The sequence below is a fragment of the Eptesicus fuscus genome, chromosome 6, assembly GCF_027574615.1.
Source record: "Eptesicus fuscus isolate TK198812 chromosome 6, DD_ASM_mEF_20220401, whole genome shotgun sequence".
NCBI lineage: Eukaryota > Metazoa > Chordata > Mammalia > Chiroptera > Vespertilionidae > Eptesicus > Eptesicus fuscus.
Window position 1 is genome coordinate 11579441 of NC_072478.1, and position 144179 is coordinate 11723619.

Here is a 144179-nt window from a genome sequence, read left to right on the forward strand (position 1 = left end):
TGGCCAGGCTGAAGGTATTTAAGGAACCAAAGGAGGCAGTAGTAGAAGACGAGGTAGACAGGTGAGGCCAGATCATCATAAAACTCCTGAGGTTTATTTTGAATAAGGTGGGACTATTGGAGGGTTTGGAGCAGATGAGTGACAGAGCTGACTTACTCTTTTAAAGAATCCCTCAGGTTGTGATGTGAACAGTAGACTGTATGAGGGCAAGGACATAATCAGGGAGAGTGGTAAGGAATTTCTTATGATAATCCAGGGGAAAGATGGCAGCAATTTCAAGTAGAGTTGTAGCAAAAGAGGTTGTGAAAAAGACCTGGATTGTAGACATATTTTGAAGGTAGCTCTGCGGGATTTGCTTGATAGTTTCATTATTGGGTGGAAAGAGAAAGAGGAAATAAAGGGAATTGCAAGGTGTTTTGTCTGAATAGCATGAAGAATGAGATTACCATTTATTAAGATTTGAGAAGTGATAATTTTGGAAGGTGGGGATTGGGTAGTAAGGTTTTAAAGAGTTTTACTTTGAAATATAGTAAGGATCTACTAGCACTGTCTCTTGAAAAGAAATTTGTTGCCTTTTCTTTTTCTTGTCAAGATAGCAAAAGACTTAAAGCTACTGATGTGCCTACCCTGTGTATTGTACACCCAGACGGTGAGATTTGCAATGTGAAAGGGCTACTTGCCTCAAAGCCTAGTGGGTATGAAGATGGAAGTTAAGTCTGCCAATGTCACAGACAGCTTGTCTGCATTTCACAAAGATAAGGGCAATATTCTAATTAGATAATTAATCCTCAAGGCAGTTTGGCTTGGATAGAACTGTCCCCAAAGAATGCCTGCATTAATGCACAGACTTCTTTCTCATTTACTGGAATTCTTCAACATATAGAAGTACCAATTCTGGCCAAGAGGCTTTCTGTGCTTGCTTATAAAGGGGGATAATTTTGCCTCAAAAATAATAAGTCATCAATGTTTTCTTTTCTTAGAATGACAGGCTACTCTGGAAGTTGAGGTTGACATGTACAACTTTCAGATCTCTTGAACATATAGTATTTAGTTAAATGCTGTTGCAGGCAAAAACTCTTTGAATTAGCTTGGATCACCACAATTATTATTATTGTCAGCCAAAAAATCCAAATCCAAAAAAGAGAGAAAAAAAGAAGAAACTAAATTCTAGAAGCAGTGCGTGGCCGGTATGGCTCAGTTAGTTGGAGCATTGTCCCATACACTGAAAGCTCGTGAGGCCTATTCCAATCAGGGCACATACCTAGCTTGTGGGTTCAATCCCTGGTCAGGGTGCATTATGGGAGGCAACCAACTGATGGCCCTCTCTTACATCATGCTTCTCTCTCTCTCTTTCTCTTCCCCTGCTCTCTAAAATCAGTGGACATGTCCTCAGGTGAGTATTATAAAACAAACAAACAAAAACATTCTAGAAGCAGTAAGTAGCAACTCACATTTGCAAAGGTTATTATATCAGAGCTGGAATGAAGATCAACTGGTCTGAACTTGTAGTGCAGTATTTTTTACCCCATATCACACAAATATAATCACTGAGCATTTAACTGCATTTTTAAATTTCTTATGTAGGTTTTTGTTTGGAACCGGCAGAAACCTCTGCAGTGAAGTTTATGTATGCGTGTTGTTGGGAAGTAATTCAGAGGAGACTATTGGCAGGTTGAGAAGGGAATTGCTTTTATTGAGTGATCATAAAATATCTTATGTAAGCTCTTGGAGACCATCCAGTTCTTTCTGGTTGCAGAGAAACTTGTCCTCTAACTCCTGGAAACGGAAATTTTAGACTCAACCAATGAAGCTGAAGGGACTAGCATTACCTCATCGAAAGTGTGTTTCATTGGCTGTTCACTTTTCAAGTAGCTTTAAGATAGTTTCTAATACTTTAACCCTTGTGTTCATAAATCCTACGTAGTGCAGTATTAGAGCTAATTCTTGATACTAAGGACATTCTGTGTGATACCACATATGGTTAGATTAAAGAAGCAAATGCCACTTACTTCCATTCAAAACATAAAACAATACCAATGATCAATTTGATTTTTAAAAACTTAATTTTCTTTCTGCTGAATCATACTATCTCTATTTGCTTGCTAGAAAAATATTAGTCCTTGCAAAAAAGCGCAGAGAGAATCATAAGCTGATGTCTGCTATGTGTACCACACCCTGTGGCTTCTGAAATACCCAAAGGGCAAGTTGGGGGTAGTGTAGGGTTTAGGTGCTGGAGAGGGGAGTTGAAATCTATGTAGGTGGAAAAAACGATAAATACAGCTAAGGTATGGGAGAATGTTTAAAGGAAACCAAAGATGCAAGACTCAGGTAGTTAATCAAGAGCAGATATTTACTCCTAATCCCTCTAAACTTTTAGGCAAAAGTAAAATATCATCGTTTCTATTTAAAACTATTTTAGCACTGGCTGGTGTGCTCAGTGGGTAGAACATTGGCCTGTGCACCAAAGGGTTATGTGTTTGATTTTTAAAAAATATTTTTTATTTATTTCAGAGAGGAAGGCAGAGGGAGAGATAGAAACATCCATGATAAGAGAGAACCATGGATCGGCTACCTCCTGCACACCCCCTACTGGGGATGGAGCCTACAACCTGGGCATGTGCCTTGACTGGGAATCAAAACTGTGACCTCCTGGTTCACAGGTCGATGCTCAACCACTGAGCCATGCCGGCCGGGAGTGGGTTTGATTCTTGTCAAGGGCACGTACCTTGGACCTTGGTTGGGGGTTTGCTCCCTGTCCCTGGTTGGGGCAGGTGCAGGAGGCAACCAATCGATGTGTCTCTCTCACATTGATGTTTCTCTCTCTCTTTCCCCCTCCCATCCCTGCCTCCCTTCCACTCTCTCACTGAAAAGCAATGGAAAAAAATATCCCCAGTGAGGATTAATAACAACAAAAAATAATAATAAAGTTAAATATAACAATTTTAACTAGTCTGACCTCACATTTTGATCCCTGTTTATCCTGTTTCATGATAGGTCTATGCTAATATAGTCTATTGCTATCCAACAATTTCTATCTTGTGTTGTCAATTCTGAGTTTAAGATTTAGGAGCTATAATTTTTTGCATCTTTCTTAGAACACAGCATAATAAAAATCTGAAGGCTGGTTAATATGAGTGAGTCAGAACTGAGGAATAAGTATTTTTGTTTTTGTTCTTTTTAAAATTTATTTTAGAGGAAGAGGAAGGGAGAGGGGTAGAGCGAGAGAAACATCCATCGGTTACCTCCCTCATGTGACTCAACTGGGGGAGGGGGAGAGATCAAACCTGCAACCTGAGTATGTGCCCTGACAGGGAAATGAACCCACGGCCCTTTGGTGCATGGGGCGATGCTCCAACCAACTGATCCACACTGGCCAGGGCAATTACCATACTTCTTAATAGCTAACAGGATAAGGAAAGTCCACTCCAGAAAAGAAGACCTGGGTGTTTTTTGTTTGTTTATTTGTTTGATCTCTTTCTTAGTTCACAAACCTAGTTTCTCAGAGTTTTAAGGTTACTTAAGGTGTAATGACCTTGGAAAAGATCTAGATTTGACACCTAGCTCTGTCACTTTCTGTGTTGTAATTTTGGATAAGCTATTTAAATTCCATGAGCTTCAATTTCCTTCTCTGTAAAACTGGGATAAATGGAGCCTCGTACCCAAAATAGTTGTAGGGATTATAGGAAGGCACATATATCCACCCACTTTACTATCTTTTTTTTTTTTTTTTTTTTTTTACCATCTTTCCTTTTCTCAGGGTTAGAAAGTAGATTTTGTAATTAGCAGGACTTTTCTGGTAACACCTCCTACTTTACTCATTCCTGCTCAATTATGAGTGCTAAAACCCTGCACTTCTGGCTTTAACTTACTTCTAAATCTCTAGCCAATCTCCATCAAAACAGAAAGAATCAACCTTGACAACATCAAACTTCCCAATGAGTGGATCTTGAATTAAATTTGTTGTCACTGATCTTCACCTCTGATGAACCTTGAACATCTGAATGTCACAGGCTAGTCTCCAGCTTTTCCTCTGAAGCGTACCTCTTTGTTCCAAATGGCTGGGTATTGCCTCCCTGCTCAACTTCTCAGTTCCATAATGAGCTGAGAATCTTCACCTCAACTGGAGTTCCCTTTACTTGGACCTAGACCTTGTTGCTGGCGCCTACTATTCCTTAGGAAGGAGCTGTGCTATCCTCTCAGGCTAAGAAGACCCATATCATGAGCTACAGGATTGCCCCGATTCTCTGCTATCACTGCTCATAGTGACCTGCTTGTCTTGATCTCTTCTGCAATTGCTTTGGATGGCTGAACCCCCAGTTAGCACACACATTGTTCAAGATCAGTTAATCCATTCACTCTTTTTTTGTTCATCCATTCTTCCATCCATTTTCTGAGCATGTAACTCTGCTTGAAACCCTTGCCTAAGCCCTAGGATGCAGAGTTGAATATCCTAGAGAGTTAGTTCCATTGGTCTTGACCTGACCATGTCTTAGCTTTACCTGGTACTGCACTGATGCCAATATGACTCACAGCTGAGCCAGAATTATCCTTAAATGCTACCTTATATCTTTTATAGGAAAAGATATTCAAATAGGAAATGAAGAAAATGTTAACAGATCCAAATACAAATTGAATAATTTGGATATACCCTGGAATTTTAAATTCACCTGAAAGCAAATAAGCAAGTGGTTTTTCCTAAGTAGAATTATTTACACTACAATAAACAGGTAATCAAAATAATGGGTTAAAAACAGAAAAATCTTTAAAAGAATAGTTAAGTAACATACTGCACTTGGCTAGAGAGAGACAGAGCATTGACTAAACAAATTTAATATAGGACTCTGTCTTCTCTCAATAAATGCTCTAGTCGTAAAGATGGCTGATTTGTTATAGTCCTAATAAGTTAATGGAAATGATCACAATCTTTCCAAGTATTTCTTGTTTTTATTTAAAAAATCAATGTCCAGCTTTCCATCAAATCATTGTAAAGAATGAAGCCAATATGTAGACTGCAGAGTCTGCCAGAGTGTCTATTTAAAATGACCTAATACAAGGACACATACCCTAATGCCTTTGTCATTCTCCAGTGCACCCCCCACTGGCAGCCAGATTTGTGTTCTCTGAGCCAGCCCTGACAGGAACAGGGGCTATCTGTGGCAGGTGCTCCTCTCTGGTTAGACTTGGGATGAAGTCTTATTCTCCAGCCTGAAGTCCAGTGGTCCCATAAGTTGACCTTGGATCTTTTATGTGGAGGGGAACACACATCAAAGCCAGAATTTCAGCCTGACCCATGGAACCCCAATTTCACTCCCATGTTAGAGTTCTTCTGTCTGAATCATTACCTCCCTTCCAATTGTTTTTTCTTATGTTCTATCTAGTCTTCATGATTAAGATTCTGTTGTTCTAAGTAGCTTGTTAATGAATTTATTTTCACAACGAATATTTATTGAGCAGTTACAATGTGCCAGGAAGGTGCTAGATTAGAATAGGAACCAGTGAAAGTCCCCTACCCTCATGGAGTTTACAGTCTTTTGAGGTGACAGATGTTTCATATGGCATTACTACAGAATGTAGTGAGTGTTAGCAGGGTGAGTATAAATCCTATCTCCTCTAGGGGCTCGGTCTTGAATTCTGCTCAATGAGGAAATTACCTAGAATCATAACAAGAGTTTATCTGATTGCCAAGAATCCTGCCCATCCCTCCTTCCTATCCCCCACACTATGTGCTCTCTACCTGGTCCTGTTTCTCAACAATGATCACTTAAAACCTCACAACTGAGGCCTGTTTCATTATTTCACTGTCCTTGAGCTGCATGATTATCTCATCAGCTGGCCTCCGTAGCAGTCAGTTACTTCTAGCCAAGCCTGCCATTTTGCTCCAGGCTACCACTCTGTCTTGCTCTCCTCTTAGCTTCCTGTGCAAAACTCCCTGGATTCTATGCATATCAGCCCACTAGGCTGCAAAGATTTCTGCAAATATATCTTCATATGAACCTTGACTTGGCACTGACTTTATAGCTAAAGCTTGTCAGCGCCTTCCTAATATACAATGCAGTGTTTTTTTAAGGAACTTTCGATCTCTAACAGAAAGTCTGATTCATTTTAAGGCCACTGCTCTACTAGATACTTTATTAATGAGGTTTGCACTGTTTTCTTATGTGCAAAATAAGGATAATGAGTGTGATTTAAGGATCAAAAAGAAATGCTGCATGGAAAAGTACTTTTAACTGCAATGCACCATACCCATGTAAAATACTTTTATGGTTGCTTGATAAGGGCTGCCCTGGTAAGATGAAAGAAGCATTAAAGCCATCAAGTCTGGCTTGCCCAGGAGAGTAAAATTTGTTCTGCTTTGGGTGTCAGTTTTGTTTTATTACATGAAAGATTTGGGCTGGATGACTTTCCAGCATTACTATTGATTCCATAATACTACTGTATTTTATTGATGCTTAAATATTTCAGTAAGGTCAATTTATAAACAAATCCACTATCCACAAACACTTACAATTCAAAAGCTGGTACAAGAAAGTGTACTGAGTGCTAAGGACATACAAGGGTTTCACATCTGATCATGACTATAGGATTCTCTGATTTGGAAGACAAGCAGCATGTATGGGAAGGTATACCAGCCAGCATGAAGCTAAGTGTTACATCAGAATAAGATACTGTACTAGAAGTGAAGAATTGGAACAAATTTCTACTAAAAACCAATGCTTTTACATAATTAAATCCTCATAATAACTGCGCAAGATTTACATTGGTATTCCTATTTTGCAAATGAAACTAAAATAAGGTCCATAATTTATCAAGCTAAAATAACTAGTATCTATTAAGCAGCTTTATATTAAAAAAAGTATATAGGTTTTTTCACTAAAGACTTCAGTATTTCAGAAATTACAAGTTCCTTAGCATATAACTTGCAACCGGAATTAGAAAGCTTTGGGGAGGAAAAAGGGTTACTGTTGTAAATTACTCTGGAACAACAGACATGAAACGAAAATGACCTGGGTAAACTAGGATGTGTGATCATCCGACCTATTATGCTTTATTCAAATGATATCACTGGGGAGAAAAGATGTAGGAATAATTTAGAGCAGGGTTGAAGGCAAGTGTCCATGTCAATAACTTGGTGGAAGAGCCATACGGGTCTCTGCTCTCCTACCTTCCTCAGCTGTGTTTCTCCGACGTTCAGTAATAACGTTTAATAGTCCTTAGCTGTAGAGTGTCAATAGCGTTCAGTGCTTCTTCCTTCATAAACCCAGGCAGTTATTTGTTTGAAGCTTCCAATGAGGTAATACAGTGGTAATAACCTTGGGGTTGCAGGCGGTGGGTCGCCAAATGAACCTGTAAGCTTACATAGTCACCATTGTACCTTATTTCTGCTAGCTGTCTTGTCCTTGTTACATCAAACACAGGAATGTTTAGGAGTTATCAACTGGCCTAGGTTTGCATTTTCACTTCCCCTAACTGTGTGGCACTTTTAAGTTACTTAATTTGCCTTTGCCTGAGTTTTCTCATCAGTAAAAAGGGGATAATTATAGTGGCTACCTGATAGGCCATTGCTTCCAAAAGTATTAGATACTTTTATTTATTTATTTTTAATATATTTTATTGATTTTTTACAGAGAGAAAGGGAGAGGGATAGAGAGTTAGAAACATCGATGAGAGAGAAACACCGATCAGCTGCCTCCTGCACACCCCCTCCTGGGGATGTGCCTGCAACCAAGGTACACGCCCTTGACCAGAATCAAACCTGGGACCCTTCAGTCTATAAGCCAATGCTCTATTTACTGAGCCAAACTGGTTAGGGCAGTATTAGATACTTTTAGTATTAGTATTAGATAATTAGAATTTACATTTCTTTCTGCCGAGCGGAGACTGGGATAAATAGCTCAGTATGTATGATTCAATGACATTTGACAAAAAGAATCATTATTAGTAGAGCAATGGATTTGAAGTTATAAGTCTTGGGTTAATGCTTTTGGCCTCAGCATGTTACCTCTCTGAATATGTTTCTTATCTGTATAAACTGAAGCTAACGCTTACCTTCATAGAGTGATGTTCACATCTCAGGGTCATTATGAACACCAGAATAAAGTATTTTTTTTTATTCTGAAGAGAGCCACCTAAAAGTAAATGCTTATACATTTTAATTCTCATATTTTACAAATTATTTAAAAATTTACTCTTAATAAAATGTATATGGCATTTGGTAACTTTCAAATATTTTAAAATATACAAATACTTTAACAGCAGGTGACTTGGCAGGGTTGGATTAAGATTTAAAATAAAAACCAAAATGAACAGTTTTCGGTGAAATAAATTGTGTTCAGAGTTTGCTTCTGAAACAAAGAGTCATCAGGAGACTAATGGGATACAAGCTGCTCATCATACCCAAACCTTTGAAGAATTGCACCCTGTTGTATATGCAGTTCATGTTCCAAAACTGAAATATAAAGTAAGAAATACAGAATGAAAACATCAGGTTAGAGCTATCTCTGCTTGGAAGGGACTAATGTGGTGCATTGCAGAGAAATCTGAGTGGCAATGCCGACTCCAGTTATAGCAGTCAGCTTCAATTCCCACTTGCTTCCTTGGTCAAGCAGCCATAGAAACCCAGGAGAGCCAGAGCTCAGCAGCAGGCCAGAAGGGATCCCCGGGCAATTTTCTGGAGAAAAGTGATAAGTCAGGGGAGAGAGAAAGGTCTCTCTACTGCTTTGAGTTGTTATAGGAATCAGGTTAAATGCAGAAGTCCCCAAGTAAAAATCCTGTTAAAGCAAATGATCAGAAAATGTAATTTCGTGTAAAATCTGTATTGTAAAAGGGCATGCTGAGATGAATATTCACTGCTATTGAAAGAGAGGTGTGTGTTTCAATCAGCATTCCCAAGACATGTGTGGACTCTGAGTGCTTGATGCTGTAATGCCATTATCTTGCTCATTATTCCCATCAGGAGGGACAGTCCCATTTTCCAGTTGGGGAAGCATTGAGTTAACTGCCCTAAGCCCACAAACTAGCCATTTCCAGGCTTGTTCTTTCTTGCTAGTAAATGCCACCATCATTCAAATATGTCAAACAGAGAAATTTATAAAATGCACTTAAAACTTAAGTGGTTGAAAGAGCTCATTGTTGCCTAGCAACAGAGCTTCCAGAGATAAGTAATGTGACATGCTGAAGAGATCTCTAGAGAAGAGAGGAAACCTTGCTTCTAGCTGTAGCTTTCTCACTGTATTAGGTGGAAAAGCATTTCGGTGGTGGGGGATCTCAATGATAAAATGATGTCCTTGAACTAGCTGGTCAGTAGGCTTCCTTTCACTATTTTATCTATGACTAGAGGCCAGGTACACGGATTTGTGCACCGGTGGGGTCCCTTGGCCTGGCCTGCACCCTCTCACAATCCAGGACCCCTCGGGGGATGTTGGAGAGCCAGTTTCAGCCTGATCCCCACAGGCCAGTATGAGGGACCCCACCTGTGTACAAATCCATGCACCGAGCCTCTAGTATGCATATAAGATCTTTGGTTAATCTCTTCCTGCCCCCCTCTTCCCCACTTCCCTCTTAAATTCATCAGTCTGTTTCATGTTTCCATGCCTGCCTTCGTTGGTGGTCATTGTGTGTCATAGCTACATGCTGCTCGGCTGATACACCTGTAGGCCGGTTGCTTAGGCATATATATATATATATATATATATATATATATATACATATATTTGATGAACTATGAAATTATTACAGCCTTAGTCTCTGAAACATGGCACTTGGGTTTAGATCCTAAATTTATAATTGATTACAATATCTTTGCCCATTTCCAAATAAAAAATCTTACTTACCTGTTTATGTAAGGTACCATAAAGAGTTAATATGTGGTTCCTTTGCATGATTTACTTAAAGAACAAATATTTCTTGAGCAAGCATTGTATGCAAGGCACTGTACTTGTGCTAAGGGAGTAAACATAAGTAAATCATGAATTCTATCTTCCAGGAGCTCCTAGCCCTGTAGAGGTCAAGAAAATGTACACAAATATCTTTAAAACACAGAGAGGTTCCTGAAAGTTGGAGTGGCCTGAGAGATCACCTAGCAAAGAGTCTTTTCATCAGCCACCACCCCTCCTCCTGAGATCTGGAAAGCTTTTAATTTATGAAAAGGTTATATTGTGGTGAGTCCTGGAAAGTCTTATGCATCTGCCATATCTTAACAAAAGAGGAAATTGAGGCTCATATTAGATCACACAGCTAGTAAATGAAAAAGAGACAATTCAAACTCATGCTTTCTGACTACATTATTTAGTATTTTTCTGCAAAATATAAGGTGGAAATTGGTAGATGTACACAAGAGGTTTAAAAACAAAGGATGGAGGGAAACCAAGATGGCGGCATAGGTTGAACACCTAACCTGCAGCCTGGCACAACAATTTCAAAAATACAACTAAAAGTCAGAACAGACATCATCCAGAACCACAGGAAAGCTGGCTGACTGAAATGCCCACAACTAGAAGGAAAGAGAAAACCACAGGGAAAATCAGAGGAGCCATAGGAGCCTGAGGTATGGAGACACGGGTGGAGACACGAGCACACGCGCATATGGGGAGGATGGAGCCGCAGAGGACGGGGCGGCTGACGGCCTGGCCGGCGTTCTCTAGCAGGAAGGAGATAAAAGCTCCAGATTGCACTGAACCCCAGCTCCGACTGCACTGAACCCCAGTTCCGGGCGAGACCCTGGGAAGCCAGGCACATGTTGGGGGAATCTGGGCTGTGGGGCGGAGGCACAGAGGAGCGGCGAAAGGCAGAGCTCCGGAGGTGCACACGGGAATGCGCGCAGAGGACGGACTGTTGCCTGTGCCGCTGAATTGCCCTGGCGGGGAGGAGACAGGGGCTCCGGACCGTGCTGAATCCCAGTTCCGGCTGCGCTGGGCCCCGGTTCTGGGCGAGACCCTGGGAAGCCAGGCTCATGCTGGGGGAACCTAGGCTGTGAGGCGGAGACGCAGGGGAGCGGCGAAGGGCAGAGCACCGGAGGCGTGCACGGGAATGCGCGCAGAGGATGGTCTGTTGACTGTGCCGCTGAATTGCCCTGGTGGGAAGGAGACAAAGGCGCCAGACTGCGCTGAGCCCCAGTTCAGACTACACTGAAACCCAGTTCCGGGCGAGAATCTGGGAGTCCAGATTCATTGGGGGAGAGACTAGACTGTTTGGCGGCGGGCGAAGCTCCAGGGCACTTTTCTCTCAGAGGTGTTTGCAGGGAGTACAGAGGGACACTGAGACCCAGGAACCTCATAGGATGGGGCTGACGGGAAGCCAAGGCTGTAGGCTCCACCCTGAAACTCGGCCCCATCCAAGCTGAGCACAGAGGCTTTTACAATTTTGCAAGTCTAGTTGAATAAGGCGGTCTCCCGGTGTAGACACAGCGGGTCCTCACAGCCAATTGGACTGGAGGTCAAATCCTCCCAGTGTACCAACAGCAATCAAGGCTTAACAACACCAAGACTTTGCACTCAGCCCACAAAGAGGGGTACCAAGAGCGACCACCTAGGGAGATTGGGGAAGCTGAGCAACCGGCCCCTATAGGTCACTGACCACACAAAGCCACTCCATCAACATAGGGAGGCAGCCAAAAGGTGGAGACACCGAAGCAGGTCACGAATAGAAGGGATGAAGGAAAGTAAACTAATGGATGACACAGTGTTCAGAGCCACATTTATAGGGTTGCTTGGGAGTCTTCTGGAGGACCAAGATGGTGGAGTGGGGCGGATGCCTGATTGTTGCCTACCACAACAATTTTGAAACTACAGCTGGAGGGCAGAGCAGACACCATCCAGAGCAATGGCCAGGGGAATTGCTGAGAAGGAATTGACCGATGGGAGTTGGGATCGGGAAGACGGGGCCCCGCTGGGTCCCGGATTCGGGTGCACTCGCCTGGTGACTGGTCGCCGCTGCAGGCCCGAGTGCCGCCACAGCGACCTTGGACCAGCCCGCCGCTGTGCACCGGGCACACCGGAGCTTCGCTGAGCCCGCCGCCCAGCGAGTTCCACGGCAGCCGCCCTGGAGCTTTGAGAAAATGGCCGAAGGAATTGCTGAGAGGGAATTGACCGACAGGAATTGGGATCAAGAAGACGAAGCCCCGCTGGGTCCCGGGTCCGGGTGAGGCCACGCGCCCCTGGGTCCAGGTGTAGCTGGATCCTGGGTCTGGGTGAGGCCGTGTGCCCCTGGATCCGGGTGAAGCTGGATCCCGGGTCCGGGTGAGGCCATGCGCCCCCGGATCTGGGTGAGGCTGGGTCCCGGGTCCGGGTGAGGCCGCACCCCTGGGTCTGGGAGAGGCCATGCGCCCCTGGGTCTGGGTGAGGCTGGATCCCGGGCCGGGGTGAGGCCGTGCGCACCTGGGTCCAGGTGAGGCCACGTGCCCCGGGGCCTGGGTGATGCTGGGTCCCAGGTCCGGGTGAGGCCACGCGCCCCTGAGTCCGGGTGAAGCCGCACCCCTGGGTCCGGGCGAGACCAAACCAGAGGGAGTTGGACCTGCATTACCACCATTTGTCCACCATCCAGAGCTGAAAAGTCAGTGCCGACATGTACACATAAGGAACTGGTGGACATTGAAATTGAGTCTCAAAAGAACTGTTGGTCCAGAAAGAAACTTACTACAGACTGATTCATTTGCCTGTCAGCATAACTATTATTGCTCATCTCACATTCAGTTCTTATAAGTATATTTCTAGTAACACATGATCTCACTCATCTAGGGGAAATGATGAACAACATAGACTGATGAACAAGAACAGACCCAGAAACAAGGAGGCATCGATCTGACTGTCAGGCCTCAGAGGGAGGGTAGGGGAGGGTGTGGGTAGGGGGGAGAGATCAACCAAAGGACTGTGTGCATGCATACAAGCCTAACCAATGGTTAAGGACAACAGAGGGGTGGGGTGGGGGATGGGAATGGGGGGATGAGGACAAATATGTGACACCTTAATCAATAAAGAAATAAAAAATATATTTTTATTGATTTCAGAGAGGAAGGGAGAGAGAGATAGAGATAGAAACTGACCACCCTCCTCCTGCTTGCCCCATACTGAGGATGGAGCCTACAACCCAGGGATGTGCCCTGACCGGGAATTGAACCGTGATCTCCTGGTTCACAGGGTGACACTCAACCTCTGAGCCATGCCAGCTGGGCTGCAAATAATAATAGATTTTCTTCTTCCTTTCCAACTCAAATGTAATTCATTTCTTTTTCTTGTCTGATTGCTGTGGCAAGTATTTCCAGTACTATGTTGAATAAATGTGGTGAACATGACACCCTTGTCTTGTTCCTGATCTTTTTAAAAACAAACAAACATATTTTTATTGAAAATAAAGAGAGGAAGGGAGAGGAAGAGATAGATAGAAACATCGATGATGAGAGAGAATCATTGATTGGCTGCTGCCTCCTGCATGACTCTATTGGAGATCGAGCCCACAACCCATGCATGTGCCCTGACTAGGAAGTGAACTGTGACCTCCTGGTTCATAGGTCAAAGTTCAACCACTGAGCCACACCGGCCGGGCTTGTTCCTGATCTTAAAGAAAAAGCTTTCAGCTTTTCACCACTGAGTATGATGTTAGCTACTGGTTGTCACCGATGGCCTTTACTATGTTGAAGTATGTTTCCTCCATCCCCACCTCACTGAGAGGTTTTTTAAAAAAAGTCATAAATAAATGTTGAATTTTATCAAAAAACAAAACAAAACAAAAACAAAGGATGTTCTTTGAAAGGAGGGAGAAGTCACATCAGGAAGGAATTAGGAAAAAAATGGAAGAGGTGGCATTTGAATTAGACATTGTAGGACACACTGACTTAGGTCTCTGAAGATGGTAGGAAAGAAATTCTTGCCAGAGGGAATATAATGAACAAAAGAAACAAAATATGGATAGTAAGACCATATCATCCAGAGGCCTTGATTTTATTCAGTAGAAAATTGATAAAAATTAACATTTTTTAAACAAAAGAATGGCATCATCGTATTTATGGTCTTAAAGAAGTTATATTTATAATAGGTATAAAATGCCTTTGTAAAGATCAGTTAGGTGGCTGCTGCAATTGTCCAGGAAAAGGCATGAAGGCATGGGTATTTTCAGGTAGGGAGAAAAGAATGGCATCAAATAATTTTAGAAGCAGCAAGAATGGTATTATGGGATTAAGTGAGAAAGTGCTTAAGTGACCCCACGGCCTCAAGTCTGGTGACAGGATAGCAGTGATGTCAGGGCCACAACTATAGATTTTGGCATCATCTACCCACAGGAAAATATTACTAGGTTGAAGGTGGATAAATGGGCAAAGAAATGATCATCTATTATCTATAAAACTGTGTTCACCAAATAAAGAAGCAGGGACCATATTTTATGCTTTAAATATACTTTCAGAAAAAATCACAGATATTAAACATGAAAATGTCTTTTTCCAGAGCAATTGCAATAGGGCAGAAAGTGCATTTCCAAAGAAAACCTCATGTCCTATCTTAGTCTCTTTCTTTTCTCCCCAGAGGTAACCACTATTCCCACGTAGTTTTGCTTGGTTTCATCCTTTATAGAAACACAATCATCTAGCTTATACTCTTTTGTGTTATTTTCTTTTATTCAAAATTGTGCCTATAAATTCTTCTATAATATTCCATGTATATGTAAATCATACTTTTTCATTCCCCAAAGTAAATGCTAATGAGGCCTAAGTCCTTTCTAGTTAGCTGGGCTTTAGCTCCAATTTCCAATGCCATCAGGAACTGGAGTGCCCATCAGGGACCAGAGACAGAAGCCCAGACATGTGGTCTAGAAACTGATGATTGACGTTAGTGCAAAACTGCAGCTCAATTGACAACTGAATGTGAATAACTACAGATAGAACAGATTCTGAGCTTGGTGAAGTAAGACCAAGTCTTGATTCTATCTAAGGGTGCCAGCCAGTTTCCTCATGGACTTTGGTGCCATCTAAATTGGCAGGGAGCTGAATTTTCACATGATAGGCCAAAAGTTATAATGAAGCCAGGGATAGGCTCATATCATGATAGTATAAAGTCTTCCAACCCTATGTTTTCAAGGGGGTCTAATTCCAAGTGGATTACCTATGTGTTTTAAAGACAAAATTAGGAATTGCATTGCCTTATCCCTTTGGAAACTACTTCTATTTCTCAGTGGAATGTGAAATTAAGACAAGTAAGCCTCTAAGTTAAATGTAAGACAGAGAATCAGAAGTGCTTCCCCAGTGGGGCTGTAATGAGTATACATGCGGAGGAAGTGCCAGCAAATTAACCACGCTGGGTATGCATGGGGAGGAAATGCTAGCAAATTAATGGCCTCAAAGACAAAGCGTATAATAAACATCTTATGCCCAGGGTATTCTAAAAAAAAAAAAAAGAATGCAAACTGTAATAAGAATTCAAACAAGAAAATCAGATAGCAAACCTGCACTCTTATTTTCTTTCGCCACTGTGAGGAGATGCCTTTCATTTTCAAAGTCCTGACCTAATGAGCAATGCATTGTTTTATGCAAGAGCATTGTTCAAGTGCTTATATTTGTTTGTTCTCTAGGACATGAAAGCAACCTGGGGGACCTGGGATGTGCAAGATGCCTGTTCTTGCTCGTTGTTTATTCACTGTTGCCTTCTCTTTCCCTTGCTCTTCACTGGGCATTTCAGTATCCATAAATACCTTTAATAGGATATCATTGACGAATTAATGAAGCTATTTTCAACACGGTAATATTTGCTGACACATACTAATGTTTTTTTATGTGCAGGCTCTGTCCTAATGGCTTTATGTATATTAACTCATTTAATCATTGTCACAATCTTCTGAGGTGGACACTATTATTATATTTTACATTTGAGGAAAGTGAGGCATGGAAAGCTTACAGAGCTTGACCAGGTACACATGTGTGGGTTGTGTAGTTAAGATACCAATACTGGCTTTCTGAGCTCAACGTACACTTTTAACCACCAAACAATGCTGCCTCTTAATGATGGGTGAGCACCTTAGGCAATAAGAAGACAAAATCCTAATTTATTCAATAAACCCAACTTTAGGATTATCTATAAAATAGATGTTGTTGTGCTCCAGAGCAGCAAATATGAGTAAGGCTTCTTTTTGGTAGGGTACAGAGATATATGCCTCAAACCACAGATGTGGAAAAAGGTACCAAAGTTCAGATTTTGTGTCTAAGCTTATTTTTTAAAAAAACAGGCAATGCTGAACCAGGAGCAAGTTCAGACTTTTCTAGCACCTGATTTAGACTTTAGCTGTGGACAGTCGATTTTAGCCACAATGTTTTACAGAAGAATTTATTCCTGCAGCTTATTCATGCCTGCTGGATAAATCCTTTATCACTATTTCATTTCTTGTTTTTCTTTCTCTTCATGATCTATATTGACTTCCATAGTCTATCTATTTCTGTAACTGTAGGTAGGTGAGAAGACTAACTCCCACATCTTACTTCAACCTTGCAGCACCTTGATTTGACTTAAATATAAACCGTTCTCAAGTCTTTGGTTCTGGGAACTATGAGTCTGCAGTTTCTGGAGCATTGGTGTTGCTAGAGTTACTGCAGTATAAACTAGACGGGCATCTATGCTGTGTTTATGTAAATTCATGCAGCATAGTCAAGGCAGCCAAAGGAAATGGAAGTGGAAGCAGTCACGGCACTGGCCACTGTATAGAAATGTTGTAACATGGTGACACATCTGCTGCTCCCCACCCAGTGAATTTTTATTACATTACTAGAGGCCTGGTGCACAAAATTCGTGCACGGTGGGGGTGTGTCCCTCAGCCCAGCCTGCACCCTCTCCAATCTGGGACCCCTACTGGGATCGGGCCCAAATGGACAGTGGGACATCCCTCTCACAATCCAGGACTGCTGGCTCCCAACTGCTCGCCTGCCTGCCTTCCTGATTGCCTCTAACTGCTTCTGCCTGCCAGCCTGATCACCCCCTAACCACTCCCCTGCCAAGCCTGATTGATGCCTAACTGCTCCCCTGCCAGCCTGATTGCCCCTAACTGCCCTCCCCTGCAGGCCTGGTCACCCCCAACTTCCCTCCTCTGCCGGCCTGATCAACCCTAACTGCCCTCCCCTGCAGGCTTGATTGCCCCCAATTGCCCTCCCTTTCAGGCCTGGTCCCTCCCAACTGCCCTCCCCTGCTGGCCATCTTGTGGCAGCCATCTTGTGTCCACATGGGGGCAGCCATCTTGTGTTGGAGTGACAGTCAATTTGCATATTACTCTTTTATTAGATAGGATGTAATGTTAGGTGGCTAAGGTTGCTGGCTCACCAGGTCACATGGTGTCATTAACATTTCAGTGCTGTTAATGAGATTTCCACAGATCACAAACATGAGTTTCTGTGATTCCTAGGTATACCTTTTTACAATATTTTTCATGTTGCTTTTTAACAGAGTGACTTGGTATTTTACAGAATAGTTGTAAATGGCAATTCTATACCAAGTTTGGGCTTGATAGTGATGGGCTTATCAATCTAGAACATTGACAGAATCCAGGGAACTTTAATGTTTTAATAATTATTGAATTTATTGGGGTGACATTGGTTAATAAAATTATATAGATTTCAGGTGTGCAATTCTATAATACATCACCTGTACATTGTATTGTATGTTCATCACCCAAGTCTAGTCTCCTTCCATCATCATTTATCCCCTCTTTTCTCTCTTCTACTTCCCCAACTCCCTTTTCCCTCTGGTAATCACCATGCTGCTGTCTGTGTCTATGAGGTGTTTATTTTTTAATTTTAATTTTTATTTTTCCTTAGTCCCTTCACCCTTTTTACCCAATTCCCCAAACCCAAGGGACTTTAAAAGTTGTAATCTTTCTCTGCCTCTGAGGCTGTAGAATGCCAGAGCCATCCCTGCTCAGGGCCCCTATTCCTTGCTGTTTTTTTGTTTGTTTTATTTTTAATATATGACTATGACTTGCAAAAATCACTTATAAAGATTTTTCTCATTGAGCAAGCAATAAAAAAGGATGCAAAACATTTGGGAAATGCAAAATGCTCTATACATTTAAGCGCGGTTCTGTTCATTCTAAAACCAGAACTATACACATAGGATTACCTTGCATAAAAGCAAATACTGCTTTTGCTTAATTTCAGCAGAATAGAGGCACTTGATGAGTACACTGGTGCAGAGTAAAGAGCATGGATTTGGGTTTAGGGAGACCAGAGTTTGATTTCAGCTTTGTCACTTATGAGGTATATGACCTGGACAGATGGCCTCTCAGAGCCTGTTTTCTAATCTACATAATAATGTTAATTGCAAACACTCTCCTGCCCCTCAGAGATTTGCAGGGCTGACTGAGATAGCATAGGCAAAGTGTCCAGCAGAATGTCTATCTTCCAGTTTCCTTAAAGTTTTAAACGCTAAATCACCAGAGTGATCAGTATTCAATATAAGATATAGGCTAACAAGTGGTACCTCCCAGGAAAGTTGCCACAAAGAAAGAAAAACACCCTGTTGGTGTCATTCCTCTTATCCCAGCCACTCTGCTTGGAATAAAATCCATGAAGACCCAGATCAGTGTTGAATGAGTACATGGAACTCTTCTTGAAATAGCCTCATATGGGTGATTGCAAGTTCACTAATCATGAAGAAATTGCATTGGCGAAGTTCTCAAAGAAACATGGTGCCGTGGAAGCCATACTGGGCAAGTGACAGGTGTTTACTGATCTAGTTCCCTCTGGTTGCAGGTCACCTGGGCTTTGTGGGTGTCAGTTTCCTTACCTGAAAAATGAGGAAAATGGCATAATGACCTTCATAGCCTTGAACCACTCTGAATCTGTGAAGTAAAATTTCCTGATGAAAGAGATTTTCTGCAGCTCAGCAAATAGGCCAGCTGCTAAAAAAGAGCTGTAAGCTTTTAGAGTAGGAAGAAACCCATCTCGTGGTTTTCTGAATGGGAATTTAGCTTAAACAGACTCTGGAGCCTTGGCTGTTGGCAACACAGTGGGCTCCATCACTGAGGACCCCAACACACATGACCTTTTCCAAGTGGGAATGTTGCCTTTAGAACCAGCAATATTTTTCTAACAGTGTCATTAACAGAGCTATTCCAGACCTTGAGGATTTTACAGGAAAGTCATTTGGAATGTTTTTTACATAATATTCATGCATTTTAATAAGTTCATTGGGCATTAAGATGCCACAATACATTTTGTTCTCGCCTAACACACTGGGAATCCAAATGTGTTAATAAAGGTCTTGATTGTCATTTCAGCTTCCCCCATGTGAATGAAGATCTTCTAGGGCAAGGACTGAAGCTATTTTTTTCTCATTATATCCAGAGTACGTAGCATAGATACTCAGTTTAGTCTCAGCATGGATATTCAGTTTATGACGAGTCAATGGTCACAAAGATCATAGGAAATACTTATTTGTGAGCTAAATAAATGAACATTCAGTTCAATGACAATCTATTTAAGTTTGGAAGGAAGCCCTATTCATATCCTATTAGACCCCGTTAAGGAATTTTCACCTCTCTGAGTTTAGATATCTACCTTAACTAGTGAGAGGCCAAACAAGGTGATTTAAAAAGTATCTCCCAGTCCTAAATTCTATATTTTAATTCTACACGTATACTGAAACAATTGACAATCTCAAAGTTGTATTTGGAAACTACATAGGTGTAAGGGATATTAGAATGACTTTTCCTCTCAAAAATATAAAATCACTGCCTACCTAAATTTCAAGTTCCTTAAAGCTGGTATTCAAAATTCTTATAGCACACAAATAGTCACTTCAACATGATACATTTTCCAAGGTTATTTTTAATATACAACACTTAATATGTATACAATTTCAGAGGATCAATAGTATTTCTTGTCACAATTATTTATCCCTAACCTTAAAAAACCCCACCCAACTCTTTGAGTAAGGAATTATAGTTTTATTTTTAGTTATTATTAATAGCTTATATATAGGGGTGCTAAATATATGAAAATATAAGTAAAAAAATGAGATAAAATGTTATTTTATTTCAAACACAATGAAGGAATAAAAAAAGGAAAAGAAAAAGAAAGCCCAGTGACAGCGTAGGGATAGAGAGTGGGACTCCTGTAACTAGAGGCTTGATGTTGATCAGGAATACAGGTCTGGCTGCAAGCAGGCAGAAATTTAGCTCTCCAGCACACCTCAGAAGAAATTCTTGGAAGAAAACACATATCTACCGAGTTGAGCATGTATAATATTCAAACAAACTACTTCTGCTCAGGTACACCAGGTGAGTAGCACATGAAAAGCATTGATTGTTTAGAATGGACTGTCCTAATTTAAAACCCCTTGCTGAATATAATCAATAACACAAACTGATGAACATAAATAGATCCAGAAACATAGAAATAATGAAAAGACCGTCCAACCTCAGAGGGAAGGCAGGGGAAGGGGGTGGGAGAGATCAACCAAAGGAATTGTATGCATGCGTAGGGGGATAAAGGCATGTGCTGGGCGGGTGGGAATGGCCGGGAAGAAGTCAATAGGGGGAAAAGGAGACTTATGTAATACTTTATTTATTTATTTTTTTTAATATATTTTATTGATTTTTTTACAGAGAGGAAGAGAGAGGGATAGAGAGTTAGAAACATCGATGAGAGAGAAACATCGATCAGCTGCCTCTTGCACACCCCCTACTGGGGATGTGCCCGCAACCAAGGTACATGCCCTTGACCGGAATCGAACCCGGGACCCTTGAGTCCGCAGGCTGACGCTCTATCCACTGAGCCAAACCGGTTTCGGCTGTAATACTTTAAACAATAAAAAATTTAAATTAAAAAAAGAAGCCCTTTGCCGTGTAATTCTGAACAAACTATTTAAACACCCTGGCTTAATAATACTGCTATTTAAATGAGAAAATTCTAAGAACATAGCACAGCCTTTAGCCTTTATTAAATGTTCAAAAACATGTTAATTTTCCCCTCTACTAATTTTGTATTCCTTATCCTTCTCTACGAGATAAAAAGAAGAAGTCATAGGCAGACCATTTAGGTGATTAAAAAGCACAGATCACTTCATGACCTATAATCTTATTGGATTGCATGCCAAAGGGACTTTGGATCCAACTCTGATCATTTTCATCTCTGGCCTTTTCTGCATTATTGGTTCTTCCAGACTGCAAGTCAAACAATATGTCCTGATAGATGTAGCATGGGCCTAAAGAATTATTATTGACTAATATCCCCAGAAATGGAAATCAGGGAAACTTTCCTGTGGGCATCCACTTCTGGGTGAGTTTCCAGACACTTTGAAAGCTTTTCAGTCTCCACATACAGAACTCTATCCAAAGTCTATTTAACTGCCATCTGTCTATTGTGCAGAGATATAGCAAAGCACCATAGCGCTCTCTTAACTAAAGATTTCAAGATTTCCACATGGCCATTATGGAAGAACTAGAGGTCTGGTGCACGGATTCGTGCACCAGTAGGGTCCCTCGGCCTGGGCTGCGGGGATTGGGCCAAAACTGACTCTCCAACATCCCCCAAGGGGTCCTGGATTGCGAGAGGGAGGTTCTCGGGTGACACACCCCAGAATCGGGCTCCTTCCTCTCTGGTTCTGTGTGCATCACCCGAGAACCACAGCTGCCAAGTCACCACAGCTTGGCAGCTTCTGCATTGAACATCTGCCCCCTGGTGGTCAGTGCACATCATAGCTACTGGCCGGTTGGCTGGTTGCTTAGGCATATATATATATATATATATATATATATATATATATATATATATATATATATATATATATATATATATATTACTTTGGCCTCTATTGACTTCCACATCTTCCTGAAAGTCCAACATGGTCTTTCTGAGGATAGTGCCATCACAGCTCCAAAATCCTGTTAAATTAACTAAATTGCTAGAACAGAATTCTTCCTAGTGGTGGTCATGTTTAGCATATAACTTCAATGTTTTTCTGTTGATGAATGCATCTAATTTTAATATTTCTACCTAACTTTCAAGCTCTTCTATCAAGGAACTTTATCTACTCCATCTTCTCTTACTCCCAAGCATCTACTGCACACAATCTGTTACTGCTGAACCTCTTTGTCTTTACCAAAATGTAACCTTTTCCTGAAATGCTCTCTAAGCTCCTAATGAATCCCAAATCATTTCTTGTTGTCAAGGCCAAGTTGGAATCATCCCATCTATATAAGCTTTTATGATTAGTCCAACCTGTGTGATTATGAGTTTCTTACCTCCCCCCAACTATTCCCCCAAAATTATATGATTGGACTGAGAATGTTTTGCTTGAATACGTTACTGCCCTATAAACCAAGCTTTCTCTCCTTGTGACCCCCATCAACCTTGTCTCTTTGTATCCATATTTTACGCTTGGAAGAGGTGTTGTGAATAGGAGCAAGCCATAATGAAAAGATGGAGAGAATGATTTGAAATGATTTAATTCTTTAAAAATTTTTGGCCTATTTTCTAAGATTGTAAGGAATTGAATTTCATGAGATTTGATGCAACTTAACCAGCTACAAGCTGATCTACTTTAGGGCCATTGTAATTGCATATGGCACCAAATGAGAGAAAGGGATGAATATTTCTGCTACCTCTGCATAAAATTAAGAAGAATTTTCACTTTGTAACCATCAAAGTCCGGGCAAATGACACACTCAAATGGGAATAATTAATGAGTATTCAAGAAAGGAGTAACAGGAAGAGAATTTATTTTGTGAAAAGTTGTGGTAGGGTTTCAAGAGATTTAAAATATGGTAAAACACCCTGAGACTATCAATAGCAGCTAGCTCTTACCACCCTTCCCTCACCCCCTACACTCCTTTCCCCCTGAGAATTGTCAGTCCACTCCCTTTCCATGCCCCTGATTCTATTACATTCACCAGTTTGTTCTGTTCATCAGATTTTTTATTCATTTTATTTTTAGATTCACTTATTGATAGATATGTATTTGTTGTCATTTTGTTGTTCATAATTTTTATCTTTACCTTTTTCTTCTTCTTCCTCTTCTTAAAGAATACCCTTCAGCATTTCATATAATTCTCTCTCTAATTCTTGCCTGTTGTCTCCTTTTGGACAAACCCAGAAGGAAACCAGAAGAAGAAAATTTCCCTGCTGCAGTCATTCTTAGGCAGAAAAAGGGTGAAATGGATGGACAGTGAATCCGAGGGCACATGGAGAGAACCCAGCAGAGGCAGCCTGCTTTTATTAAAAGCTTTGAATGATCTAGAGAAGGGGTGTAGATAATGCAAACCAAAATACAACCACCCAAAGAAATGTCTTTGCACCTCTTATAACTAGGGGAAAATTATAGATTTAACATATGCATAGTTGAAAAATTGGGGGGTGAAAATGGGAAAGATTTTAACCACATGAATGCAAGTATTAGCATCATTAGCTTAGTGCATTTTTAAATTTTCCTTGTGACATAGTTATTCTTCTAAAAACCATGACAACTTCTCCTATGTGTGTACATCCTCTGAATTCACTAGTAAAAATTATTCTTGTGATAAAAGAAAAATTGCCCTGTCATCTTTTAAGTACTGTAATATAATGCAAGGTAGTATAATCGCTGCATCTAATCAGCATAGTAAATCACTTTATATCTTCATGTTATTATTGAACTCTTGATTATAATTGTCCTATATTGGCAGTGCTCCTTAAAGCAAAGAGGTAAGTAAACTCATCACCCGGAAGAAGCAAGCTCTCCGTGCTAGACTTCTTATCCAAAAGCAGATGCAGATATTTTGTCATTAGTCAGATGTCTAGCGATGCTGTCACCCAGTGAGGCTGTTTCAGCATTGCAGCAAAGGAGGCTTTTGTCCTGATCCCTTGCAGGCTGGTCATTCCCTCTATTTCATTATTTGAGTGGCTCACAAAGATCATACATGGAAATTCAAAACAAGAGAGCAATTTATCCTTTGTGTGTTTGCCACTATATATGCAGGTATATTTGCTCAATTTTTGAGTCCTCCCTTTGTATGACAGTCTGACGTTCTTTTCTGTCCCTTCCTCTTTAATGCAAGGATTCTCACATGCCGAAATGTACAGAGAATTCCCACAAGCCTAGTGGCAGGCATGGGCTCCCATCTCTGGAATTATTCCAGTCCACCTCCTATTGCAGCCAATTCTCCTCAAATTGCCTCTCTCTCCAATTCCAGTTGATTCTGGATGCTTCCTTTATTGCAGTGTTATGGGCCCACTTTGCACATGAGCCTTTGGATCAGCTTCTATTTTGTCTCTCAGTTTTACATTGTCCTGGCACCATGGAGGGATGATGATGGCACAGTCTTGGTGCTCCCTGAATCCATCCCCAGACACACCCACCTCTGCCTGCTCTGCCTAACTCTCCACTAGGGGAAACCAATTTGAAATAATAGGGGAAAATTATAGTGAAGGTCAAGAAATTACCTCTCTGGGTGTTTCAATCATAAAATAAAAGCATTAAATTTTCCTCAAAGTTGTCTAAGTTACTTACCCATTTACATAAGCCTGAAATCTATTTTCTTAATTAGATTACTGATATCATGTTGGCTACCTGACTTACCCTCTTGAAAAATATTGATTTCACAAAAATACATATAGTTTAAAATATCATATAATATTCAAAGTCTTATAATGAAAGACAGGAGCCTCTGCCCCATACTTTCTCATTCCAGGTCCCACTCATTATTCACTAAATATTCAATACTGTGAGTTATTTCTACTACCAGCGCCCTCGATCTTTCTAAGTAAGTTACTTATACTTCCATTTGTACATTTGTCAAGCTTAGGAATTATCTACTGTCATTCAACCAAAAAATATAAGATTCATCACTCCTTTACCTCCTTTTCCTCAGCACTTGTGTTTGCTAAACTTTCCAAAATAGTTCTAGCACAATGCTTTAAATTTCCATCATATTTGAACAGCATACTATATGTAATTACATTTCTTTCCATGTACATTTTTTTCTTGGAGCTAATATAGCCTAATTTATAATTTCTCATACAGTAATCGATTGAATTGAAGGGGAATTGGATCCTATTTCCAGAATTATCAATATCTATTATTGTTCACTAGTTACTCAACGTCATTGGGCTTTATTTTCATTATCTAAAAAAAGCAAACACATTTCTTTTAACTTTAAACCAGGATTTGATGAGCCTATCTTGTATTCTACCCTGCGCTACTTGTTCAGAATTTGCCATAGGTAGTCAGCATCTAGCACAATAATTGAGTAAATTATTCCATTTAAGGTATTTTAAAGTCATTTTAAGGAAAATGTTTCTCAATAATTTTCCCAATGTGCTCCGATAATCACAGTAATTCACTATACTTATTTACATGAGTCAGCTAAAGATGGCTCGTATGTAATCCATTGCTCCAGCCTGATGTGCTTCTGGTTTACATTCTGTCTCCCCATCCCTCCCTACCCCCAAAGGGGCTCCTCCCCCATAAGGCTTCACTCAAGAAAGCCAATGCCCTGGCAGAGTTCGATTCATGCTTAAATTAAAAGTTAGCCCAACAGAAAAAAACATTTTTTATTCCAGAGCCCCCAACCCCAGGGGAGGGAGTGGCTGGCAGGTCTCAGAGCTGTGCCTTGGGATTGATCGAAAGTCTCAAATGACAGATGGTGACTGTTGCTAATCAATGACCACTTTCTCTTTGTTGGTGAAAGAACCCATGAAGCCTCCTCTACAAAAGCCAAAAACCTAAAAGCCAATCTCAACTTTTCCTCTACCTCATCCCTGTCCCCTACTTTGCCATAAAAAGCTTTGTGACACTGACTGCTTCTCTCTGTTTCTACCATCCCTGGTCTCCTATCAAGTTTAATAACTTCTAAGCTGGACAGTCCAGTCGTTTCTAATCCACCCTACAATATACTGTCATTCTTTTTCTAAAATACAAGTTTGATCCTGTTACTGTCATTTAAATCCATTTAATAAGGTCTCATTGTCTTTAAGATAAACAGCTTAGGATACCCTAGACTCATGAGTCATGGTCGCTGTGGTTGGCAAACTCATTAGTCAACAGGGCCAAATATCAACAGTACAACGACTGAAATTTCTTTTGAGAGCCAAATTTTTTAAACTTAAACTTCTTTTAACGCCACTTCTTCAAAATAGACTCGGGGGTCCGTGTCTATTTTGACTCGCCCAGGCCGTGGTATTTTGTGGAAGAGCCACACTCAAGGGGCCAAAGAGCCGCATGTGGCTTGCGAGCCGCAGTTTGCCGACCACGGACCCTAGAGAGCTTACCTGTGAGCCTCCCTCACACCACGCTTTCCTATACATCTCATAAGTCAGCTACACTGTCTACTCACTAGGAGAGAACCCATCAAATCTGGGAGGCATGCTCCCTGATTCTCCCTGGAATACCAATTCTCGGCTTGGCAAACCTCTTCCCACTTGTTAAAATTCTCCTTTGTGCCATTCACCACTTTATGCTATCATTCCTTCAGGAGCCTGTCTTGTTTTCCCATGAGGCTTGGGTTTCTTAAGGCAGAGATTTATACACATGTATATCTGTTGAATAAAGAAGCAAATGAATAATTAAACAAGCAGAATTGAAGTGGTATCAATCTTTATTTATTTTGTTATTTCATGCCAATTTCCTTCTGAAGTCTACAAGTATTATTGCTCTCTGACTCCAGTTTTTGTTTGTTTGCTTTTAGAAGAGTCACCTGGAGAGAGGAGGTCCTAGTGAAGAAGATGATTGTGCCGGGCCAGCACAGCCAAGGGTTCGGTGAGCCTGGGGGAGGGAGGTGAAGGATTAACAGAAAAGACAGAAGAAGAGAATATAGCTGGGTCTCTGTGGATCTCCTATGCCTGAGTAAGGACACAGAAAGACCCCACTTGTAAGCCTAGGCCAGTGGTCGGCAAACTGCGGCTCGCTAGCCACATGCGGCTCATGAGCCACGGTTTGCCGCTCTGTTGACTAATGAGTTTGCCGACCACTGGCCTGGGCTTTATTTTATAGTCAGAGACAAACCAGGAGCTGGTTAACATAGTTACAATGTTCTTGTGAGTTTCACTTGTTTTACCTCCCACAGCCCGTTAGCTACCCAGGAAGGATCTAGGGAGCATCATGAGGTCAAGCTTAATTATGCTAAGAGGGCTGTGCCCTCTAAGCAGGGACTTGTTTGTGGCTTTGCCAACAGGTCAGTCCCAGGCTTAACCCTATAGCCTCTCCCTACAGACGATGGCTTTGCCTGTGCTGTGATCCCAGAAATGGTGCTATGTGGTCTGTCGCTTTACCTTTTTTTCCGAGTCTGGGTGCTCGCTCACTTGAAGATGCCAGTGAACCCAGGGAGGATTATGGCATGCGATTGGGCTGGTGCCTGATAATTCACTTCTGAAGTTGGGCTATTGAGTGACAGTGTCCAGCTGGTGATGTTTTCAGCATAGAAACCTGTCAAACTACCCAGGCAGCATTAAGGAGATGGAATGAATTGATTTATGTTTCTTTTGAATTGCTTGGCAGTGTCTCCATATTCAGGCATCAATTTTGCTCATTGTGCAACTTAGGTTATTTCTCTCTTCCCTCAGCCCGTCTAAAGACTGCAGTAGCTAATGCTATTTTAAACTATGTCCTTCTTCTCAGAGAGCATGAAACACGTTTCAGAGAAGATCAACTTAATCTCCCGCTACTTTCCCTGCTGGACCTGAAGAGGCGTGTCCCCGAGTCAGGACTTTAGGGTGGTTTTTTTTTTCATGTCACCACCTTTGGGTCATTGACATACACTTTTATATCAAGAGGCTGATGCTGATAATAGGAGAGGACAGAACAGTTTAAATGTAGGAAGAGAATGATTTTAAATGCCGGAGGACTTGTTTAAAGCGATTTGTAGTTTTATGTCTAGCAATTACTCGTTTGATTCCTGTTGCAATGACAATAGACCTTTGAACATTTTCTTCCTTTTAAATCATTACTTTGAAGAACCTGGAGAAGATGGGAAGTAAAATTAATACTCTACAGCTTTATGACAAAAACATAAGGCTCACCCATTGCCAGCAAGCCCCTTTCTAGACCAGTCACCTTTCCCGGGAATAAACTAGGGTCATTCAAAGGTCACCTGTGATGTCACTGTCCCATTGGTGACTGCTAGGCCAGCCGAAGTGGAGTGGGTAACAGCTGAGATTGTAGTTTTGGTCTGAGGCCCGTGCGCATATTTCTGTTTTGCTTTTTACAGCTGGATGTCTGGGCCCTCTCATCCTTAGCTTCCTCGCCCGTAAAATACTTGTCATAGAGCTTTGCAGTGGGTAGCACATGAGAGGGGTGGAAAGGGCTAGCAGGTGCCTGGGAGTCAGAAAGGTGCAGCGCAGACCCTCTCTTTCCCACGTGTTAAAAGTGACCCCTCACCTGGTGCGTTCGTTATTTTATTAAAGCAAGGAAGATGGTTTCATCCAAGGTTCTGCCCCTTTATTGACCCCTGCTATCTCCTCACCCACTGTCTGCTGCCAAGCGTCAATAATACTGTTGGTTTTCCTTCCCTGCTCACAGATGGTGGAAGCAGGAGCAGAGAGCTTCCCCAGGCACGCTACACTGAACTAATACATCACTCAGGCAGAGCCCTGTTCTGTTGAGAAAGCATTTTCAGAACCTGAAATAGTTGTAAACCCCTCTCCACTTCCCCCCAAAAAAAATTCCAGGGTCACTAGCAACCCCTAGAGAGTGGCCAGAACAGTAAAATGATTAAAGTCTCAGGTGCATCTCCTAATACAGCTCCACATGAACAGCAGCGTCTCAGACAGGGTCTGGCTAACCTGGGGGGTGACAGCTGGCTGGCTTTCCTTACCTTTCCTTGCTGTGTAAACCCGTGCACCATTGTTACTATGGCTGAGAAGATTGGGCAACTTGGTGGATGAAAAATGGGAGTGGGAGTGAGAGGTATTAACTTCTCTTACACAAGTCTAAAGGTCTGTGCCTTTTCCTGAGCAAAATTACATTTACACCAGCAGCATGGTAGGCATTGAAAGTATAGACTTTGGGGTTAGACTTCTTGCGTGAGTATTCTGACTATACTACTTAATTGGTTCTCTCATTTGGCAAATTATTTGACTTTGATTTTTCTCACAGTGCAATACGAGGATAATAATAGTAGTTAATTCACAGAATTGTTTTAAGCTAAATAAAATAATACATGTGAGTGGCTTAGAATAGTGCCTGACAAGTAGTGTGTACTCAATAAGTGTTGTATTTGCTCTCCTTGCAGCAAATGACCCATATCCTTGAGCAAGAAGCACTGACTTTCAAATCCACTTATCCAAGATTCTGTAAGTCACCTCTGATACAATTGCTTCCCAACTAGCACTCCTGTGATCCTGAAGGCCCCCTCCCTTCTATGTCTTTCATCCCTAGAGACCCCTGAGGTTTAAAGTTATGTGTATCTTCTTTTCTTAGCAATCAATATCCATTACAAATAGCTCACGATTGCAGCTTTTCCTGGAGAAAGATGTTAATGGATTCTGCCCAGGCCACAAGACAGTCACTTTCCTACCTAACCTAACAGTCCCGAGTCCCCTAAAAGCCTGACCTTCCATTAGAAAGTGATCAGGAAGCTTCCAATAAGCTCAGGAATCTAATCAATATTTCTCATTCCCCGATGATTAGTAGGGAGACATCAACTGTCATCAACAGTCGACCACAAAGTCATATAAGTCAAGCAGGCTGTGGCTTTTCCTGGCATTTACTTTCCCTTATGTGTCCCTGGGGAAAGGGAGCCCTTCAGGTTTCCATGGCAGCAGTGGTTACTTTTCTGGTCTTCAAAAAAAGTAGATAAACAAAGAATATAAAAAACAAACAAACAAACAAACAAAAAAAGCAAACAAAACAAAAATCCAAAACTAGACACCCATAAGTAGTTTTCAAAAGATGGGATCCTTTTGGGTCGTTGACAAATCAACTTTAACAAGACTGGATTTCAAAATGGGAGTGAGTCACATTTATCTTTTCAATTTAAAATCTCCATTCAAAGCTTTCAGCTCCCCTCTGTTTAGGAAGGAGAATGGTCCCTGTTTGTGTACTTCAACTCTCAACCGGGCAGAGAAGAAAGTGGTGTGTAGCAAAATTCCCCCAGACTTACATTTTTAATAACGAGAAACAGGAGTTTAGCAAATTTCTTAGTAAGTGTATTGAAAGTCACGATTCTGAAGGTCTAGGGTTGTCTGACAAAGGGATGAAATCATGGAATTTTCTAGCTCACATATTTAGTTTACTAGACTGCCACCTAGTGGTCATTGTAGGAACTTCACTGATAGACAGTCCTACCACACATTTGCATGCTAATAAGGGAATGCTTACCTTTCTTTAGAATATAACTACCCAATTTTAGTGCAACCAATGCAATTTTTAAAATTCCACAACCATCTATCAGGACAGAAGCTTCGAGAAAAGGTAAAGTGGCTATGTGGAGCTGGTTGATATTTGATGATAATCGATGCTTTATTGGAAATGCTGGTTTTGTTTTAGATCACCATCACTGTATTCCTGGCAGAACTGATGTAAAAATATACTTGCTACTCCTTGACACAATAGCATATAGGTAGTATATAGTAATAAATACAGGTTCTGATTTATTTTTCTGAGTATTTATTTATTTATTTTTAAGAGTTTACTTGAGCAAAAATTAATTCGAATCAGGCAGTTCCAAACAGGAATTGGTCAGGAGCACAGGGAGAGACATTTTTCCTTTCTTCTGAGTGTTCTTTTATGACTTGCCTGAACTTCAACTGCAGAACCTTGCCCACTGACTGCCCCCTGAAATATACAGCTGGTGTTTCTGCTCAGGTTTTAATTCATATTTTTGTATTTCATACTGTTTTTCTATTGGTTACCCTGGATCTGCAGTGCTTAGTAGCCAGTGATTAGAGCAAAGGTTTTGCTCAAACTCCCCGAGCTGGTAAAGCTTCTGCCCTTGGCCATTGATCTGCATATATGTTGAGGAACACAGTCAAAATTCACTCAGCTTTCACCCTTGTCTGTGATTTTACTCTCTGTGATACTACAGGAGTGCTCACTCCTATGAAGGTCTCTCTCCAGTCAGCAAGGGGGGTGTAGATAGCTGCTCAAACCTGCCATTCTTCTCTCTTTCCCAGGTCTCCCGCCCCCATTCTGTATTGAGCTGATCCTCTCACTGTTGCTGAGACTTTGTTTCCTGTAGGCACTTTTGCTGATAATTATTTGAATTCCTCCTCCTCAACCCAAATCCAGCTCACTGAATGTCATTACAATATGTAAATACAAAACTAGATAAAAAGTCCTGGAAGGGACAGTGTATATAGGGGCCCTGAAGCTCAAGCTTCATTAGGTTTCACATAAATCGCCTCTGCCCAAGGCAGAGAGCACATGACCCAGCTGCAGAGGATAGCTGGGACTCCAGGGCACAGCATCCAGGGCTGTCAGAGGTTCAGTCTTAGTTTAGGCAGAACCAGCATTAGGAAGAGTTCTCAAGCTGTGCATGGGGCAGGGCAGCAAGAAGTTCATGGGACTAAGGTGGAAGACAGAGGTACTTAGACTGCAGGTTGGGCAGGTCTATCCATTCACAGTAGGAGTCCTGCCAGCAATTGTGGGTTCAAGGGAAAGAATTCAAACCCCTGAAGGTGGCAAGGGCCAGAAATATTAAGACTATGAAATTATAACTGGCCCATAACCAGGGACAGAACTGGGCCTCCAAGGGGACTATTGGTAGGGAGAAGGTTGAAAGTGCTTCCTAATCTATAGACAATATCGGAAGGAGAAGGTGCCTATGAAACAGAGCAGGTAGTGGCAACATTTGAAAGGAGTGCAGGTAGCATCTCTAAGGGATCCGGAACACAGTATGGGCAAGCATGAGGAGCACTACCTAAAATGGAAAGGTTCTTAGCTACCAGAAGGCCCTGGGGTTATCTGAAGAGAAGAAAGCAGGTTAGAAGTCTAGAGCGATTAGGCAGGAAGCAATGAGGCAGGAAGATTTGGGGAGTATCAGACACATTCATAATTGGAGGGAGAGAAGAAATTTGAAAAAAATCACTGGAAATGAATAGTTAGGGAACTGTCGAGTCCAAGGCAGAGGAAGTGGGTGGTGATGACAAGTTCTCTGGAAGAGCAATGGTAACAAGAACAAATCAAGAAGGCTATCCTTTTATAGGGGGGATAATATGTCACCAAAATGTGTACTGTTCAGCAACATATGTATTGTTCAGGTGAATATGTGTCTGTGACTGTCCCTTCATTTTGATTACCCGAGGATTATTGTTTGCTAGCATATATGAGGTTTTATATTTTATATATAATTTCTATTTTTTAAAATAAATTTACATAAAATATGTAAAAAGTACATATTTATCAATATTCTTTCTTAAAGGGATGGTTTTAATTAAAACAACAAATCCTTAATCAACTGCCTACATATTAAAGTGCTGAGTCACTGCTGCCCGATCTGCACTCTTTTCTCTCATCAACCAGTCAGCATAGCAACAAAATCTCACCAAGCACAACCAGCCTTCTTCCTTGATTTGCAGCATTTATTTAATTGAGTCATAAAATTTGCAGTTAGCACTTGAAAACTTTATTTCAAGGAACGAAAAAAAATTGGATGCAGCTTTAACAGCTAACCAGAAGAAAGTAGAGAAGCACAAGAGAACACACTGAGAAGCACTGGTATCAGAAATAGCTGAAATCATTCCCAGGACAACCCCACTGGAATCAACTGACAGGGAGGAGTGGAGACAGCACAGAAATCACACACTACATGATCAAGTCCATCTATTATAAGGATCTCACAAGCCCTTCATGGAAATCGTATTTCTTCTCTGTGGGAGTAAATTTTCTGAACTTCTTATAACCCTCTGACTTCTCTGTCAGGTTCCAAGGAATTCTAAAGATTTGAGAATTTAAAAATTAAATTCTAGGAATTTAGAATTAATCAGGAATATTTCAAGTCATCCAATGCTGTCAACACAATTTTAAGAATTATTCTGCAGTTAGGGTGACTGTTCTGTCTCCTTCACTAAAAGGAAATGAGTAAAACAGTCATCTACCTTTTAATTAGCACTGAATTCCTTGGCTTTCTGTGGGAGAGAATTTCACTTAACCCAGAATGAGTGGTAATCATGTCATGTTCAGATGAAGGTAAGTACTTTCATACTCCCAAGGAACTAACCTTATACAAACACTGTTTTGTTTTATTTTTTTTGTTTGTTTGTTTTTTGCTTCTTAGACTCAGGATTGCTATTTATTGTCTTCAAGGTTTTGGTTACTTTTTAAGTAACTATACTAACATTTTATAGGGAAATACCAGAGCAAGGAGACTGTTTATATTGGTAATAAGCTGAAGAGGATTTGAAAAACTATAATGAGTTTTGTAGCATATGTCTACACTACAGGTTATGAATTCTACAGGCAAATAATTACAGAAAGAAGTTGTTTCTCTTCAATGTTTTCTGTCTGGATAAAAAACATTTGAAAAACTACCAACATTTGTGTAGCGAATATTGAGGGAAGGTTGTGAAGATCGTGCATCCAGCAGCCTCAACCTAGACTTGCGCAGCCATTTTGGATATCCAATTTCAAGCTCTAAATAGAAACATATGGTTAAAAATAAGTTGTTTTGGTAAAATCTATAAGCATGTACTGTTTCAGTTACTTATTCATATCTACTAATGGCAATAATCTTTCTGGATATTGCTGTACTACATTTATCGACATTTCCCAGCTCTCCTGAGCCAGGGCTAATTAAGCAGTTATTGTAAAATGAATGAGCCTATCACAAAAGAAAGAAAACCATTTAGTTTTTCATTACAGGGAGCCAGTTTGCTTCACACTCCAGTATGAGACAGGTTCATCATTGTGAAGAGGTAGGGCAATTAGAAACATCCCTTCTTTCCCATCCCAACAACAAAGATGTATTGGGCAGGGTTTCTTGTAAGAATGCTGTGTGGGGGGAAGCTTCGTATTAAACCAATACACTGTAGACACTCAACAAAAGTCAATGAATGGATGAAAGAAGGAAAGAAAACAAAAACTCTGAAATGCAGCCAAATAGTCCTAATTTTGTCTCCCTTTGATAATTTTGTCTCCCTTCACAATTTTGATAAATTTTCTAACACAGAGATAAATTTTGTAACATACACAAAAGGGACATTCTGCCTCAGATATAGTCAGTTATTGATTTGGTAAGTGCAAACTTTGATAAACTAATCATGAAGAAAAGAAAAAAAAAAAAACCTTTACCATGAGAAATGATACCTTTTCTGTGATTGCCAGTACTATTATGTCCTTTAAAATACTTCATGAGAGCCCATGAATTTGTGTACACTGGCCAAGAGAAGTTTGAGAAGAAAGTTTTGTTTTTGTCATTATATTTTAAAACTCTGACACTTGAATTCTAGCTCCCTCTTTTGGTCCAGGGTTGAAACTCTTGGATTAAAGCATGCCCTGCTAGATTATCTTAGAAATGTTAGCATATCAGAGGGAACAATGTGGACTATTCTTTTTGATAAGAGCAGAGGATGTTCCTAGTCAGTCAATGAGCATGTAAAGAACACAAAAGGAAGCTAGCCTTTGAAAAATGTAAACGGGGGTTGGGGGAGGTACCACCTGTCTTGGGAGCCTACCATTTTGGCATGTGGATTGGAATCCTCAAGTCCTCTTGGCTCTCTACTTGCAGGTTTCTGTAATAAATAAATGTTGTGTCAGGAACTGTATCAGATATCATACATAGACACACATGTACATGTGCACATACACACGCAGACCACATCTTCTTGGTTCATGAAAAATCTAAGATAGTTTATAAATTCCTATGGGATAGGGTGGGGGAGACGATTCTGGTTAAGTGAAGTTTTATCAGAAACTATTTTTCCTTGTAAACCTTGTGAATCTCTCCAACAATATATTTGGTAATAGATTTGCAAACATTTCTCAAGATCTTTCATTCAAAAAGTGTATCTATTGAAATTCCAGTAAAACCAGCTTATGAAAAGGACTGTACTGATTGCATGTGCAGCATCTTCTTAGATCATCTTGTGTGATAGGCAGATTCCATGGAAGTACAGACAGAAAACTATCTTTTCTTTAAATTTTTTTTTATTGATTTCAGAGAGATGAAAGGAGAGGGAGAGGGAGAAAGAGAAACATCAATGATGAGAGATAATTATCCATAGTCTGCCTCCTGCATGCCCCCTACTGGGGAACGAGCTGGAAATCTGACCAGGAATCGAACTGTGACCTCATGGTTCATGGGTTGATGCTCAACCACTGCACCACACCGGCCTGGCTGAACACTATCTTAATCGCATCATTTTAGCTATGAATAAAGATGACATAATGATAATTGCTAATTTACAAGAAACATACAATTGAGAGTCTTGGTGCTTTCAGCACCCCGTTCTCAGTAAGAAGCATCCTGCTCTGTGACCTTGAGGATATAGATGTAGAAACAGCCACCAGCATTTTGGGTGATCTTAGAAAGCCTATAATATTCTTTTGTGACTTAGTCTCTAATGCATGAGTGTGCTTATTTGGCTAATTTGTTTCTCTCTCGTCAAGACTGATCATGGAATACACCTCCTCAGTCAGTGGAAAGTCCTCAGGCTGATCAAGGCTTCATTGGAAGCCATCATTGGATATTGACCCCTGAGAACCTGGGTCAGGACTAGGGTGAGGTGAACGAGGCATTTGTCTTGTTACAGGAACAACGTTTAAAAGAGATGCCTACATACTCAGTAATATAAAATGAATTTCCAAGATTTCATGATGAACACAATTCCAATGTTGTAAATAAAAGACCATCCCTGACTGCGTACTTGCATGAGCCATTGTGCTCTTCCCACCTGAATCCCAGCCCTACAGAGAACTAGAAAGTGTCTTATTTCTGCCTCAAATAAGAGAGTTATATTATATTATTGGATCTTTTCAAGGAACCAATGAATGGTCAAGTGACATCAAAATTATTACCGCAATGAACAAACTGACACAACTAAAAGAAAGGAGGCAAGGGGCTATAGCAGTGTGATGTAGAGGGGACTGGAGAAATGGGTTGGAAGCCTCTCCAGGGACTCTACTGTTCTTCACTGGCGAAGGGAAATACTATGAATCTGCAATTGGTATTCAAGCCAGTATGACTCAGTTCCAAGCCCATGAAATAAATGTCCAGCCATCCCTGGAATACAGTCCTAGTGAATGTACAAATATTAAAATACATGGAAACAGCCTTTTACCTAGGTTGTTCTCTTGTGGTGGATGAGTCTCAGATTTCATCTATAAAGCCAACTCACATATGAGAAGGGTAGAAGCTTTTTTTCTGTATTATGTTATGAGTAGCACAAGGCAAGCCTGTTAGCCTCTGAATCTTAATATCTTCATTTGTCTGGGTGCTTGCAATTCCACAACCATTATATCCCTTTGGACCTTGAAGGTCTTTACAGACCTTCAGAACTTACTAGGGTAATACCCATATGCCTGACTGAGGTTACCCCTGTAAAGTGCTTTCTGTTAACCCCTGCAGATGTTAATACAACTAGGAACGTGTTCCAGTGGAAACAGGACCTAGGGGAGTCATTGGTGCAGAGCAGAGCTTAGCCAAGCCTCATTGATGCAACAGGGAAAGGACAACGATGACTTTTCCCAAACCAATTTTGCTGAGAGGACCGGCCTTGCTGGATAAATAATGTGTCCAACAAGCACCAGCTAAATCACTATTATGTATATGATTTTATGACAAATACAGCAAGTCTAAACCAAGCATTTGCATACACTTTCTTAGTTAAACCTCAAGGTAAACATACACATTGACATCATTATCTGATTTTTGTCTCACGAAATCTTAGTATATCCACAAAACATCATCACACAATATTTTCTACCCATTTGAGTGCACAGTTAAGACTTGTTTTTATCATCTTGGGGTCACCACTGGTGTAATAAAAGCACAAATGGATAAAAATAAGAAACCGTCATATAATCAGAGAAAGATGATCTGTCTGTCCCTAAATACTCCAGTGAAGTTCAGAAGAAGCATTTCTGCTCTAGGTCATACGGGTGTTCCTGGGTGTAGAGTGGGAGCAGGTCCTACATTATTGTGCAGAAAAAGCACAGGGCATATGGGACATGCAGAAATAAACAAAGCATTCAAAACCTCTGGAGCTGTGTAACCAGACCACTGTGAACCCCCAAACTCCCTTTTTAAAATATTGGCACCATTGTGTTTTCATTGGCATTTGCAACCAGCTGTGGTCAGTTGATAGTTCGCCTCAAAATTTAAGGCTTGTAATCCCTCCTTGAAACAGTCCCGTTGGGCAGTCTCATCCGGGTAATCTGATCAAGAATGCTTTATTCATTAATTACTTTTTTAAGGAAATGCCTTTATAGCTTCTTAAGCTGCACTCACAGTTGTGTGTTTTTAAAATGTGTGTGTGTGTCTTTAGTGAGCTAACTACATAGAAAATCATAGCTGTTGTTAAAGGCACTAAGCAAGCCACTACTTGTAAGGACTTCTGCAGGATTGGCAGTTCATGTTTTAGGTCTTCATGTGTTACTAAGACTATATATTGCATATATATATAAGTTATATATTGCTAAATATATATTTCTAAAGTTATTTTAATAAACCCCTACCCAGATCCAAAACTCAAAGTAAGCAGAGAACAGGAAAAAATAAAATGTTAGATTAAGTCACCAATGAAATAGATAACAGAGAAAAATCAATTAACACAAAGCAGTTTTGTAGAGAAGATTAATAAATATTATAAACCTTCAACCAGACTGATCAGAATAAAAATAAGAGACTTCCAGAAATCAGAAAGGTGACATCACAGATTATACACTTATTAAATTGACAATTAAAGAATACAACCCCTGCCCAGATCCAAAAGCAAAACTTTACCTCCTGCACTGAAGACCCTCCCTTCTCTGTTGTAACTAATACCCTGACTTCTAATACCATATGTTGGCGTTGCCAATTCTTGACCTTGGTATAAATTGAATCATGCAGTTTGCTTGTGGATTTGGTGTCTTGCTGAAGAGTATGTGAGATTTATCCACGTTGTTGTAGATATCAGTATGTCATCTATTATTCTTTGTCTTTAGTTTTCATTGTATGAATACGTAGCCATTTGTTTACTGTGAGAACATTATTGTAAGTGGCTTCCAATTCCACAGGACACATTTCTGTTGGGTTTATGCCTATGGCAGGAATTGCTGGGTCACAGGCCATATGTATCATCAGCTTTAATACATAGTACCGATTTTCCCCATTGTTTATACCATTTACATTTTCATTAGTTAGGTTTGAGAGTTTTCATTGTCCATATCCACTAGTATTTGGTATTGTTGTCCTTTATTTACTTTTAATCAGTTCATGGGAAAATACAATGCAGATAAAACACACACAAGTAGATTCAGGGCTTAATGAACCATTGATGGTGAATATCCTTGTAATCACTGCATTTGTTGAGAAATAAAATTGCCATTTCAAGTTTCCTATCATTATGCCCATCCACTCCCCCTCCCCAAATTAGTCACTTTCCTGGCTTAAATAATGACATCTTCCTTGTGTGTCAGTATATTTTAGCCCCAAATATTTATTTCTCCACCCTATAACTTAGTCCTGTCATTTTTTAATTTTAATTTTTGTAAGAAAAAGATGCATGTATTTATGTGCATTCATCTTTCACCCATAAATATGATGTTAGCTATAGGTTGTTGTTGTTGTTGTTTTTGTAGATATCTTTTATGAGGTTCATTAAGTTCCCTTATATTTCTAGTTTACTAAATTTTATCGGGAATAGATATTAGGTTTTTTGAAAATGTTTTTCTTGCTTCATTTTCTTAAAATAATCATATGATTTTATTATCTTAGTCTTATAATACAGTGAATTAGCTTGAGTGATTTCTTAAATGTTAAATTTGCCTAGTATTCCTGGGATTAATTCCAACTGGTCACATTGCATATCCTTTTTTATATATTGTGAGATTTAATTGGTTAAAAACTAATGATAATTTATGCACCTGTATTTATTAAAAGTATTGGCAAGTATTTTTTTCAGTTGTAATGACTTTGTCTAGGTAACAGAAAAATACGGAGCTCATGAAATGAGTTGGGAAGTAACTATTTTCTCTCATTTTCTGGAAGAATTTATATGTAATTAGTATTATGTCATCATTAAATGTTCAGTAGAATTCACTAGTAAAGCTATATGGGCATAGAGTGTTCTTTGTGGAGAGATTTTTACTAAAAACTCAATTTCTTTATTACATGGATACTGGGCTATTCAAATTATTTATTCATGAGTAAGCTTGGGGATTTGTAACTTTCAAAAAGTTTGCTATCTCATGACATGATCATATTGAAATGATGCTTTTTCATAATATTCTTTAATTGTCAATTTAATAAGTGTATAATCTGTGATGTCACCTTTCTGATTTCTGGAAGTCTCTTATTTTTATTCTGATCAATCTGGTTGAAGGTTTATAATATTTATTAATCTTCTCTACAAAACTGCTTTGTGTTAATTGATTTTTCTCTGTTATCTATTTCATCGGTGACTAATCTAACATTTTATTTTTTCCTGTTCTCTGTTTACTTTGAGTTTCATTTGTTTTACTTTCTCTTGTTTCTTAAAGTGAAAGCTGAGCTTGTTGACCTGATACCTTTCTTCTTTTCTAAACATAAGCAAGTAATGCTGAAAGTTTCCTTTAATTACTAATTTCACTGTTTCCCATAAATTTTGATATATTGTGCTTCCTTTCCTTGTAATTTAAAATACTTTCTAATTTTTCTTTCACTCTTTTTCTTTGACCCATGGATTCCTTGGAACTTGTTATCTAATTTTTAATTGGGGATTTTCCCAGTATCTTTCTGTTACTGATTTTTAATATGATTTTATTTTGAGAACATATTTTGTATGACTTCAGTTCTTTTAAATGTACTAAGACATTTTCCCCTTAATATAGTTTATGTTTGTATTTTACTAATAGTGCACAAATCAATCTTTTATTTAACCAATATAGTTTTCTCTGAAATAGTGTCTTGGTTTGCTTGGGTCTTGCCATTCTCTCCCTCCCCATATGTAGACTGAAGGCTTGGTATGAAATTGTGTTAAACTGTTTTGCATCTTCCACTTCATTTAGATTTAGGGCTACTTCCACTTCAAACACACATTACTTAACTTTTTAAGTTAATCAACTATTGCAAATGAAATTTTCTTACATGTAGGGGATGAATATCAGGTAAGATTGGCTCAGTTCTGGTTTGCAGCTCATCACCAAAATATCCCTTATTCTCCACTCCCAGTCTCTCTCGAGGTGGGCTGTCAAAAAGGAAGTGGAACATTGATACAAGATAGGGGATACACCTGTGGTTAATATTAAATCAACAAGGATATTTTTAAACGATGGATACTCCGGTTACACCCTATAACAATTAAATAAGAGGGAGAAACCAAAATTAGGATAAAAAAAATCAAAAACAAAACAACAACCCCGTAATTTCAATGTGCCTTCAAGTTTGGGAATGATTGGGATATACATTGGGATTAGAACTTGATATACGCTACTCTTACTTGGTCTTTAGTAAGAGGTTATATTTTGCCTCCATCAAGTACCCTCTATAGACACAAAGCCAGTATATTCTCAGTAATGGCCTTCTTCAACACAGAGGAAGACAGACATACCTCTGAACTTGCTTCAATTTAATACAGTTTAGGTAGCGAATTAAAAATGCGATGCCCCCAATACCGATGATACCCAGGACAAGGACTACAACCATGATGGAGATATCTGGAATGGTAAAAAACAACAAAAAACAAACAACCATGAGCTTCAACCAGGATTTAAACTTTAGGACAGTAGAATATTAACATTTAACTGAGCTGTTAGAGACCAGTTCTCTATTCCTTAAAATACTTCGATTCCCCCTCCCCACAATTTTTAAATTTTAAAGGAAAAGGCTATAATATTATACAAATTACCATCTATGTTAGCAATGAACACTCCTTATGTTTAAGGGAACCACAATCAGCAGAAAAGTTTTGATTTTTAGTTATTAACAGACTATAGAAAAAGCCTTTTTGGGTTATGGGCTCTTAGAAGACCAAATGCAAATTTAGGAGAAGATACATTAATTCTAAAAACAATGGGAGAAAATTAAAATGTGAGTATTTAAACATATGGGGAAAAATGACCTTACAAATACATGCAGAAACACAACATATATGTAGTAGACTCAGAAAATAAGGAAAAAGCTTTTTCACTGGCTAAGCTTTTGATATATGCAGGATAGTATATTCTAGGATGCTCACTGGTAACATTTAAGGATTCTTCCCATTCCACGATTATCTCTTCTTCCTCACATTGGCACTGGACTTCACTGCCATCCATCTGGAAGAGCAGTCAATCATAATGTTATCAAATGACTGACATAAGCTGTGTTTTGCACTTCACTTAATTTAATGCTAGCTAGTTCTACATCACATGCACACACACACACACACTTTTTATTGATTAATTAAACTGTATACTAAAATCAATTTTTGAAAGAAATAAGCAAAAAAAAAAAATACAAGAATCAACCACCTTTGAAGATGTTTGAGCAAGAGAATGATTCCAAAAAATTAAAACCAGATAAACAATATGGCTTGAGTTATCTTTCCAGAAGGCATCAATTATGTTAAAGGAACAGTCTCTGCTAAAGTTGAATATATCACAGCCAAGGAACAGACTCTAACTAGGCTTAATAATAATGAGGTAATATTAATGTGGGATAAAAGTGAGGAAACTATGCTTAGTTCATCAAAGAGTATTGTGCAATACTTAAGAACATACACTCTTTCTGTGTTTAAATATCAACTTTTCCTTTTACATAAACCAAGTTTAACTTGTCCTCCATTTGTAAAAGTAGGCATAGGAATAGGACTCAACTTTTCAATTGTTATGAAATTTTAAAATTTTATATATATATATATATATATATATATATATATAAATTATTTGAAAGAGTACCTGATATATATACAACTCTCTATATAAATGTTACTGATTAATTGGGCTTAGGAAAGATGTTACCCACAAACATGACTGCTAGGCACTGCTATTATTGAATAGTATCGAGTAAAAAAAGTATAATGATTTGTTGTTTTTTTCAAAAGCTTTAGGCAAATGTTGACATGATGTAATTTATCTATAAGTGATATTATGATGGATCCAACCTTAAACTTTATGTGTCCATCTCTTGCTATAAATTCTGCCTGTTACTGAGTTTTCATTTTATGCATTCCTCAGCTCAAGGACATTTTATGTGCTTAAGTACTGGGTTTCTAGATTACCAGTCTAATAATAAAACATATACTTGCAATATTGGTTATATATATATATATATATATATATATATATATATATATATGTGAAAAACAGTTCCCAAATGTACACTTGATTTCAAAATCACTATACAAACATGTGCATGAGTACAAACACACACACACACGCCTAGGAATAAGTCCTATGTAAATAAATGTCTGGTAAGACATTAATTTAAAAAGGAGTCAAATCTTACAGCATTTTCATTGCACTGAAAGGAGCAATTAGTTGAATTGTAGAACTTCTCAAAATTCACACATTCACCATTGATGCACACCTAGAAATAAAATAACCAAGATACATTGGAATTACTTGTTCTTAGAATTTGCATACTTTTTTTCTATTATAAATAATCTCAGGTAGAATCTTCTATGGAATAAGAAATCCTCTATAAAGGTTTGATGGCCATCTATATATATATAAAAAGGTAATATGCAAAGTGTCCCCTTGGGAGTTCGACCGGGAGACCAAGAGTTCGATCGCTCGCTATGACATGCGCTGACCAACAGGGGGCGGTGCAGAACACGGTAGGCAACCAGCAGTGATGGCAGGGCCCCGAGGGTGTGAGGGAAGGAGGAGGTGGGGAGGTGGAGAATCTGATTGGCTCTGATCACTGGCCAGGCCTAGAGACCATACCTGTGCATGAATTTCGTGTACTGGGCCTTTAGTTTGAAAATAATGTACTGTGCATTCAAATATTGCTTTACACAAACTTCTTAATTATTAAAATGTCTTTGTCATTAATTCTTCAAACATTAACCTGCATGTGTTTTTGGGGTCATATCAGAAATTCATTGCTAAGACCATGTCCTCTACGTGTTTTCCTCTAGGTGTTTTGGTGTTTCATTCCTGACATTTATGTGTTTAATTCATTTTGATTTAATCTTTGTTCATAGCCTAAGATAAGTGTCCAATTTCATCCTTTTGCATGTGGATATCTGGTATTCACAACATCATTTATTAAAGAGACTGTACTTTCCCCATTGTAAATTCTTGGTGCCTTTGTCAAAGGTTAGTTGTCTATATATGCATAGATTGCATAGATTTGTTTCTCAGCTCTATTCTATTCCATTGGTCTAGATGTCCATTTTATGCCACCACCATGTTGTGTAAATTACTACATAGTTTGGAATAAGATGCTTCTAGCTTTGTTCTTTACTCAAAATCACTTTGCTTATTTGGAATCTTTGTGGTTCATACAAATTTTAGAATTGTTTTCCTATTTCTGTAGAGAATACCATTGGGGTTTTGGTAGGAATTGCATGGAACCTGCAGATTATTTTGGGTAGTATGGGTATTATAACAGCATTAATTCTTCCAATTTATGGACACAGAATATCTTTCAATTTATTTGTGTCTTCAATTTCTTTCATAAACATCACATTTTTTCAGTGTATAGATTTCAACTCCTTGGTTAAAAATATTTTTAAGTATTTTATTGTTTTTGATGATATTGTAAGTGGGAGAGTTTTCTTAATTTCTTTTTCAGATAGTTTGTTTTCATTTTTGTTGACTTCATTGTGTGAAGGTAAGTATAAATGTCCTTCTCTTTTATAAGAATTCTATGAATTCTTCCTGGTACTGAGTTTTCATTTTATGCATTCCTCAGCTCAAGGACATTTATTGTTATTATTTTTTAAATTACATTTTACTTCTATTGTGTTTTATTTATCTAAGAATTTCTAGATATCTCTATTAGATCTGGATTAGATTTCTTAGAACTATTTTTCCTGTTTTCATTTCTTTTTATTTTTTTGTTAATCCACAATGTAGTATTTTTTCCCCATTGATTTTTTTTTTTTTTCAGAGAGAGTGGAAGGGAGGGGGAGAGACACAGAGAGAGAAACATGGATGTGAGAGACACATAAATTGGTTGCCTCCTGCATGCACTGGACTAGGGCCGGGAATTGAGCCTGCAACCTAGGTACGTGCCCTTGACCAAAATTGAACCTGCAACCATTTGGTCTGTGGGCCGATGCTCTAACCACTGAACCAAATCAACTAGAGCTATTTTAAAATTTTTCTTTATCTTACTTTTCTGTGTTAAGAAGTTAAGATTCTAATTTACTATTTTTATGTGGTACATATTTGATGGCTTGCTGTCCAAATTACAAATAAACTAGCAGCCATGATTTATTTTGTACTTTGAAGGCTGTGCTTCTTAATTGCAAATTATAACATTTTAGGATTTAATATTCTTTTAAATTGTATTAAGTATAAATTTAACTTTTTTCAAAAGGACTATCCTCTTTTTTTAATGTGTATATGTTTCTTAGGGGACTGTCATCTCTGATTCTTCAGACTGGTCCCCACTATTCAATTATTTTATGTTTGTTGTTGTTTGTCCTCTTTGCTTGTTCTTATGGAACAGATTTTCAATATACAGTCATATGTCACTTCATGACAGAGATATGTACTGACAAATGTGTCATTGTGCGCATATCATAGAGTGCATTTATGCAAACCTAGATGGTATAGCCTACTATACAGCTAGGCTGCACGATATAGCCTGTTGTTCTTAGGCTGCAAGCCTGTACAGAATACTGTAGACAATTATGACACAATAGCAACTCTTTGTGTATCTAAACACAGAAAAGGTGCAGAAGTATTATATAAAAGATAAAATATGATACACCGGAAGAAGGCAATTACCGTGAATGGAGCTTGCAGGACTGGAAGTTGTTCTGGCCAGTGAGTGAGTGGTGAGTGAAGGTGAAGGCCTAGCACATTACCGTACACTACTGTAGACCTTAGAAACACAGTCTCACAATCCCTTCTGCTTCCTTCCAACAGTGTTAGAAAGAGAACATTGAAACAGTTGGTACTGCTCCATGAACAGGGATGTGGGCTGGATTGGTGGGAAATATTGAGGGGAAACTGACTGGGAAAGGCATAGATCACCATAATAGTGACTGGCAGGAAGGAGTGAAAGGTGACCTGAGGATAATGATAAGTAGGAATAAGAAATTGAGATGGAGAGACAAAGGAATGTAGGGGATAGGCATGGCAATACAGTTTTCTCTATTGGATGTTAGAGTAGTGGTCAGATTTTTGAACTTTGTAGTATTCATAAGAGGGTGTTTAACATAGAAAGGGAGTAGAACTGAGGACCCAATATTTTGACTTTGGAATTTTTTTTTGTTGTTCTATTGAACCTACCTGTCACAAAGGTCCCTGTTTGTCATTAAATTAATGTATAAATAAAACTTATCTATGCTTTCCATCATTACAATCTGAAAATATTTCCACAGTACAGGGACAGGCTACCACAGAAAGTTTTTTACTAAAGTGGCAATGGCACTTAATAGTTGTTAAAAGGGGAAGGGATTGAGAAGTGCAGATTGGTAGTTACAGTACTCTGTCATGAGGCTGTACAGTACAGGATAGGGAATATCTATATATATATATAAAAGCCTAAGCAACTGTTATGACCGAACGACCAGAACGACTGAATGACCAGCTGGTCGCTATGATGCGCACTGACCCAGACCTTGCTGCTGGGGCCCTGACAGCCCCAAATCTGGTTCACCTGCACCCTGAACCAGACAGGGTGAGATAGCCCCAATCAGCCCTGATTGCCGGCCAGGCCTATGGACCCCACCTGTGCACGAATTCATGCACCAGGCCTCTAGTAGTCAATAATATTGTAATAACTATGTATAGTGCCAGTTGAGTACTGGCAATATCGGGGGCACACTGTGAAAAGTATATATGATTGTCTAACCACTATGCTATACACTTGAAACTAATATAAAATAAAATAAAAAAATTAAAAATAGAAAAAAATCACATTTAAAGAAAAAAATACTTATTACTATAAGTTACTGCCTGTGGACCTGTGTCGTTGTACAGGACCTTAGGTGCTCCACAGAGAACTTACAGCAATGTTCTCTGAAGACAATCAAGCTGCATGGAGGGCTGTAGTGCCCGCTAAGTGTGCAGTGCTGGGGGAACAAGCTCCTCTGTGCCAAAGCAAGTAGGTGGTGACAGGCTGGGGTGTGATCTCTGTCCTCAAAATTGAGGTGCTGTCAGTGAGAGGCAATCTATTGCCACACCTTGCAGATATTTCTCCCATCAGAGAAAAAAGTCTTCTGAACCATCTGTCCTTCCATTTCTTATAGAAAATCCAGCTCCATTATAATCTCTTGGGACCACCATTTTATATGCAGTCCATTGTTGACTAAAACATTGTTGCACAATACACAACTATACATGATTGAACACTGGGAACATTGCCTTAAAGGCCATGGAGTTAAGTCTCTACTAGAGAGAAATAGTGAGGTACTTATTTTAATTTGTCCATTTTTGTATGTTTAATAAAGGAAGAACTACAGAGAGTTTTACAGCAATTCCTTTGTGTCAGAATACAGACTAATCTCTTTTTCTTCTCTCTCTCCTCCCCTCTTCCCTCTCCATTCTATCCTTCTCTTCTCTTCCCTTCCCTTTCCTTTTTTATTATCTACTAGAGGCCCTGTGCATGAAATTCTTCCCCCCGGGGCAGGGGGAGGGGTCCCTCAGCCCAGCCTGTGCCCTTGGGGGATGTCTGACTGCTGATTTGCCCCGCCCACCTGATCACTGCTGCTGGTCACCTCCCACTCAGGGGGCAGACACTCAACTCAGGAGCTCCTGCATTGAGCGTATGCCCCTGGTGCTCAGTGCGCGTCATAGTGACTAGTCGTTCCACCAGTCATTCTGCTGTTTGGTCAATTTGCATATTAGGGTTTTATTATATTATCTATGTCCTAAGTTCTGTAGTATAACTAAGGAAAAAGGGCACCCAGGAGCCTTGGGATACTTTTGCTCTTTTATCCTACATCAAATTAAAAGGCCTGGAAGGGGTGGGTGTAGGATGGAGGGGCTCAATGGGGAAAAAAAGGGGACATCCATAATACTTTCAACAATAAAGATAAATTTTAAAATAAGGTAGGGAAATATTTTTTAGTTATGGTTACAATGTAAAAAGAAATGTACCCAGAAAAAATAACTACTAAGAGAAACTAGAATTTTTTTATGCATTTTAAATTCCATATGTCTAAAAATAGTATCTTATTGTAAAAATAAAATGAAAAATCCTGTTCCCAGTGTCTTTGTGATACCTCTGTAGACTGGCATTTGCCACACAAGGATTCTCTCATTAGGAATTGGTTCAGGAACTGGCACCACTATGACTATGCACTTCTGGACTAAAGCCTCTCTTATAAGAATAAGTACATGATCACAATGTACTTATGAGATCAAAACGGGTTCCTTAACAACTGCTCCCCTATCAACCCCTCTGTTCAATTCCTGTCGCTCTTAATGGGGTTCTGGGAAGGGGTGTCATACTTCTGCTTTGTACGTCTGTCTGATTTTTCTGACCTGAAGTGAATAAAACATAGTTTGCTAATTTTTTCAACCTGATGCTTCATACTTTATCTTCTTGAAAATCCCTGAACTTTCTAGCTTGTGGTTAGTACACACAACTCAATTTTCACAAATATAGATACCTTATCATTTTGATATTTCTTTAGTCATTTTGATGGGAAACTGTATAGTTAAATATTTGGACTTGATATATTGGTCTTTACTAATTTTTTTTAAAACTCTAATCCTTATATTCTGAATTTATGTTTTCTAATTCAGCTCTCTATTACATTATATGAAGGATACTGTAATATTTGTGGATTTTTGCATAGAGAAGGGAAGCCATACCACAGAAAGCACTCAATTTCAAAAGAGCTGATTTTAAAAAAATAAATTCTTATATGCTTTCCATATATGCTTGTGTTTATAAACCTGGGTGAGTTGGCTGTTGTTGTTAGTATGCATTCTTAAGTTTTATCTTGCAGTAATAAGCCCTTTCTAATCTGGCCTCATTCAACCTGTTCAATTTAATTTTATTCCAGTTCATCCAAAGCTGCAGCCATACTGAAATGATCAGTTATCTGACCATGCCATAAACATTATGTAGGCATCTATTCATAAAAAGTCTTTGCTCATTTTCTGTGTGTTGAAAAATGTTGTTTATCAAGTCAAAGCTGAAATGTCACTCATTGAAAGATGTCATTCCATGATCTATAAGTGAAGTGGGTCCTTTGGCCTCAAATGTCCATTGGTCACACCACTTTGAAAGCCCTTGTGTTGGGTCGTAATAATATAGTTCACTTAACCTATGAAATTCTCAAGTACACTCATCTTTGCCTCATCTGTGTCCAGCACAGTCACTGGCACCAGTGTATGTGCCCAGTAAATATGGCCCAATGAATAAAATAAATGAAAAATGTATGGCTGCTTCATAGCCAAATTAATTTAAAAATTATGTCTATGATTTTATTCAATGTCTTCTGTAAGATACGAATTAAGCACATCTATAATATTTGCATATCATTTTGTATAATAAAGCTGAAATAAAATGAATATTTGTGAAAATGTCATTTCTACTCTGCTCAATACAAAAATTACCAATTTATTTTTTCTGCTTTCTCTTATATAGGCTCTCTGGACCTAATTCTAGGATCCAAAGCTGTTTTTCCAAATTCTGTTTGAGCCAAGAAGGCTTAACCAAACAAAGAGTTTTCATCTTACCATTCCATCTCCACATTTTGTTCCAGGAGCAACCAGGCCCAAATCTCTAGGACTGTGGTATAAATAAAAGGTTTTGCAGTCAGCAGTGACATTCTGCTTTGGAGCCTTCATATGATAGATCTTTTCTTCTCCGAGGAAAGTTGAGTGCTGCCCTCCGGTGCAGTATATCTTTCCACATTTGATATCTCTGGAGGAAAGGGACAGTATTCTCAGTCTTGGAGCCAGAATAGAACTTCGGAGACTAGGCTTGCCCTGAAGTGGCCTGGCCACTGCTTTCTAGGCCCGGGCTTGCCAGCCGGCTGCGGAAGAGCCAGGAGCAGGGCAGACTGTGGTGCAGCCCAGTCCTGACCCAGGGAACTGAGATGAATAGGCAAAGCTATAAATTGATCATATTCCTTTCTGATATCTATGTGGCTCTCACAAATCTATATTAGCTTAAGCTTACAGAAGAGTATTTTTTAAAAATATATTTTATTGATTTTTTTTACAGAGAGGAAGGGAGAGGGATAGAGAGTTAGAAACATCGATGAGAGAGAGAAACATTGATCAGCTGCCTCCTGCACACTCCCTACTGGGTATTTGCCCACAACCAAGGTACATGTCCTTGACTGGAATCGAACCTGGGAACCTTCAGTCCGCAGGCTGACGCTCTATCCACTGAGCCAAACCGTTTAGGGCCAGAAGAATATCTTTATTAGTAATTTGAATTAGCATAACTTGAATCAGGATGCTAAGATTTCTTTCTTATTCTCCCTTGCATAGAGCACATTAGTTGATTCCTACAATAAACCTGTGAGGTGTGATTATTATAATCCCCGTTTTGAGGATTAGGAAGTAATTGGAAGTAAGGGAAGTTCAATGACTGCCCATTTTCACCTGCTGTTGTTTTCAGGCCAAATCCTGTTCCATGGCATGCAAAGCCCTGCCAAGTATCAGCAACAAACATGGACTCAGCTCATGCTCTTAAAAATCAGATCTAACTTCCAATTCTTCCATTTCTTTTCCAACTTCAGCTTCTAACTTTCTTGTTATGGCTTCACTCTTTCCTTCTGTCTTCCTCTTTTTACCTTTTCTACTTACTTTCTTCTTCCTCCTATTTGCTCCTTTCTCTCTCTCTCTCTTCTTTTTTTTTTTTTTTGTAGTGTTTATTCCTCCCTTTCCCTCTGAAGAGTATAACATCTTTCCTATCTTCCCTCCTTACAGTCTGTGACCTTCAGCAAATAAATACAGCACATAAATGCCAGCTGACACTGTCAGGGATGCGTGCTCTCCCCCTGTCCACTTCCCTCGTCCCAGTCACCTCAGCAAAAAGAAGTTAACAGCTGTCAGAACAAGAGCCGCTCTGATCTGCCAAAACACTCTTGGAGGGCACTAATTCTTCACAAGGCACTTACTTGTCTTCACAGGGAATTAATTTGCTTTTCTGGCTTTTGCAGTATCCGAATTTATCTCCCTTTTTATTCATGATGTAGCAGATATCAGGACTTCCTTTTGCTTCTGGGATGCAAAATGATATAATAAAAGTAAAACAATGAAAGCATGAATATTGTTAATTATAAAATACTTTATTTTTTTCTGATGTAATTGAAATTTCAATGTTATGTAATGGTGAAGCAGAATGGAATAAATAAATAATTTAAAAATTATTCCCTCGGGATGATATTTAGTATGGATATAAAAAGGTAATAAACATACCTTAACCCACATACTGATATAGTCAATTAATATTAGAGGTAACGTCAGTTAATATTAAAGGTAATATGTGAAGAGGTGCTAGGTAATATCTTTAAAAAATCCCACACATGGCATTATTTTCCATCTTTCCCCCTGTATAGAACAATAGCAGAGGAATAGTGGCTATTAGCATTATCAGTCACCCTCTGTAATGTCTCTCACCATGATCAAACAATTCGGAGCACTGGTCGTCCCGGGTAGGACATCTCCCCATGAAGCAGTAGCCTTTTGCATTCTTGCAAGGAGTTCCATTTGCTTGGAATTGGTCCTTGGGACACCCAGAGGAGTGGCCCGTACACGCTTCAGGAAAATCACATTCATCTTTTGCTGGTCTGCATAAGGACCCTGCTTTTTTCATCTGTTGAAGAAAAACAAACTGACTAAATCTTGAACACATTTAGATAGGTAAGGTTCAGTAAGTAGGAGGAAGATTGACCTGTTTAATTTACCTCGAAAAGTTTTTAGGACTGAATCATACCTTCCTTTTCCACTCCACTGAGAGTTATCATCATTTGTGAATGCTTTGGCTTTGATTAATTTAAGCAACGCCAAGATGGTGTTTTTGAAATTTGGTATTAGGACAGCATTGGGAAGAGTTGGGATGGGCGTAAATTGAGAAATGAATTAATGTTCTGTTCATCTGGACATAATTTGAGAAATGAATAAATGTTCTGTTCATCTTGCCTTCTTCAATCCTTGCTCCTGCACTTCTCCCCTCCCCCAACCACTACCATCACACACACACACACACACACACACACACACACACACACATACATACACACACACACACACACACACACACACACACACACACACACTGGAAGCCCCTGCCTATGAGGAGGAATCTCCATTCCCAAGAAACCAGATTTCTCCCATGAAGTATAACCCTCCCCTGACTCTCATTGGAGGGCACTGCGTGGACGTATTCTCTCATTCAGCCATTCAATCTGCATTTAATTGTGCAGAGTTCTGAAACTATTTCAAGATGAGTGAGACATGCTTCCCTTTCCCTTGTGATTTCACAATCTAGTGGGTAAAAGAAGTGTCAATAAAATGCTTGCACAGAGTCATTTGGATTTCTGGTCATCTTGCCTAGAAACACATCTCCAATTCCAGCAAAATCCTTTCCCCTCTTTGTTCATTCTTGTTGGGATGCCAATCCACACCCCCACCCCAACCTGAGGTTGAATGGTTTGGTAATGATTTACAAAGAAGCAAGAGTAATGTTAGCCATGTAACTCCATTTCTGAAACACCAAGCACTGCATACCCTCTTCTCCACTCCCCAGACCAAAACACTGCCCAGTGCTTAGAAGTCAGAGCACCTCAGGAGAGGTGCTGTTGTGTACAAGCAAGCTGAGCCCCAGTCTGGGATTAGTGGCATAGGGTTTTAGCGGTCAGACAGCACTTTGGTCCTCTGATGACATAAACAAAGACAGAGAAATCTGGTGCTAGCAAAGGATCTTACTTGACAAGATTCACAGCATTCTCCTTCCGCACAAGTAAATCCTGGCTTCAGCAGACATTTGTCGGCATCACAGCAAGGATTAGTGCACTCCTGGCAATAACCAAAAATTAAAATCAGAAATTGGATTGCGGTTTGGCTCCTGTTTGAAGAGTTAATTAGCTGTGCTTCTGGGTAATTTAGCATCACTTGTTTTTCAGAGTTAAATACAAATGCCTGGTCCTTAGCTATGACAGCTATACAAGGCGGGGCAGAAGTAGGTTTACAGTTATCCATATGGGAAACAATACAATAATAAATAAGAATACAAGAATAAACTCTGTGTTTCGCATACTCACTACTGTAAACCTACTTTTGCCAAACCGTTACAAAGACTACGGCTTGCCATTGGTGTTGGGGACTTTTACTTTGTTTCCCTTCCCACCTGGTTGCTCAGTATCCCAAAGTTCATGACCTCCCTCCCATTCTCCTGATGACTGTCCTCCGGGAGGGTCTTGCTGCTTCTCTATTCTAAAGGTTTGATGTGAGATAACACAACTTCTGAAGATCTGATTTCACATTTTCCTTAAGAACCCAAGTATTTCAGACTGACATTTATTTTTTTAATGCATAATTAAATAATAACAGCAAGTTGGACACATACGCTCTATCTGCTCATAATTTAAACTGCAAACAAAACTGTCAGCATCCGGTCATGTAAGTTACTTCATATGTGAGGGTGAAACTGTGAACCGTTACAAAGAAGCTGCATGGGCAAAGGCACCAATTTCAAAGTAAAGGCCTCTGTACATTTCATGAAAGACATTTGAAGGCTTGATGTTTTGTAACCTCTGGACATGTCACTGTTCCCACTCTGATTGTGGAGTCCCTTAATTGCCATCCTACTAGACATTTTTTTTCAATTAAATTTATTGGGGTGACATTGGTCAACATATCATATAAGTTTCATGTGTGGGTTTCTTACTTTTTGGAGTTGTGCCATGTCTCCAATGCACATACTCAGAATGAGGTCTTTGGACCTGCAGCATCAGTATAATTTTTCAAGTTGGCAGGAATGAAATATCGCAGCCCACTCCAGACCAACTGAATAAAAACCCCCACATTTTATCAACATCTCAGCTGATGCTTCTGTACGTGGTAATTTGAGAAGAAATTGTCTAAGACAATTTCTTGAAATAAGTAACTTCTATGTTGAAGAAAAGCTGATGAAGAATTACGTTAAAATTTGCCTCAAAGGATTATTCTGTTTCAGGGACTGCAATAAATATGTGAAAGGTTACAAGTTTCCTGCTCAATTATAAGACAGTTTTTTTTTAATAACATGAGCTATCACACCAGGCTATAGCTAACCTCATAATTTCCAGAGTAAAACAGGATTGACTGTGATTGATTTTGTAGAGGGAATTCCTACTGTGCATGAGAGGCCAGAGAATGACACAAACGGGCCCTACTTACAAGAAGAGCCCATCTATAACAGTAAAAGGGTAATATGCTAATCAGACCAGACATCATTCTGGATGTCCTTCCGGATGAAGCCGGGGCTGGAGGGAAGCCTGGGTTTTGGGTGCCTGCTTGCGGCTAGAGGTAAGCCCAGGTCCAGGGTGCCAGAGGGAAGCCGGTGCTGGCAGCCAGGGGAAGGAAGGCCTACTCTTGCATGAATTTCTGTGCATCGGGCCTCTAGTTAATATATAAAGCAGCAACTGTGATGGAGTGGACCTCCAGCAAGATCATTATACCCAATTTATTACTCAGTAAGAAGCCTTCGATAAGGCTGCACCAACAGCCTGTTTCCAAATGAGAAAAAAGAAGCACAGTTTTTAAAGCTTTACAAGGAATATCACAGTTGATTAATGGCTACATCCCTGCCTAGGTTCAATCTGAGCATAAACTTTGTTCTTTAAAGACTAAAGACGTGCCCCGGCCGGTTTGCCTCAGTGGATAGAAAGTCGGCCTATGGACTGAAGGGTCCTGGGTTTGATTCCGGTCAAGGGCACATGCCCGGGTTGTGGGCTCCATCCCCAGTGGGGGGCGTGCAAGAGGCAGCCGATCAATGATTCTCTCTCATCATTGATGTTTCTATCTCTCTCCCTCTCCCTTCTTCTCTGAAATCAATAAGAATATATTTAAAAAAAAAAAAAAAGACAACATCATTTGCAAATACCTGAGCAGGGCCACAGTCACATTCTTCTCCCTCATCCAAGTTCTTGTTTCCACAAGATGGAGAATCATTGGAGTTATCAGTAAATGGAACATTAAACATGCATGCTGGCTTATTCTCATTCAGGAATTTCTCATACTGCATTCTGTTGCATTTACTGAATTTTAGTGCAGGAATGCTAGAGATAAGTTAAAAGTAAAGATTAATCATATCATTGCATGCTGGTAGAATAACTGTGAAAATTTTATAAATAATTTAGAAAGAAAAAATATAAATACTAAACTCTAAAAGTCTATTTATTTTTCCTACTCTTGTCTTTCTGTTACAGCAGAGTGACTGGGCTATTCATTATATAAAATGTCTTATTGAAACACAGCCAACAAATGCTATTATGGTGAAAATGCGTAGACTTTATCTGCTCCAGAAAATCCTTCGGGAACCTTGGTTTAGGCTGATGGTCCTTGCTTGCTGCTCCCATATCACTTTTTATTTTTTCTTGAAATAATCTATATACTTGGTTATCATCCACGTAAGATCACAGGCTTCTCAATGCAAAGACTGTATCATGTTCAATTTTTTTTTTTAAAGAAAAGCACCAGTGGCCCTAGCCTGTTTGGCTCAGTGGAAGAGTGTTGGCCCTTGGACTGAAGAGTCCCGGGTTTGATTCCCGTCAAGGGCACATACCTCAGTTGCAGGCTTGATCCCTGGCCCTGTTTGGGGCACATGCGGGAGGCAACCAATCAGTGTGTCTCTCTCATATCAATGTTTCTTTCTTTCGGTCTCTCCCCTTCCTTTCCACTCTTTCTAAAAATCAATGGAAAAATATCCTCAGGTGAGGATTAACAAAAATAGAAAAAATAGAAAAAAAAAAAGCACTAGTTAGCACAGTGGCTGGAACAGAGTAGTTGTCTATAAACATTTGTTGAACCAAACTATTCATGTAATAATATCTAACACATCCTAGGAATGGGATATAGTTTTTAAAAACTGAAGTTGACCTCCCTTCTATTTTCTTTGTGCTTTGACTCCTTTCCATTCTTATTGGCACATAGATCAAATAGAGATGGACGTTTAGAGTCCTGAATACATTAGATGATCAGATTAGGATGGTGGGGCCCTGAAAATAAATGACTAATTATGTGGATAACCATATAAAATTAGATATCAGTTATTGAATTCTTCCTTTATGCTAGTCACTGTGCTTGGGTGCTTTGGCTACTTTCCTCCATTTAATCAATATGTAGAGCACTGGTTACCATCAAGTAATATTTTTCTAACTTTATACAATGTACTACGTGCACCTACTGTGAAAGAGTTCAGAGATGTGCAAGGCTTAGGGCCTGACTGCAGCTAGTTCAATGCTGGGAGGAAGCTGGGCATCCTCTCATTCTGTATCTAGGGAGTGCCTTGTATGTGTCTGGGACTTTTCTAGACAGGGTTCTATAACAATGAACAAAGCAAAACAGAGCAAAACAAAAGAACCCTGACCTCATGAAACATGTATTCTAATGGAGGAGGACAATAACTAAATATGTAAAACTTAGACTGTATTAGATAGTGGTTAGTACTAAAGGGGGGATTAAAGCAAGGGCTGGGGGTGTGCACACTGTTAGAGTATATGTGTGAGGGGACAGGATTGAAAAATTGGATCAGGTAGCTACAAAGGCTTTGCTGAGAATGATGTTTCAGTAAACAAGATAAACCAAGGCATGCGGAGTGAGTTCCTCTCCTGAGCAGCTGGGTATAGTAGCTAATTGATTGTCATGTACTTTTGCGATGTGCTCAGATGGAGTTTTAGAATTTCTCTCATTACATCACTAGGAGATACACTTCCAATGGGTATGATGTATCTCCCCGAGGGAAGCACCTTACCGGAACTGCTTTTGTAATAGACCTTCTGGAGTATATTAGGAAAAATTCCATATAATCACAATATACCCCTACAATATGGAATTTGAATCAAAAGTCACTCCTAAAATATTTAAATGTGTTCTCTTTATCATTTGAGCCTTACCTTCCACCTCTATCCATCACACATCTTTCCAGAGTGCAGGTACATGGGTAATCATCATGCTGCATCCCAAGGCTATGCCCCAGCTGATGGGCCATTCGGCTTGCAATCACATTAAGGTCGGGTAAAAGATCCTGAGGCCAAAGGAAGATGTACATTAGAAATTTCTACAAGACAGCGCACTGTAGTAAATAGTGCTTTGAACTAATGGTTGAAACCTGTTTTCTAGCTTCTGGTTAACTAATACTTATTAGAGAGGCCATGGACTTACCTCCCTCTTCTGTCCCTCAGTTTCTTTAGTTATATAATGAGATTGAACAAATGATGTTTTGAGTAGCTCTAAATCTACCATTTTGAAATTCTTTTTTTGTGATATAGTAATGGTCATTGTTGGAGTTATACAGACACATGCTTACAAATACCTAAAAATGATTAACTAATGCTTTACCCAATAAAATAAACATTACTACCGTCCATATACAGATAATCAAAGGGGGTAAAAATAAAAATGTGCATGGTTCATGCTTTCAATGTGCAGTCTCACATTACACAAAATTGTTATGCACTCATGAGAATGCAGTTCCTACTTGAAGGAAAGCAGAAGGTCAGTGCAGCAAAATCCAATGCAAACTTGATTGTTACCTGTTTGTAGTTCTATTTAACATTCTAATCTTTATATTACTTTCAAAAATATGAATTTCCAAAGGGGATGGAATATCAGGTTACTGTAACAGTAAAATACCACTATTTTGGTAATTTCATTTTGCTCATTTAAGTTTAAAATGTATTCTAGGTTATAATATCATAATTTGAGTGATGACTGCCTATATTAGATTAGGTTGACTCTTTATGCAACATTTATGTTATTAGAACTCCATAGGCAAACACATAATCATACAAAGAATCATACAATACATAGTTCATGAATTCATTTTAATAAGTTCTAGCTTTTAATTTTAACATCTTAACAAGACTGGGCTGAGCATTGCAATCATTAGGTAGGCACTAAAAAAAAGTAATTCAAGTCTTGATGTTTTCAAAAGTTTGTTAAATATGGTTACTTGGACAGTACTAACTAGAAGCTCAGTGACTTGGGAAAGGATCAGATAAACAAGGATCAGAGTCAGCAGTGTGAAGGTCTCATGCTTTTGGAAAACAAATTGCAAGTCTGCCTTAATATGATATTTTATATGATCTATGCAATTTCTTTTCAGCACAAGAACAATTATCCTCACTTGCTAAATTAGTCGAGTTTAATGGACTTTACATGTCCTGTACACAACTATATTTAATATGCAAAAGAACTTTTAAAATATTTGCATACTAATTTGTATATGATGTTATCTTAAACTGTGAACACTGCTTTACCTTGATTATTCATCTATAGTTTTTTTAAATAAAACATTTTTTTTCTCATTTAATAAAAGCAACATGGCAGTTTGATCATGGCATATGTTGGTGGGAATATATGAAGGAATGCATACATGGTCCCTTTCACTAGGACACAGAAAATTACAGAAATTTAATTCAAACATTTTATTAAGTAGTATAACATAAATAAACACAGCCCACCTTAACGACACTGCAGGAATAATAGGGCATGCACATACCGCCTGGATAAGAAATTCCTTGCGCATGGGTATAAAGCCACTTCCCACTATAAACAAAATGAAAATACACTCTTCAACCTGAGATAGTAGTTTAATTAATACATACATACATTGAACCACAATGAACTCCCACAATGCTAGTGCCTTTGCACATGAAAGTGTCTCTTCTTTTTTCCTGGAGTTAAGGATGACTTTAGTTGACATTAAGCTCATTTTAAAACTGTGGCATATTAGATACATTGAAAAATCAATGCAATATTTAGTTGAAATCATATAAAAGTACTTTCTAAAAATAACAATGGTAGAGTCCCATTTTACTTGACTTCAATTTACCCTGCATTCAGCTCTGGGTAAAATAACTTTAAAAAAATTAAAATATTTAGAGCCTGGCCAGTGTTGCTCAGTGGTTGAGCATCATAGTTCGATTCCTGGTCAGGGCACATGCCTGGGGTACAGGCTCAATTCCCAGTGTGGGGTGTGCAGCAGGCAGTCGAACAATGATTCTCTTTCATCATTGATGTTTCTATCTGTCTCTTCCTCCCTGAAATCAATAAAAATCTATATTTTAAAAAATGTTCAGAGGTGAAAATACAACATAGTGAATGGACTCAACACCATGATTAATTGGTTGTGGTTGAAAATTTTAAAAAATGTTGAATCATCCATAAAAAACTATAGAGAACTTGATAGCTATAATCAAAGATTTAGAAGAGTTGTCATGTGAAAACAGAACTATCCCTAGATTAACTAAAAAGGCAGATGTAGATGTGTATATTGAAGGAATCTAAATCTGGTGTGCTTTCAAGAAAAACATTTGGAGTTGGAATACCTTAAAGAGAGCTATCATGGCTGGAAGGCCACTCTTGGAGTATATAGGGATTTAAATACAAGAAAGGTGGTCAGGCTGGATGACCCTTTTTAGTCTTTAACTTATTCAGCTAAGAAGATGTACTCTCTGCCGAGCCAGCATTTCTCAGTGATTGAGCACCCATGAACCAGGAGGTCACTGTTTGATTCCAAATCAGAGTACATGCTTAGGTTGCAGGCTTAATCCCCAGTAGAGGGTGTTCAGGAAGCAGCCAATCAATTATTCTCTCGCATCATTGATGTTTCTATCTCTTCCTCTCCTCCCTTCCCCTAGCTGAAATCAATAAAAACTATATATATATATAATATATTTATGTATTATACATATGTGTAATAAATGTGTGTGTGTGTGTGTGTGTGTGTGTGTGTGTGTGTGTGTTTATATATGTACTAGAGGCCCGGTGCATGAAATTTGAGCACTCGGGGGCAGGGTCCCTCAGCTCAGCCTGTGCCCTCTCGCTGTCCGGGAGCCCTCAGGGGATATCCAACTAAAGGCTGTCAGTCAGACATCCTTAGCACTGCCGCAGAGGCAGGAGAGGCTCCCACCACCACTGCTGCACTCACCAGCCGTGAACCTGGCTTCTGGCTGAGCGGCACTCCCCCTGTGGGAGCGCACTGACCACCAGGGGGCAGCTCCTGAATTGAGCATCTGCCCCCTGGTGGTCAGTGCACATCATAGCGACTTGTCATTCTGCCATCAGGCTAAAACTGGCTCTCCGACATCCCCTGAGGGGTCCCGGATTGCAAGAGGGCTCAGACCAGGCTGAGGGACCCCACCAATGCACGATCGGGGCCAGGGAGGGATGTGGGAGGTTGGCCAGCTGGGGAGGGATTGCGTGAGGGCTCCAGGGCATGTCTGGCCCATCTTGCTCAGTCCCAATTGGCAGGACCCCAGCAGCAAGCTAACCTACTGGTCGGAGCATTTGCCCCCTGGTGATCAGTGCATGTCATGGCGACTGATCTACCAGTTGTCTGTCTGCCCCCTGATGGTCAATGCATGTCATAGTGAGCAATTGAACGGCCTTAGCACATCATTAGCATATTATGCTTTGATTGGTTGAACGGACAACCAGACGACCAGACACTTAGCATATTAGGCTTTTATTATATAGGATATGTATATGTGTGTGTATATATGTACATGTGTGTGTACATGTATATGTATATGTATATGTATATGTATATATATATATATATATATATATATATAAATGAAGATGTCCTCTATTTCTTTCTTTATGATTGAAATGTCCCTATGCCTATATTTTAAAGTCTCAGTATTTGACTATACATCTTGGAGGAACATGGAATTCTGGTCTTCCTAGACTCTGAATTTCTTGGGAGAATACCACCTGTGGAGATGAAGCACCTGAGAAAGCAGGGTCCAGATTCTGACTTTGCTCATAAACACTTAAAACCAAAAGTCATACCATGACAATGCCATATATAGTACCTCATCACTTCTAGATCTATGTGAATAGAAAAGGGAAGATATGTAAGAAACTGAACACCTGAGAAATCCCAAACATAGTGTCCAGTTAGTCATTAATAGCACTCCCCATCACATCATTTCTCTATTTGTAGACATACTATTAGGGAGAGAAGTTACCTCTCAGAGTAAGAGATACTCATGGAAGTAAAAGATTTCCCACTTATACCCATTTAAATATTTTTAAATTAATTGATTAATTATTTTTAACACATGTCTAAGGATTAGGCAAAGGGGCTAATCTTGCCACTACAGAAGTTATGATGAGATTTTACTTCACTACTCATAATTTTGAATTATACTAGTTCATGAATATCCAAGCCCAAGCCAGGTACATGTTTCCCCTGGAAATATGTGCTATGGGCCATCCCAGTATGGAAATCAGAAATGATATTACACCAGAGGTCTGGCTCACTCTCATTATTCTGACCAAGGGCTGGAGCTGACCTCTGACTAGAGGCTTTGGAAGCTTCACAGTTCTGAGGTCAGACTGAAAGTTAACATTTAGATAATGGTCAAAAGCACATTTTCAGGCTGTGTTTGCAGACTTTATGAGAGACACTGCTATTATAGGTAGATGAAATATGTAAAGTGGGTACCCATCTCTTATAGCAGCTTTAAAGGAATCAGGAGAGATGCTAAAAGACTCCAATGCTCTAAACTTGTTCTTCCATAAATTAACATTCTTTACAATATCAGGGTATGCAAAACACAAGGTTGAAGTCAGTTCAGCTTCACAATTATTTATCATTTCTCTACAGGCTGAGTAGTGTGCTTAGGTATTTTGAATAATTGAAATGATTTTAAAATGGCCCCTATTTTTAAGAATTAATGACGTTAGTATTCCAGATAAATTCAGACTTTTCCTTAGGAATTTTAGAGCGATGGCAGTTTTAATTTATCACATTAGTTTTCTGTCATTTTGAATGGTAGAGAAGATGCTCTTGAAACACTAGTCACTGGATGAACACACATTGATGAAGGGAAATGTTCAGAGAATAAGGCATTTTCCCAGAAAAAGTTGATCTTGGGGGAGTGTTAGAATAGTATGGTATGGAAGGCTGAAGGAGTGAGAGTTGAAAGCAGATAGGTAAAGTAAATGGATTCTGAAATTGCTTTACTTACCTAACAACATTTTTTAACCCTGCCCAGGAACATGAATGTATTAAATTTTTCCTTTCTAGTGTTCATCACTATTAGGAAGGAAGTTCTTAAAAAGTTCATATGAAAATTTTCTATATAGCTAGACATAACATTTTGTCCCTGTGTACTATCCAAAAATGTCAATTGCCCTAAAAATATTTTGTTTTTATTTCTTTTCTTTTCTTTTTTTTTTTTTACAAACCTCCTAAGGTATGCAGGGAAATAGAGCATTTACATACCTGAGTAACAAAACATGATCATAATTCTTCTTTTTTTTAAGGATTGCTTGTTGCCAAGCTGAAAAACGCAATAAAGTCGTTTCCATATTGGAATCAACTTTTATTTTATCTCCACTTGTCCACATCTCAAGGCCAACCAATGTAACATGAATGTCAAAAGTTTTATAAATCTGTTTAAAATAAAAAGAATATTTCACAAAGTCAAGTTTCAGAAAGATCCTTGCCATTAGCATATTCTTTTACATTAAAAAAATGAAACTTTTGCAGTGAATGCATGCCAGAGAGTCCTCCCGCACCTTGAAGTTCTCATCCATGTGCCCAGACCCAGCCTCCCAGGATCCCATGCTGACAGGGCTGCCATAGCAACACAGAGCCACCCTGTGACCACCCCAACCCTGGGTCCAGGGACTGTTCTGTTGGTCCAACCTGGTGATCCCAGCCAAGGGTCCCAGGACCACACTGCAAGTATCCAGCTAGAAGGTCCTAGGGCGTCACCCTACTGCAAGTACCAGGGCCATGTAGCAAATTTCAGGCCCTCATAGGGAGTTTCACACCAGAGGAACAGTGCATGCAACCCCATTGACCCCAAACATCTGAAGCAGACAAAAGAGGGACCAGATCCATGGGAGAAGGGGTTAAAACTCATAGCAATCAAGGTGTGAGACTCAAAGCAGACCCAGCCTCCAGGCTAAAGAGTCCTGGACCACTGGACTGCTATGAGCTTCAACCTCTCAGACCTCAGGTAGGGTGCCCAGGGCCAGGAAGAAACAACAAAAATTGGTAGATAAAGAAACAATCCTCAAAGGAAAGAAAAGGAGGACTCACCTGAAAAGGAACTAAACAAAATGGAGGCAAGCAATATGACAGAGAAAGAATTCAGAGTAATTGTTATAAAGATGCTCAACTGTCTGGATAAGAAATTCACCAACATATGTAAGAATCAAGAAGACATGAAGAATGATATAGTGGCAATAAAGAACACAATGGAAAGTTTCAACAGTAGGCTAGAAGAAGCAGAGGACTGAATCAGTGAGTTAGAACACAGTCCCAAACCTCAGAAAATAACACCCAAACTACACAGCAATTGGAAAAAAAAAATTAAAAAGCAGGAGGAGAGCTTAACCCTTTGCACTCGCTTGCTTTTTTCTCGATTCCTTTATTCTAATGCTAAACGTGTCGAGTCACACTCGACATCTGAGTGCAAAAGGTTAAGGAAGCTTTGGGACAACATGAAATGAAGAAACATATGCATAATAGAGGTGCCAGAAGAATAAGAAGAGGATCAAGGATTAGAAAACTCATTTGAAGAAATAATGAAAGAAAACTTCCCTGACTTGGGGAAGAAAAGGTCACACAAGCACAGCAAGTCCCAAACAAGATGAACAAAAGACCCACACCAAGACATGTCATAATTACAATGGAAAATGTTAATGACAAAGAAAGAATCTTAAGGGTTGCAAGAGAGAGACAGAAAATTAACTACAAGGGATCTCCCATTAGACTATCAAATGATTTTTCAACAGAAACACATCAGGGTAGAAGGGAATGGAATGAAGTATACAAAGTGATGCAAAGCAAGAGACTGAATCCAAGAATACTCTGTCCAGCAAGGCTATCATTCAAAATTGATGGTGAAATCAGAAGCTTCACAGGCAAAAATAGGCTAAGAGAGTTTATCACTACCAAGCCAGCAATGCAAAAAATGCTAAAGGGATTGTTGTAAAAGAAGAAATAGAAAGGGAAGAAGGAACACAGTCATAATGAATAAAGATGGCAACAAACATGTACCTATCAATAATAACCTTAAATGGAAATGGATTAAATGCTCCAATCAAATGACATAGAATTGCTGAATGGATGAGAAAACATGACCCATATATATGCTGTCTATAAGAGATCCACCTCAGAACAAGGGACTCACAAAGACTGAAAATGAAGGGATGGAAAAGATATTTTCAGGCAAATGGAAATGGAAAAAAGGTGGAGTAGCAACACTTATATCTGACAAAATAGACCTCAAAGTGAAGGCCATTACAAGAGATAAGAAAGGCCACTTCATAATACTAAAGGGATCTATACTACAAGAGGATATAAATCTGGTAAACGTATATGAACCCAATACAGGAGCACCCAAATCCATAAAAAAAAATCTTGAAGAGATCCAGGGAGAGGTTGACAGCAACACAATCTTTGTAGGGACTTTAAAACTCCATTGGCATCACTGGATAAATCTTCTGGACAAAAAATCAACAAAGAAACAGCAAGCCTCAATGACTCAATAGATCAGATGGAATTAATTGACATCTTCAGAACATTTCACCTCAAATCTGCAGAATATACATTCTTCTTAAGTGCACGCAGGGCATTTTTTAAAAATATATATTTTATTGATTTTTTACAGAGAGGAAGAGAGAGGGATAGAGAGTTAGAAACATCGATGAGAGAGAAACATTGATCAGCTGCCTCTTGCACACCCCCTACTGGGGATGTGCCCGCAACCAAGGTACATGCCCTTGACTGGAATCGAACCTGGGACCCTTGAGTCTGCAGGCCGACACTCTATCCACTGAGCCAAACCGGTTTCGGCACGCAGGGCATTTTTAAAGATAGACCACATATTAGGACACAGGCAAAGTCTCTTCAAATTTAAAAAGTTTGAAATCATACCAAGCATCTTCTCAGACCACAATGGAATAAAATTAGAAATCAATGACAATAAAAAAAATCAAACACTTGGAAGCTATTAAACAACAATTGCTTTACCAAAGAGATCAAATAAGAAATAAAAAACAACCTGAAATAAAATGACAATAAAAACACAACAATCCAAAATCTATGGTACACAGTGAAAGCAGTCCTGAGAGGGAAGTTCATAGCACTACAGACCTACCTCAAAAAAAAAAAAAAAAAAAAAAAAAAGGTAATAAATAACCTAACCCTACAACTTAAAGAATTAGAAAGAGAGCAACAAGAGAAGCCCAGAGTAAGTAGAAGGAAGGAAATAATAAAGATCAGAGCAGAAATAAATGACATAAAGACAAAAAAAAAAATACCAAACACCATTAGAACAAAGAGCTAAATCTTTGAAAGGATAAATAAGATTGATGAACCTTTAGCCAGTCTCACCAAGAAGCAAAGAAAGAGGACCCAAATAAACAAAATCAGAAATGAAAGAAGTGAAGTAACAACTGACCCCCAGAAATACAAAGGATTGTAAAGAAAAACAAACAAACAAACAAAAAACTATGAACAGCTCTATTCCAACAAACTGAACAACCTAGATGAAATGGACATATTCCTAGAAAAATACAATATTCCAAAATTCAATCAAGGAGAATCAGAAAATCTGAATAGGTCAATAACTACTGAAGAAATTGAAGCAGTAATAATAATAATAATAAATCCCAGAAACCAAAGGCCTGGTCTGGACAGATTCACAGGAGAGTTTTAGCAAACATTCAAAGAAGAATTAAAATCTACCCTCCTCAGATTATTCCAAAAAATTCAAGAGGAAGGAGCACTTCCAAGCTCTTTCTATGAACCCAGCATTACCCTAATCCCAAAACAAGATAAAGATGCTACAAAGAAAATATTTGCTAATATTTTGTTGAGGATTTTAGCATCTATGTTCATCAGGGGTATAGGCCAATACCCCTGATGAACATAGATGAACATAGATAAACATAGATGAACATAGATGCTAAAATCCTCAACAAAATATTAGCAAATCGCATCCAACAATACATTAAAAAGAACATATACCATGACCAGGTGGGATTTATTCTGGGGATGCAAGGCTGGTACAATATATGCAAATCAATAAACATGACACATCACATAAAAAAACTGAAAGACAAAAACCACATGATCATATCAATTGATGCAGAAAAAGCATTTTACAAAATCCAACACCCTTTCTTCATAAAAACTCTCAGCAAAATGGGAATAGAGGGCTCATATCTTAATATAATAAAAGCCTTATGTGACAAACCTACAGCCAACATCATACTCAATGGGGAAAAAATAAAACTATTTCCTAAGAATAGGAACAAGACAGGGATGCCCACTTTCACCACTCCTGTTTGACGTAGTACTGGAAGTGCTAGCCATAGCGATCAGACAAGAAGAAGAAATAAAAGACATCCAAATTGGAAAAGAAGACATAAAACTGTCATTATTCGCTGATGACATGCTATTGTATGTAGAAAACCCTAAAGACGCCATCAAAAAACTACTTGATTTAATAAATAAATTTGGCAACATAGAAGAATACAACACCCAGAAATCTATGGCTTTTTTATACACCAATAATGAGAACTCACAGAGAGAGAAACTAAAAAAAAACAATCCCATTTACCACAGCAACAAAAAAATTAAGATACCTAGAAATAAACTTAACTAAGGAGGTAAAAGACCTGTACTTGGAAAACTACAAGTCATTGAAAAAAGAGATAGAGGGAGATATAAACAAATGGAAGAATATACCGTGTTCATAGATTCGTAGAATCAACATCATTAAAATGTCCATGCTACCCAAAGCAATCTATAGATTCAATGCAATCCCCATTAAGATACCAATGGCATATTCCACAGATCTAGAACAAACTATCCAAAAATTTATGTGCAATCCTGAGAAAGAAGAACAAAGTTGCATGAATCACAATACCAGATTTCAAGTTATACTACAAAGCCACTGTTCTCATAAGAGCCTGGTACTGGTGCAAGTACAGACAAATAGACCTATGGAACAGAACAGAGAACCCAGAAATCGACCCAAGCCATTATGCTCAATTAATATTTGACAAAGGAGGCAAAAGCATACAATAAAGTCAAGACAATAAATAGTGTTGGGAAAATTAGACAGATACATGCAAAAAAAATGAAACTTGACCACCAACTTACACCATACACAAAAATAAACTCAAAATGGATAAAAGACTTAAACGTAAGATGGGAAACCATAAAAATCTTAGAAGAATCCATAGGCAGCAAAATATCAGATATAGCTCGTAGCAATATGTTTACTGACATATCTCCTAGGACCGTGGTCGGCAAACTGTGGCTCTCGAGCCACATGCGACTCTTTGACCCCTTGAGTGTGGCTCTTCCACAAAATACCACGGTCTGGGCGAGTCTATTTTGAAGAAGTGGTGTTAGAAGAAGTTTAAGTTTAAAAAATTTGGCTCTCAAAAGAAATTTCAATCGTACTGTTGATATTTGGCTCTGTTGACTAATGAGTTTGCCGACCCCTGTCCTAGGATAATGGGAACTAAGGAGCAAATAAACAAATGGGACTACATCAAAATAAAAAGCTTCTGCACAACAAAAGAAACCATCAACAAAACAACAAGAAAGCCCACTGAATGGGAGAACATATTTACCAATGTGACATCTAATAAGGGTTTAATCTCCAAAATTTAAAGGGAACTCATACAACTTAACAAAAGGAAGATAAACGATCCAATCAAAAAATGGGCAAAGGACCTAAATAGACACTTCTCAAAAGCGGACACACAGAAGGCCAAGAGACATATGAAAACATGCTCAAAGTCACTAATCACCGGAGAGATGCAAATCAAAACAACAATGAGGTACCATCTCACATCTGTCAGAATGGCTATCATCAACAAATTAACAAACGAAAAGTGCTGGTGAGGATGAGGAGAAAAGGAACCCTCGTGCACTGCTGGTGGGAATGCAGACTGGTGCAGCCTCTGTGGAAAACAGTGTGGAGTTCCCTCAAAAAATTAAAAATGGAACTACCATTTGACTCAGTAATCCCACTTCCAGGCATATATTCCAAGAAAACAGCAACACCAATTAGAAAGGACATATGTACCCCTATGTTCATAGCAGCAAAATTTAAAATACCTCAGATTTGGAAACAGCCTAAGTGCTCATCAGCAGATGAGTGAATTAAAAACCTGTGGTATAGCTACACAATGGAATACTATACTGCTGTAAAAAAGAAAGAGCTTTTACCATTCGCAACAGCATGGTGGACCTGGAGAGCATTATGCTAAGCAAAACAAACCAGTCAGAGTAGGATAAGTATCACATGATCTCAGTCATTTGTGGAATATAATGAACAACATAAACTGATGAACAAAATTAGATCCAAAGACATAGAAGCATTGTCAAACCTGAGCGGGAAGGCAGGGGAGGGGGTGGTGGGGGTGGAGGCAGTTGTGAGGGGAAGAGATCAATCAAAGAACTTATATGCATATAAGCATAACAAGTGGACATAGATCATATAGGGGGGTTTGGGGGCAGGCTGGGAGGGGACAATGAAGGGAAAAGGGGACATATGTAACACTTTCAACAATAAATAATAAAAAGAAAGTAATTTTGCCCTGGCCAGTGTGTTCAGTGGTTAGATTGTTACTGTGAACCAAAGGGTGGTGGGCTTGAAACCTGGTCAAGGGCATGTACTTGGGTTGCAGGTGTGATCTCTGGCCCTGGTCAAGGATCATTCATGAGGCAACTAATTGATGTGTCTGTCTCTCTCACATTGATGTCTCCTTCTCTCTCTCTCTCTCTCTCTCTGTTTCTCTCTCTCTCCCCCTCTCTGCCCCTCCCTCCCATCCACTCTTTCTAAAAGAAATCAATGAAAAAAGTATCCTCAGGTAAGGATTAACAAAATAAAAAAGTAATTTTAATGCAGGAGGTCATAAGCAAAAAGTATAGGCCTTAAACAAAGCAGTTATATTAAAACCTAAGGTGGGGTGAATCACTCAGAATCCTGGGTGAATTGCCATGGCCAACAAAGAAGCTAAATTAAAAAGGTCTGAATAACCCTTGAGCTCAAAATGTTTTAGACTAAATAATTTAACAAAGGTCTGAGATTACAACTGACCTGAAATGTGAATTCACTGATAGTAGGCACATGATGGAATGCATGTTCTTTATTCATTTCTCTCCTTTCAGAGTTAGCTCTGTGGCAGATTAGAAAGTTGACATTGGTTTTCAAAAACCAATAGTTAGCTGCTATCTTTGTTCTCCATGTTTGATGTTTGGAACTACTTTGTTGTCTAAGAAATCTTATTGTGGATTGCTCAAAACAGAAAGAAATAGTTGCAGTCCATAAGCCTTCTTGTCGCTATTCCCATCTGCTTTAATAAATTCCTAGTCGATATATATTTGATGCCAGGATAAAAGAAGGGGTGTGCAAAACTAGGTCTACAGTTGTTTGTATGGAAAATAATACAGTAATTAATAAATAATAATACAAGAATAAACTCACATACTTACAACTATAAACCTACCTTGGCCAACCCCTGTATTATGAGAATTTTGAGACAAATAATTATGTTATATCAAAATTATTTTCCATACTAGCTGGGTTGAAAGAAAGAATGAATGATAAATAGGAACACTGAGTTTACAACAATGGAGAACTTACTCATATAATATGAACAGAGAATGTAATTGGTTATTCAAAAGGTTTGTACAATACGTGAAGTTTAATGAACAAATTGAACTACAAAGCAAAATAGAGACAGAATCAGAGATAGAGAGCAGGCAGACATCTCTAGTGGTGGTGGTTGGGGGAGGGGAGACAGGTTGTTGCAGGGGTGGGGTGAAGGGATTGAGCAAAAAAGAAAAAAAGAGAGAGAACTCATGGATATGGACAACTATGTGGTGATTGCATCATGGGGGAGGGGAAGTGGAAGAGGGCATAGAGGGGATAAATGGTGATGGAAAAAAAATAAAATCAAAAGATAAAATAGTTTTTTAACAAAAAAGTTTTCATATATCATTGCTATAACAACCATGTCTTAATTTTCCACATTTCAAATCTATATTGCAGCCTGTGATGCCCATTCCTTTTGATCCCAATTTTATGGTGGAATAAACCTTATGAGTCAGGTCCCACAGAACAAGACTTTTTAAAATCTGGGTTCTTTGGATTCTCTACATTCATGGATGGGCTTTAGGTTTATAAAACTGGTTGCAAGTGAAAATGGAAACAATATTTGCCATCCTACAAATATGTTCTCTTCTAGTGAGAAAATATCTTATAAAATAAAGATATGTTTTATGGTTGAGGACAGAGTGTTTAATGAGGTGGCTACTGCCATACTCTCTAGCTAGATCCAGCTAGATCTGGCCCAGAACAAAGATTGCTTCCCGTAAATCCCCTCAGACTGTCTGACCCCTCCCCTATGGGCAATATGGGGCATAAAAGGCCAGTGAAAGTGATATGATGGATGTGGTATGACCTCCCTTTCTAAACTGAAAATCCTATATAATAAAAGCCTCGGTGGCATCACACCCTTGTGCAATGTCATCCACAAGATGGCCACTACAAGATGGCTGGCAGAGGAGGGCAGTTGGGGGTGAGATCAGACCAGCAGGGGAGGGTAGTTGGGGGTGATCAGGTCAGCAGGGGAGCAGTTAGGTGTCAATCAGGCTGGCAGGGGAGTGATTAGGGGGCGATCAGGCTGGCAGGCAGAAGCAGTTAGGAGCAATAAGGCAGGCAGGCAGGCGAGTGGTTAGAAGCCAGCAGTCCCAAATTGTGAGAGGGATCCCAGATTGGAGAGGGTGCAGGCCAGGCTGAGGGACACCTCCCCCCACCCCTACCTCCATCCCGGTACACAAATTTCATGCACTGAGCCTCTAGTATTTAATAAAAAGTTCAGCAATGTGCAACAATTTTGTATTTATGTTTACTTTGGAGATGAAAAGCCAAGGAGAGAGATTGAGTCTTATATTTGGATGAATGTAGGATAATGATAAAGACAATTACAAGATAAAAGAAATAAGAGAAAACAGAAATGACTATGAGATATACTCATTCAACTCCACATTGCTCCTACGTTTTAGAAAATGTCACAGGGAGAATCTTTAATCTCCATAGACATCAATTTAAATTTAGGAGGAATTCTGCTTCTGTCTAAGATGTAAACAGTTGTAAAGAACGCTGCTTCTATCCTGACCAACAGAAAAAGAACCTACAAAATTTTATTTTTTATTGAAACCATGAGAGCTGAAGTAACCAGGCAAACAGCCTGGAATCTAAGGAAATACAGACTCCTTCTAAGAGAAATTGTACAAGAGCATCTCCCAGTGGCAGAAAGAGAGAAAAAGAGATGCTTCGTGCCAAACAGAGAGATAAGAATCCACCAAATATTTTTAAGGAATTGCTAAAAGACAAGTGTGGGATAGAACGACAGTACAGGACCCTCAGGGAGACACAGATACAAGGAAATATGCCCCTGCACAGACTCTTCCCCATAAACACAATGGAGGGCGGGTGGGAGACTGGAGATATCCTCCCTTGGTGGCACAGGCCTGAAGGATGGGAGCAACTGCTGCGTTAGAAACGTTTTGAAACCTACGAAGCCCCTCTCTTGAGAAACAAAAGCCTTAAGCTGCTGTATGGACTTCAGCGACCTTTTTCTTTTACATCCTCAGAACTCAAGTGAAGACCTATTGTGGCTGAAAGAAGGGGAAAAATAACACCCACCCCTAGAGAAGAGGGAGGAAACTATCTTGAGGCCAGACCGTTCAAGGGCTCCTACCATAGGAGGAAGGACATGAACTTGGAGAAATATCTAGCCAATGACCCATGGGCAGGACTTTCCTAAGACCAAGGATCGATCAGGATAACAGAAAACACTTCGGTCCCATAACTAGGCCAGTAATTACTGAGTAAATCACAAGAACAGATTACTGCTGAAGAAGAGATCTGTGTGAAAGAAAACCTCCTTTGAGCACTGGCCCTGGACAAAGGCCTGAGGTTGAAGTTGAGATTGAAGCAGAAATGAACAATCCAGGACTGACTCTAAGCACAAGATAACATTACAGAGATCTGAAGCTCAAGGCGCACTATAAGTAACAATAGCAATAGCAACACCCCAAACAAGTGTAATTGCTGACAAGATTGATTCAATCCCATTTGTTAATGGCCTGGTCAAAAAAGAAGGGATAAGTACTATTTCCTCTGTCCCTACTATCCTATACGTAATGTCCAGTATCCAATAAAATATTAAAGAATACACAAAAAAGCAAGGAAAAACAACCCACTGTTTGAGAGATGAGTCAGAGATAATCTAGATGTTGAAGTTATCTGACAGGAAATGTAAAATAATAATTATTAATATGTTATAGCTCTAGTGGAAAGTATGGATGTGGTGAGCAGAATTTTAATATAAAGTTATATAAAAAATTGCCAAGTATTTGGAAATTAAGTGACACACATATATAACCATTGAATCAAATAGGAAATCATAAGGGATACTAGAAATATTTTGAATTGAATGAAAATTAAAAATAAAACATCAAAATTTGTGAGAACTAGCTAAAGAACATATACTTATTGTTTGACCCAGCATTCTTATTTCTTAGTCATTTACAAAAAGAAAATAAAAATTTATGTTTGTACATACATCTATATGAAAATGTTGAAAGGAATCTTATTCATTATAGCAAAAACTAGAAATTGATCAAATGTCCTTCAACTGGTGAATGAATCAGCTCTGACCTAGATGGGGCTACTCATTACAGCATCTTCCTTTGGGCCTTCTTTATCCTAGTAACGGAGCTCAATGACTTAGAAGGAGTCAGAATAAGAAAAATATGTACAATTTACAGTATTGCTTTTTAAGAAAGGTTATAGTTAATTATAGATTTTGCTGAAATATTTTTCCTAATATCTGTGTTAAAATATAGAAAATAAATTACAGCTTGCAAAACTTTTTGCTGTGCACGGTCATGGAGCAGTAATTTACAATAGTGGGTTTGATTTATGAATGATGGGTATTGAAATCTTTGTACATTACATATTTTTGTGATTAGTGACCAATATTTGAAATTTATTTAAATTTTTATTTAATAAATGCCACTTATTTAGAAAACAAAAAAGTCAGAACTCTGGTTCATTTATTGCTGTGAATTTAATTAATTTTTTACTAATTAGAACACTGGGTGAAATTTTGTCTTTTGGGCTGCCTCAGAACCACCACAGAAATTTAGCAGTATCTATCCTAAAAGTTTCTTTCCATTTGTATTTTTAGCTTGATTTAAACTGTATAAAATCTTACCATGTTGACAAAATTGACCATTCCCCAAATTCGGTTCCTCAGTTTATTGTGAGGATAGTTATTCCTGCGGTACTGCAAATATAAACATCAGACCAATATCTGTTAATAATAGGAGTTGAATACAAATTCAATAAAATATTTCACACATTATCAGGTATTTCAAAGAAAAAAATATCATTTGCATTCCTTCCAGTCAGCTAAAAATCTTGGCAACTTAAGCAAAAGTATATTTTGTATATGAGATAGCTACAGCACTTTCAAAAGACATGCTTCAACTTAGCAATTACTTTAAAAGTTTTTATAACTTTGTCCCCTTTCACATTTTATTATATTACATTTACGTGATTTATCAAATCAAATAATAAGTGTTCTTTAGATTTCATATTTATCATGCTGATGAAACAAAACTTATTAAAGCTCCACAGCAACCATTATATTGCAAGAAAACAGCAACTTTATCAGCTTTTCTGTGTCTGTGGTGGCCACAAACTATGGGACACATAATCAAGGGTCACCCCAGAGCCAGAGATGTGAGGAAAGGGACACAGAATTGTTGCTTGCCTTTCTTTCCAGAAAAAGACTAGGAAGGAAATGCCAACTTTCCTACTCTGGCCAATTCTTTAGGTTTTTTTTCTGCCCTAAGGCAGTTTATTATTATTTTTTTCTTTTTATTAAATTCATTTGGGTCACACTGGTTAACAAAATTATATAGGTTTCAAGTGCACAATTCCACGTCATCTGTACACTGTATTGTGTGTTCACCACCCCAAGTTATGTCTCTTTCCATCACCGCCTATTCTGACTTTTGTTCTCTTCTTTCAAATGGATTCTCTATTTGTGCCATCAGGACCTTGTTCTCAGTATTATCAATGTAGATCTGACCAAATATATTTAACAATAATATGAGTTATCCTGTGGGGACAAATGCAAATGGTCAAGCTTCTTACCTAATGAAAATAAAAATAAATATCCTTTTCTGAATCCTGCTGTCCTGTTATCTACATATCTCAATGATATAACATTAGAATCTCTTCAATTATCATCTACCACCTACTCTTCAACTCACCACTCACTAGCTTGACTATCACTATTTCATTGAAACTATTCTTGATAAATATCCTCTCAATGATCAACCCATTGAACACTTTTTCCTCTTCTTTCTGCTCATCTTGTTCACATTTAATATTGACTATTTTCTCTTTCAAAAAATTTCTTATCATTCTGGTTTTCGTTATTCTATGCATTTCTAGGATTTTACTGTGCAGAAGTTTTTCTTTTCCACCATCCCCTTAACTTCTAAATAATAAATGTTTTCACTCTAGGATTCCCATTGATGAACGGGTAGGGCTGGCCTAGTATACATAGTTAATAGAGATTCTGAGGTTGTCTTAGGGACTACAGGAATAGAGTATTTATCAATCATTGACTTCCACCCATGGGGTAAGAAAGAGGGATGGACATGGGGTCTTTGTACTTTTATTTCCAAACCTTTATTAAATGTTTAGTGTTCCCTGGGATCAAACATTTGTTCTATGCTCTCTCTTTCAACTTGCTAACTCTGGGTGTACACATCCGTACCCTCACTCTACCTAACTGTTTAAAACTCATCATATTGCTTTCAAGATGTGTCAAACCCTCAACACGGTTTCCAAAGCTGCCTTTGTTTTCCCTCTTCCATCTTTCCAAAATACCCTAACTCTTAGTCTTTATTAATAAACTAGAGGCCCGGTGCAAGAAATTCGTGCATGGGGGCGGGTTGTCCCTCAGCCTGACCTGAACCCTCTCCAATCCGGGAGCCCTCAGGGGATGTCCTACTGATGGCTTAGGCCTGCTCCCCATGGTTCTCTGCTCTCTGTGGGGCCTGCCTGCTCCACACTGTGCGACTGCCAAGCAGGCTGTGCTGGGTGCTGCCTGCAGACTGCACTTGCCTGCTCCTAGGCCACCGCAGTGACTGCCAAGCAGGCCATGCTGGGAGCTGCCTCCTCCCTGCTGTCAGTCTCCATGGAGGCGATGAGGCAAATTTGCATACTCACTCCTGATTGGCTAGTGGGCATCTCAAAGTGACAGTCAATTTGCATATTTCTCTTTTATTAGTATAGATTATTATTAAGATCAAAGCTTATCTTAACTTTCTTTAGCAAATTTAGTTAACTTGTTCTTACTAACATGCAATAACCCTGTCTATCCATTAGTGCCTAGAACTTACTAATTCATTAAAAAATTTTTTTTGCTTTTTCCATGCATTATATTTCCCCTGCCCTTTGCTAAAGGCAGACAGGACATTTTCTTTCTCTTTGCATTTTTAGTGCACAGAACCTTTCTATTTCCCTTTACAGGTCTGGGCCAGTCCTTATGGCTCTGGGCATCATGCACTAGTCTATATATTGTGGGTCACAAAGCCTTTGAGTTTTATTTACTACTCTGAGGTTTTCTTCCTCATTTTTAGCACTTGGAGATTCCTTGATTTTGTTGTTGTTGCTGTTATTTTTTTGTTGTTGTTTGGTTTTAGCTCAACTACATAGTATAGTTATAGTTTTATTTTTTGCATGTTGTTCAGCATTATGATGTTTGTAATGGGGAGGACAGTTCTTTTTTGGCTTAGTCTGCTGTACTACTAAAGGATGCAATCATCTCTTATTTAAATCTGCTTAGGGAAGCTAAAAAGAGATTGAGCCCAGAATGAAATTCTGAATAAAACTTTTTTTTTTGTTAGAATCACAAATCTAGTTTTATAAGGATGAATGAAGAGCCAATGTCCATCTGAAAACTTACCACGTTACCATCAGCAACAACAAACAGTTCAACATAGTTTTCTATATGGGTGACCTGGAAGTTTATAAAAAATTTAATGAGGTATAGTTAATATTTTTTACTTTAAAATTTTAAGATAACATTTGTAAGGTAAGAAATGTTAATTTTTATTGATACAAGAAGGTGAGGTATAGAAGTATATTTAATAATTCTAGAAAGTTATCTAAATAAAATCCATATTATTAAAACAGGTGGTCCTGTATATCAGATTGTAATAAACCTGAAATAGCATTCCATATTTGATTATCTTTTCCTTCTTTGTTAAGTCTTTCACATAAAATGAGTTATAAATGAAAAAATATATATATATATCTAGTTTCTAACATTAAGTGTTTTTTATTTACAAAGTAAATGCTTACTAAGAAAACTCTTTTTTAAAAAGTATCCATTTATAAAGCTCAGAACTAACATAGAGCTAATTATTAGCCTACAGTCAGGCTAATAGAACTGATTGTTTTTCATTTACTCCTGTTCTTCTCTCCAAATCATCTGTATTTCAGTAGTCTATTTCCAAGAGAACATGTATAAAATTTGCTAATTATAGATCTTTTATAAAATACCAGTACTAAGAAATTCTATGTTTTGTTTTTGATGGCATACATTGAGGTTCATGCATATTCTGAGTATAAATCAGGGACATATTATTCAAAGATTGACTAAGTCATTCTTATGTGGACTAAGTAATCTTTTATTGATTGATTTATTCAATTGGGCCATGAATATGTGAAGAAGATGAACATTCTTGGAGCTTAAAGGCTAACATCCAGTGGGATTTAAGGAGATATGAATTGCTTGTAGAGAAAATGAACTCATTATTACTCTTAATTGTCCTTAACAGTTAGAACGTTTGACCTAATGAAAAGTAGAAAATCTTGCTTATCAATTCCCTGAAAATGTCAACGAAGACAAGGGTATACAATATATAGGATAGGTTTCAAGACAGTGTAAATTTCATTCTTTCTAACCACTTGTAGCTCTAATGTTCTAAACCTATACACACATTGTAGATACTAAAGGCCTGGTGCACGAAATTTGTGCATGGGGTGAGAGGGGGGTTGTCCTTCAGCCCAGCCTGCACCTTCTCCAATCTGGGACCCCTCAAAGGATGTCTGACTGCCCGGTGGGATCAGGCCTAAATGGGCAGTTGGACATCCCTCTCACAATCCAGGACTGCTGGCTCCCAACCGCTCGCCTGCCTGCCTGCCTGATTGCCCCTAACCACTTCTGCCTGCCAGCCTGATTACCCCCTAACCACTCCCCTGCCAGCCTGGTCACCCCCAACTGCTCTCCCCTGCTGGCCTGGTTGCCCCTAACTGCCCTCCGCTGCAGGCCTGGTCCCCCGCAACTGCCCTCCCTTGCAGGCCTGATTCTCCCCAACTGCCCTCCCCTGCCAGCCATCTTGTGTCCACATGGGGGCAGCCACCTTTGACCACATGGGGGCAGCCATCTTGTGTGTTGGAGTGATGGTCAATTTGCATATTACCTCTTGATTATATAGGATTCCCCTTCCTTGAAACCAATGGGACAAACTGAATTTTACTGTATGGAACAATCACTTTCCATATAGATAACAAATACAAATGTTTGACATTTCAGATTTCAAATAGTAAAGAGTTAGACTCAGATAGTATGCATACTTCCTTCATAGAGGTCAGAATTTCTCTCTTGAGATAATCCTATCTAATAAAGAGGGAATATGCTAATTGACCCTCATGCCATTGCAAATATGGTGGCACCCACAGCCAATAAGGAGGGAATATGCTAATTGACTGCTCCACCCTCAAAGATGACAGCGCCCACAGCCACAAGATGGTGGCGCCCAGTCCCCTTAGCCTCACCGGTGCAGCTGGTGCACGGCAAGGCATGGCCTTGCCACACACCTGCCTCTGGAGTCCCCCAGTCCCCTCAGCCCCCCAGCCACCCAGGGCTGGCCTGAGGTGCAGGCAAGCCTCGGCTGTTGGCTTCCCAGCTGCCCAGGGCCATCTGGGGCTCAGATAACCAGGGCTGGCTGAGGCTTGTGCTGCTAGCAGTGGCAGCAGCAGAGGTGTGATGGGGGTGTCGCCTTCTCCTGATTGCCGGGTTGCCTCCCACCCCTGAGGGCTCCTGGACTGTGAGAGGGGGCAGGACGGGCTGAGGGACCCCTGCCTCCAGTGCATGAATTTTCATGCACCAGGCCTCTAGTAAAGGAATAGAGAAAAATATAACTTAAAAATAAAGCACTCACTTTCATGTTGGAGCCTTCCATGGATTTAGAATTATTGTTTGGAGCAGTTGTCCTTTTAAAATTAAGCTCTGTACAAGAAAAATTGGCAGCATACTGCATTTTTGGGTTATAGTTGAATACTAAATGTTCTCCCTCATCTGAATATTTCACTGGTTCAATGAGGTACCTTTGGTCATATACCCTGAAGAATCCCCTGTGGAAATTGAGAATACAATGTATAGTTAAGAATTTTTATTATTACATTACTATATAAAACTACTCTATTCCATATTTATTGATATTGCCTTTTAAAATTTGTATTATATATTTTATAAATCCTCCCTAATTTTGTTTTATTTTCAAATTTAACATAAGTACTTTTCCCTACTTTCTTTTATTTTATTACTTTTCACATCACCATTTATCCCTCATATGCCCTCTTCCAACTCCACCCACCACCCCCACAGTCACCACACTGCTGTCCATGTCCATGAGTTCTTTTTCTTTTTTGCTCAATCCTTCCACTTCCCCCAGCACCCCCAGAGCTATCTGCCTGCTCTTTATCTATGAGTCTGTCTCTATTTTGCTTGTTAGTTCAGTTTGCTTATTAAATTCCACATCTGAGGGAAATTATATGGTACTTGTCTTTCTCTGACTGGCTTATGTCACTTAGCATAACGTTCTCCAGGTCCATCCATTATGTTGCCAAAGGGTAAAATTTTCTTCCTTTTTATGGCCAAGAAGTCTTCCATTGTGCAAATGTACCACAACTCTTTTATCCACTCATCTGCTGATGGATACTTGGACTGCTTCCAGATCTTGGTTATCTATATATATAAAAGGCTAAGTTGCCGAGACCGGTTTGGCACAATGGATAGAGCCTCGGCCTGCGGAATGAAAGGTCCCAGGTTCAATTCCGGTCAAGGGCATGTACCTTGGTTGCGGGCACATCCCCATTAGGGGGTGTGCAAGAGGCAGCTGGTCGATGTTTCTCTCTCATCGATGTTTCTAACTTTCTATCCCTCTCTCTTCCTCACTGTAATAAATCAATAAAAAAAAAAAAAAAAGGCTAAGTGACCGACCATCCGTCCATCCAACTATCTGACCGACCAGTACATATGATGCGCACTGGCAATTTAAAAACAAACGTTGATTCGTGCATGTGTGATACATATAAAGCTCTCACTGGTGCTAATCACATGCATGTGTTTAGATCTGTCAGTGATATTAAAATATTTCTTCTAATTAATTTCCTTTCAATGTGCACGAATCCATGCACCGAGCAACTAGTTGTAAATAATGCTGCAATTAACATAGGGGTGCATATATTCTTTTGAATAAGTGTTTTGGGTTTCTTTGGATGTGTTCCCAGAGGTGGAATTGCTGGGTCATACGTCAATTGAATTTCTGAAGTTACTCTATACTGTTTTTCACAGTGGTTGCACCAATCTGCATTCTCACCAACAGTGCACAAGGATTCTCTTTTCTCCATATCCTTGCCAACACTTGTTGTTTGTTGATTTATTGATCATAGCCATTCTGCCAGGTGTGAAGTGATATCTTATTATGGCTTTAATTTGCATCTCTCTGATGATTAGTGATGTTGAGCATTTTTCATATGTCTATTAGCCATCTGTACAACCTCTTTGGAGAAGTGTCTATTCAGATCCTTTGCCCATTTTATAATTGGATTGTTTTGTTGGTGTTGAGTTTTATACTTTTTTTTTTTTTAAATAAATTTTGGATATTAACCTCTTATCAGATGTTATGTTCTCCTGCTGAGTGGGTTTCTTTTTCATTTTGTTGATGGTTTCCTTTGTTGTGCAACACCTTTTTAGTTTGATGTGGTTCCATTTATTTATATTTTCTGATACTGCCTTTTAAGAAAGGGGAACTATAAAGGCAAAGCACCATGAGATTGCAGCCATGTGTTATGAGTGATAAAAATATGAGATAATAAGTGATCTTTGATTGAATTAATACCTTTTTATAAGAGTCAGCTCATCTGGATTTTTCAGAAGCTTTGACAGTCCAATCTCTACTTTCAAGTATTAGGTAGAATAACAATTCCCACCTGGGGCTGTAGATCTCTGGCAAGTCTCAGATTTCTTGCAAAAATGCTGTGAATTTTTATGTCCATCATGCATTAATTGTAGAATATATATTAGAGTACAAATGCTATTATGTGATGAATTTGTTATTAAAGGGGTTCTCATATGTGAAAATACTGGGAACTACTCAAGTAAACGCCTCACCAAGAGAGACAGAAGTTTCTTGTTCTTCTGCCCTTTGCCTCTCCACATCTTTCTCCTTTATACTTGAGCTAAAGATCTACAGAGAACCTCTATAGGCTTTGCTTCTGACATTTTGCTTTCTAGGGACTGAAAACACTGTGAAGTGTTGATGTGTGTGGGGAATTCACAGGACTAGAAGTTGAGAGACCTGGTTTGGACTTAATTCTACCACAGGCAAATAAAATGTTCAGGAGCAAGTCTCTGATTTCAGTATCCTGATATAGAACATGAAATTTTCAATAGTATTCAAACACTGAATCTCTTGATCATATGCTAGAATACTTGTCTTGCTTAGGGCTGGCATTAGACATCTTTTTTTTATTTTAATAAAAAAGGAACATAAACAATGGGCTGAAGTGGATACTCATGTTGAAAATATACAGTAGCTTTTCTATTTACCAGGGTTGTTAAAAAGAAACGTGAGAAGTCAATTTTTTAAAAAATCCAGAGGAAAAAAATCATAAACAAAATAGAAAGATACTGTGCATTACCTGAGACCGTTACATGTGCTGATACTGGCAGCAGAATCATATTCATGTATAATGGATCCTTGGTAAAAACAGTGATCCTAAAATAGATGAAGAGGCTATTGATATAAGTACATATAGAGGGTGGGGCAAAAGTAGGTTTACAGTTGAAAGTATGAGAAACATAGAGTTTTTTCTTATATTACTATTTATTAATTACTGTATTATTTTCCATAGGAACACCTGTAAGCCTACTTTTGCCTCACCCTGTATTGATATACAATGAGTGGCCAGATTGTTATGATCTCTGAACACATAATAATCTGGCCACTCAGTGTATATCCTATATAATAAAAGGCTAATATGCAAATTGTCCCCTCAACCAGGAGTTCGACCAGCAGGCATGCAGGCCAACTGCCCATGTCCCCTACCCCTGGCCAGGCTGGCTGGACCCCACCCATGCACGAATTCATGCACTGGGCCTCTAATATATATATGAGTGATAAAGAGCATATATATATATATATATATATATATATATATATATATATATTTATATACACACACACACACACACACACACACCTATGTGTGTGTATATATATATATATATATATATATATATATATATGCTCTTTATCACTCTTTATCACTCCCTACTTTATGTTCTGCCCATGGTGAGTCCAACAGGTAATAACCTTCCATCATTTCCATCTGTGTGACTCCCACCTATATGTGACACTTTCCATGTTCCTCCAGGGACCTCAGACACTTGCAGGCCAACAACCACTCCCTGCATGAAAGAATGTTCCCTGTTTTCTTCCTGTTCTATTTCACATAGATTACATAATGACTTCGATTTCATAGTTGGCAGCTACCTTAAATAGAGAAAATTGGTTTTAAAAGTATGTCTTTGGTAAGAGAATAATGTTCTCCTTGATTAGAAGTCTGCAGAGGGCATGTTCTGGAAAGGTGAATAAAGTTATAAAAATAGAACCTGTTTCCACTGAAATGCTAGTGATAAATACACAAAGATTATTTATTTGGAAAATAAAGGTGAACCCTCAGTGTTGGGTGCATAAGAAGGATGAGGAAAGGGGATGTGACTCACTTAAGGGTCAATTAGATGGGAGATTTAAAATCATTTCATTTATTTGGGTTTTATCCATTTAACTTGATTACAGTCTCATCAGGCTTCCCTATACTCCTTTGGTGTCCGATTTTATCCTTCCTCCAGAATTTTTGGGTTCATAGAAGTCAGTTTGGTAAAGGAGAATACAATAATAATCATTTATTTGCTTGTTAGTCTTTTAGCATTCAAAGGGCTTTGCACTCTAGGATCATTCAGTGACAATAGTCAATGCAGGATTCATTTTTGATGTAACACTTTCTGAAGCTGCTTGTAAAGCTAGGATTGGTTTGCAAAATCACAGGAAGAAATAAGAGTCTCAGAGAATAGATGTAGGAAGGTTTGATAAAATACCTTAACCTGAGGATGGCTGGTGATTTCCTCTCCTTTTGCAGAGTAGTACGTTTCACTATAATTTGAGGCTAGGAACTCCCTGGAAAAGAGGACAGAGAAGTGCCAATATTTACTCATTTTTGACAGTGAGTAGATAAAACCAGTTATGTGAGCCAGACGCCTGCAGACTGCTTTCGAATCTCAGGAACTCCTCTTAGGCTAAAAGTGAGAAGCAAAACTAATCCCACTCCCATGGAACAATTTTCTACATGGATTTCATGGGTTGGTAAAGACTGTAGAAGAAACAGAAAAAATATTCTGGCAGTTTTAGCAAAGTGGCACCTTGAAAAGAACATGGAGAAAATATTACCTTGGTAAAAATTGCTTGCCTTAGGAGTCAAGATTAATGCAAAAAAATCTCATTAGAGACTATAGCAGTCACAGGAGAGGAGAATATGTCAGTAATATTTGCTAAAACTCTGTCAACACATAATTTTATATCCACAAAAAATAACCTTTGCTAATTAAGAGAAAATAAAGACCATTTTAGGTAAAACAAAACTTTCTAGTTTATTTTTATAGGAGTTTAGGTAACACAGCTATGTGTATTTGTCAAAATTCAATGAATGTATATTCAGGTTTGTGTATTTCATTATAAAAAATTTTAACATCAAAAGAAAAACCTGCCAACCCTAATGATATGTTTGTTTTTTAGGAGGGATTTTATTGAAGTTTTTATGCAATGTAATTTGAAATGCATAAAACAATGAAGGGTGAGTGGATGGGTAAATAGATAAAGGAATTATGATATGAACAAGCATAATAAAATATTAATGAATATTTGTGTATATGTCTATCTTGATGGGATTATGGTTATCCTATGTAATAAAGATGTAATATGCAAATGGTCATTACGCCATGAAGCATAACAACTGACCGTGTAACGACCTGATCACGGATCAGCAGGAGGGTGGGGCAGTGAGCTACAAGCAGGTGGCAGAGAGCTACAGGAGGGGGCAGGGCAGAAAGCTATGGGGGGGGGAGTGGGAAAGGGGGAGTTACAGGAGTGCAGGGCAGCAGGCTGAGAACTACTGGAGGGCGGCAGCGAGCTACTGGCACACGGATTCGTGCGCAAGGCTTCTAGTCTGTATATATTAATGGGTATATAAATGTTCACTATAAAATTCTTTCAATTTTGCTCCATGTGCAAACAGAACTTGCTTTGATATCTATCTATTTTAAATAAACGTCCCTTAAAAACCATGGTTTTCAAATTTCCTTTGTTCCACTGATTCACAAAGTATTTGTGAAAGTATTCTTAGAGTATGTAGAGCTCAAAGCACTCCAGTACCCCAAATAGGGAGTCAATTAGAAACTGGAGTGTGTATAATTGTTAGGCTGTTGAAATGATGTGGGCTTACATTTGAAGAGTACAAATTCAGATTATGTACAAATGAAAATGACTTAAATTCACTTCACTGGAAGTTTTTACAAAAATGGTAATACTATATACTAATAAATCTATGTTATTAAATCATAATAGAACTTACCTTGATCTTAAAAGGTGAAGTATGAAGGTTTTTCTACTTAGACTTATTTCATATAACAATTCGTTGTCATAAGTTTCCTGAAAAACAATATCCATAATGTGAACTAAATATGTGCTCCTTCAGTGCGGGCTGAGGGTGGTTAATGGGGTGGGTAGTCTATCCAGAGTTCAGCTCTCCTTTCAGGCAAAATGGTAAATATGGATAAAGCTGAATTTATAAGGAAGCTAATATATGCAGGATTTTGCTTTCAAGTTATTTTTAATTAAATTTTTGATGTTTATTTCTAGTTAAAGAGAAGGTAAAATAAAAAAAATCATATTGCCCCCTTATCCAGAGATAAATGTTATTATATGTCCTTACAGTGTCACCCCCCAATAAATCTTCTGTTTATATATATTTTCCCAGTTTTGTATACACTATCTTACAGCTAACTTTTTTTACATAAAAGTAAGTTATGGCCATGACCACTTTTCTATTCCAATAAATATTCTTTTATAGTATGTATTTTATTGTGGAAAAGCATAATGTGAACTTATTTAATCTACACTTAGATCAGAAATTTGATTTGGGTTATTCACTATAGGTAGACAGAATTTCATTGTCAACAACACGGAAAAAGTGTAAAGCTTTTGGTAAATACTTCCAGATAACCCTGAGGAATGGAAGTACAAATTTAGAATTTCACCAGAAATTTATAGTGGTTCTTGTTTCCTTGCCTTAAATATTATCATCAATAAGATTGTTCAAATAATGAAATAACTTATTGTCATAAATTGTTGTCTTTAATGACAATTAGAATTGATATTTTCTTTTGTTTAGTTATTTGTATATTTGTATATGAATTTCTAATTTATGCCCTCTTACGATGTTCTTTTCTGGCATTTTATTTATTTATGAATGATAAGAATTCTTTATAATTTAGGAATTCACAGTTATTGGGCATATATCTTACACATTTCTTCAATTTATTGTTCATTCATTTATTCAATTGATGTTTTTTTCAGTCACAGTGATCATATGGAAAATACAATGGTGCACACGTTAGTGGTCACTGCTCTCATGAAAACCACAGTGTGGCAAAAAAGGAAAATCAAGCAAATGTAATTGGTATTATAAGCATCTTAAGAGGAGAAACACAGTGACTGTGTAAGAGGGTATTGAAAGGAGGAGTCAGGGACAAGGAAGAACACATGCAAAGGTCCTGAGGTAGGAAGGAGCTTGACATATATGAGGAACAGAGAGAAATTCAATGTTGCTGGAAAGTCAAGTTGAGTAGAAACGGAAATGAAAAGTAGGAAGGAGCCAAATCATGTACAGCTTCGTAAGCCATTTAAAAGAATTTAGACCTTATCTTAAGAGCAAAGAGAAGCAAAAATTTTCAGCAGAATAATGCAGTAGGTGTGATATTTTAGATGTCTTAATTATTGAGGGTAATGAGTCAGCAGAAATCATGACTGTAGGCAAAGGCTGTTGCTGTAATACTAGCGGTTTGGGCAGGGAAGTGGCAGCAAGAATAAGGAACAATAGATAATTTTGAAAGATATTTACATGATAGAATCTACAAGGCTAGGTGATTGTTTGATGGGGTAGGCTGAAGAGAGGAGTCAAGAACTACAGCCTGTTTCTGGTTTGTTTAACTGTGCCACTACTAAGAGGAGGATCTTCTGAAGAGAGGCAACTTTGAGGGAGGGAGAGGGGAGTTTTGTGTTTGTTAAAGGTGAGGTGTGCATCAGTTAGGACTTTTTTGATTGCAAGTGTAACATAAAATCAGGATTTTATTATAAAGACACAGTATTGGTAGTGGGCAGGCAAGAAACAGATACTCAATTAAATGAGAGTATCCCATTTTACAACGAGATGACCTTTATGTGTAGATGTGTAGGTGTGTGTCTGTGTCTGTGTGTGTAACAGGATGGTATATCAGGACTTTTTGAAATGTGAATAAATATAAATTTTATATTAGCTAATATTGAGGAACAATTTTTATATGTCAGATGTGATAAAGTTATTTTTAATCTTGTCATTAATAGTTTTAATGAACAGGATAGTTAACTTTATTTTTTATTTTAGAATTTTATGTATTTTTATTTAAGTTTTAAATTTAGTTTTATTTTAGAATCATTTTAGATTTAGAGAAAAGTTGGGAAGACAATATAGAGAATTCTCATGGACTCCACAACTCAGGTTTTCCTTAATGTTATTATGGTGTATTTGTCACTACTGATGAACCAAAATGGATATTACAATTAACGTTTACACTTAGCCAGATTTCCTTCATTTCTGTCTACTGTCCTTTTATGGCCTTAAGATCTCATCAGGACACCGTATTACATTTTATTGTAATGTCTCCTTAGGCTCCTCTAGACAATAACAGTTTCTCAGGCTTCCCCTATTTTGGATGACTTTGACAGTTTTGAAGAGTACTGGTCAGGTATTTTGTAGGCTGTCTCTCAATTTAGGTTTTTATGAGTTTTTTCCATGCTTAGACTAGGTGTATGGAGATTTGGGAGAAAAACAAAGTGTCATTTCCATCACCTCATAGCAAGAGTATATACTGTCAACATGACACCCTGGTGATGTTGACACTGGTCACCTGGCTGAGGTAGCATCTGACAGCTTTCTCCACTGTAAAGGGATATTTTCCCCCTTCCCTAGTCCACTCTTTGAAAGAAAGTCACGATGCACAGCCCAGGCTTAAAAAGGGTAAGGAGTTATGCTTCACCTCCTGGGGAGGGGAATATCTACATCAATATTTTGATTCTTCTGTATGGGATGTCTATTCTCACATTTATTGACTTATTAAATCACTTATTTATATCAACATGGTGTCATAGACAGTTACTTTATGTTACGGTCCAAAACTATGTCATGTATTGTTTCGCTCAATTTATTGTTTCTTCTTTGGCCATCGGGAGTGATTTCAGTTGGCTCCCATGTTCTTTTAACATCTCTCCTCATGGTGGGTAGAGGTTGTCTGTTTGAGAACTTCCTTACTTCCTGGTACAAGGTGCTCCAAACTCATCTTGTGTATTTCCTGCCTCAGTTCGGGCTCATCTTGTATATTCACTGTGGGACTTTTAATATCAGTATTGATTAAGTCTTAATAGATGCCAGAAGAGCCCACCGGCTTTTACACAATGGGTGGTAGAAAGCTTGTTTTGCCCTCTTAGCTGGGTGCCAATAATCAACCAGTTAAGAGAAGGTGAGGAAAGACTTAGAGTTCAAGACAAATCTATTTGTAAGGAGATTATCAGACGAGAATGTTTAGAGTAGACATTGTTTCCAAATAGTTGCTTTTTCATCATCTCAAGCCATCACTACAGAGGCCTCAATAGTACCATTTGGAACATTAAAATGTGCCTTAATTATGACTGAGAGACATAATAAGTGGAAATCTGGGAGGCTGGCTTTTCTAATGGTGGAGGGAAAAAAGGCACTGCACTGGGAAAGGTTTGCCCTCTCAAGAAGTGTTGGGTCATGTGATAGTTATCTTTCTCTGACTGCCTTATTTCACTTAGCATAATGCTCAACTATCACATGATATCACTCATTTATGGAATATAATGAACAACATAAACTGATGAACAAAAACAGATCCAGAGACAGAGAAACATTGATCAGAATGTCAAACCTCAGAGGAAAGGTAGGGGAGGGTGGGGGCAAGGGGGAGAGATCAACCAAAGGACTTGTATGCATGCATATAAGCCTAACCAGTGGACACAGACACCAGGGGGGTGAGGGCATGAGTGAGGGGGTTGGGGGAGTAATGGGGGGGGGGATAATGACACATATGAAATACCTTAATCAATAAAAAAATTAAAAAAAAAGAGGTGTTAGGTCAAAGTGACAGTCAGTATTCTCTGTGGGCCAAATTAAAAACCTAAGGCTCAAAATGCAATTGCCTGGTAATAAAAATCTAAGGGCCAACACTGAATGCCTTTTACAATAGTGGGAATTGAAAATAACACCATTTTAAAGTTTGCACACATGATGTGTATTATACATTTTCTACATAAGTAAACATTTATTACTTTTAAAAATAAAATTGTAACTTTTTTCATTTTAATACCTGAATAAACCACCCTTCTAACCAGTGGGCTAAGTAGGCCTTTCTGTTGCTGTGAAAGTTGTCCAACTCTGCCACAGAATCTGTCAGGCAAATAAGCCTGCATACCAGATCACTGTTCCCGGGAGCCAGCTCAGAACAAGTGAGGTTGCCTTACATCAGTCTGGAAAGAGGGTAGTGGGCTCCTCACATACACTGAAAAATGTTTAATGGAACCCCCTAAAATCTGAGCTTGACTCCTTCTTGTTTCCTAATCTGTCAAGGGCTTCTTTCCTCTTATCCTCCCCTTCCCACCCACCCAGGCACAGGCCGTAAACTGATTGGGAGTCCTAAGAAGAACTGAAACTTTTCTCTTCTCTTGTTTGCTTCTAATTGGAAACAGAGGTTGCTTTCCACATGCCTGTAAAAGCAATACATTTTATTTATTATTTCAAAATCTATACCTGTAGGTCATAATCATGAGTGTGCCAAACATCTCGCTTCTGTATCACAGGAAGCCTTTTAGGGTAAACCAGTTCTTGGCCCTCTACTCCAAGGACCGACTTTTCTAAAAGGAAGCATAAAGGGAAAATACATGTGGCATTAACATGCACCCACGATGACTGGATAACAGAATTACTCTCAGAGAGTTCACTTGCTCCCAATTAGCAGCCATGTACAACATCACTATAAGATAGCACCCCTACTTTACAAGGAAGGAAATTGAGACAGATATTTCCAAAGTAGAAAAATATACCGGTAAGTAAAATTGGAAAGGAGGCAAAGAAATCAGGGTGCTTCGGCGTCTTCCATCTTTTAACCTTGTTCTACGTTGTCACCTTTGTCATCTTATTCTCTTCATGCCTGTCTCTCGATTCTGCCACCTGTCAAAGCCTCCCCTAGAAAGGACTGTTTCAATGCAAATCATTGTTTATATCTCCCAGGGACAGGTGCATTTGAAGTCCTAACTCTAGAAGCTAAATAGAAGGCTTCCCTTGTTAAAGGATTTTAGATACTCTTCAATCAGTGTTAAACAGAATCTACACACTTCCTGTCACATTGGTAGTCGCCACACCAAAGACCCATGTGGAGGAAAGAATACAGGATATTGGAATCTGCTCTTTTATTTGAATCAAAGTTTTACCAGCTTATTAGCAGTATGACCATGAGTAGCACACCTAATCTCTCTGATTTTCTTATCTGTAAGTGGAAATCATAATATAAAAGTTTAAGTGTGCTCATATACAAAGTGGCTCATGGCTAGCACAGTGTTTGTTGCATTACAAGTATTCAGTTCACCCCTGCCTCCTTGCCCCTGTAACTCAGGGTATTTAAGAGTGACATGGCATTTCATAGAATCATAGATTCTCAAGATTAGCTCTAATCTAGTCCAAAACCTATGCTGTGTTCCTGGCAAAATCATCAAGGGATATTAATGTTTTTATCTTTTGCATTTAAACATTGCGATTAAAAAGACATTACCTCATTGTACAATAAGAAAACGCCGATGAAAGGATTAAGACATACCTTTAAACTGAGAAGTGAATAAAATCATGAAAATTAAACTCCCGGAAAGCATTCTGAATGATTCTGGTTGAAGAGGGAGGCATGTGCTTGAGAAAAAATGTGCCCAGTTCTTTGTCCTTGCTCCCACAGCAAGGATGCAGGGTCTCACAGGTAGTTAGACAGTTTTGATCCAGGTCAAGGAAGTGTTCCTTGACCCACACTACACAATTTGTAAGGTGCTTGAGGCTAAAACCTGAAGGGTGGACAGCATGTACTAATTAAAGGCAACCACTGTGCTGGTGGTGCAGGTGGGCTGGGCAGAGATCCCTACCTCACGCCTACTGTAAATGATTCCTAGTGTACTAAAAATTCAAAAAAAATTCAACATGCCTCAGAAAAAAATGATTGAAGAATGTTATATATACTTTGGTCAAAGAAGGTCTTTCTATTCAAAATGCCACATGCAGAAACTCTAAAGGAAAATCTGATATAACAAAATCGATAGAAATATTGAAAACTTGCTAGCTAAATGATGGCCTTTAGAATGCTGTATGAAACACAAGTTAGTAATCTTTATTTTACTTCCACTCTGATAAAAGAACCCAGGGGGTCATTGGGGACAACAAGGGGGATAAGGGAAAATAACTTTATATATTTTTTAAAATATGTTTTTATTGATTTTTAGAGAGAGAGGGAGAAGGAGAGGGAGAGGGAGAGAGAGCTATCAGTTGATTGTTACTGCATGCCCTTTACTGGGGATCAAGCCCACAGCTTGGGCATATGTCCTGACTGGGAATTGAACCAGCAACGTTTTGGTGCATGGGACAACACTCAACCAACTGAGCCACATTTGTCAGGACTATCTTTTTTTTCTTCCACTTTTATTGAGATGTAATTGATATACAACTCTGTTTAGGATGTACAACATAATGATTTAACTTACATATATTGTGAAATGTTTACTACAATGAGTTTAGTTAACATCCATTATCTCATATGAATACAAAAAGAAAAATGAAAAACATATGTTTGTGTTAAGAACTCTTCGGATCTATTCTCTTAACAACTTTCCTGTATATTACACAGGAGTGTTCACTATAGTCACCATGCTATCCTTATCTGTAAGTAGAGATTACATTCCTAGTACTTATTTATCTTATTACTGTATCTTTTGACCACCTTCATCTAAATTTACTCATGAAAACTTATTTATGCTATAAGTTTCAAATTAATTTAAACTAAAAGACAAACAAAAACTCTATAAATGCATGCAACATCTATATCCTATATAATAAAACCCTAATATGCAAATCAACTGAACAGCAGAACGACTGGTCGATATGATGCACACTGACCACAAGGGGATGTATGATCAATGCAGGAGATGCCCCCTGGTGGTTAGTATGCTCCCACAGGGTGAGCACAGCTCAGTCAGAAGCTGGGCAAATGGCTGGTGAGCACAGCGGTGGTGGCGGGAACCTCTCCTGCCTCCACTGCACGGGGCAGTAAGAAGCGAAGGGTCCCAGACTGCAAGAGGGCACAGACCGGACTGAGGGACCCACCTCTTGAGTGCATGAATTTCATGCACCAGGCCTCTAGTATATAATAAAAGTTGAGGGCAAATGTCCCTATAATATAGAACTTCTTCAAATCAATGCAAAAAAAAAAAACAACATTAATAGGTAAATGTATAAAGGACCTGTGCAAAACTATATGTCTGTGTTCTCTTATTGTATTAGAAGAGATATCCCTTTGCCAATACTTTATCTGTGTGTGTGATTCTATCCTGTTTCACATTATTGATTATCCCTATAGTAGTCACAAAAACATAACCAGTCTATGACAATTGAAAACTTTCTTTTGATAAGTTTAAATAAGCTCAAGTTTTCCCTTTCAAAATATCCTATCGTCAATCTTATATTCTATAAGCACCTACCATTATCGTTTTTAATTCCCTTTCAGCTAAACTTCTCACAGAGTTTATATAACTTTTAGTAACTTTCTTATCTACAGTTCATCCTAACACATTCAATTCAGGCATTTGCCTTTATGATTCTACCGATATAGCTGTCTATCTCCAAGGAATTCACAATTGTTACACCCAATGGATATTTTGGTTTCTCATCTTACTTGCCCTCTCAGCAATATTTGGCACTATTGACCAAACCATTTCCTTTGAAATATTACATTTAACTTTCTAGAAAAAAGCAAAACAAGAACAACAATGAAGCCTGAAACAGATTTCTATATCGAAGAGGCTCTGTGAGTCCAAATGTCAGGCAAAAACAGATCATTTAAAAAATTTTAAATTTTATTTTTTGTTGAATTTATTTGAGTGACATTGGTTAATAAATTATATAGGTTTCAAGTGTACAATTCTATAACACAGCAGCAGTATATTGTATTTTGTGTTTACCACCATAGATCTTAAAGATTACATGAGAATGGGAATGTTTTGTTTCCTTTTTATTTCTCTGCTGCAAATCAATGAAGTAACCTTTCATAAGATGCTAATCTACTCTCATCTTTGTTTCCATGATGGGTTTGAGGTTGTAGATTCTAGAATTCATTACTTATTTCCACCAGGATCAGTTCTTTACATATTAGTCAACCACGAGGGTTTTTCTTGGAGGCCTCTCAGCAGAACTTGCCTGCTGACCCCTTTTGATCTACCTCACAATCCAGATACCCCTAGGGCTTGCCCTCCTGAGCTCTCTCCTCTCCTTTTTCCCTCAATTCTGCTCCCTCTCTTTGTCTAGCGCAACTTGGCAAACAACCCCACAACCCTGAAAGCATGGGAAGAATGACAGAGGACAGAGATTATCTAAATCAGAAATAAGAAGCAGCCCACTCTATAGACCCAAAATGCTTATTCTTGTACCACCTTTGTAAAGAGAAACATGAAGAAAAGGGAAGATAAATTCAAGTAAATAAAGAGGATGAACAATAATATCTTATTCAAACTAAAGCTTCACATAGAAACAAAAATATTAGCAGTTTTCTGTCTGATTTTAAAAGAAATATCATTATAATGTACTCCAAAACCATATTAATCAACGGGAACTTGTAATTCTCTTTGTAGAAGCCAATTTCAACCCATGAATTGTGCTGTAAGTGCATTGAAAAGAACATTCAATTCAGAGTCAGGAGCTCTCTGTTCTCCTGTGATTAATTCTGCCTTCTCTGGCAAATTATTTATTTTCTGGGTCCCCGAGTCTTATTTATAAGTTGGGACTGTTAAACTATTTGATCCCTGGGGACATAATTTTAACACCAGGATGCTATGTTGCCTTGCTTTTACTGATTTCTTCCCCTTTTCTAAGACCTTCCTCATTGATCTGGAGCTTTTATCCCCATCATACTTTTCATTTCTAATCACCGATTTGTCCATTAATATGCACAGTAAATGTCATGCAATAAATAAAATTGTCATAAAAGATCAACTCCCTCTGCCACCCAAATGGACAAAGTTATTTCTGGGGAATGGCAGACCCAGAGTAAATAGAGTGTATAGAAATTTTACCTCTTAATTCTGATAATCCTATGACTTAGTTAATGACATTGAACAAATTACTTAATATTCCTAGAGTTTTCATTTCCTCATGGAAAACCAGAATAGTACTTTGTACATAGGATCCCTGTGCAGGTTAAGTGTGATAATGAAAAATTCATAACTCATATATCTCTCTCAATTTTGTTGAATGATTGACACTATTTTCCACCTTCAATTTAACTGTTTCATAAGATATTTATAAAATACACTAAATTTTATAAGGTCAAAATGGTTTAAACAAGATAGACTTAACGTCAAATGGTGTCAGAATATCAAATAAAATGCAACATAATTAGATTTTCCCTTGTTGGATAAGTAGGGCCAAGGTGATAGCATTTTTAATTCTATTCATACAATTATGTCACCCCTTCTCTGCACCCCTCAACAAGCCGTAATTTTCTTCATCTTTAACCAAATTATAGTAACTCTCTTGACCTTGCATGCCCGTTCAGCAACCACAATATTTCTGTAGTTCCTTTATAACAAGGTCCTCTCAAAGAGTTATCTATAGTCACTGTCCCTAGTGCTTCATTCTCTCTTTAATCCACTCCAGTCATGAACAAGAGACAATCTCTTTTCTCCCCACCTCTTTACTGAAATTACTCTTCAAGGTCACCAACCATCTCCAGATTTTTAATTCAATGCTCAATTCTCAGTCCTGATTTTATTTCTCTGCCATGTTTGACTTGTTATTTGACCCTGTCTTTTTGGATACATGTTTCTTACTTGACTTCCAGCCCTACTGTTTCTCCCTCATTAGCTGCTCCTTCTTACTTGAAGTTCTTCACATATTTCTCCTCATACCACAGGCCTGTAAACAGCAGAGGCCCCAGGTCTCATTCTTTGAACTTATTCCCTTTTCAGTCTATACTTATTCCCTTGGAGATCTTACCATATCACATGATTCAAAAATGACTGTTATGCTGTTGATGGCCAAATTCATAGGTCCCAGAAATATTTTCCCCTTCAGTTGTCTATTTGGCATTTTCATTTTGATGTCTGGTGGACATCACAAATTAAATATATACAAAAACAAAACTTCCGATCTTCATCCTTAAAACTGTTCCTCCAAATGTCTTGCTCATCTCAGGAAATGACAATGCTGTCAATCAGTATAGCTACTCAAGCCAAAGATCAGGGGGTGGTCCTGGCACTCTCTTTCTCTCCCACTCCCACACAAGCTGTCAGGAAATATTGTGGACTCTTCCTTCAGAATAGACTCAGAATCTAACCTCCTTTCATCTCCTCCACCACTTCCACTCTGACAAAAGTCCCCAATCGTGTCTCACCTGGATTAGTACAACTTTCTGATAAGTGGTTTTACTCTACTTTGCTTCTCCTACATAGTTTATTTTCCAAAAGTAACAAGCCATACTTTTAAGATGGAAGCAATGCTGTGTCATTCCTCTCTTTAAAATATTCCAATGGCTACCATTTTACTGAATAGAAGCTAAATTCCTCATAATGATTCCACACTATCTGGCACCCTGTGCCTCTTGCACCTCAACGCCCCCTCTTCCCTTCAGCTCTCTTCAGCCACTCTGTCCTTCTTCTTGTTCCCAGAAGAAACATGCCAGCATGCTATCTTCAACTGTAGGTCTCCATCCTCACCTTTCTTAGCTCTTTTCTCAAATACATTTTTTAAATTAAGATCTACTATGTACACTCCATTTTATTTTATTTTAAATATATTTTTGTTGATTTCAGAGAGGAAGGGAGAGGGAGAGAGAGATAGAAACATCAATGATCAGAGAGAGTCACTGATCAGCTGCCTCCCATATTCCCCCCTGTAGGGATCTAGCCTGCAACCCAGGTATGTGCTCTGATTGGGAATTAAACCATGACCTCCTGGTTCCTAGGTTGACACTCAACCACTGAGTCATGCCAGGTGAGCTGTAAATCCCTTCATGCAATCCACCTACGCTCTCCTTATCGCCTTTCCCACTTGGCTAATGAAGACTAAACACCTGGTCAATGAAGACTTTTATTTATGTATTTGTTTTTCAACTATCTACCTGCACAGAATGTAATGTAGATAATGTTGTCTGTTGTTCAGTGTTATGTCCCCAATATCTAGAATAGTACCCCCTGCAAAGTAGACTCTTGATAAATGCTTTTAATGGAAATTAAGCATTTTAAGGATATTGTCCTTACAGTTTATATATATATACTAGAGGCCTGATGCATGAAATTCATGCAAGAGTAGGCCTTCCTTCCTCCAGCTGCTGACACTGGCTTCCCTCTGGCTGCCCACAGGCACCCAGGACCCGGGCTTCCCTCGGGCCCAGGCTTTGTCTGGAAGGATGTCTGGAATAATGTCCGGAAGGATGTCTGGTCTAATTAGCATATTACCCTTTTATTAGTATATATTTTAAAGAAACTAATATTATCAATGAATGTCTGAGACTCTTCCCTCTTCTGTCTTTCTGAAGGGGATACCCTATGCATGGTGGCCAAGTATAAGAAGATATAACTTACGTCCAGACACTTTTTGCAAAATATTTTAAGGCTTGCAACAACAACAAAAAGCAGGAACTGATCATTTGCTTGGTTGGCCTGCTCGGTTCTTGGTGTCCTTGCTCCTTTTATCAGAACCCTGTGTGAGTTCTCCCACGTAGCTGGTTCACCTTTCATCTTCCTCCAGATTCAGCTGAAATACCTTTTACAGGGTTGATTGAACAGAACTTAGAGTATACTAGTCAGTCTTTTATGGCTTAATCGTATTCTTCATTTCATGCCACCCTCTCCTCCAACTTGACAAGTACAATAAGTCACTCTCTGAGGTGAGGGGTCATCTCCTATCCAGCTTTCCTGAACCCACACATCTCATGCCACATTCTTCATGATACTTCTGTTACCCACCATAAAACAGCTGTTCCTTCCTTTCCCTGACTCCTAATACTCTGCCTACCTCTGCCCCACAGTGTGCATGTCAGTGTGTGAGAAACTTGGAGCGAGTTTTCTCTCTTTTGTCTTCTTGCTTTTGTAGACTAGATATAGTGAAGTCTAAGGTATTTGGTAAGTTTGTTTAGATCTCAGTTAAATTATATAAATGAAGTCCCATGCCCTCCATCTGTTAGTTCTCTCACACACTTGCAATGCCAGGAGGTATTAGTAAAATTTTCAGCTTATCTTCTGAAATACGTTCAAGCCCTTTGAAGACAGAGACCATGGCTAACATTCACATGTTCCCTGCAGGGTCTAACAACTTCAGGTCTTGTACACTGTTAGGACTCAATACATAGTATATTAAGAAGATTAATTTATTATAACTTTATTGCAGCACTCGGTTTGCAGAAAAGATGATAAACATTATAAATTTATTGTGATTGCAAAAGGTTCCTCTACCACTCTATGCTTTCTGAAAATTCAAGCTTCTCTTTGTATATCGAACACAAGGTTGCTCAAAGGCCCCAGAGTCAGTGTTATGTCCCACATAACAAAGCTATAGAGATGCTATCACGTTCATTCCTAGTTTCATAAAAAAGAGCTAGGCAAAGAGCTAGGCAAGACCATCAAATACTAGGAGCCAAGATTGTATTATTATTTCTAATAGATTGGACATCTATTGTGCCTTTTTTATGAAACTAGGAATGAACATGATAGCATCTCTATAGCTTGCCCAATGCTTTGTCCCATAGTCATACCTTCCGGCACAGCTAGATCTCTGTGTGCCGGTACTAGCAGCACTCCATTAATCATGGGCAGAGGCTGGGCATGGCTCCCAAGCCTGTGCCAGAAAATCCCCACAGCAAGGCTGTCTCCTCACAAAGACAAAGTTAAGGACGCGATGTTGGCCCTCAGATATCCCTTACCTCGGAATGCACGGTTTTAAATCAGGCTTGAAATTAGCCCTATTATCTAATGATGAAATAAAATGGACACCCTGAGCACTCCACTCTATCAGGCAATTGCTCATTAATCTTTAACAATATGTGGTAGTTATACTTTTGACTCCTCCAAAACTTAACTACATCAGTGGTCCCCCCTAGGTAACTGTGGGGAGATTGGTTCCAGGTCTCCCCACCAGGGATACAAAAATTTGAGGATGCTCAAGTCCCCTATATAAAATGGCAAATATCAATGTATACAATTGGCCCTCCACATCTGTGTGCTCCCAACTATGGATCAAAATGGTATAGATATTTATTTTAAAAATTCACGTGTAATTGGACCCACACAGTTCAACCAAGGTTGCTCAAGGGTCAACTGTACTAACTTAAACAGGACAACAATTATATATCTAACATTTAGATATTAATTGAATGATGAGATTTATCCACAGGTATGAACTCTATAGTAGAGTATTGTATAAATTAAAATAAAAGTGTTGAAAAATAATTTAGATGAAGTCAGCTCACATGTCAAACTGGGTGCTCAATTGAGATGTGTTTAGCAGTGGAACAGGTTAAACAGGATTGGGGGTGGGACTGTGCTGTGAGATGAAGCTACCCACTATGTCTGAGATGGATGGTATAGAGGTCCATTTGCTAGAGTAAAAAGATAATTATTTATCCTGAAGGCAATGGCCACAAAGCTTTTAAACACAGAAATATTGTGTTAGACTTATTTTTTAATCATATAATCATGTGGATATCTGAGATAAATTGGAGTGCACGAAGGAGAAAAAATATATATATATTAGTCTCTCCCCCTCAATTCCTAGCACAGAACTTCTAAAACTCTTGTAATTTCCTAAGTGATAGGATAATTTCTTGTTCTAATATTTGGTCTTTGACCCCATCCTTGACACAAGCCTCCCCAAACCCTTGTAATTCCTAAGTGATGAGAGCACTAGGGGCATTTTTTGTTCTAACGAGGTGACTCTGGTGAGCTCATGGACGGTTCCTGTATGGAGGCCAGTCACCAGAAAGACCAAGCAATGATTAGAATCTTGGAATTTTCAGCCCCACACCACCATCTTCTAGAGAGCGGAGAGGGGGTGCAAATGGAGTGAATAACTGATCATGTCTACATGAGGAAGCCACCATAAAATCCAGTGATAGGGGCTTCAGAGAGCTTCAGGTTGGTGAGCACATCCATGTACCAGGGTATGTCAGCACCCCAACTCCACGGTGATAGAAACCCCTGTACTCAGGACCCTCCCAGACCTCCTATCTCTCCATCTGACTGTTCATCTGTATCCTTTGCCATATTCTTTAATAAAATGGTAAATGTGTTTTCCTGGTTCTGTGACTGTTCCAGAAAATAATCAAATCCAAGGGGAGGGAGGTCATGGGAACCTCTGATTTGTAGCCAATTTGCACAGAAGTCATGGGTGCCCTATTCTTTGCAACTGGCATCTGAAATGGGACAATCTTGTGGGATTGAGCCCTTAACCTGTGGGATCTGATGCTATTTCAAAGTAGAAATGTCAGAATTGAGTTGAATTGTAGGACACCCTGCTGGTGTCACAGAATTACTGATGTCAGAAAACCTCCCACATACTTGGTGACCAGCAGTGTCAAAAGGGAAGTGTTCTGTGTGAAAGTAAAGGAGAAAGGCAGGTGAAGAGAACTCGAAGTTTTTTTTTTTTTCCATATACAAGAGAATGGATAAGATTTTTAAAAAAATGACAATGCTAACTGTTGGTGAAGATTTGGAGCAACTCAAATTCTCCCATATGCCTGATGGGGATGTGAGTGATGATATTCTAGAAAACATCAGCTTCTTATAAAGTTAAATATCTACTGTCATCTGCCTAGTGGTTGCACTCTTGGTGTTTACCCTGAGAAATGAAATTATATGTCAAACAAAAACATGTGTGCAAATGTTCACTGCAGTTATAGTCATAACAGGCATAAACGAGAAACCGCCTAAATATCCATGAGTGGTAAAATGGATTACACAAGTTGTAGTGTACACATATGCTAGTACACTACTAAGTGTTTTTTTTTTTTAAAATGAACTGCCAGTGCACCCAGTGAAATAGATGAGGCAGTTTTGAAATATGTTCAAAGATTCTTTTTCATATTCTTTGTTGAACCTTCTCTTGATTCAGGACTGACCGTCATGGTGCACTTGCAAGCAATACCAAGCAACTGAAGTGATGTCATATAACCTTCTTGACTAGGTCAGAAAAGGACGTATAGCTTCTGCCTGGTCCTGTGACACTCACTTTAAATCCCCGACTCTCCATTCTGAGGCTACCAACCTATGAAGAAGCCACATATCAGTGTTCCAGTCCACAGATGCACTTGACATTTCTGCCAATAACCAGCATCAAGCACCTGTGAGCGACACTGTCTCCAGATGCTCTGGGCCCCAGGCATTAAGTCACTGCCAGTCTTTCCAGCTGTGGTCCCAGACACCACCGGCTTCCCACTGTGCCCTGATGAAACCCTGACCCACTAAAATGTTTTGTGCCACTAGAACAATAGATGGATCTCTGAAATGTTATGCTGAGTGAGATACTGGGCTCAAAGAATACATACTGTAAGATGTCCTTTACCTGAAACTAGAAAACACAAACTTACTACTGAGTGATAGCAGATCAGTGACTGCCAGGGCCTGCTGTGGGGTGGGCCTGAGCGGGGTAGGGCATAAAAATGGGCAATGGAAATGTTGTATAGTTTGATGGTGGTAGTGGTGACATTTGTAAAAACTCATTGAACTGTATCCTTAAAGTAAGTGTGTTTTATTGTACATACATTATACCTCAATTTATTTGTATTTTTAAAAATAGCAACAAATGTACAGAGGACACTAGAAACTATTGATATGCCCAAAGGATGGGTAGATGTCTGCCAATATTTGTTCTCCTTGCAGTCACTAAGTCACTCATGACCAAATCCTCAGGAAAAGGTGAGGGAGGGACAGACAGGCCTTGGGCTGCTACCTACCAAATTCTGGAATTTCAATGATCAGGAAAAAAGTGGACTATTGTTTGCTCATGTCCTCCTAGAAGTTTTCATGTTCTAGCAATATTTTTTTTTCCATAGGAAAGGCCAGCTAGTGACTATAGTAAGTTCTTTATTTCTGACAGCAGGTGTCACAATTGCCTCATAAAAGAGAGGCATGCTGCGTTTTCTTAATTTACCTTAAAATGTGGTTTTAAAATCTATTTCGTTAGTATCATGGATTGCCATGACAATGAATACATTTCCTCTAATGACAAGTAACATGCAGGTAAGTACATCATTGGTTTAGTAAAGTGACTGAAGGGGAAAAAGGGAACATCAGCTCATTAAATGTGTGTGTGTGTGTGTGTGTGTGTGTGTGTGTGTGTGTGTGTGTGGTATCCATATATACAACAAGCAATATCCCTAGTTCATAAATGTCAAAATGTGAAAGGATGCTACCTCTGGCATCAAGGAAATATGGTAACTAACCACATGCTATTTGCAGGTGCCAGGTAAGTCTCACAGCCCTCACCACTGCTTCCCAGCTTCTCAGACATCTGCCTCATTTAGCTTCTCTTGCACAGACTTTAACTCAGGAGAGGAGCTACCAAGTGCCCATGCCCCTGCTGATTGGCACCGCAGAAAATAATGGAGATTTTTGAGGCCAGCAGGGCCTAGGGTAGTGAAGTGTGGTGGTGGGCACTGGACATCTGATTATGGACATGGGAGGTTGTACCCTTCTTTCATTTGGACTCTGGAATGGTTCGGAGGAGCAAAAGGAATTCTGTCTGCTGTCTGTAATAGAGCTTGCAGCAAGTGCCTGCTGTTCTAGTAGTCCGTCCACAGCAGGAGCTCAGTAAGTGCAGGGAGATGAGCCAGCTAACAGCCTCTAGAAGGTGCACATCCCAACCTCGACAGCAGACCGTGAGGACTTCGTCTCCCAGGGGTCAGCAGAAACTTGGACCTGCCCCTGATCTTCACACTCTTAGAGAGCTTTTACAAGTGAATATTGTTTGTAGGTAGTTTTCTATTTTAAAAGGTGAACTAATCCTCACTGTTTCAATATTTCTCTGCACTCAATTCTGGGTCCCTCATTTTGGCCAAGACCATCATATCCTTTATTGGTGGATTTCTTTGTAGGACAGGAGGCCTACACATAATGAGTCAGAAAAGGTGCCCTCTGGTAGCTGGGCTGTGAAAATGTCCTGGTATATTCCAGACATGAGTGCCTCTTCATCAAATTTACAACTTCTTCTGTACTTCTACTTACTCCGCAAAGGAGTAAATGTTACCATAAACAAAGAAACAAACAATAATAAAGGGAAAAGTTATAAAGCCTTTAAATGATGAATTACCAATGGATGTGAAATTTCCCCCCATGGAGACAGTCTTATCCAGGGTAAAAGCTGGAAGATCCACCTCTAAACTAAATTTCTTGGCTAATACTTCTCTCTGCGTATTAGCAAAGTATTGGAGGATGGGGAAGAGAGAGGGCTGGTCACGAAGCCTGGTTCTGGTGGAAGGTATGTGACAGGAGTCGTTACACAGCAGCGTTAGGAAAGAGCAAGGCATCAGGATATGAAACAGGACACACATGCCACGCCCAGGCTGAATAAGGGTTGGCAGTCACTGAACTGGCTGCACAAGCTGACTTAGAAATAGCCACTGGTGTCTCCCTGATGTGACAAGCCAATGAAGAGCATTGGGATTTGCAGTCCTGCTGAAAATGTACAACAAGAAAAAGCAGAATCAAAATAGCGGGGGAAACTACTAAAACTAATAAGTTAGTTTAGCAAGGTCATAAATTAGATACACAGTTCAATACAACAGAATAAAAAGTCCAGGAATTGACTCTCATGTATATGTACTTATTGATTTTTTTTTTTTTTTTACCATTTTTGTAAATGTACCAAGGAAACTCAACAAATGGTGCTGGAACAGCTGATATATATATATATATATATATATATATATATATATATATATATATATATGAAAAGTGAACATTGGACCTGACCTAAGACCTGTTTAACTTAAAGTGCATCATAGACCTAAATGAAAAACTAAAATAATAAAAGTTCTAGAAGGAAGCATTAAGAGAAAATCTTCATAACCAAGGGGAGCTGAGATTTGTTCACACAGAGCAAAAGGATGTTGCCTTTTTAAAGTTTGAAGTTTTTAATTTTAATAAAGTATAATTTATGATGAATCATCATAAAAAGGCAACATCCATGAAGAAAATGAACAGGCAAATTGCAATCTAGGAGAAAATACTTGCATGTGCAGTTGACCCTTGAACAACAAAGGTTTGAAATTCATGGGTCCACTTATATGTGAAGTTTTTTCAACAAATATACAGTTGGCCCTCTGTATCCCCAGGTTTTGCATTCACAGATTCATACAAACGGGTATGGAAAATAGTACAATGTTTTCAGTCTCAGGGAGTCTGTGGATACAGAGGACTAACTACTAGTATATGCACTGTCTACATCATTTTATATAAGGAACTCGAGCATAGATGAATTTTGGTATCTCAGGTGTCCTGAAACCAATTTCCTGTAGTCAAAGCTACACACTGATTTTCGCCAGCACAGGGGTTGGTGCTCCTACTCCCCAACCTCATGTTCAAGGGTCACCTGTATATATATGAGATTTATCGGAATACTTGTAGTACATATATCTGGCAAAGAACCTGTGTCCGGGATACTAGAACTCAAAAATGATAATAACTATATAGTCATAATCCAAGAGATTTGTGGTCCACAGCTAAGAAGTGAGGCAGGACTCCAGTCACAGGCAGAGTTAACTAAGAAAAACCCAAAAGAAGAATCCACTCTTGTGACTTGAGGTTGAGGTTAAGGAAAAAGAAAGGAGATATTGAAGAATTTAAGAAGGAAAAAGGGAAAAAAATTATTAATTCTAGGACAAGAGCTGCCATGGTTGGACTAATTTTAATTCTGAGGCAGAATAGAGGATTACATCCCAGAGGTTCAGTAGTTACGCTTGGCCCTAAACTTCCTCAGAGCCCATTACAAGGGACATCCATCTAACCAGGCCTAGCAGGTTCCTTCTGGCTAATGTGCTAGGATACCTCTTGGGCCCGCTAGTCTGGGGACGAGACCTTGATGTTTGGAGGCTTGCGATATGCCACTCTGAAACAAGTGATCCACCACAGCAATCTTCAACCCAGGCCACAGATTTTTCTAATCCAGTATTTCCCCCAAGTTTTCATATCCCTGGACAAGAAACTAGAATTTCCTCTGGATGCGGCCATTCCGTTTTGTGTTCCTGTCCCTGGACAATAACCTGTGTCCAATACCTCCCTGCATGGGCTTTAGGTGACAGCTCTGTGGACACTGCAAACAGTGTCAGTAATTATCACAGGTAATTCAGTGCCACTCAGCTGGGTGCATGAGTGTGTGTGTGAGTGTGTGTGTGTGTGTGTGTGTGTGCGCGTGTGTGTGTGAGTGTGTGTGTGAGAGAGTGTGTGTATGTGTGTGTATGTGTATATGTGTGTGTGAGTGTGTGTGTGAGTGTGTGTGTGTGAGTGTGTGTATGTGTGTGTATGTATGTGTATGTGTGTGTGTGTGTGTGATTGTGTGTGAGTGTGTGTGTGAGTGTGTGTGTATGTATGTGTGTGTGTGTGAGTGTGTGTGTGTGAGTATGTGTGTGAGTGTATGTGTGTGTGTTATTGGCAGGTCCAGAGGAGGCCATTTCAGAGCATGCATGCCCCTCTGTCCTGAGTTCTCTTTCAAAGATTCCTTTCAGGTGGAAAACTCTCTCAGGAGGGACTCTCCTTGTCTTACAGGTTTATATTTTCTTAAATGAATAAGAAAACGATGGGGAAGAGAGAGTGCTGGTCACGAAGCCTACTTCTGGTGGAAGGCATGTGACAGGAGTCGTTACACAGCAGCGTTAGGAAAGAGCAAGGCATCGGGATATGAACCACAGAAACTCTAAATCCCAGATCAAAAGTAGAACCAAGATATATGGGTAAAGACATTCAACAATTAACAAGAGCACAGTTATGGAAAAAAAGGAAGGAAATAAAATAAGGAAACAGGGCAAGGTACAGAAAGATACCCCAGTCCTTTGGGCTGGAGTTTCTGCAAAGAGCAGTTTTCTGCATTTTAAGTCGATGACTATGCTTATGTTTGTGTTTTACACTGCTGTTTATCTCTTGCTATTATTAAGTATCCAGTAAAGTTAGTTTTGGGGAAAAGCACTTTAGTTAACTGTGCTAAGGGAACCTCAAGAAAGGCACTTTTGTTTTCCATTATGTAAGGTCTATTTGTAATAGATGAGGAATACCATATGGAGAATTGGCATTGGGGGGGGGGGGCAGTGTTTAGCAGAATGAGAGTGAGCCCAGTCCAGGGTACAGGAGGACAGTCAGGTGCTCTCTTCTGAACATTTGAAGAGCTATGGATTTTTTCTATGTGATGGACTCAATTACTTGTAAGTAATCTCTGTAAAGCTGACCTAACTGCCTACACTGAGTGTCCAGATTATTATGATCTTTGAACGCATGATAATCTGGCTACTCAGTGTATATATATTAGAGGCCCGGTGCATGAATTCGTGCATGTGTGGGGTCCAGCCAGCCTGGCCAGGGAGAGGGGACATGGGGGGTTGGCCGGCCTGCCTGCTGGTCAAACTCCTGGTCGAGGGGACAATTTGCATATTAGCCTTTTATTATATAGGGTATACACTGATTGGCCAGATTATTATGTGTTCAGAGATCATAATAATCTGGCCACTCAGTGTATATTGGTAAAGGAGGCTCTTTGAGGGAAACGGTCTCAGATGTGATATTAGAGATGAAAGCCAGGCTGCCAGGTACAGATGTCTCAGCAATCCTGGTGGCCAGCTCAGAGAGCAGGTCCACACAAGTGCATTCAGCTGGCCTCGATTGAGGCAAGTTGACAGTGGAACTTGTAATTTAGAATAGCCACAGAGAGAGTGAAAGGGCCGGGAGGGAACTCACTTTGCAGAGTGAAAGTAGGAAAGGAGAAGGGACATGGTTACAGCATCTTGGGATAACAGCAGCGCTCCTCCTGATCGGATTGCACATGTTCGTAGAAGTATACGTTAATTCATTTTCACGGATCCTTACATTTCTTTACAAATAATACAAACTACAGATGTTATATTTGTTCATGTGAACATGTTTTTACTGTCCTGTGTTCTCACTCTTGAATGTGGCCTCTACCATAAGATGATCACTCTCTAAAACAAAACATAGATCTAGGCCATATGGAATTGCATTCCACAAGCTATTCTCCCATTTTTACCTGATTTCTTTGAGAATTCTTCCCACTCTCAGTAAAGCTCAATAATCATGAGAGGACTTTACCAGCTATTGAGACACCAGAATAAATCATGAAAAAGCCCCGCCAGAGTGGCTCAGTGGTTGAGCATTGACCTATAAACCAGGAGGTCACGGGTTCAATTCCTGGTCAGGGTACATGCCTGCGTTGCAGGCTGGATCCCCAGTAGGGGGTGTTCAGGAGGCAGCCAATCAATCTTATCATTGATGTTTCTATCTCTCTCTCCCTCTACCTTCCTCTCTCTGAAATCAATAAAAATATTTAATTTTTTATAGATTGGTTTAGAGTTTGAAGGACTTATAAGTATCCTTTGGAGGAGTTTATTTCTTTTTGAACCATAGCTTTCCTCAGACGTTGTGTGGAACTCTCTTTTCCCATTCTCTCATGATTTGTTTTTCCTTCTTTTCTCTCTCTCTCTCTCTCTCTCTCTCTCTCTCTCTTTCTCTCTTTCTCTCTTTCTCTCTTTCTTTCTTTCTCTATTTCTCTCTTCCTTCCTTCCTTCCTTCCTTTCTTCTCTTCTCTTCTCTTCTCTTCTCTTCTCTTCTCTTCTCTTCTCTTCTCTTCTCTTCTCTTCTTTTCTTTCTTTCTTTCTTTCTTTCTTTCTTTCTTTCTCTCTCTCTTTCTTTCTTTCTTTCTTCCTTCCTTCCTTCCTTCCTTCCTTCCTTCCTTCCTTCCTCCCTCCCTCCCTCCCTCCCTCCCTCCCTCCCTCCCTCCCTCCCTCTCTTTCTTTCTTTCTTTCTTTCTTTCTTTCTTTCTTTCTTTCTTTCTTTCTTTCTTTCTTTCTTTCTTTCTTCTTTTTGCCTGGTTAGTGCCAACCTATGTGTTAGGTGATAAGGTATGTGCTGAGTGTTAAGATGTTGGACCTGTGGACTCCCTTGTACTCTTTCCTCAAACCGTCATTCTAAAGAAAGCTCCCAGAAGAAAATCTATTCAGGGATACCTTCTGGCATAAGATTCCAGAATACCTGCTTCAGAACACCCCCCTTAAAACATGGCGTTGCCTCATACTTTTTCATGATTAAAAAAATAAATAAATATTTTTATTGATTTCAGAGAGAGGAAGGTAGAGGGAGAGAGAGATATAGAAACATCAGTGATGAGACTGATTGGCTGCCTCCTGCACACCCCTTACTGGGGATCCAGCCTGCAACCCAGGCATGTACCCTGACCAGGAATTGAACCCATGACCTCCTGGTTTATAGGTCAGTGCTCAACCACTGAGCCACTCTGGCCGGGCCTTTTTCATGATTTATTCTGGTGTCTCAACAGCTGGTAAAGTCCTCCCTAACATGCACATTCATAGGTATCTCTCATTTGGTTTTGACTTCCTTAATCTTAAACCTGGAAAATTATTTTCTAAACCACATTTTTCCATACACACACTCTTCTTTCCAAACATAGGCTCCATAATTCAAAATATTTGTCTCTCCCTTAAAATGGTCACAATCCTGTTCCTCACTTTCTTTTCCAAAAAAATATACTCTATGACTTCCCTCCTGGAGGGCTCTTCTCTTATTGCTGTGTCCTCTTTGACCACATGGTGCCACTTGGCATTAGCAAATTCTTTTCAGATCTCCCTCTGTTGTACTTCGGAGCCTCTACATTCACCACCATCCACAATCATTTTGATCCATAAGATCAGTAATGCCACCTCCCTCCCCCTGGCCCCATGTGGCTCTTACCTTCTTCTCGTGGCTGATTGGACTCTGCTTCCATTACATTCAGCATCCTTGCTCACTCAAACCTTATAGGACAACTTATTCCCCCAATTTTCTTTTTTGTAGGTGCATCCATGTTTGACTGGAATTCTCTGAGGAAATGTACAGGCACATGCGTGCACCGCCTCCTCACAAGATATGCCCCTTAACTTTCAGTGTCATCTATGGCTTGACTAGGTCAGTCTTTTCTTCTAGCCTAGTTACTAAGCATATAGATTCTTTCTTCAGTTTTTTCCCAGACCAAGAAAGCAGCCACATTTTTTAAAATTATGATACAATACTAAGAGCAAGTCAGATCTATTTTCTCCTGGTCAGTTGTTATGATATGAAGTTTCCAGAGAGTCCTAGGAATCAGCCTATATGCAAACACAACAAGGACCAGGATGCCTTTCAACACTGAGGAGACTTCAGGGTCTGGCTTAGTCACATTGTTTCTGCTCACTTCTCTCCACTTTCCTACTTCAGGGAATAAGATGGTTGGAAGAAACATTAACTGTAACCTACTTTTCTTAACTGGTTTGTAGAAAAAGAAAGCAAAAGAGCATTTTAAAGCCATTCAAGCTGCTTGGTTTACGTAGTCCTTTTCATATCTATGTTCTTGTTTGCGTCTTCTTGGGAAGAGAGTATAATTAGTCACCATCCTCTGTGCCAAAATATTTTACATGCTGTGACTTTATCTTTTTTTAATTTACACAAAACACTGAAAAGATGATTTGATGCTATAACCATTTAAATATGTGGACAACTTTCTTATTATGATTTTTAGCTGTTAGTTTTTCTTATTAGTTTCTAAAATATACAGTGAGTAAATATAATGTTCAGGTGCTAAGACTTTGGTGTACTGTCCTGGAAAGAGAATGTCATATCTGATGGAAACTCCAGGCATCCATTTACTTGTTGTGTGACATTGGTTAACTCTTTCTGAATGTCAATGTTATCATCTGCAAAATGGAAACATCACTAAACTAAAGGGAGTATATGAAAATTAAATAAGATGATATATGGCAAGAACTAAGGACAGTGTGTGGATGAAAAGGGCCGCATGCTAACCTGACAAGCTCAGGGGAGGCCTGAATGGCAGTCTTGCAAACTCAAAGACCTAAAGTAACCACAAAGGATGGTCTGAAATTAAATTTTTCTAAAAGCAGTTATGGTGCATAGTTACATCCTAGGCCTGTATTTTCACTGACAAGGTCAACCTTTACCTTAACTGAGCCTATCTGTCTTTTTGCATCTGTAATAACATACCCTTGAAATGTCTGGGTAACTTGTAACTTCCCTTTTTCTGGACCCCTTGGGGCACAACCTGATGTGTCTGGGCGCCAGGACAGATACCACAGATTCCTTCATTATCATGTTAATTGTTCCTGCACTCACCTAGCCATGTGTCTATCATTTTTCATTTTATCCAATTTCAGGGGCTCCCCCGCCCCCTCACCCGCTTTGCTTCATCCTGCCTCTCTACCCTATCACCAATGGATCTCATGTAATCCATCTATGTCCCTTCCTTTGATTATAATGTATAAATATAGATGTAACCCACCATTCTCTGGAGCATTATCTCAATCCATTGAGGTTCTGCTTCCCAGCAATTGTCGACAGTTTGGCTCAAATAAACTCACAAAAATTCTTTATAGGTTTGAATATTTTTTGTTAACAAATGTCTAATAGCTATTAGCCTAAATGTCCTTCCTCATTTAATGGGTCCTAAATTCACCCCATCATTCACATAACCCCCATGCTGCCTGAAGGCACTCTCACTACAGGCCATGTTGAAGGCTGAGGCCTAAGGAGAACAAAAGACAGAGCAAAGAGGAAGTCACCCTTTTTCTTCCTGCCTGCCTGCTTGAGCTAGGATATCTCATCTTGTTTCCTGCCTTTGAACTGAATTATACCATCAGCTCTTTGGGTCTCCAGTTTTCAAATATCAGATTGTGGGACTTCTTAGTCTTCATGAAAGGGGGCAGAAATAGAATGTTGGGGAACAGCTAGTATTGTAAGAAATATTAATCATGCTCTGTTAACCATAATTGTTTCATTCTAATTAAAGAAGTCACATTCTACCCTGGCTGGAGCTGACCTGGAGATGCAGCCTTCCTCTCCATTTGGAGCTGCCTATTATCATGGAAAGATTAACAACTATGTTGCAGAACCCAGAATTGCCAGCCCTTTGACGATCCCCAGCCCTTTTTGCATACCTTCAGGACTTTGCAGACCTCCAGCCTGCTTACCTGTTAATTGTCCATTTGGCACTCCCTTTGGCTATTTCCCCGTGTAACCCCAGTTCTTGCATATCACTAAACCCTTTGAAGGCCCCTAGTCCTTTTGCATATCTGAAAACTGCCCTTTTGCCTACTTTTCCTTTGTAGTTCTACTATACTAGAGGCCCAGTGCATGGAATTCATGTACTTGGTGGAGGGTCCCTCTGGCAGTCCAGGACTCCTCATGGGATGTCCAACTGATGGCTTAGGCCCGCTCCCCCTTGTGGGAGTGCACTGAGCACCAGGGGGCAGCTCCTGCATTAAGTGGGATTAGGCTGAAACTGGCTCTCTGAGGGGTCCTGGATTGCGAGAGGGCAAAGGCCAGGCTGAGGGACCCCATTGGTGCATGATCAGGGCAGGGAGGGATGCAGGAGGTTGGCCAGCTGGGGAGGGACTGTGGGAGGACTCCTGGGTGTGTCTTGCCCATCTTGCTCAGCAAGCTAACCTACCAGTCAGAGCATCTGCCCTTTGGTGGTCAGTGCACAGTGCACATCATAGCGACTGATTGACCAGTTGACTGTCTGCTCCCTGGTGGCCAGTGTACATCATAGCAAGTGGTTGAGTGGCCTTAGCATATCATTAGCGTATTATGCTTTGATTGGTTGAACAGATGACTGGACGACTAGGCACTTAGCATAGTATATAGAATAAGCAGCTGGCTAGTGGAGGGCTGGAGAGCAGATTTTTGTGGCTAATCTGCTCCTCTCCTATACTGCTGGCAATATTGGAATAAATGCTCATATATGACTCAACCCTGTCTCTGCTTTATTGGCTCATGTAGTGACAGGCAGCATGGACCCACTGATTGTCCTGTTACATTCATAAACACATGAGCTATTTTGTCATGATCAATCAATGTATCTCATATATATATATATATATATATATATATATATATATATATATATAATATAAATAAGGAAATACATAGTCTGTCTCTCTGGATAATTCTGACTAAGATAGGTTTTACTATAATGTATCTGTAATAATAAAAGCATAATATGCAAATTGACCGAACATTCTTCCAGATGTCCTTTTGGATGAGCTTCTGGACGACCTTCTGGATGAAGCCAGGGCTGCAGCTGTGGGATCAAGACAGCCACCCTGACTATGAGGGAGAGATCGAGGGAGCTGCCGTGGCTGTGAAGGCCTACTCTTGCTTGAATTTTGTGCACCCGGCCTCTAGTTTAATTATAAATGTTTGCAGGTTTGTTCTCAGTAATGGCTGTGTTTTTTAACCAGCTCATGATATTCCTGAGAATTTAACAATTGGCACTAACCAGCCAGTCTGAGCTGTCTCCAGCACACTACTGGCTATAATCCTTTCCACTCAGGCAGTTTGACTATAAGAAACCTCTACCTGATCTTGAGGTAAAAGAGAAATATTCCTAAAGAAACATGTGTTTTTCCTTGGAGGCATTGGCTGGAAGTTTGTACCAGACAGTGGACAGGGGAGATAAGCATGCCCTGGGGCTGTTGCTGGCTATCAGTGGCTCTGACCTCAGCTCCAATTGTGACACTGGTAGTGCCAAACCCCCCAATAACACCGAGGCAATGGAGAGGGAGACAGCAGCCAGGGCCTTCTGAAAGGCTGCTTCTTTCAAAGCCCAATCTTTAGAAGTATGTCTAAGTCCCTGTTCTCCCAGCACAGGCATCGATGGAAATGTCAGTAATTTTTAAAAAATAACTGTTTAAAAGTATTTAGAGAGAAAAACCTCAGAGAGAAGTCTAGTCTCTTGTGTGATTGGCCTCAAGTCATTTTGTTTTGAGCATTAAAAGATGATGGGAGGGCCCTGGTGGGTGTTGCTCAGTTGGCCTGCACTCCACAGTGGCACAAGTTGGATTCCCAGTCAAGGGCATGTACCTAGGTTGCAGGTCCACTCCTTACCCCTACTCAGTGCTCATGCTGGAGGCAACCAGTTGATGTGTCTCTCTCACATCAGTGTTTTTCTCTCTCTCTTTCTCCTTTCCTCCCTCCCTTCCATTCTCTCGAAAAAGCAATGGAAAAATATCCTAAGGTGAGGATTCACACACACACACACACACACACACACACACACACACACACACACACACAAAGATGATGGACAGCCTAGCAAATGACCAGAGGGAACATTGTCTAATTACCTGAGGATTTAACACCAAATGGAAACCCACAACAAAGTTTGAAAATATTCATTTTAGAAAATTACCACACAGAAAGCTTCAAAAAGTTGTGTTTTTATTCACTGACATTATGGTTTATTAAGTCAATAGATGAACAAAGCATTCCTTGATGGCTGAATAAAAATATAAGCAATGCAGACTTCTCAAAATTAACATTATCTGTGATGGGGAAAGGATTAAGCATGCGACAATTAAAATGTTTATATATAATTACTCTTGACATGTATAGAAAAATACCACATTTCTAAGAGCAAGGCAAGTAGAAGACAGAAGGGTAATGAATGTCACATAAACTAAAGGCTTCACTCATCAAGTCCCAGTGTTATTTTTTTATGAGTTTTAAACTAATAAAATGAAAATGGGGTTAAAATACAAGCCCACTGTACTTTTACAATTCTGGATTAACTCTGAATAATTCCCTGGTGCATTTTAAGGTGTTTTTGTCAATAGCTAATTTCTTTTGATTTTCCAAAGAGCTGAGCTAAACAACAGCTTCATGATCCTAAAAATATGCATTAAAAACTAGGTCTTAGAAAACAGGCAACTTTTTAAAGCACCTCTATTTCCCTGTTACCTGGACTGGTAAAAATATAGAAAGGATAATGACAAATAAAAAAGCAAAATACATCTAAGTGCAAAGGTGAACATACATAAGAATTCTGGTATGTTTAGATTTCTTGACTCTTGTCTTGGCAAGTAGCATCTCAAGCAGATTTTTTAATTCATTCACTGACTAAAAGATAAAAAGTTTGGAAGCCATGGTTAGTATAAATTACAAAATATTATGTAATCATGATACTGAACATGTATAGAGTTTAAATAACATTAACAACCCTACTGAGAGACAATACCATTTGCTCCATTTTACAGGTGCAAACTTGGCTGAAAGTCCCACAGCTCATGTTGAGTGGAACTAAGAAAAGAATTTAAGTTTCCTGAGTTCAAGTTCAATTATTGTTGCAAGTTACTAAATTGTCGATCTGGCCCAGCCATGGGACATGCCCACCCATCACCACAAGCCCGTAAAGAATCGAGTTGATATTTTTTGAGTTGCTATGCTCCATTCTCTGTGACAGAGTTAGAAGATGGGCATGATTTCTATCCTTCCCTCCAGAGTGGCCCACAAAAGGGTTTCAGCCAGCCGTGGTACACGGCACTCTGTAAATAATGAGGCGATGCTCCTTGTCTCTTACCTTGCCAGACCTTTCCTGAGAAAGTCAGTCAGTGGAGATTGAGTTCATTATTTTTATAATCTCCCTCTAGTTTCAAGTGCAGAAAAGATTCATGAAAGAGGAGTAGGAATAATAAGTTTCTTCCCTATAATTTATCCTGAGTCTTTCCCCTATGTATGATTTTTGTTGTTATTACCATTTTTAGATTTAGAGATGATTTTTTTTTTAAAGAAAAAAACACACACATCCTATTCAGAGTAATTGGGTTCCCTCACCCAGCTCTCACAGGATTGTATAAAACACAAAAAATAATATGTGCAGTACAGTTTCTTGAGACACTTTAAAAGGAATAACTTATTTTTCAAGTCATTTTCCCCTCTTCCTCCTCTCTGGCAACCATCAGCTTGTATCTGTATCTATTGAGTCTGTTTCTGTTTGTTTGGTTTGGTGAAAGGGGAATAAAAGGTGCAAACTTCGAGTTATAAAATAAATAACTCAACTATATTTTAATAAAAAAAATTTTTTTAAAATAAATAAATAAAATTATCAAATCCTATAATGTGTTTTTAATTTTTTTTGCTTTCCTGACTACCTCACAGATTACAACTATCAACTCTTAACCAAGAATAAATTTGCCCATCAATCAGGGCTTTTTTTATATGAACTCTTTAATATGACCCAGCAAGCCTTCTTCTGGGTACCTACCCAAAAAACTTGAAAACATTTATTCACAAAGATATATGCATCCCTATGTTTATTGCAGCATTACTCATGGTGGCTAAGACATGGAGACAACCAAATTGTTCTTCAATAGAGGATGGGAAAAAGAAGATGTGGTACAGATATACTATGGAATACTACTCAGCCATTAGAAAAGAAGAAATATGACCATTTGTGGACCTTGAGAATACTATGCTAAACGAAATAAGTCAGTCAGAAAATGCTAAGAACTGTACTATATGATTTCACTCATGTGTGGGATATAAAACTGAAATTCATAGACACAGACAACAGTATGGTGGCTATCAGAAGGAAAGGGGCCAAATGTATGGTGACCAAAGATGGTTTGACTTTGGCATCGTCACACAATGTAACATATGGGTCATATATCAGAAATGTACACTTGAAACCTACATGATCTTATTAACCAATGACACCCAAGTAAACTTAATTAAAATAAAACAAAATGAATTTTTCTTCTCTTACCTTAGCTAACATTAAACTCATCACTACCTAACAGAAATGTAAACAATTTTTAGCACATATTTCAGCAGTCCTAATCTCACAGATGACAAAGTAGCCATTTTCTCATTAGTACGTTAGTTATTTTTGTTCATAATGATGGCTTATATTTCCTTCTTGAAGCTGTCATTTTTAACTGTAAAAATTGTGTTTTAATATGTTATAGAACTCAGCGTCACATCTTTCTTAAATACAAAATAAAAGTGAGAAAATATTTGACAACAAAGAAAGAAAATAAAGGTCTTACATCAGAGTCTCTTCTCCATAATCAGCGTCAGTGGCAGGTTTCAACGTGCAGGTCACGGCCTCACAGGAAGGATTGGTGCATTCCTTTAAAGCACACACAATGGAAAGTGGGCTCAGCATTTTTCTCTGTAGAATTCTGGCACAGGATGGCAATAACATTTCACTTTTTAAACTAAATTATTCTGCTATACAAGTGGTAAAGGCCTGGGGTAATTGGTTGCTCTAGTAGGAGTCAATGGGAGGAAAAGGGGACATATGTAATACTTTTAACAATAAAGATTTTTTTAAATTAAAAATTAAAAAATTTAAGAGTAATAGAAACTACCTCTTAAAAGGACAAAAATTGAATTATTCAAGAATCACCACAAATAAATGTGTCGAGATGATACCATGTAAATTAATTTAAAACTTCAAGGGAGAATATTTCTATGCTATAAAAACTGAAGATAGAGAAAAAATATTTTAAATCTTCAATTTGTTTTACCAAGGTTGCATAACACTGATAATGAGAACTGGTAATTAACACACACACACACACACACACACACACACACACACACACACACTATTCTCATTTATGGATATAAATGCAAAAAACTTGAATAAAACATTAGTTAAGCATCATTTTATTAATATAATAACTCTCAATTACAACTATGTAGTTTTTTCCCCCCTGCCAAAATGCAAGGGTATCTCAACTGCACAAAATAGAGTAACATAATTAATCACATTAAGAGACTTAGAAAGAAAACAACTATTATTGTGATAGATGGCAAAAATTAGTTGGTAAAAATTCAGTAACCATTATTGCATTATTTAAACATATAAAAAATAAGATGAAGAAAAATCTACCTGATATATAGCAAATATATCCAATAAAATAAAGAATAAGACAAGGATTATTTATAGTCTATATTTATATGGAAATGGTGGTAAATGTTATGAGACAAGAAAAAGATATAAAAGTATAATAATTGGGTAGTATAAATCACATTTTCACTATTTGTATGTCATAAAATTCTTGACCTGGAAAAAAAACATAGGTTCAACTCTAAAAATATTGGGTAAGTCATTTAGATAGCTATTTAAGATAATAATCAAATAACATAAAAAGTCATAATAAATTAGAACCAAAAATTTAAAAAACTTTACAGGCAAATTGTCTTTTAAGACAATACTTAATATTGTGAAAATGCCAGTGGCCTTTAGTGAAATATGAATTTAATGCATTTCAAACTGAATCTCAGTTGTATTTGTGGGCAAATTGACAAAAAGAATACCAAGAGTTATATGGAAAAACTAATATTAAAGAATTGTTATGCAAATTCTATATGGATAGTTGATAGAGAAATGATAGATATGAAGAGAGTTACTGTAAAAGATATTAAAATGCATTATATGTTATAATCATAAAAATAGCATGATGCTTGTTGTATGATATTTAGACAGAATGATTACTTTTAAAACCTAGAAAACACTTAACTATGTATATAAAAATACAAATGGCACATTGGATCATGGGAAACTGGATTATTCACTAAGGGTACTATATAAAGTATATATACTATGTATGCCATTTGCCTGCTGGAATTAGAAGTACCTAGGGTTACGAACAACTTCAGTTGTCTTACTTGAGCAACCATAGGGGAGTTGAAGCAATCACTTTAATACTCCATATCTCATTATAATTAATAAAATATTTGGAATATTTGTTATAAATGATTAAGTTGTGCTATGTAATCTCCTAATATAATTTAACAGCTTAACATTTCTGGCTAAATATGCTGAAGCACAGAGAGAGTTTGCGCCTTCCCCTTTTTAATAAAACCCCTTAAAGTAATGGATAAATCTTGCATTGAAATGGGCTAATTATTAGATTTGTATCCTTGGAACTAGTTACTAAGCTTTTCTGAGCCTCACTGCTTCTTCTCTAATTTGGGATCATAGCAAAACCTATTTAGTAGGTTTGCTGTGATTAATAGGTTCATTGTGAGTATTAAAGGAGGTGATGTGCTAGTATATACAAAAGCATTGTGTAGACTGACACATCGAAAATCTCTTCAAATATTAACTCATATTTTTAGTCTTAAAAGTAAAAGATTGCTAAAAAACAAACAAACAAAAACCCACAACAACAACCAAAAAACACCACCAGAATGCTCTTTTTTGCAAACTTCACATGGGGTGCTAGCAAACATTCTATCAAAAATTCTCCAGAATACACTGATGCCTCCAATGGATCAGATTTTACAGACATTAGCAGACTTAGAGCAATTATCTTAGATAGTCAATGTTAATAATCCATTTTTATAAGTTTGTTCTTTTTTCTCCATTTTATTCACTTCCTGGTTTACATATTGGCTGGATGAGAGAAAGCCAACTCTCTCCATGGGGAGGAATTGTGATTGGTCAACAGATGATCAACTGTGACTACGCGGCACAGGATTTCTGACTAATACATTTAGGAAAGCTCCTAAGTGAGATATTATAGTTAATAAGTTACCTTTTTATATTGAACTTCATACAATCATGTCATTATCATATCCTGGCTTTTGAAACGCTTTTCAAAAGATCCCTAAAGTCAGTGCAAATCTTCTTTTTACTATGATTCCAAGCTTGTCTTCAGAAAAAAAAATTTCCATAAAACCTTATTTTTTTTTTTAATAAAAGGAAAAGGGAAGGAAACAGGTATGGCACAATCACTCTAATAAGTTTTTGAAACCATGGACATTTCCATACCTTAAGAGAGCCACAATCGCATTCTTCCCCTACTTCCAGAAGCTGGTTCCCACACACTGGTTTTGTTATTATATTTTTAGGAATTGGTGCTTGCAGCAGGCACTTTGGTTTATGAGATAAAATGTATCTTTCAAAATGTGAGCGGCAGGATGGACTGAAATCCTTTGGGAATTTTGAACTGTAAGCAGAAAATAATTAGGGATGCCATGATAAACTGTGATACATGAACATGAGAACCTGACTTGTCTGAAACTATTACCAGCTCAATGGAAATTCCAAATTTAGTATCTGTCTAGGCCTGCCCTGTGTTACATGTGGAAGGTGACAGAGCACGCTACTATGCTGGTTGGAAAACTGTTTTCCTAGACACTCAGTTATAGTGCTAGAGTAATTTAAATTCCAGCCTGGATTCAGTACTGTACTAATTGGCAGGAGCTTCACCATTTGTTATCTTTGGCTTATTTAGCCACTGAGTGCTGAGAAGTAAGTGATAACAATAACCTAGTGAAAAGGAAGTAATTGCAGACTTCCATGTTCTATGTTTAGGAATTAGTTTTATTATTATTTTTTTTTATTCCAAGTCCTTGCAAGCATCTGGTACCAGAAGGTAATTAATAACAGAAAAATATGATTGACTGATTGGTGATGGAAATAATTCTAATCATCTTAATTAGATACATATTTTTGAAAATATATTATTTAAAGTCAATATCACATAGTCACCATACTTATGCTCTATCTTGGTATATTTGAAAAATCTTAAATAATGAGCCCTAATAACTAGTAAAACTTGTGCATCAAGAGGCTTCAGAAATTCTCCAGAATACACTGATGCCTCCAATTTTGAGATTTCTTTAATGTTTTAGATCCTTTGCTGACCACAAGTGATGGATACATGTAACTCATTTTGAAAATAAATGGGATACACAGCCCTTTGTAAAAAATAAATAAATAAATAAAAACAAAAATACGCCCATCCAATTATACGCCCATCTGAATTTTTTAGGATTTAAGAAACATATGTATTTTTTCCTTTAGGGTGACAAGGTCTCACCTTAGATATTGACTCATCACACAACTCCCAGATGGACACTTAGTCTTATATGGAGCATCAGGCATACCAAGGGCATGACCCAACTCATGTGACATCACTCCGACAAGAGCCACGTTATTCTTTTTCTTAGCCTTGAAAACATGCAAACATCTGTTATTTCTTTGTTGTTCCAGTTAGTTATTAATTGATTTAATGTTCAGTAATAAAATGATAGTTTGACAAATAAAAAAAATAATTAGTCATTAAATTCCTTTTCCTGTCATTGGTTATTGTAAAATGTGAGTAAACATTTGAAATGGTTGGTTCCTGTGAATCAACCACTGAGTCAGTTCTTAATAGACATTTGCTGAACTAATGATCATTTCTCAGTAAACCATGGTTATATTAATACATTCTTCATAGGAAGTACTAAAAGATACCATTCTATGTATCCAGAGGCCTCCAAAAACTATTGACATTGATAGTGCTTGACTACATCCCACCAACATGCACTTTGTCTGACCTCTCTGGCCATCAATACTTTCAGGCCAGAGAACACCTGGATTCCCTTTCTCTCCTAACCTTCCTGCTCTTACTTCCTAATACCAACTGAAGAGTTAAGCCTTCTGGGAGAGTCAATGTAAGGAAATATTCTGTTCTGTCATCTAAGGACCAAGGTCTATCAGTTTTATTTCTACCTTTATTTGCTGACTCAGCAAATGCCCATTGTACCAACTTTACAAACCTCAATAACAGCAACCGAACTTGGGGAACACAAGGAATTCGAGGCTGCCAGCCCTACACGTCGATTGTTGAAGCCAATTCCACTGTATGAAAGTTACAGGTACACAGTCACAATCTGAGTCTTTAGAACCCTTAGCTGTTGCCAGCTATGTTTTAGATTTCCATTGTTACACTACCCTTTTTATATTTACTAGGGTCCAGAAAAGCTTATACTATTTTATAGAATTATTTTTAACATGTATTTTTTATTGTTGATAGTATTACAGATACCTCCCATTCCCTCCCCCCTTTACCCATCTCCTCCTAGTTCCGCCCCCTTCCCGCTCCCCCCCGCCCCAGGTCTTCACTACCCTATTGCCTGTGTCCATGGGCTATGCATATAAGTATATAAGTTCTTTAGTTTATCCAAGAACTTATTACATAGAATTATAATGCTTGTCCAACATCCAAGAATCAATTTTAGTGATGTGACACAGGTCTAATAATTTCACAAGTGAATTGTTAAGAATAGAACTTCAAGCTCTCTAATAAGTGGTTGGGGTTATGTATCTGAATAGTAAACTCTGCCAAGAAACCTTTGGGGTAATTATTTGCTCTGCCTACCTATGCCTGGCCCTGGCCAGTGTATGCTCACCTGAGTAGCTGAGCATGGTCATGGGTCTTCATTTTCCCCAAGTTAGAACGATGCCAATTCAGAAAGTTGTCAAAGGTGACGCCTGAGTTAGGTGCCACCTTTATCTTATCACCATCAGACCAGATTTCCATACCTACCAAGGCCACTTGAATATCTATGGTGTTATAAATCTGTGGAAAGAGCATTTTTCTTCATAAAAATTTTGAGATTTCTTTAATGTTTTAGATCCTTTGCTGACCACAAGTGATGGATACATGTAACTCATTTTGAAAATAAAATTCTCAAAGTTGCCTTTGCTACAATATATATGATTTTACCTTGATGTTTATCCTTAGCTGATAAATTTCTCAAAACTTCTGACCTTAAACCATTGTGACCCTCCCAACTCCTTACTTGGTGAAACCATAGGGAAGCCTCAGGCCCCAATGTGGGTCACATGTTTACAGGACAAATATCTTACCACATTGAGTAGGTTCATCACATCAAACACAAAGCTTCTTATGGAAGTTAGATTTCCCTTATACATGTTATACTGCAAAATGCAAAATACAAAGTATAATTAAAATCTCAAACTATAGTGAGAAAGTTGATGAAATATAGAAGTACACATATTAAGAAAAATTACACATTTTAATGTAAACAAATGTCCATTTATTCCATATCTACCTTACATAAGACTCTGTGTTTCAACAAATTGTATTTCAAATGTAAGATTTTATTGGTAAGATAAAAATTAGACATTGATGTAAAATTTTAGTTTCTTTCATTTTTACATTGAATAAAACAAATTAATGATTTAAATATTTTAAGCCAATTCAATATTTTTAAAATTTGATTATAAAGTAATGCTTTGAGGAGATCCAAGATGGCAGCATAGGTAAACATCTGGGCTGCTGCCGTCCACAACAATTTCAAAACTACAACTAAAAGACAGAACGTCTATCACCCAGAACCATGGGAAAGCTGGCTGAGCAGAAGCTCTACAACTAGACCAAAAGAGAGGGGAGCAAGCAGGGCACAAATGCTGAAAAACTGAGGTACAGGGGAGCGCGCACGATACGGGCTGGCGGCGGAACCCAGCTGGCGGTGGGCGTTGCTTTCTTCAATCCGAAGAGAGATAAGCTCCCAATCTCTCTGAAATCCAGTTTCTGGGGAGAGACTGGGCTGTCTGCCATCGGGTCGGAGAGTGAGGGTGGCTTGCTAGCAGAGCTGCGTTGGCTGCGTTGGGACGCGAGATGCGGGGACACGGTTGGAGGCAGCTCACTGCCAGGCATCGCTGTTTGCCACGCCCTAGCCTAGTGATGCCCTGAGACTCCACCCTGCACAATCTACAAACACTCCCAAGCTCCTAGCAGTGGCTTTTGCATATGAATGGCCTTCTCTATTGCAGTTTAAGCTAGTAAACTTGCAACCCGGTGCAGACAGCTCCAAAGCCTCCAAGCTCCAAGCAGGGAGGAGAGGACGGCAGTTCTCGCTGTAGCTCCTACAGGGTGGCCTCAGACAGTAGCTGAACTGCACCCCATTGGAGATCCAGAAGCCAGGGTACCTAGTGGTCAGTGTGAGACACCAGATTTCAACTCCTCACATCCATAAGTGACACATTCAGGGGGCGGACTCAGTGAGCACCAAAGTCCCACTGAAACAAGTCCTGTACCATAAGCGGGTCTCCAGCACAGCAGTGCTTCCATTATAGACACAGCGGGTCCTCACAGCCAATTGGCCTGGAGGTCAATTCCTCCCAGTGTACCAACAGCAATCAAGACTTAACTACACCAAGACTTTGCACTCAGCCCACAAAGGGGAGTACCAAGAGCGACCACCTAGGGTGATTGGGGAAGTTGAGCTACTGGCCCCTATAGGTCACTGACCACACAAAGCCACTCCATCAAAACAGGGAGGCAGCCAAAATGCGGAGACACTGAAGCATGTCACGAATAGGAGAGATGGAGGAAAGTAAACTATTGGATGACACAGTGTTCAGAACCACATTTATAAGGTTACTCAAGAATCTTCTAAAAACCACTGAGAAACTTGAAGAGACCTCTGAGGAACTTAGTGAGACCTTCAAGGACCTTAATGAGAATGCCAAAAAAATGGAAAAGGACCAGTCAGAAATTAAGCATACACTGTCTGAAATAAAAAATATAAAGAAACTCAACTATAGATCACCATACCCCAAGAGTCAAACCAAAGATCTAGAATATGAGGAAGCAAAAAACACCCAACCAGAGAGGTGGAAAGAAAGAAGAATCCAAAAGTGTGAGGATAGCGTAAGGAGCCTCTGGGACAGCTTTAAGTGTACCAACATTCGAATTTTTGGGGTGCCAGAAGAAGAGAGAGAGCAAGATAGTGAAAACCTATTTGAAGAAATAATGACAGAAAACTTCCCCCACCTGGTGAAAGAAATAGACTTACAAGTTCAGGAAGTGCACAGAACCCCAAACAAGAGGAATCCAAAGAGGACCACACCAAGACACATCATAATTAAAATGCCAAGGGCAAAAGACAAAGAGAGAATCTTGAAAGCAGCAAGAGAAAAACAGTTAGTTACCTACAAAGGAGTACCCATATGACTTCCATCTGATTTCTCACCATAAACTATGCAGGCCAGAAGGGAGTGGCAAGAAATATTCAAAGTGGTGAACAGCAAGAACCTACAACCAAGATTACTCTACCCAGCAAAACTATCATTCAGAATTGAAGGTCAGATGAAGAGCTTCACAGACAAGAAAAAGCTAAAGGAGTTCATCACCACCAAACCAGGATTACATGAAATGCTGAAGGGTATTCTTTAAGAAGAGGAAGAAGAAGAAAAAGGTAAAGGTAAAAATTATGAACAACAAAAAGACATCAAATACCTACCTACCAACAAGTGAATCTAAAAATCAAGTGAATAAAAAATCTGACGAACAGAATGGACTGGTGAATATAATAGAATCAGGGACATAGAAAGGGAGGGGATGGACAATCTCAGGGGGAAGGGGGTCTGAGGGGTGCAGGAAGAGATTGGACAAAAATCTTACACCTGTGGATGAAGACAGTGGCGGGGGGTAAGGGCATGGGGTGGGGAATCAGGTGGAGGGGAGCTATGGGGGGAAAAAAAAAGAGGAACACCTGTAATAATCTGAGCAATAAAGATTTATTATTAAAAAAAGTAATGCTTACTAGTTAGAAGCACTGATTCTGGTATTTTTGAATATATAAATATAACTTGTAAAATATAACTTTGTGTCTACTTTATATTTACATAATATAGTGAGAATTTAAAAATATTTTAATAACCTATTCAATTTTTTCAGTATTGTGCTTGATCTCCTGTAGGTATTCTGGTATTTAGAATATTTCTAATATATGACTATTTTGAATATTAAAGGGGGTGGATGAGCAAAAACTGTTGTTGGCAAGACAGGTAGAACAGATAAGACAATTAGGAGGACAAGTTCTGCATTTTCAGCAAGAATAGTACTGTTTGTGTTTGCTGATAAGAAAACTTAAAAGTTGGCTTAACTTGACAAGAAGCATACATATTTCATACTCACAAAGGCATGATCCAGCACCAAAAAGAGATCAATGTATTTCTCAGCCCGAAGAAAGTATTCTTCCTTTACAAAGAGTAAAAGAACATTGTTAACAATTATCTTTATCCTAAAAGTTTGGAAAGCTTATAAAGAGGTTTATTTTTTCTTCAGAGGAAAATTAAATTGATGAATAAGTAAATAAATTATAGGTTTTCCCTGTACCAGTCATTGCTGAGCACAACAGTCGATTACACATCATTGCCGAGCCTACTGAAAGAAATGATGACATAGGAAAGCTACATTTACCTCTGAACTATTGAGTGACCTAGCGGTCCGGATGTGGCCTTGTTTTCTGCCAACACTTTTTACCCCACAGGTGTGGTTAGCCGGGTCTGGCTCCTCCTGGTTATATGTCAGGACAGCATGTTCTTCTTGGTCTGTGCTTTTCAGAGGCTTGATCATATATCTTTGATCACGATGTGTGAAGAATCCCCTGTGAAACACAGAGACTCATATTTGAGGATTCTCTGCCACAGTCACACATACTGACCAGAATGGATTAACACCTCTCCCTCCATCCCAAGCTCACACACACAGTACTGATTCAATGGCTTTTTTGTTGTTGTTGTTAATTTAAGAGATAATCAGTATTTTTCAATACTAAAATAGAGCCTGTTTTATTTACTCAGAGAACTGTGAACAATAATTACTAAGATGAAGCTATACCAAAGTAAAATTTGTCCATACATTTAGCACGTATTTCTTGACAGGTCTTAGATAAATAATGGAGAATAAACTAAAGGAGTATATAGATACCAAGAACCCCAGTGAAGAGAAAGAATGATGAACTGATTAGCCAGAGGAACAGTTTGGAACTAGTAGTTTAAAGAATTCTACTTTATAGTAATAAAATTCTTTCAGAAATAGAAAGTTGAATCCATATGATGGAATATTACAAAGCTTACATAACCATTTAAGGTTTCATTTATGAAAGTATCTTATAATAAGGAAAAAGGCTTCGATGTTGTGGTATGAGCTATGTGAGAAGAACAATTATGTGCATTTTATTTCATATTTCAGCCACATAAGAGGTATATCTGTCCATATGCACAAAAAGCTGCAAACGGGACAAAATGTTAATAATAGTGATCACACAGAGGTAACATTTCATGGTGGTTATTTTCTTATTTGGTTTTTCTTACTTTCCAAAATTTTCCTAATTGATAAGAATTACCTTTTAAATAAGGATAAATATCACACACACATTCACAATTTTTTTTAAAGTGTGTTTCATCATGACAATTGCAAAGTAGACTCTAACAAAATGAAACAGAATGTCTTCAGGGAGTGGGATTGGTCAATGTAAAAATGGATCCAGATCTCATCAAGGTCCATAGTATAGCATCTGGTTTAAATATTGCTAGGACTAACTTACTAGATCAGCAGATTATAAAATGATTGCAAGGATGATACATTCAGCATACTATCGATGGAAACATTTAACCAATATAGCATAAGACATGATATCCAGGAAGACATTTATCTGTGTAATACAATGATGGTTGCTGTTTAATACTTTGGGGAGTAGTTCTCACCTCAACCCATTACAAGTACTAATGCTGGCAACAGAATTCTTTTCATTCAGGATGTGACCTGTATAGTAGCAGTGTTCCTACGGTTGGAAAAAAGAAAAAAATTAACTATAAGAATAAATATATCACAATTGTGGTGGAAGCTGTTATCTTGAATATATAGAAAAGGTCTTTGAGTAGTGACTGTGGCCAGACCAATTCCAAGAAATAAACACAGTGGGAACCTCAGAGGTTTTATGAACTGCTCCACCACCAACCCTGGAAACTAGCCCTATTGAATGACTGATCTGTCTTTCTGATGCTAATTGGCACTAAAGGAAAGTCCAGGAAGGTTGAACCTGAGTGGGCTCCTGCTGAAAGTGGACACTGCATCCGAGAAGTAGCCAGCTGGCCTAGTGTCTACAGAACTCCCAGAGAATGCTCAGAGTTGAGGAACAACTTGTGAGAATTTGGCTCCCTTTGCTGAGTTCCTAAGACACTGTACATACCATATCAATAAAATGGGGTACATGTTTTTCTAGATTAAAACACCACACTACCACTCCTGAGCCCTCATAATAATTGATCTCCCTTACCATATTAATTGGTATATTAGTGCAATTTGGCTCCCTTTGCTGAGTTCCTAAGACACTGTACATACCATATCAATAAAATGGGGTACATGTTTTTCTAGATTAAAACACCACACTACCACTCCTGAACCCTCATAATAATTGATCTCCCTTACCATATTAATTGGTGTATTAGTGCAATTTCTTTACTATCATCAAAATCCCTGAGAACTTCTCTAAAACTAGAGATTTAGATATGGTTGAAGATCCATCTAAGCAAAATAGGGGTCACTTGTGTAGAGTAATCTAAGAAAGCCAATGAATAACCTCCTATTAAAAATAAACTGACTTTTCTCAGGGTTGACATTCCATCGGTGTTTTCCTTTCCTTTGGAAGAAACCTTGTTATCATAAACACTTTCTCATAGAAGACTTGTACCACATGAAAGTATCAGCCACTGCACTTGAATATGAATTAATTTATCATCAGATACTTTCCTTGGAGGTCAGTGTTAGCAAAAATCCAGATAGATGTCCATGAGATGAGAGTTTTCATGTGAGTAGGAGAGAAAGAGGCATTTTGTGGCAGAAGTCTTATCTGTGGTATTTTTTAGAGATACACACATTTGAGCTGCTATGGGGGTGGCTCTGAGAAACTCACTTAACTTGGTATACTCCATGATTAAACCTTTTTTAAATCTTTTTCTGTTCTTTCTTCGGCCTTGATTCTTTCTGTCTGACATCTAGGCCTTGGCATTATTTGTAGGGTGGTGGTTTAACCAGATATACAATATATTAATGAAATAATTTATATTCCATTGTTGACCTCAGGATAAATGCATGTGTCATCAGAAAATAGTAAATAGTTTCAGGACATTTTAAAACCTATAGGGGAGACTATTTTTAACCTACTGATAAGGGAGTTTAGGAAAAAAGTAGACTTTTGATTGCTTCAAAAAATGCAGCTCCTGGAAGCCTCCTAATACTCCTACCTTTTAAAAATGCTGACTGTGCTTCTTAAATCTGTTGACTCATTGGATAGATAAGCAACTTGCTTTCAAGTTCTTCAAACATTTTTAAGTTGTTCTTGGACTTACGAATCTTACAGCATAAGTGGCAGATCCAGAAAGAGTCCCAGAAAACATTCAAAACCTACCATGTTCTGAGGGCTTGTGGTGATTTCCTCTCCTGTGGGTGAGTAGTAAGTTTCAGTGTAGTCTGGCCCCAGGAGATGCCTGTAGAGAGCAGAAAGTTGCATAATACACTCACTGTGGTAATAAAGGCTAATTAATATTCCTGACATGATCTCTGGCACTAAAGCAATAATAGTGTCTACACTGAGAAGGTGTTGACATTCTGACCCACTGATCTTTCTCCAACATTGGAACTCTGCTGCTTATGCAAATCAAAGCGTTAGCTATACCTGTTAAATCTGAGGGAAGAAATGGCCTTGGCTGCCTTTTAACTGCAGATTATTTATGCTCAAAATGAGTTATTTGGGGATTCTTTGCACAAAGGACAGATCCTTCACAGGGTTCCTGAAGGGTGCTGGGTCACAAATATGCATAAAGGACCATTGCATTCTGAGAGAATTTTACTGACTGCTATAGAACTCGGGGAGGCCCATCCCTGGGATCTATCTGAAGGCTGTGTGCCCTGAATGAACATGGGGCATACATTCTTATAAAAGTAATGGAAAGTCTTATCAAAGGTTTAAGTTTACCTGGGTAGAAAAGAATTTCTGCAAATTCTAAGAAGAATCAGGGAAGAATGTCATTTATATGAGCAGCTCTCTTTGTTTTACAATTTGCATGTAATTTCCTAGGAAAGCATCAACATATCTGAGATAACATTAGTGCAAATGCATCTAAAACATCTAAAACTCAATGTACTTGATGTCCTTTACCTAAAATTACACTAAATAAGGTCTCGAGATTTATTTTTCCATATTCTCTTAATACAAATCACTGATTAAACTTATAGAAAATTAACTTACTTGGTTTTTTGTAGGTAGAGAATGACTTCTCCATTTAATATAATCTGATACTGAAGTTCAGGTTCATATTTTTCCTTAAAAATGTAATTATATAATATCAATTTATATTTCTGAGTCTAGCTAAAATAAACATAATATAATAATATATATCATATAGAAGGGTAATTGCAAGTGTATTTAAGACAAAAACAGATCTCATGCCTTTATAATATGTAAAAGTAAATATAAATTGTATATTTAGATGGATTGCAAAAAAGTACAATAACACGGTAATAATACTTACAGATTAAACTAATCTGTAGTTTAAACTAATGTGAGATAGGGACTAATCATTTGCCCTGTGTACAGTAGACAGTCACTCTTGGATCACTAATGGGTTAATAATAAGGCACATATTTTATTACGATAAAATAAAACCAAATACACTAAAGAAAATCAACTCCAAACCTACTAATCTATATATATAAAAGTCTAAGCAACTGGCTGACCATCTGTTAGCTATGACATGCACTGACCACCAGGGGGCAGACACTCAATGCAGGAGCGGAAACCACAGGCAGGAAACATGGAACAGACTGATGAATCTCAGAGGGAAGGAGGAAGGGGGAGGGAGGGAGGAGATTAACCAAAGATCTTACATGCATACTAGAGGCCCATCCGTGCACAGGTGGGGTCCCTCAGTCTGGCCTGTGGGGATCGGGCTAAAACCAGCTCTACAACATCCTCCAAGATGTCCTGGATTTCGAGAGGGTGCAGGCCAGGCCGAGGGACCTCACCAGTGCACGAATCCATGCACCTGGCCTCTAGTAGTTATATAAAGTAAAAACTATAAACTGATGGGAATATTTGCAATGATGTAATAGTAAAAAAGTTAATATCCTTAATACATTTAAAAAATCTTATTAATAAGATATTGTTCAGTTCTCCATTATAGACAAAATAGCCAAGGGAAAGGCAATTCATTTGGGAAGAGGAGGAGAGTAGGAGAAAGGGTTTGAGGAGCTTGGCAAGGAATAATGTCAAAACTGGCTGCCTTTCCTGGGCTCCTTTTTTTCTCTCCCTTCCCCCCATACCAGAAACTTAAAGAAATGCCTAAGTAGCTGTATTCTTTCTGATCAAGTAAGGCAGTTAATGCCCTTTCTGGAGCTTAATTGTAAAAGCATTCTAATAAATTCCATGTTCTCTCCTGGATGAAGATTAAACCATGAGATGTTGACTATGACATCACTTCTATTAGTTAAAAGGCTCTTTTTGTCTCTTCAGATGATTGTAAAACCCACAGTCATTTACATTACTTACCTCTTTACCAAGTGTCTCTGTGTGGTTGTTTTGTATCTCTCTTTTGTGTAAAATGTGCAGTTTTTTAGGACGAACTACTTCATAGTCTTCAAATTCAGGTATTTTCCTTATGGCTGTTGCTAAGGAAAGAGAGATAATAGTGATATAAAATACTGAAGGATTTTGTTTTGGTTTTGCTTGATTGGTTTGTTAAAATGGCATGGGCAACCGTATTCTCATTGAGAAAATAAACATTAAAAACAAGTTCTTCCTTCTACTGAACTTGGAAAACAAAATTTTTTCCTTTTGTTCTCCATTTCCCAACCCCTGGTTCTGGAAAGACATAGTGATGATAGAACAATGCTTTGGATATCTCCCAATATGTGTAAACTCTGGGCCATCATGCCCAGAAAGGGCAGGTTTTGGATTAGAACACAGTTTATGGGAGCCAGGAATTCTTCCTGTAGTAATCCAGTTTCTTCTTCCTCTATTGTCCTATACAAAATTGTGAATTGTTCTTTTAATGTTCTCAGTGGTCTCTGTATTCCTTTTTATGTATTTTGCTCTCTGTGGTGCAAACCCTGACTAACTCCCTCCCCCCAAAAAAATCAAATATTTCATAGAGCCCTAGTTGGTTTGGCTCAGTGGATAGAGCGTTGGCCTGCAGACTGAAGAGTCCCAGGTTCGATTCTAGCCAAGGGCACATGCCTGGGTTGTGGGCTCAATCCCCAGTAGGGAAGTGCTGGAGGCAGCCGATCAATGATTCTCTCTCATCATTGATGTTTCTCTCTCTCTCTTCCTCTCCCTTCCTCTCTGAAATCAGTAAAGAAATATATTTTAAAAATATTTCATAGACAGATAATTCTTCATTCTACTAACAGTTATTTTATTTCTCAGTGCAACAATAAACTATTATGATCTTTCATTAGCATTTGCTCTCAGACTTTAGATTTCATAGGAAATAATGTGTGGACGAAAGGAGCCACATGCTAACCTGACAAGCTCAGGGGAGGCCTGTGTGGCAGACTTGCAAACTCAAAGACCTAAAATAACCACAAAAGATGGTCTGAAAATTAAATATTTAACTACAAACAGGTTATAGTGGGCAGTCATGTCCTAGGCCGATATTTTCCCTGACAAAGATCAACTTAGATCCTCTTTACTGAGCCCATTTGCCTTTTTGCCTCTAAGATAACATATCTGTGAGATGTCTGTGAGATATCTGGGTAACTTGTAACTTCCTTTTTACCCAGGACCCCTCAGGGCACAATAAATGGCACCAGGACATTCCCTCATTGTTATTGCTATCTAATTAATTGTCAACTGTTAATTACGTTAAAGTATCCTGTATCCATCTATGTAAAAGAAGCACATGTCCATTAGTTCACTTTTTACCCTATCCCAGAAGTTTTCCCCGCTTTGCTTTATCCCACCTCCTTATCTATCACCAATGAATTCCATGTAACTCACCTACATCCCTTTCCTTTGATTGCAGTGTAAAAATACAGATGTAGCCCTCCATTCTCCGGAGCATTATCTCAATTCATTGAGGTTTTGCTTCCCGGCATATGTCAACAGTTTGGCTCAAATAAATTCACAAAAATTCTTTACAGGTCTGAGTTATTTTTTTTACATTAACAAATGTTTTTATTATTCTCGGTTAGAACAATTTTAAAGCATCAGAGAGCCAGAAAAATTTTTATGTAGACTAAATGTTCTAGATTTACTTGGAATTGCATTATGTAGAGAATTTTCTATATAGTAAGAAAATAACTGAAATTGGAGCCAAAATTTGGTCTTGAGTCCTAGCTAAATGACCTTGTAAGTAATTTTGTAAAAGTCACTTCAATTTCTATCAGTTTATTTTCCTAAAGTAGAGGTTGGTATAAAAACCACAGAGCATAAACTTTATAAAATTATGTAATACCAGGTGGCAGGCACACCTTTATCCATATTTTTTTCTTTACTCATTCAATTATCCATATAAACTCGGTTTTGTTTTCAAATGTTTCCATTTTCACAGATAAGTGTCAATGGTTAGAGATAAATTCTCACTCAATGTTGACAGTCAGTGTGACTTTAGGCAATTCTATACCTGGTCGATGTGGACAACCTGAAGGGAAGCAGCAAATCATAAAATCTCTTCTAATCAACCCTCAAAGTTCTGCTGTGATGCTATCCTAAGAAGAATTCACTACACATGAAGAAAAGAGCATGTATAAATATATTACTAAAAGTCTTTATCAAAAGAGAATATGAACCCTATTAGGGAAAGAGTTCTGAAATTAAAATTAGAGTGAATTTTAATAATATCTAGTCCCAACTCTAATACTAATTGGTCAGTTGGTCAATTAATTTTTAATTTTGCTTACTAATGAATGTAATTATGTCTAACAAATCTAATTTTTACTTAAGAGTCTTCCTTGTCATCAACCCTAGTGCAGCACTTGAATAAATTGTGTATTTAGGTAAATGATTGTCTTTTTACAGGGTAGAAATATTAATGTTATTTAAGATAACATGGATGATGGCTAGAAAACCCTTGAATTCTGGTCTGGAAGTTAATTATCTGCTGTTATTACAAAACAAAATATAGAACTTGTAGGACCGTTGAACAAGATAAAATTTCAGAGACATCCTAATTAAATTATTATGCCAATCACAACACCTTGACGATGAGCACAATTTATGTACATTGAGTAAATATACTAAAATACAAATGGTAGTGATGTTTGGGTCATATGAGCATGCCACTTTCTTAAGGGTACTTTAAAAATGCATTAAATAATTTGACTTTTGCATAAAATGTCAATATATCAGAACTTACCTTCAGTTTGTACAATGAGCCAGAGGACAGAGAACAGGACCAAAGACATGTTGGCGACTGCAGCTAACTGAGAAGTCCCACACAGAATGAAGATGTGGTCTCCCCAGCTATTTATCTTCCCCTTGTTATTACAAATTGAAAAATAAATCTCAAACTTTACTTGTGAGATTGGGATACGTTTACTAATGGCGTTGAGAAATTGCCAAGAAACTGCAGTATCAAGATCATGAGAATGTTCCTCATTGATGAGATGTGTTTATGTCTGTGGTTATAGTCTGTTAAAAATCACTTACAGACAGCTGCTGGTCCCAGTGCCTCTAGAACAGTGGAAAAGTACCAGCTGAGACTTTTACGCCCATGTCCATATTCACATACTTGTCAAACTAACTGAACCATCACCCTTGTTCTTCTAGAACCTCACAGAAATTGATCTACAAATTTAGAAAATAACTCAGTAGTCTCTACGTATTTTGTGAAACTGGCACAGAAAACACAAAATTGATAAAACAAGTACCCAGCAAAGTTATAAGCTAGCATACTGTAATCTCTCTGTCCCTCAGTCTCCTTCTCTGTGAAAATGGGATGATGATGATAACAATACCTCCCTCAAGCTTTTTATAAATTCATGTAAGGTGTCCTGGCTGGGTGGGTCAGTTGGTAGGCACATCGTCGCTTGCACCAAAAGGTTTCATGTTCGATTCCCTATCAGGGCACATATCTGGGTTGTGGGTTTGATCCCCGGTTGGGGGCACAAGTGGGAGGAAACCAATTGAATTTTCTCTCTCACATCATTGTTCCTCTCTCTCTCTCTTTCTCTCCCCTTCTTTCTTTGAAAATCAATAAAAACACATCCTTAGGTGAGGATTAAAAGAATTCATGTAAGGTAAAATATACACATGCATGCACATATGCACATAAAATTGTAAAGAAATGTAATTCTCTTGACAGTGTTAGCATCAAACAAATTATACTACATATGAAATATATTTGAAGTGCAGTATGAGTTCTACTGCAGAAAAATAACAATATTTTCTGATTTTTTTCATGGTCATAAATATCAAGAGCAGGGGTCCTCATACTTTTTAAACAGGGGGCCAGTTCACTGTCCCTCAGAGAGAAGGAGGGGAGTCGGAGAGTGCGGTGCACATTCCACACATGTGCACTGCAGGCCCGGGACAAATCAGCTGCTAAACAGGACAGGCAGCGGTGGCAAAAACACCTGGCAGGCCGGATAAATGTCCTCGGCGGGCCTCATGTGGCCCGCGGGCCATAGTTTGAGGACCCCTGATCAAGAGTATACTAAGGAAAAAAAGTTGAAAACCCTCCCATTATCCCTCCCCGGCTGGCCAACCTCCCACATCCCTCCCAGGCATTGATCGTGCACCAGTGGGGTTCCTCGGCCTGGCCTGTGCCCTCTCACAATCCGGGACCCCTCGGGGGATGTCAGAGAGCTGGTTTCAGCTCGATGGTGGAACCACTGGCCCTATGACATGCACTGACCACCAGGGGGCAGATGCTCAATGCAGAAGCTGACCCCTGGTGGTCAGTGCGCTCCTGCTCAGCCAGAAGCTGAGCTCACAGCTGGCCAGCACAGCAACGTTGGAGGAAGCCTCTTCTACTACTGTGGCAGTTGGACATATCCCAAGGGCTCCTGAACTGCGAGAGGGCACAGGCTGGGCTGAAGGAACCCCCCTGAGTGCACGAATTTTGTGCACCGGACCTCTAGTCTATATATATATATAAAAGCTTAAGTGACTATTATGACTGAACGACCGGAATGACCGGAACGACTAGTCAACCAGTCTCTATGACGCGCACTGACCACTAGGGGTCAGACACTCAATGCAGGAGCTGACTGCTGGGGGGCAGTGCACTCCCACAGCCAACCCTCCCTGGCCAACCTCCTGCAACCCCTCCTTCCAGCCAGTCAACCTCCCACAGCCCCTCCCCTACTCCGGTTGACTGGCATCCCATAGCCCTCCCCCCCAACCTGGTCAGCACCCCCCACAGCCCTTCCCCCTGGCCAGCCATCTTTTCCACTGGCCCCAATCACTGGCCAGGACTCCACCCCTGCATGAATTTGTGCACTGGGCCTCTAGTATACTAATAAAAGGAGAAAAACAAAAGAAAAATTACATTTTTTAGATTTTAGTGCTTATTGTATAAAGGGTTTGGGGAACCTATATATTTTTGCATAGCATTATGACATAATGTTGTATATTAAGACTTTATTTTAATGACTTTAGAATATTGCTTTGTGTGTATGTTACATGTGTCTTTGTATGTGTATATTTCTTTGATTGCATTTATAATTATTTCTTTTGGATAAGTTACTAGAAGTGGTATTATTTAGTTTAAAAGAATAAATTAATTTGAGGTTCTTGGTATGCACTGATCCTGTACTTCCTGGAGAATTAGCATCAAATTAAATTTCCATTTATAGAGTTTTCCCAACCTAAAATCTATCTTTAATTACTGAGCTTATTTTTACAGATACATTTGGAAGTTGATTAACATCTGATTACAAGTTTTGCGGTTACCTCTATATGTCTATGGTATCTTTGAGTCAGTTAAGTTTTCTATATTATTTTATATTGCGTTTGCTGGTCCAGAAGATCAACATTCTACATATATTCTATGATAGTTACCATTAAATATCAACAAAATGTAATCTCAGTTAACCTCTCTACTATCAAATAATACAAGACCTTGGGATGGTGTAACACATCAGCATCCTACCTCTTGCCACCTTATGTATTTTTGTCAAATATTTTAGTTTTATTATGATTTTCACCTGCAAGTTAGTCATTATCAATAGTTTTGTGCTTTATTCAGATGACCTATTTGAAATTACTCACATGTGTACCACCTCCTTTGCATACAGGTCCTTTAGAAAAAATGCTTTGATAAATCACTTATTGAAGTTTTCTAGAAGGAAGACTTCTATGTGTTTTTTTTTAAAAATCAGAGAGTATATTTATCTCAGCCTATTCTTTAAGGGTAGTTTAACTGGGAATACAATTTTAGGGTGACAACTAAAACTCCACTTGGGAGTTATTTTTCTATCTTGGGCAACCACTGCTACTGTCAAAAATTCTGCTTTTAGTCTATTAAATAGAAATTAAATATACAACAAGTATTGCAAGATAAGTTAAATATTTATCGAGATCATTTTAAATTAGAGTTAGTATTACATTAATATTGCGTTAGTATTGAGTAATACATTAATTTTAAATTAATAACATTTCTGGGCATGCTAAAATGACCTTGATACTAACCTTACTATTGATATATTCCTGCAATAAAGTATAATGGAGATAAACCTACAAACAGGTATAGTTTATACATTTGGCAAACATTATGACTAAGGTTTGTACATTGTATTCAGGTAGAATTTAGAAGCTTACATTTGGTGAGTAGAAAGAGTCAGGTAATATTGGCTGGAAAAGAAATAGGAGAGAGAAAACTATATGAGCAAAGCCTTGGGTATCCTTGTGGAACTGGAATGTATTTTCCGTAATTTGAATATAACATAAAAAGTAATAGGTGTCTGACATAAAGCTTGTGAGATGTGCAGGAGCCAAGTTATGGAGAGAAAAATGCTAAAGGGCTTACTGAAGAAGGTACACATCTGAGAAATATTTAGCTCATAAAATTGTTCAACTTTATAGTTGATTCGGTGGCAACTGATGGAGATAGAGAAATCTGGAATCAATTCCAAGGTACTTGGTCAGTTGATAGGAGTTGCACTCTAGTTATACCCCTTAAAGGCAGGAGGTATATCTTCTGGTTTACCCTTCAGGAGCACAGCACTTTGAAGATAATTGATGTTCAAAAATGTTCATTGAACATTTGTACCATGAAACGAGTTTGTAAACTACATTTTCCCCTGGAATACTGGTACTGTTTATTTGATAGTTGAATATCAACTTTAAAATTACAACTGTGGGAATAACATTAAAAAGATTATTTACTTGATGCATCTGGAGGAATTGAGAAATGAAATATATATATGGACCCCTATGAATACAATACCCAAGGACTAAATAAACATAGAACTTAATTTATGATCATGAAACTAAGAAATCATGACAAACATCCTGACCACAGAGAATTTTGTTCCCATAAAACTTGCAACTTAACATTCTGTTTCCTAATAAAGAATACTTGATGACTCATGGCAGATGTTTATTATCTAACTGGAAATGAAAATTGAATGGCAACATGGACAAAATGACAGTAAATCCTAAGAAATACCCTTAAAATGGGTGCAAGGGAACAGTCATTGTATGGAGAGTGAGATTTCACTTGAGAGAGGTGGTATAGATGTTGGAAAGACTGAAGGTGAAAGATAAATTTTGTTTGCAGGTGAATAAAGGTCTCTAAGTATTTCAGCGAAAGGGATGAGAGAAGGTTCAGCAGGGTGTGCCAATTTATCCAACAAATATTTAGAATTGTTTATGTTGTTATTTTCTAGGCTTCATATAAGGGTTTTTGGATGTGAGATTAAATACTAGAATTGTGTAGGAAATCACACTGAACAGTACGTGGGACAAGGCATAAGGAAAAAGACAATATAGCCCTAACGGGTTTGGCTCAGTGAGTAGAGTGTCAGCCTGAGGACTCAAGGGTCCCAGGTTCAATTCCAATCAAGGGCATGTACCTTGGTTGTGAGCACATACCCAGTAGGGAGTGTGCAGGAGGCAGCTGATGGATGTTTCTCTCTTGTCAATGTCTCTAACTCTCTATCCCTCTCCCTTCCTGTCTGTAAAAAAACTCAATAAAATATATTTTTAAAAAAAAAAAAGAGAATGTAGAGTGGGTAAGGGGGATATTTTGGGTATCAACTATAGAATACTTCCAGCTATGATAGACTAACTTATATCAGTGCAGTCCTGCACTAGTGATGTCTTAAAAAAAAAAATATATATATATATATATATATACTAGTATATATATATATATATATACTAGCATTCCTGTTGCAGGAAAAATCCTGCAATAGGATTTCCTGCTGCACTCTACCCCGCCTCCGCTCCGCCCTTGTCACCCGCCCTGCCTTCTCGGCCAGCCCGCCTGCTTTATGTTCGCCCCCGGCCCCACCTCCGCTCCACCCTTGTCGCCCGCCCCGCCTTCTCGGCCAGCCCGCCTGCTTTTCCGTTCACCCCTGGCCCCGCCTCCGCTCCGCCCTTGTCACCTGCCCCGCCTTCTCCTCCAGCCCGCCTGCTTTTCCCTTCGCCCCAGCCCTGACTTCGCTCCTCCCTTCTCCTCCCCCTACCCCTTCCCGGCTTGCTTGCTTCTTCGAAGCTTTACTCCCTTCTGCAGCTCTTGGCTTCTTTCGACACTGTCTTGATATGCAAATTAGCCGCCATCTTTGTTGGGGTAATTTGCATACACGTCCTGATTGGCTGGTGGGCGTGGCTTGGCTGCTGGGCGTGGCTTAGGTGTAGCGAAGGCGCGGTCAATTTGCATATTTGTCTATTATTAGATTAGATATATATATTTTTTTGATTGATTTTTTACAGAGAGGTAAGGAGAGGGAGAGTTAGAAACATTGATGAGAGAGACATCAATCAGCTGCCTCCTGCACACCTCCTACAGGGGATGTGCCTGCAACCAAGATACATGCCCTTGACCAGAATCAAACCTGGGACCCAGACCAGCATTACCACCATTTGTCCACCATCCAGAACTGAAATGTCATGGCTGACATGTACACATAAGGAACTGTGTGACATTGAAATTGGTCTCAAAAGAACTGTTGGCCCAGAAAGAAACTCACTAAAGACTGATTCATTTGCCTGTCAGCATAACCATTATTGCTTGTCTCATTTTCGGTTCTTATAAGTGTATTTCTAATAGCACATGATCTCACTCATCTAGGGGAAATAATGAACAACCTAGACTGATGAACAAGAACAGACCCAGAAACAAGGAGGCATGGATCAGACTGTCAGGCCTCAGAAGGAGGGTATGGGAGGGTGGGGGTAAAGAGGAGAGATCAACCAAAGGACTTGTGTGCAAGCATATGAGCCTAACTAGCGGTTAAGGACTATAGGGGGGTGGGGGCATGTGTGGGGAGGTGTGTGGGCTGGGAATGGGGGGATGAGGACAAATATGTGATACCTTAATCAATAAATAAATTAAAAAAAAAACAACAAACCTGGGACCCTTCAGTCCACAGGCTGACACTCTATCCACTGAGCCAAACCAGTTAGGGTGGCTAATGATGTCTTAATGTGCTAGAGAGAACAATGTAGGCATATATCAACTATTAGAAGGCATTTAGAATAGCTAAGGTAACAAGAAATGGAATGTGCAAGATTTCAAAAAGAAAGGAAGTTACACAGAGGTGAGCTTGACATCCCCGCCCCCTCTCCCCCCTGTTTTCCTTCAGGCATTTAGCAATTCTTAGGTTCCAACTGAGAGGTTGAGAAGCTGAGCAGAGTTCTCAGTAGCCTCACACTGCTACCAAGACAATTTTGGAATTAAAGGTCCCCCAAGAAGGAGGGAAACTAATAAACTCCTGAGGAGGAGTTGAGATCTATGAAAGACAGCACTCTCTCAGTAAAGGCAAACACTAAATACTCTAGCCTTTAAGGATGGAAAACTAGTTTCTGATCAGCTCAGTCCCCGATCATATTAAGGTGATCTACTTCAAGATTGATGGCCTGTGTATGTCTACAATTTGGTAGACATACACAGTGAAAAACCACACAGAAAAGAAAGTGTACCATATGCTACATGCAGAGTCATGGATAAATGTCACAGGCATATTTAAAAAAAAGAAAGACCTATACTTCTACTAAAATACATTCCCCAAACTGGCAAAACTCAGCCATAATTTTAGATATCATATAGTGGTTTTGGGGGGGAAGGAGGGAATATAATGACTGCAAGGAGATATGATTGACACTTCCAGGGCACTGTTAATGTTACATTTTTCTTGTTGGATGTAGTCAGTACATGGGATATATGATATGCCTTGTGAAAACTCATTAAGCTGTACAATTGTAAATTTTGTATACTTCTCTAAATATGTATATGTATAATAGCCTTAATTAAAATTTTAAAATGTTGTTATATATGTATATGTATCTACATATCTATCCACACATAAATGTACATATTTGTCTTGAACACAACATCAATAATTCAAAACATTTGCTTTGGCCCAGCCAGCATGGTTGAGTGTCTACTTCTAAACCAGATGACTGTTCAATTCCCAGTCAGGGTACATGCCCTGGTTGCAGGTTCAATACCCAGTAGCGGGTGTGCAGAAGGCAGCCGCTCAATGATTCTTTCTCATCATTGATGTTTCTATCTCTCCCTCTCCCTTCGTCTCAATAAAAATACCAAAAATAAAGTTAAAAAAAAAAAAACACACAAAAGCATTTGGTTTGTTGGAAGCCTGTTTTTTGTTTTGTTTTGTTTTGCCTTTGTTTTGTTTTTTTGTAAAACTGTTATTGTCACAGTCTTATTTATACAATAAATAAAGATTGTCTTTTTAAAATTAGCTCTTACGAAATCTCCGTGTTTTTGTTTTTAATTTAAGGAACTACTACACTATTGAAGCTGTTATAAAGGCTTTTGCTACAGCGATTTATTATAAGTATACATCATTTTGAATCTGTGTATCTTATCTAGGCTTATTCGTGGAAGGGACATAATTATTTAATCTTCCCTAAGATTAACATCTCTGATAAAACAAATATTAATTTCAAGAAAGAGATATATCAAATCCTGCCAACGTGTTTCATCAGTTGACTTCCTATAAACCATTCTTCAAATGCAATATAAGAGGTTAATGTGTATTTTATTTCCCTTGAGAAAGTAATTATAACTAATAAAAAAGACCTTAAAGCAAGGCAAAAAAAAAGCCAAAAAAAAACCAAAAAAAAAAAAAACACAACCAGTTCATATTTGATATATGAACTTTATAGAATTGTGAACGAAAGAAGCCACCTGCTAACCTGACAAGCTCAGGGGAGGCCTGTGTGGCAGTCTTGAAAACTCAGAGACCTAAAATAACCACAAAAGATGGTCTGAAAATTAAATATTTAACTACAATCAGGTTATAGTGGGCAGTCATTCCTAAGCTGATATCTTCCCTGACAAAGATCAATTTAGATCTTCTTTACTGAGCCCATTGCCTTTTTGCCTCTAAGGTAACATATCTGTGAGATGTCTGGGTAACTTGTAACTTCCTTTTTACCCCGGACCCCTCAGGGCACAACAAATGGCACCGGGACATTCCCTCATTGTTATTGTTATCAAGTTAATTGTCAACTGTTAATTACGTTAAAGTATCCTGTATCCATCTCTGTAAGAGAAGCACATGTCCATCATTTCGCTTTTCACCCTATCCCAGAGGTTTCCCCGCTTTGCTTTGTCCCACCTCCCTAATCTATCACCAACGGATTTCATGTAACTCACCTACATCCCTTTCCTTTGATTTCAATGTATAAAAATAGATGTAACCCTGCATTCTCCGGAGCATTATCTCAATTCATTGAGGTTTTGCTTCCCTGCATATGTCGACAGTTTGGCTCAAATAAACTCACTAAAATTCTTTACAGGTTTCAATGTTTTTTTGTTTTTTTTTTCATTAACAGAATCTACAATATAATTGCCTATATAGGGATCAATTTTTCTTATTGGATATCAAGTGAAGATAATTGAATAAATTACAGTACTTGATTTTTAACACATTTATCCACAAATAATCTAATTTTAAATAAAGATTAAGATTTTCTTTGTTAATTATTCATTTTCAATAATGTGTAAGTACTGAGAAGACACCCCCCCAAGACAAAAGCTACAACCTTTGACAATGACCTACATCTAACCAGTATCTATCTCAACACATCTGCTTTCCTTCCCAATCTAAATTAATCATTGTCTTGAGTACTGTGTCCATCATTCCTTTCCTTCTCTTTTTCAATAATACTACTGAATCTATACATGGTTCTACTTATCTATTGCTGAATAACAAACTATCAAGGCTCTCTACCTCATTTCTACTGAGACCAAGGGGAAGGTGGCTGTCATGCCTAGTATTGCCCAGTGAGAATGAAAGGCCCAGTCTCCAAGCCTTGTCTGACAGCTCCCCAGTATGGGGGTGAAGGGTCTGGGGACAAACTAGAAAGTGCGGAAATCTAGACTTTCCATTCAGCCTTTGCTGGGTAGTGAGAGTGTAGCCACACATATTTCTGTAGCGTTTGGCTTGAGTGGAGCATTTATTGTTTAAAGTCTTACGTTTTAATAGCCTGTTTTGTTCCTGGTCCATTGGCTAAAGTGAACAGACTTTTCTTGGGGCTTTCCTTGTCTTTGTCCATTGAAATTCCCAGGTTTGTGGCTTCTTCAGGTCCAATCTGTACCAAAAAGGAAACCCAGGGAACTCACCACTATGTCCCTCCTTGCATCCCAAGGTCCTAAAAGTTCCATCTTCTCTGCACCTTCAGAGTCTTATTATGTTTAATACGTATGGGTTTTAGTTGTACTTCATATGACAAATAGGAAAAATAATATATCTACTTCATATTCCTATTAAATTATTACTTTATTTTATTTTATCTAAGTTTCTGAATTTTTTTTACCATAAAGTTTTTGTACTACTTTGTTATTAACCTTTTAATGTCTAAAGGGTCTGTCATGTCATCTCTTTCATTCCCAATAGTGTTAATTTCTGCTTTCTCATTATACTTGATGTGATTAGTAAAAATTTACCAATTTATTTGTTTCTTTTCAAATAATCAAATTATAGAGTTGTTAATTTCATTTGTTATATTTCCTGGGTGGACTATATTATTCCTTATTTTATAATTTATTTGTTTTTTTATTATTTGAAGTCATTGATTTTAAATAACATAAGCCTTAGACATTTTCACAGCACTATCCAACAAAAATTTTATCACTTTTATTTCATTATCTTTCACTTAAAAAATATCTCCTAATTTCATGTTTTTCATTAATTCATAAGACTTTGAAGTGTGCTGGTTAATATACACATATTTGAAACTTTCTAAGATATCTTATTTAATGGAATTTTAATATATTTCAGTTGTGTTCTGGGAAAATTTTTTAACATTTCAGCCTTTTGAAGTATAGGAGACACATTGATCAGCATATTATCTCTCTTAGTGAAGGATCCATGCTCTCTTTAAAATTACATATTTTTGTGGTTCTGAATATAGTACTCTTTATTAATTAGGCTGTACTAGTTGCCTAGTTGATAGTGCTGTTCAAGTCTTCTACTAGTATAACTGTACTCTTAACATTTTCCCTCATTATACTATCAGTTCCTGATAGAGGTATTTTAAATCACCTACCATGGTTGCAAATTTACCTATTTATTCTTTAATGTTTATTAGTTTGTATTTCATGTATTTTTAAGCTTCATTTCATATGCATAATATTTAAGGTTATTATGTTTTCATGACGTATGTCCCTCTTTATTTCCAGTTGTATTTTTATATAAAATCTACTTTTCTAATATTTTATAGGCATACTAGCTTTCTGATAAAGACTGTATTTTTTTTAATCAACTCTGTCTTTACAGTACCATTAAATAGTATATGTTTCTCGGAGTATAAATAGGGCTTTTTAAAGGCTTTCTGGAAAATATTTTCTATTTGATCTCTGCAATTTACTGATTTTTTTCCTCAGTTCTATGTATTCTACTATTCATTCTATTAGTCTACATTTCAACTACTATATTATTTGAAACATTATTTTTATTTATTGGGGTGACATTGCTGAATAAAGTTATACATCATCTGTATATTGCATTGTGTGCTTACCACCTAAAGTCAAATCTCCTTCCATCACCATTTATACCTCCTTTACTACCTCCTTCCAACCCTCTGAACAAACAAGACAAACAAACAAAATCTCATAAACACAGATAACAGTATGGCCAACTATCACTGTCAACTATCACATTTTTATGCCTAATACTTTTCCTCAGCTTTATTTTTCATGTTTTTTTTTTTGTTTGTTTTCATTTTATATTTGGAATATCTTCCCTTATGCCTTTTAATACCTTTCTTATTTTTTTGCTCCTCTCGTGTCATCTTTCTGCATGGGTTGGGATTTTTAATCCAATATATTATTTGGAAATGTTTGTGTTCCCTAATATGTTGTTTTGGGTCATTTTTTCATGAAAACACCATTTTTTCTATTAAGCAATGCTTATGGAGAAGGGCAGCCTCAGACATTGTCAGCAGCAAAAGCTTAGGCAAGTAGATGAATCTCCACAGGGTGGAAAACCTCAGATACCTGTGGTATCAGAAAACCAGTCCATTCATTACTCCTGCCCACAGACTGCTCTAAGGTCAGATGTTCAGCTTTTGCTCCCAGAGAAGCAGCATTGGAGAATAACTCTTCAGCTGTCACTCTTGTCAGTTTAGAGGGGCTGCAGTGAGAAAACCAGTCAGGAATTAATTTCCTTTCCCCTAGCTTCACACTGCACGGGTTTCTCGATTGCCCTGATTTTATGCCTGAGTCCACCTGGACTAGTTCCAATGGCTGCAGGTATACATACCACATGTGTGTTCAACACACAGCGGGCAAGCAGCAGAGAAGCACAACATGTATTCTACTCTTTTATTCTCTCGCAGAGCTACCAGGTGATCTTCTTTCCAAGCCAACCACACACAGAAGTCTACAAAAGAACTGACCCCCCACTCCCACATCCTCTGGGGAAATCTTCCAGTTTTCTTAAAAGTCTTTCTGGGACCAAAGAGAAAGACAGCTGAGCCATATCATCGATTTGCTTCAAATCACTGAATTTATTTTTTTTAATGTAGACAAGATATGCATGTCTTCTTTTCACATTGTTTACCTGGAAATAGATCATTCAGCTGAGTGGGTCATTCAAAATCCATTTTTTAAATATTAAAGTTAGTTGTATCAGCCTTCTTTCCTTCCCTTTGTTTCTTTATTTTTTTATTTTAAGGAGAAAGCATAAGTCTAAACCAAACAGTTCCTGGGTCTTTAGTTGTGAGGCACTGTCACAGGAAGCCCCGCAAGTTGCTGATGGAGGATTATTTTGAGGTCATTTGAGTGAAAGGGAGATCCACCATCTGAAGAGAAATTGGAAGACTCAAATAAATATAAAAATTTTTGTGGCATTTTCTCCAGTTGCAACAAAATAAAAGGTGCCTGGATCAGTCAAATGGCTATGTCTGGCAAATAAGCATGTGAAAAATGCTCAGCATAATTTATTATTAAGAATGGCAAATTAAAACAATACAATACCACTGCACACCTATTAGAATGGCCAACATCCAGAACAATGGCAACATCAAATGCTAGCAAGAATGTAGAGCAACAGGAACTCCCATTCATTGGAAAGCAAAATGGTACAGTAACTTTGGAAGACAATTTGGCATCACATACTCCTACCATATGATTCAGCAATCCCATTCCTTGATATTTGCCCAAATGAATGAAAACTTGTGTTCACACAAAAACCTGAACCTGGATGTTTACTAATCATAATTGCCAAAATTTGGAAGTAGGCAAAATGTCCTTTAGTGGTGAATGGATAAACAAACTGCTCTATATTCACAAAATGTAATTTTATTCAGCATGTAAAAGAAATGAACTATTGAGCATAGAAAGACATGGAGGAAACGTAAATGCATATTCCTAAGTGAAAAAAGCCAATCTGAAAAGATCACATATTGTGTGATTCCAACTATATGACATTTTGGAGGAGGGAAAACTTTGGATCAGTGGTTACCAGGGGTTGGGGGGATGGAGGAATGAATCCATGTGGCAAAAGGATGTTTAGGGCTGTCAAAATACTCTGTATGATACTAGACATGTCATTATACATTTCTCCAACCCCATAATATATAACACTAAGAGTGGACCTTGATGTAAGCTATGGACTTTGGGTGATAAGGATGTGAGGGTGTAGGTTCATTGATTAAAACAAATGGACCACTCTGGTGGGGAGGTTGATAGTGGGAGAAGCTGTGCAGGTATGGGGACTGGGGTGTATGCAAACATCTGGACCTTCCACTCACTTTTGCTGTGAACCTCAAACTTCTCTAGAAAATAAAGAGTATCAAAAAAAGAAAAGACTGTGTCTTTTCTGTTTGATCATGGGAATGAACCACAAAGAAATCAGTGAATGGTAAGTGTGTGCTAAAGCTGATCCACTTATCCCCAAATGCATTAGGCTATGCTACAGTTGTATATATTTTCTTGTTTTTGCTTGGCACCCTTATACAAAATTTTGTTCAGCAACCACCAAGAGGGAAAATGATAGTCTCAAGTCTAAATATTGTTTGTTCTTAATAATTCACAAGCTTATTTTTCAATATTGTTTGTAGCCTTTGTTTCTAATACTTTGGTTTCATTTTACTTCAAATAAAGCTACTTTATCAGTAGCACCAATGAAATGTCCTATGTTTAGAATTTAATTACAGTGTTTTGAATAAGAAGATGAAATATTGAAAAAAATACAGATTTTAAACTATTGTTGTAATAAAATAACTTTTGCTATCTCTGATGTTAGTTTGGATGAATAGCCAAGACTGATACTAGGAATATGATAAAGGTAGCAAAGGACTGAGATGTTCCCATTGAATTTCCATCTCTTTAACCAGGAATGCATACTAAAATTACCTCTAGAATGTATTAGAAAGTTTGTCTTGATTTCTGTATCCTGTGTTCAGATTCTGTGGTATAAAGTGGTTCCTAATTTTTTTAAGTAATATAGATGATTTTAATGCTCATATTTGATCAAGAACCATTATTACAACTAATTATAGGA

General features: G+C 38.6%; 2 protein-coding genes across 2 annotated transcripts; both read right to left on the reverse strand.

Moving 5' to 3' along the window:
• Positions 1 to 32798: 32798 nt before the first annotated feature.
• Positions 32799 to 106402, reverse strand: ADAM7 (ADAM metallopeptidase domain 7). Its single transcript, XM_054718313.1, has 23 exons — positions 106357 to 106402; positions 87908 to 88011; positions 83399 to 83475; positions 81870 to 81948; positions 80411 to 80487; positions 77647 to 77839; positions 75384 to 75437; positions 72612 to 72683; positions 61567 to 61736; positions 57791 to 57875; positions 56222 to 56352; positions 54211 to 54385; positions 52053 to 52142; positions 50745 to 50940; positions 50243 to 50345; positions 48849 to 49035; positions 42481 to 42561; positions 41231 to 41309; positions 40604 to 40709; positions 40141 to 40240; positions 34547 to 34603; positions 33409 to 33506; positions 32799 to 32808 (listed from the first exon to the last, which is right to left on the reverse strand). The coding sequence occupies exons 1-22, from the start codon at positions 106400 to 106402 to the stop codon at positions 33462 to 33464; spliced, it is 2307 nt and encodes a 768-aa protein (XP_054574288.1). The 3' UTR covers positions 32799 to 32808; positions 33409 to 33461.
• Positions 106403 to 113476: 7074 nt separating this feature from the next.
• On the reverse strand, positions 113477 to 130502 carry ADAMDEC1 (ADAM like decysin 1). The gene is made up of 13 exons (XM_008151467.3): positions 130391 to 130502; positions 127585 to 127703; positions 126286 to 126359; positions 125446 to 125524; positions 123743 to 123819; positions 122454 to 122640; positions 122169 to 122231; positions 119090 to 119161; positions 118630 to 118799; positions 117997 to 118078; positions 117273 to 117403; positions 116219 to 116396; positions 113477 to 113563 (listed from the first exon to the last, which is right to left on the reverse strand). Exons 1-13 carry the CDS (start codon positions 130437 to 130439, stop codon positions 113477 to 113479), a joined length of 1368 nt encoding a protein of 455 aa, XP_008149689.3. The 5' UTR covers positions 130440 to 130502.
• Between the last annotated feature and the right edge of the window lie 13677 nt (positions 130503 to 144179).

Coding starts and splice junctions, on each gene's coding strand:
- ADAMDEC1 (XM_008151467.3), bottom strand. CDS start 130,439: ATGTCTTTGGTCCTGTTCTCTGTCCTCTGGCTCATTGTACAAACTGAA. Junction 127,704..130,390: donor GCTCATTGTACAAACTGAAG/GTAAGTTCTGAT, acceptor CTCTTTCCTTAG/CAACAGCCATAAGGAAAATA. Junction 125,525..126,285: donor CTCTACCTACAAAAAACCAA/GTAAGTTAATTT, acceptor TGCTCTCTACAG/GCATCTCCTGGGGCCAGACT.
- ADAM7 (XM_054718313.1), bottom strand. CDS start 106,402: ATGCTGAATGTAATGGAAGCAGAGTCCAATCAGCCACGAGAAGAAG. Junction 88,012..106,356: donor CAATCAGCCACGAGAAGAAG/GTAAGAGCCACA, acceptor GCTTCCTTTTAG/AAAAGTCGGTCCTTGGAGTA. Junction 41,310..42,480: donor TTCAGTGCAATGAAAATGCT/GTAAGATTTGAC, acceptor CTGCTCTTCCAG/ATGGATGGCAGTGAAGTCCA.